The 115,090-nt window shown below is 39.3% G+C and overlaps 4 protein-coding genes and 1 pseudogene across 13 annotated transcripts; 2 read left to right on the top strand and 3 right to left on the bottom strand.

Annotated features, from left to right (window-relative positions):
* Positions 1-22,439: 22,439 nt before the first annotated feature.
* Positions 22,440-32,179, bottom strand: LOC105033410 (4-hydroxy-3-methylbut-2-en-1-yl diphosphate synthase (ferredoxin), chloroplastic). Of its 4 annotated transcripts, none has more exons than XM_010908191.4 (21): positions 31,892-32,179; positions 31,650-31,698; positions 30,640-30,877; positions 30,079-30,236; positions 28,629-28,735; positions 28,438-28,538; positions 28,252-28,328; positions 27,604-27,723; positions 27,286-27,516; positions 25,998-26,114; positions 25,735-25,809; positions 25,584-25,661; positions 25,113-25,172; positions 24,971-25,033; positions 24,665-24,809; positions 24,395-24,536; positions 24,081-24,158; positions 23,830-23,989; positions 23,612-23,710; positions 23,430-23,534; positions 22,440-22,684 (listed from the first exon to the last, which is right to left on the bottom strand). In XM_010908191.4, exons 3-21 carry the CDS (start codon positions 30,851-30,853, stop codon positions 22,583-22,585), a joined length of 2,232 nt encoding a protein of 743 aa, XP_010906493.1. In that variant the 5' UTR covers positions 30,854-30,877; positions 31,650-31,698; positions 31,892-32,179; the 3' UTR covers positions 22,440-22,582. The 4 variants fall into 4 exon arrangements, with proteins under 4 accessions (XP_010906493.1, XP_073105951.1, XP_010906494.1 ...); XM_073249850.1 differs by having other exon boundaries at positions 31,867-32,064; XM_010908192.4 differs by having other exon boundaries at positions 31,853-32,064.
* A 13,267-nt stretch (positions 32,180-45,446) lies between these two features.
* Positions 45,447-57,779, bottom strand: LOC105033409 (serine/threonine-protein kinase GRIK2). Of its 7 annotated transcripts, XM_029261304.2 has the most exons (14): positions 57,432-57,776; positions 57,257-57,329; positions 57,035-57,146; positions 56,132-56,540; positions 55,521-55,595; positions 55,404-55,448; positions 53,995-54,069; positions 52,762-52,849; positions 52,466-52,590; positions 48,701-48,796; positions 46,499-46,565; positions 46,273-46,388; positions 46,113-46,191; positions 45,447-46,010 (listed from the first exon to the last, which is right to left on the bottom strand). In XM_029261304.2, exons 4-14 carry the CDS (start codon positions 56,447-56,449, stop codon positions 45,898-45,900), a joined length of 1,197 nt encoding a protein of 398 aa, XP_029117137.1. In that variant the 5' UTR covers positions 56,450-56,540; positions 57,035-57,146; positions 57,257-57,329; positions 57,432-57,776; the 3' UTR covers positions 45,447-45,897. The 7 variants fall into 7 exon arrangements, with proteins under 7 accessions (XP_029117137.1, XP_010906489.1, XP_019702214.1 ...); XM_010908187.4 differs by lacking the exon at positions 57,035-57,146; XM_019846655.3 differs by having other exon boundaries at positions 57,257-57,776.
* A 22,423-nt stretch (positions 57,780-80,202) lies between these two features.
* Positions 80,203-84,489, bottom strand: LOC105033408 (chlorophyll a-b binding protein 6, chloroplastic). The gene is made up of 4 exons (XM_010908185.4): positions 84,214-84,489; positions 84,004-84,106; positions 80,606-80,894; positions 80,203-80,493 (listed from the first exon to the last, which is right to left on the bottom strand). The coding sequence occupies exons 1-4, from the start codon at positions 84,396-84,398 to the stop codon at positions 80,342-80,344; spliced, it is 729 nt and encodes a 242-aa protein (XP_010906487.1). The 5' UTR covers positions 84,399-84,489; the 3' UTR covers positions 80,203-80,341.
* A 301-nt stretch (positions 84,490-84,790) lies between these two features.
* Positions 84,791-113,038, top strand: LOC105033407 (uncharacterized). Its single transcript, XM_073249885.1, is given in 17 exon segments — positions 84,791-85,156; positions 86,081-86,256; positions 88,052-88,217; positions 88,391-88,443; positions 88,616-88,759; positions 92,307-92,411; positions 95,789-95,914; positions 96,048-96,245; positions 98,626-98,732; positions 99,801-99,963; positions 100,888-100,953; positions 107,734-107,827; positions 107,950-108,062; positions 109,741-109,811; positions 111,672-111,825; positions 112,538-112,577; positions 112,580-113,038. Coding segments are annotated over 17 exon segments (2,517 nt in total). The 5' UTR covers positions 84,791-84,804; the 3' UTR covers positions 112,969-113,038.
* Positions 102,539-107,725, top strand: LOC140854293 (uncharacterized; annotated as a pseudogene).
* Positions 113,039-115,090: the final 2,052 nt, after the last annotated feature.

Consider the following 115,090-nt stretch of genomic DNA (forward strand, 5'->3'; position numbering starts at 1 on the left):
GTCGGCCCTCCTTTTCTCCACCATCGTTGGCCACTTGCTGTCATGGCCTGCTGTCAGTCCCCTAGCCAAGAACCACCAGCCCCTACCCACATTCCTCCCTGTTCGGCCAAGAGAAGAAAAGAAAAGGAAGAAGAAGAAGAAAAAAAAAGAGAAAAAAATTTCTCTCTCCTCTCTTATTTTCTCTCTCTTTTTTTTTTTAAATTTTTCTCCCTCTATTCTCTCTCCATCTGATTCATGGATCCTCATATGAACTTGAGATGATGTACCCAAAAAAAAAGTCCAAAACTACTTTAATATCCATGCAAGATGTCGGACTCCACCCTGATCATGTCAAATACCCTTGAAACCTACTATTGATGAACCTATTGACTGGTCTTGGCCTTGATTCCACTTCATGCTTCATAATTCTTTGATCGAGTCACTTACATTTGATCCTTGGTTAGGAATATCCTAAATTATCCTAGCATCCGGACTGCCAGTTGAACTAACCACCCGATCTATAGTCTTCTTTCTTTATCATTGAATTAATAAATAAAAATTAATGATATTTTTAATATATTAAATAGGTTTGATAAATTCATCTATCAAAATTTGAAGGACTAGGATGAAAAAGATAAGTAATTCCGACACTTCTTACTTACTTTTAAAATTATTAACTATTTTATCATAAAAAAAAATTATTCTATATTTTCATAAAACAAGGATCGAGTGTATGTATTGTGAAATTTATGATTTATCATAAAATAGTGATTTATAAATATTTTAATATAAATAAATTTTTTATAAAATATAAACTCCATATTTATGAAATATATGCCTTATTATAAAGAGAATAATTTCACGATTGTTATACTGTTAAAGATTATTTATGGACTATAAACTTTATGAAATTATCTAGTTTCTTATTTATGCATGATTTAAGAAAATATAATTTGATGAAATATGATTTAAGAATACCTATCTTAAGAAATATGAAAAAAAAGCTCTCAGATAGCTATATATGTCCCTGCTAGTGGGTAATAGTGATTGGCATATGATCCTGTCCGTAGATAATAGTAATTAGCAAATGATCCTGTCAACAGATAATAGTAGTTGGTATATAATCCTACCAATGGGTAATAGTAGTTGGTATATGATTATGGCCCTATCATGGGTATAATAGCGACCTTAGCATTTAGTCTGAGAGAATTATTAAGAATCATGATATGAAAAAAATAATAAATAATTTATAACTTTATATATGAAGTTGATATAATTTATGAATTTATTTATGCTATACGTTGAAAATTATGTTTATATAAAATACATGATTTATGTATATGCAAGAGCATCATTGATTTATGATATATTGTTATTATGAAAATTTTATGTTTCAATGATAATCATCTTTTCTAAATAATTTATTGATACATATAGAAACTTATGCTTGATCTGGATAAGATAGTGTAAGATTTACTTACTGAGCTGGTGTAACTTATATCTTTTTTTTTTCTATCCAGATAAATAAGGTTAAGAAGCAAGGATGATCTAGGCTAGAGGGTCTATGCCAGTGAGCATAGAGATTTGCAATTGAAATTAAATTTATAGGATTATTATGAACTTATAATCAACTACTAATTTTAAACATAGATTCGAGATTATCTTTTGGATTTATTCGCTCTGACCAATGTTGATTTATTTACTTGATGAATAACGAAATTGAATCTTTTATTATAACTTATTTTTAATGAATTTTAGCTGATTATGATTGATTGGCTTCATATTATCGTGGCCTCCATCCCTCCGTAGCATGATCGTGTTATATTTCAGATTTAAGGCATGACATTTTATGATATCAAAGCAATAGATTTGATCATGGGTAGACTTAAAGTCTAATAATGGATAGATAAGTCTCATTTAGCTAGATCATATTTAACTAAATAAGAATAGACAAGCTTTTCTTAGAGTTTTCGTTACTCATTTAAGGAAGTTAATTAATGCTAGTATTTTTTTATCTAGATAACAATGAACAATAAAGAGAATGAAATCTCGACAAATCCTGCCAATAGAAAGAGAGGAGCAAGAAGGACTACGAAGAAAAATGCTAGCCAATCAGTTGAACAGGTCCCTAATGCATCGATCACTCAGACAGATATTACTGGAGTATGCCAAGTAGTGGCCCAGCTTATTTAACAACAGTAGACACAAGTCGCTCCTCAACCTGTACTATCTTTAGAGTCATATTACGAAGGATTTAGAAGGCTTAATTCATCACTATTTGAGGGTGGACCTGATCCTCTGGTTGTAGCGATATGGATTTGAGAAATGAAAAAAATATTTGATGCACTATAGTATCCTGCGGATATAAAGATTAGGTTAGCCATTCCTATGCTAAAAGAAAATACTGAGTTTTGGTGGGCTGTAATAAAGATGCATATGAAAATAATGATAATCAATTGACATAGGAAGAGTTCAAAAAGAGATTTTATGATCAGTATTTTTCTAAATCGATGAGATTAGTGAAAAAAAATGAGTTCTTGGATTTGAAGCAAAAAGATGATATGACAGTACTGGAGTATGCAAACAAATTCAATGAGTTAGATCGATTTTGCCCCTAACTTATAGAATCTAAAAAAAATAAAGTAAATAGATTTGAGCATGGTCTAGGATATAAAATTTGCTATCGTTTATCCTCTCATCTTTTTAATGGCTAAAGGAAGTACTAGAACGAGCTTTGAAAGTTGAATCAGATATTAAAAGATCGAAACAAAAAAAAATAGAAAGAGGTCTAGACAACTGGGACTTAGAATGACCAACACGACAACTTAGAGAACTACTCTAATAAGAAGAAAGGAATCGAGACTTGTGAATACTGTGGTAGAAATCTTAGTGAGCCTTGTTATAAAAAATTCAGAATATGCTTTGAGTGCGGTAAGAAAGAATATTTGGCACAAGATTGTCTTAATAAAAAGAATGACTCTAAGTCCACCAAACTCACTAATCAGAATTAAAAAGAGAATGCACGATTATTTGCTTTGACTGAACAGGATGCCAATACAGATGATCAAGTCATTATAGGTACGATTTTAGTCAACCCATAGATGCCTATATATTATTTGATTATATATTTTTTTATTCTTTTGTGCCTTTCAAGTTTAACTACATATTCAAAGAATTGAATAAATTACTATATGTGATCTCTTCATTTAAGAAAAGTTATTCTCATTGATACTTTATTTAAGAATTGCATCATAAAAAAACTAAGGTTGACAGAAACTGATTTAAAATATCATAAAGATAATATAAAGATAAAGTATCCTCACTTATTTGAAAATGAAGGTATGCCAAGTTTCAAGGACGAAACTATTTTTAAAAGAAGTAGAATGTGATATCCAGCCTTAAAATCCCACCCTCTTACACGAATCTTAGGGCATGAAAAAGAAAATAAAATAAAAAAAAAAGAAAAGAAGAATCAAAAAAAGAAAAAAAAAAGAATGTTGAAGACTCCCAGCGAGAGTCTTCTTCCACACGAGCCCATCGGAGAAGAAGGCGAATCCAGAAAGGATTCGACCTCCTCTCTATCCTATAAATTTTTTCCTCCCTCTTTCAAAGCAGTCCATGATGAACACCGGCCTTCTCCCTCTCCATTCTCCTCGGATTCTTTCATTGAAGCCACAGACGCTCTCATCGTGTTTGCCTCAAATTCTCATCAAAGACCTCACCAGAGCCTAAGGTAAGCCCCGATCCTCCTTCCTTTCTTCCTTCCCCTCCTTTCCATGGTGTCATGCACCCCCACCGACTGTCAGATTTGCTGAAAAATCTATAAAAAGCAAGAACCCTATTTTTCTCTTATTTGATCGAACATTATTTTTTCTTTTTCAGCCACCAGCGTCGTCGTTTGCAGCACCTCTCGTTTGTAGCACCTCACCCCTACATCTGGATCCCCACCTTCCTACCTATCTTCTCTGAAGGTCATGGTTGTTGATGATTGGCCAATGACTGGAGAAAATTCAAAGAAAGAAGTGATCCCTATTTTTTGAAGTTTTATGGTTTTCTTTTGTTGACCGGCCACTTGCCGTCGGCCTTTCTTTGCTCCGCCACCATCGGTCACTTGCTGTCATGGCCCACTACCAGTCCTCCAATCAAGAACCACCAGCCCCCACCCGCATTCCTCCCTGTTCGACCAAGAGAAGAAAAGAAAAAGAAGAGAAAAAAAGAGAAAAAAAGATTTTCTCAATTCTTCTCTTATTTTCTCTCTCCTTCTCTCTCTAGAGTTTTTCTCTCTCTATTTTCTCTCCATCTGATTCATAGATCCTCGTATAAACTTGAGATGATGTATCCAAAAAAATCTAAAATTACTTTAATATCCATGCAAGATGTCGAACCCCATCCCGATCATGTCAAATACCCTTGAAATCTATTTTGATGAATCTGTTAACTGATCTTGATCTTGATTCTACTTCATGCTTCATGATTCTTGAATCAAGTCACCTACATCTAATTCTTGGTTAGGAAGATCCTAAATTATCCTAGCATCCTAACTGTCAGTTGAACTGACTATCTGATCTACAGTCTTCTTTCTTTATGATTGAATTAATAAATAAAAATTAATGATATTTTTAATTTATTAAATAGATTTGATAAATTCATCTATCAAAGTTTGAAGGGCTAGGACGAAAAAAATAAGTAATCTCGATACTTCTTACTTACTTTTAAAATTATTGACTATTTTATCATGAAAAGAATTATTTTATATTTTCATAAAATAAAGATCGAACATATGCATTATGAAATTTATGATTTATTATAAAATAATGATTTATAATTATTTTAATATGAATGACTTTTTTATAAAATATAAACTCTATATTTATGAAACATATGTCTTGTTATAAAAAAAGTGATTTCACAATTGTTGTACTGTTAAAGATTATTTATAGATTATGAACTTTATAAAATTATCTAGTATTTTATTTATGTATGATTTAAGAAAATATGATTTAATAAAATATGATTTAAGAATGTCTATCTTAAGAAACATGAAAAAAAGCTCTCAGATAGCTATATATGATCCTACTAGTGGGTAATAATAATTGACATATGACCCTACTAGTGGGTAATAATAATTGGCATACAACCCTATCAATGGATAATAATAATTAGTATATGATCTTGCTAATGGATAATAGTAGTTGGTACATGATTATGGTCATGTCACGGGTATAATAGTGATCTTAATATTTAGTCTGAAAAAATTATTAAGAATCATGATATAAAAAGAATAACAAATGATTTATGACTTTATATATGAAGTTCATATAATTTATGAATTTATTTATGCTATGCATTGAAAACTATATTTATGTAAATTGCATGATTTATGCATATGCAAGAGCATCATTAATTTATGATATATTATTATTATAAAAATTTTATGTTTCAATGATAATCATCTTTTCTAAATGATTTATTGATGCATGTATAAATTTATACTTGATCTAGGTAAGATAGTGTAAGGTTTATTTACTGAGCTGGTGTAGGTCATATCTTTTTCTTTTTCTTTTTCTGTCCAGACAAATAAGGTTAGGAAGCAAGGATGATCTAGACTAGAGGGTCTGCATCAGTGAGCATGGAGATTTACAATTGAAATTGAATTTATAGGATTATTATGAACTTATAATGAACTACTAATTTTGAACATGGATTTGATATTATCTTTTGGATTTATTCACTCTGAACCAATATTGATTTATTTACTTGATGAATAACATAATTGGATCTTTTATTATAACTTATTTTTGATAGATTTTAATTGATTATGATTGATTAACTTCGTATTATCGTGGGCCCTATCCCTCAGTAGTATGATCGTATTATATCCTAGATTTGAGACGTGACATAGATAAAATTCAGAACAAAGAACTAATCGATATCATCTACTTGGTGGATCTACCATACGACCAACAATGAGCTGCTTTGGTCTAGTTGAAGATCTTAAACTTAATGCTTGATTGGGAGGTAATCCAGTATTTTATCTTTTACATTGTCCAATTTTTATTTTGTAGAGATCTAATAAAGATGACTAGCTCGGTTGGACGGAGCACATCATCAGCATCCGATGAGAATCCGATGGAGTACGAGGAAGAACTTGAAAACAATAACAAATTAGGTGGTATCCCTCCTTGATGAATATTTTTTATTTTTCTCTTCTCCATTTGGGACAATGAAAATAAAGTTGGAAAAGAGAATAATTAAATTAATCAAATCTTTAAGTATGACCATAATCAATTTTGTGTATTAAATTTTATCTTGATTTGAAGTTAATCGAATATTCTAATTGATGAATGATCAATAGTTTAGATAATTTTAGAGATATTAAGGAAAAAATTATTAAGGAAGCCCAATAAATAGAAGGGTTTAGCCGAGAATAAATTTTTGGAGTGATTCCAGAATTCTCTTCCCACCTATCTCAATAAAGAATCTGCTTCATGGAGATATGGGTGGAAAGATCAAGATATGTAAAAAAAAATTTATTTCTAAAAAAAAAGTTCTGCAATGTCTCACGAGTAACCAGACTCCATCACCTAAGTAAATATTGTGGTTCGTGTTAAAAGGTGAGAATGTCAAGAGACCTGTTTTGGAGTCAGTCTCACCTCATAATTTTTTTTGGACTCGAGTCAATAAGTCCGAGAGGTGTTCTACATCTAATGTCCTAAAGTCAACTGACTTGGGAGTCATTGACTGAAAACTTACTACAAGGGTCAGTTAGAAGGCTCAAGAGACTAAGACATTGCATTAGACTCATTTTAAAAAAAGTAATAATAATAATAATAGATAATAAAAAGATTAAATTATAAAAAGATAATAAATCCCTCTCACATCAAGTTAGAGGACTTAAAGAGTAAAATGAAGAGTTGATGAAAGAAGATCTCTAAAAATTTCGATGGATAATACTCAACTACTAACTGGGTTGAATTAGTAATTCAATGAAGTATCTCTTTGATAGTCTAGTCGAGTATCAACTGACTTTAGAACTATCTATGATGACTTTTAATTCAAGGACAAGTCGGTATACATTGCTAATTTATTTTTTTTATTTGAAGATGAGTACAATCCAAGTTGGAGGATATAGAAATATTTAAATTAAATCATTAGAAATATTTAATATTATTTAATTATTTTTTATTTATTAAAAATTTAATATTTTTTAATTTATTTTATAAAAATTGATAGATTAGATTTAATTAATTTGATGCGGACATAGGCATGTTACAGATGTGGAACGGGTTTAAGAAGGAAGATCCAAAGAAAGAAAATAAGAGGACATGGATGGCAATAATGAAAAGGAAAAAAGTACTTAGGGAAGGAAGAGGGGACCCGTAGGCCTTTAACATTTGATTTTTTTTGGAGATGAAAGAGATGAGGTCTTGGTACATTGGCTGGGATCAATGCAATGTGATTGGCCCCACCGGCTATATATGTAAAGTGGTGGGGCCATGCACATTAAATGCACAAACAGGACATGAATCCACGCTAGCTTTTCACGTGGTCTGGGTGCAGTCCAAATGGATTCAAACACGAGCGTGACCATGGGTGAATGGGTCCCTGGGTCTTCACAGCGCGAGTGTGCGTTTGAGCGATCACATGGGCACTTGGGTGAGTGGTGAACAAGTGCCTGATGCAGCGATTTGAATGCGATGCGGGCCCATGAGCTTTTGTGTAGCTGTGAGAAAACGGGCGTGCAATTTTTACTTTAAACAAGCTAGCTTGTGCGGGAGTTCACACGGATTGGATGCAGAGATTCAAATTTTGGATCCTTGCGAGCTGTTGGGCACGATACAGGCGCGATGCTGGCTGGTGCGAAAGCTTTGTGCAGTTCAAATGTGAAAGAGCCGACATTCACGCTGAAGCAGATGTGCCTGCGATGCAGTTTGGAACTTTATTTAAAAAGAAAGCTACAGGAAATGAGAAAGGAGATCGAATATTTTTATCCTTCCATCCAGCCACCATCCATCTCCACGCCTCCACTATCTTTTTTCATCTAAAAATTATTTTCGCTGTCATTTTTTCATCTCTTCTTCCTCTCTCACTCCTCCACGCCTTACCTAGGCTAGCCATCCAAACACCCAAAACCTCCACAATCCATCACAAGCCATCCCCTCTCCCATCTCCAAACCTCCAAACAACCAACCTAAAGACCTCTTCTTCTCCACAAAAATTCCTTCTTTCAACTTTTAAGTTCTTCTCCAAGCCCATGGGAAGAAGTCTACAGAGTTTCAGAATGAAGATTTCAGTGAAAAGCTTCCTAATGGCCGGCTAGTCGTCACATTCTCAGGAGATCTCTATAATTTCATTTTGACAGTGTTTTTTATTGTGAAATCTTATGTATTCCTCTTTTAATATGCAATGAAGATTGATTTTACTTACTTATATTTTTATATCTTTATTTTCTATGCATAAGTCTTTAATCTAGAATAGTCTATTATCTTTGGAACGAACTGTGATCTACGGATACAGTTCGTACTCTTGGGATGGATTATACTTAGATAAAAATCTCTCTTTTGTATCTAGATAATTTAGACTAGCCTATAGCTTTAAGGGACGAGCCATGATCCAACGGGTGCGGGCCATGCTCTCTAAGATAGACTATAGTTTTATTGTTTAGATATCTAAGCAAAGGCATGTTAAAAAAAGATACCATCTATCTAACAAGAAAACAGCTGAAATCTTGAGAATTCTCTTCTATACTTGCATCCAACCTTTCATTAATTCTCTTTATTTACTTGCTTTCTTATCAGTCTAAGTAGTCTTTTAATCACCATTTATTCTACCATTTAATCTAAAATTAAATTTCTCAAACGTAACTTATGCGATTCCTATGGATACGATCTCGACTCACCCTAACTATAGTATTGAGTAGAGTTTATTTTTGACCGCTTACGACAGCGATCATACACTTTCAATCAATTTGCAATGTTTTGTGCACAGCAAGGAATTGAGCATGAGATCAACATTCGGTATATGCCATAGCACAACGGAGTTGTAGAAAGAAGAAATAGGACCATCACGGATATGGCAAGGAGTATGTTAAAAGCTAAAGGTATACCTAATAACTTTTGGGTTGAAGCAGTTTCTTGTTTAGTTTACTTATTGAATAGATCATCTACTAAGAATTTGCAGAATGTAACTCCTGAACAAGCTTGGAGTGGCTTTAAGCCAACTGTCAGGTATCTCAAGGTATTTGGCTCTACTGTTTTTGCACATATTTCAGATGAACTTAGAACCAAGCTTGATGATAGAAGTGAGAAAGCTGTCTTTATTGGTTATAAGCCTGAAAAACTTGGTGGATACAAATTGTATAATTCAACTACAAAGAAAGTGATTATTAGTAGAGATGTAATTTTTGATGAAACAGATGCATGGGATTGGAATATAGAGAAAGAGCTAGATCCAAAAAAGACAATGCTGGAAGAATGTAAAGATGTAAAAGAGGCATAGGCACCTCAAGATGCAGAAAATGATGAGCAAATTCCTGGTCAAAAGCCCCATAAAGCTCAGCAACACTTTCAAGATTATAAGATTTTGAGGTAATATCTGATAATAATGTTGATAATGATGGAGAATTGATCCATTATGCTATGGTTGCAGATTGTGATCCAATCAAGTTTGAGGAAGCAGTGCAAGATGATAGGTGGATTAATGCAATGGAGGAAGAAATAAAAGCTATTGAGAAAAACAACACTTGGCAGCTGACTAATATTCTACCAAGAAAGAAAGCAATTAAAGTGAAGTGGCTTTTTAAAAACAAAAAGAAGTTAAATGATGAAGCGAAAAGATATAAAGCAATGTTAGTAGCAAAGGGCTACGAGCAGCAGTCAGAAATTGACTATCAAGAGATATTATCTCCTATTGCTAGAATTGAAATAGTAAACTTAATTATTTCTTTTGCTGCATAGAGCCACTAGAAAATCCATCAAATGGATGTGATGAAGTCTATGTCAAGCAGTCCAAAGATTTTTTTAAACAAGGGAGTGAAGATAAGGTGTATTGGCTCAAGAAGGCCTTGTACAGTCTCAAGCAAGCCCCCCATGTCTGAAACAAGAGGATTGATAATTTTCTACAGAAAGATGGCTTTGAGAAGTGCCCTAATGAACATGCCCTCTATGTGAAGAAAAGCAAAGGTGACATTTTATTAGTCGGCCTATATATGATGATATGATTTTCATAGAAAATAATCACTCTATGATGATATGATCAAGGACTTCAAGCTTACTATGAAGTCGGAGTTTGAGATGACGGATCTTAGTTTGATGCCTTATTTTTTTGGGATTGAAGTAATCCAAGATATAGATGGGATTTTTATGTGTCAGAAGAGATATGCTACTGAGATATTGAAGAAGTTTAAAATATTTGAATGCAATTCTGTGTAAATTTTTGTGAAAGTTGGTACCAGATCATCTAAATCAGGTGATGGTTCTACTATAGATCCAACTTATTTTAAAAGCATAGTTGGAAGTCTAAGGTACCTAACATATACTAGACCTAATATTGTTTATAGAGTTGGACTAGTTAGCAAGTTTATGGAAGTACTAAAGCAATCTCATCTTCAAGTTGCTAAGAGGATCCTGCGATCTATAAAGGGCACTTTAGATCATGGTTTCTTCTATTCAAATGTTGTAAATAATTTTATTGGATATTCTGATAGTGATTGGAGAGGAGATCAAAATGATCGAAGAGCACTATAGGGCATCTCTTTAAGTTTGGCTCAATAGTAATTTCGTGGTCTTCTAAAAAGCAGTCCGTAGTTGCCCTTTCAACTAGAAAGGCTGAATATGTAGCAGTAGCCTCATGTGTATGTCAAGCAATTTGGTTGAGAAATATATTGAATCATATTTATTTTAATGTGTGGGGTCCTAGAAAGATTAATGTCGATAATGTCTCTACTATCAATCTGGCCAAGCATCCAATCACTGATAGGAGGAGCAAGCATATAGACTTGAGATTTTATTTTCTCAAAGCTCAAGTCAACAAGGAAGAAATTGAGCCTGTCTACTGCAAATTGGGTGATCAGCTCGTCTACATTCTAACCAAACCTTTGAAGTTCGAGACTTTCATCAAACTCAAAAAGAAGATGGGCATGACAAGCATGGAAATTTTGGATTAAGGAGGAATGATAGTGCTAATCCTAAACAGGAAATAGTTTTGATTGGTTTTGAGTTGATAAGCTTTACCAGAATTTGTCGAGTTTTTAGCTTTGATTAGCTGTTTAGAGTTTTTATCTCAACTGAAGTTTGTTTGCTGTTATTTTGTTTTGATTCTCTTTAGTTGTTAGAGGATCTTATTCTATTTGGTTTGCCAAGCTTGTAGGGTTATTATAAAAGAAAGCTGCAGCTCTCAATAGGAGAAAAAGAAAGGCCTCATCTATTGAATACAAATTTATTTGTTTTATTCCTCTTCCAAGTTTTTGTGTGTTCTCTGTTTCAATACGAAAGGCACATATACAATCATATTTCATGCAAGGGCATGAACAACTGTCATCAACTTTAGCAAGAAATACAGTTCATAGAATTGATGTATCAATCATTCATTTGCTGGTGTAGTGGCACCAACAGACAATGCAAATATCGTGCTTCTTTCTGATTCAGCTCACATCAATGATTATATTTTAATACTTTGAAGATATTTAGGTAGGATTTTTATTTATTTAATAATAATATGATAATAGCAATAAAATTTGTGAGGCTAAACATTTAGGCGCTCATTCTCATAGCACTCCAGTTGATCTTTCTCGTTGAGTATACAGGTTTTGATTTTTTTTTTTGCCTTATTTTAGGTTTTTTTATCACCTGGTGTGATCTTATGTAGCAAGACTTAAATCTTTTTACGAGGAAGATTGCAGAGTTCTTTTCCCAAATAATACGAAAAAAAAACTTTTTTACCAAAATATATCAAAACGAAACTTATTTACCAAACTAATGCAAAAGGGAAAAACGCCATTTTGAATGGCGTTTTTTCCCCTTCCACGTCAGCCCCTATTTCCACGCTGGCATCGTCCGAAAAAAAAAAAAAAAAAATCAAGAAACGCCATTTGGAATGGCGTCTTTAAAAACGCTATTCAAAATGGCGTTTTTAAAGACGCCATTCATAATGGCGTTTTTCAATTTTCCCACCGGAAAAAATCGTGGAAAAATGAAAAATTTTATTTTTTAAAGTTTGGAATTAGTAAATAAATTAAAATTTTAATTTGGATTAAAATTTAAAATATAAAGATTTTAATTTATAATTAATTTAAAAAATCATAAGAAAAAAAAATTATCATAGAAAATAAAAAAAGAGAAAGAAATATGAAAGAAATAAAAATTTGAAATTTAATTGAAAAACATCATTCGAAATATTTGTGTTAAAAATTTTTTTAAAAAAATTTGAAGTAATCAAAGAAAAAGAATTTTAATTGAAAATTAAAAAAAAATTAAATTTTAAAGATTAATTGAAATAAAAATATTATTTCAAATTACTTTCCGAAATTAGAAATAAATATTTTTAAAAAAATTAAAAAAATTTGTAAAAATAGGGTTAAAAAATTTTATAAAAACATAAAGAATTGAAAAAAATAGAAATTATAATTGTAATTGAAGAACAAAGTTTATATTTTTAATTTTAAGAAATAAGAATTATAATTATAAATGAAATTAAAAATTATATTTTAAATAACTAAATTAATTTAAATATAAAACCCCATTTTGAATGGAAAATTAGAAAATTTTGTTTTTTAAAATTTGAAATTAGTAAATAAATTAAAATTTTAATTTTGAATGAAATTTAAAATATAAAGATTTGAATTTGTAATTCATTAGAAAAATTAATTTAGATTTTTTATTTCAATTTTTTTTTAAAAGATGTCCAAAAAAATCTTAAGAAATAAAAAAAAATTATCATAGAAAATAAAAAAAAGGAGAGAAAGAAATATGAAAGAAATGAAAATATTATTTCAAATTACTTTCAGAAATTAAAATTAATTTATTTTAAAAAGATTCAAAAAATTTTTAAAAAGAGGGTTAAAAAATTTTATAAAAACATAAAGAATTGAAAAAAATAGAAATTATAATTGAAATTGAAGAACAAAGTTTATAATTTTTAATTTTAAGAAATAAGAATTATAATTGTAAATGAAATTAAAAATTTTATTTTAAACAAATAAATAAATTTAAATATAATTTTTTAAAGTATTTTTTAAATAAAAGAAAAAAATACTAATAGAATATAAAAAAGATAAAAATGGAAAAGAATTAAAATTTAAATTTAAAAATATAGAAATTATAAAGTAGATTAGAAAAAATATATCATAAAATAATAAAATAAAATTGAATTAATTACAATTTTTTTGTTAGGGTAATTTATAAATGTGACTTAAAAAAAGTAAATTTGAAATAAATTTTGATAAAAAAATACATTAAAAAGTTAAAAAATTATGAAAAGTTAAAAAGTTGAAAAGTGAAAATTTTTAAAAAGTCACCAAAAATAACAATTATAAATTTAAAACCAAAAAAAAAATTTAATGTTTAATTGAAATAATCAAAGAACAAGCATTATAATTCAAAATTTAAAAGAAATAAAATTTTAAATATTAATTGAAATAAATATATTATTTCAAATTACTTTCAGAAATTAAAAAGTAAATTTATTAAAAAGATTCAAAAAATTTTTAAAAATAGGGTTAAAAAATTTTATAAAAATATAAAGAATTGAAAAAAATAGAAATTATAATTGTAATTGAAGAACAAAATTTATAATTTTTAATTTTAAGAAATAAGAATTATAATTGTAAATGAAATTAAAAATTATATTTTAAATAACAAAATTAATTTAAATATAAATTTTTAAAAATTATTTTAAATAAAAGAAAAAAAAATACTAGTAGAATATAAAAAAAAAATTAAAATTAAAATTTAAAAATATAGAAATTATAAATTAGATTAGAAAAAATATATCATAAAAGAATAAAATAAAATTAAATTAATTACAATTTGTTTGTTAGGGTATTTTATCAATGTGACTTAAAAAAATAAGAAATAAGAATTAAAATTGTAATTGAAAATAAAAATAATATTTTAATTAATAAATTAAATTAAACATTATTATTTAAAAAAATAATTTAAATGAAGAAAAAAAAATGGGTGGAAAATTTAAATTTTAATTTGAATTAAAATTTGATAAAAAAAATACAGTGTAAAGATAAAAATTGAGAAAAAATATGGAATAAGATATTCATAAAAAAATATTTTTTTAATTAAAAGAAATAAAAAAAAAAGGGGGAAAACGCCGTAGAGAATGGCGTTTTCCCCTCCCAGATCCCTTTTTCCCTCTCCTTCTTCCTTCTCCCTTTTCCTTCTCCTCTTCTCCCTTCTCCCTTCTCCCTTCTCCCTTCTCCCTTCTTGATCTTCTCCAGCGTCTCTCCGGCGGCACGGCGGCACGGCGGCACGGCGGCGAGGTCTCGGCGGCGGTGAGTTCTTCCCGCCTCTCTCTCCATCTTCCTCTTTCTCTCTCCCTCTTCCCCTCTCTCTCTTTCTCTCATCCCGGCGGCGGGCCGCGCGTCCCGGCGGCGGGCCGCGCGTCCCGGCGGCGGGCCGCGCGTCCCGGCGGTGGCTCCCGGCCCCCTCCTCTCTCTCTCTTCCTCTCTCTCTCTCTCTCTCTTCCTCTCTCTCTCCCTTCTCCGTGGCCGCCGGCCACAGACTGGCGGCGGCGGGCCGCGCATCCCGGCGGCGGGCCGCGCGCCCCGGCTGTGGGTCCCGCGTCCCGGCGGTGGCCCCGGCCCCCTCCTCTCTCTCTTCCTCTCTCTCTCTTCCTCTCTCTCTCTCTCCCTTCTCCTTGGCCGCCGGCCACAGACGGCCGGCGGTGGGCCGCGCGTCCCGGCGGCGGGTCCCGCGTCCCGACGGCGGGTCCCGCGTCCCGGCGGTGGCCCCCGGCCCCCTCCTCTCTCTCTCTTCCTCTCTCTCTCCCTTCTCCGTGGCCGCCGGCCACAGACTGGCGGCGGCGGGCCGCGCGTCCCGGCGGCGGGCCGCGCGTCCCGGCGGCGGGCCGCGCGTCCCGGCTGTGGGTCCCGCGTCCCGGCGGTGGCCCCCGGCCCCCTCCTCTCTCTCTCTTCCTCTCTCTCCCTTCTCCTTGGCCGCCGGCCACAGACGGCCGGCCGGCGGCGGGCCGCGCGTCCCGGCGGCGGGTCCCGCGTCCCGGCGGTGGCCCCCGGCCCCCTCCTCTCTCTCTCTCCCTTCTCCTTGGCCGCCGGCCACAGACGGCCGGCGGCGGGCCGCGCGTCCCGGCGGCGGGCCGCGCGTCCCGGCGGTGGCCCCCGACCCCCTCCTCTCTCTCTTCTTCTCTCTCTCTTCCTCTCTGTCTCCCTTCTCCTTGGCCGCCAGCCACAGACGGCCGGCGGTGGGCCGCGCGTCCCGGCGGCGGGTCCCGCATCCCGACGGTGGCCCCCGGCCCCCTCCTCTCTCTCTTCCTCTCTCTCTCCCTTCTCCTTGGCCGCCGGCCACAGACGGCCGGTGGCGGGGCGCGCCTCCCGAAGGCGGGGCCCGCATCCCGACGGCGGGCCCCGCATCCCGACGGTGGACCCTGGCCCCTCCTCTCTCTCTCCCTTCTCCTTGGCCGGCCACAGATGGCCGGTGGCGGGCCCCCTCGGCGGTGGCCCCGCGCCCTCTTCTCTCTCTTCTTCTCTCTCTCCCTTCTCTTCGGTTGCTGGCCACAGACGGCCGACGGTGGGCCCCGCGCCTCGGTGGCCAAGGCGGGCCCGCACCCCGACGGCGGTCCTCGACCCCGTCTCTCCCGGTGGGGCCGCATGCCCTGACGGCGGGCCCCGCGTCTCGGCGGTGGGCTCAGACGTCGGTGGGGCCGCGTGCGCTGAAGGCGGGCCCCACGTGGTGATGGCTCCGATGCGATGGGTTGCGATGATGGTGGGGTCCATGGATTCCGACGCTCGTTTTTTTTTATCTCATTAATTTAATTTTATTTTTATCTTTATTTAATTAGATTCAATTGTATTTTAAATTTTTAAATATATTGCATTTCATGAAAACGTAGACCCGTCAATTGATCAATGTATAATATTCTACGTTATCCGTATAAAATATATATAAAATATATATTTTTATATGGATATCGTAAAATACATACATTGGTCAATTGATTGTCCAGTTTGGACAGTTTGGGAATTGCATTTAATTTTATAGATAATTATATTATTCGAATGATACGCGGAGGGTTCGAGAGAAATTTCGGACAGTATTTTTCTTTAGTTCTCCTCACACATTTTGAGTCGTGTGGGGAGAACTAAGGGGAAATGCTGCCGAAATTTCTTTCGGTCCTTTTTGCGTATCGTTTGATTAATGTAATTAATCTATAGAATTAATGCAATTCCCGAATGGGATAGGATCTATCTGTACCTATTTGTTGATGATATGATGCATGTATCATGTAAATTTTTTCAATTATATTTTAAATTTTTAAATATATTGCATTTCATGAAAACGTAGACCCGTCAATTGATCAATGTATAATATTCTATGTTATCCGTATAAAATATATATGAAATATATATTTTTATATGGATATCGTAAAATACATACATTGGTCAATTGATTGTCCAGTTTGGACAGTTTGGGAATTGCATTTAATTCTATAGATAATTATATTATTCGAATGATGCGCGGAGGGTTCGAGAGAAATTTCGGACAGTATTTTTCTTTAGTTCTCCTCACACATTTTGAGTCGTGTGGGGAGAACTAAGGGAAAATGCTGTCGAAATTTCTTTCGGTCCTTTTTGCGTATCGTTTGATTAATGTAATTAATCTATAGAATTAATGCAATTCCCGAATGGGATAGGATCTATCTGTACCTATTTGTTGATGATATGATGCATGTATCATGTAAATTTTTTCAATTGTATTTTAAATTTTTAAATATATTGCATTTCATGAAAACGTAGACCCGTCAATTGATCAATGTATAATATTCTACGTTATCCGTATATGATCCGACAGCATCAGTTATTCCTGAGCAGCATGATCAGCAGATCTCCTCCACTGATATAGGAGAGGAGCCATCACAGCAGGAGCAGCCGGCGAGGACCTTCCTGAGAAGGTCCAAGCGACCACGGGCGCCGCGACGTCCTTATGGGACTTAGTCTTTGTTGTATTTGTATTTAGTATTTTTACATTTTTGTTGTACTATTTTTTTTTATATATTTAACATTTTGATTCTATTGAATAATATTAAATATTGATTTCATTTTATATTATTTAATTTTAAATTATTGGATATTATGATTTGTGCATATGGATACACATACTCGAACGTGTCTCAGAACATTAGGAGAGAAAATGTTATGCCGGCGGGCCGTACTTCTCGGGGCCGAGCCCCGCATCCCGATGGCCACGTCGGGCCCCCGCGCCCCGACGGCGGTCCTCAGCCCCCGTCTCTCCCAGCGGTGGGTCCCGTCTCGATTGGTTGTGGGTCCAGAGCAGTTTGATACCAGTCAGGGACTTCATCGTATTGATCGACGAGGGAGAGTTCGTATCGACTGGCGTATCAGACATGCACAGTACATCGATATTTGGGATGCACGTCGAGATCACATTGTTCATGGTGATCCTATTTTCAGAGGTCGTTCATATACTGATGACTACATGGCTTGATTTTTTAGCATTACGGTGCGAGTCATTGGACAGTCTCAGTATGCAGTTTCTGGATACGAGGGCGAGAGTTCTACTGTACGTCTTTTGGTAAGATTATGAAAATTACTTCATGTTATTTGTGTTATATTTTTGTTTTATATTGTACACTATACTGATTGTTTTATACTAACTGTTCTATTTTTATTTTATAGATTTATTCTATGTCGGATCTCGTGTTGGACGCTCGTCGTGCTTTATCTACGACTGATGAGGACGAGCGGATTCAGATACTGCGGGAGATGGAGAGAATAGGTTCCGGAACATTGGTGGCGATTGGTGTTGATCCACATACCTGTGCGCTTTGGTATGGAGCAGTTCGGGTGCCAGATATGAGTTATACGCCGTCACCATATGCTTCACATATGCCATCACCGCATATGTCATCATTTGATGCTGCACAGATGCCACCGCCTTTTCATCTACAGATGGCAGCGTCTTCTTCTTCGTACATCCCCCAGATGCCATCACCGGGTACCAGTTGGCCACATGAGTATGATACTTTTTTGAGAGGCGTCCATCCGTGTATCCAGATGAGAGAGTTGAACGGGTCTCTCAGTCCGTAGATGATCCGACAGACGATCATGGGCGCCGCGACGTTCTTGTGGGACTTAGTCTTTGTTGTATTTGTATTTAGTATTTTTTCATATTTGTTGTATTTTTTTTTACGTTTGACATTTTTATTCTATTGAATAATATTAAATATTAATTTTATTTTATATTATTTAATTTTAAATGATTGGATATTATGATTGGTGCATATGGATACACATACTCGAACGTGTCTCAGAATATTAGGAGAGAAAATGTTATGCTGAAAGGATTATAAAAATTATAACGTAAATAATAATATATCAAATGTTGCTCTTTGAATTGAATTTTAGAAAAAATAAGTCTATTTTTAAGTAAAAAAAAAGGAATACGTAATAGAATGCTAAAAAGATAAAAATAAAAGAAAACTGAAATTATAATTTCAAATGATAAAATTTTTAAAATAAATTTTAAAAAAAATATCATAAAAAAAATATTAAAATAATAATAAAATAGAAATTATAATTATAAATTTTAAAAAAATTTAATTTTAATTTAAATTAGAAAATATCATTTAAATTATTATTTTTATTATTTAATTAAATTTATTTATTAAAAAATTATAAATAGATAAGTAAAGATATTAAAAAAAATAAAAAATAAAAAAAAAGAGAAAATGCCATTCTCTCCCCTCCCCAAACCCCTTTTTCCCCTCCTTCTCCCTTCTCCTTCTCCCTTCTCGATCTTCTCCTTCTTCCTTTACAAATTTAAGTAAAGGAAAAGAATACATAATATATCATAAAAATGAAAGAAAACTAATATTATATTTTTAAATTATAAAAATTACAAATTAAATTAAAAAAATATATCATAAAAAAATAAATAAAAGATAAAAAATGGTAATAAAATAGAAATTATAATTTCAAACAAAAAATTATCTTTAATTTAAATTAAAAATTATCATTCAAATTACTATCCTCATTAAAAAATTTAATAAATTAAAACAAATAATTAAACAAATTATGACAAAAAATTTAAAAAATTTAGAAAAAAGAAAAAGAATAAAAAATACCGAAGGAAACGGCGTTTTCTCCTTTCCCCCCTTCTTCTCTCCTTCTCCCTCTTCTTCTTTCTCCCTCTTCTCCCTTCTCCGGCGTCTCTCCGACAGCACGACGGTGAGCTGCCTCCTCTCTCCCTCTTCCTCTCTCTTCCTCTTTTTAAAAAATTTAAAAAATAAAAATTACCAGAAAGAAAGTCAAGGGATCGACTCACAGAGTGTCGCAGTCAAAAATTTTGCGTGCCGTTAAACTCTTTTAGCCATGAGTCGATTCATGGGGTCGACTAAAAAATATAAATCTACTTTTCCTACAATTTTTTATATTATGTATTTGTAATCTTTTAATAAATAAATTAAATTAAATAATGAAAATAATAATTTAAATGATAATTTTTAATTTAAATTAAAATTAAATTTCTTTAAAATTTATAATTATAATTCTTATTTTATTGTTATTTTTTTATTTTCCTATGATACTTTTTTTTATTTATTTTAAAATAGTTATCATTTTAAATTATAATTTCATTTTTCTTCCATTTTTTTCTTTTTAGCATTCTATTACGTATTCTTTTTCTTTAATTAAAAAATTATTATTTTTTCTAAAGTTCAATTTACAAAAATTTTTTTCCATATTTTTCTTTATTTTTTAACTTTACACTGGATTTATTTTTTGATCAAAATTTAATTCAAATTAAATTTTCCTCCCTTTTTTTTTATTTAAAATATTTTTTAAATAATAATATTTAAATTAATTTAGTTATTTAAAATATTATTTTTAATTTCAATTACAATTTTAATTCTTATTTCTTAAAATTAAAAATTATAAACTTTGTTCTTCAATTACAATTACAATTTCTATTTTTTTTCAATTCTTTATATTTTTATAAAATTTTTTTAACCTATTTTTAAAATTTTTTTGAATCTTTTTCTCTTTTTTTATTTTCTATGATAATTTTTTTGGAATTTCTTAAGATTTTTTTGGACATCTTTTAAAAAAAATTTGAAATAAAAATTCTAAATTAATTTTTTTAATGAATTACAAATTCAAATCTTTATATTTTAAAATTCAATCAAAATTTAAATTTTTAATTTATTTACTAATTTCAAATTTTAAAAAAGAAAATTTTCTATTTTCTCACGATTTTTTCTTTTATTTTTGGGTGGGAAAATTGAAAAACGCCGTGTTGAATGGCGTTTTTAAAAACGCCATTCAAAATGGCGTTTTTAAAAGCGCCATTTGGAATGGCGTTTTTAAAAGCGCCATTCCAAATGACGTTTCTTCCTTTTTTTTTTTTTTTTTTTGGGGGACGATGCCACCGTGGAAATGGGGGGTGACGTGGCAGGGGAAAAAATGCCATTCAAAATGGCATTTTTCCCTCTTACATCAGTTTGGTAAATAAGTTTGGTTTGAATATATTTTAGTAAAAAAGTTTTTTTTTCGTATTATTTAGAAAAAGAACTCGAAGATTGCATGACTTTGGTGAACACTAGATTTGTACTACTTTTCTACACGTGCTCTAAGCTTTATTTAGCTTGAGAACAAGAATATGGAAGTGGATGCTTGCATACTTTTTCACGACACTAAAAGACAAGTTGAGAATAATGTTAAAAAACAAAAAGGTCGTCCTTCTACTGATCTTTATCTACTAAAGGTTGTTTGGTTGCATGCGTTTGTGGTTGATACCTACATGAAATGCCATATTTGTATTTCAGTTGCTTGTATCGCAAATTACAATTGAAGTTTATATATTTGACTCTTTTACTGATATGGTAAGACTACTTTCATTGATATTATTATATTATATTTGATATTATATAATTATCACATTATTACTATATATTATTATAATATTATTATAATATTATATGATATTATATTATGGTATAGTATAGTATAATATAATATAATATAATATAATATAATATAATATAACATAATATAATCTTAAATATAATTTAATCAATCATAATACAATATTATGATATACATTATAGCATAACATAACTATCTAAACTTGTCCAAATTAATCGATATTGGCTTAATAGATCTTGTTCACCACATATTCATGGTATAACCACATCCGATACTATTCCATATTTCTCCGTATCCTGGCCTCTATCCATGGTACCTAGGTGTGGCACTTGGGTTGATTCGAACTAAATACGGATCAGGTTGGATAAAGAATATGTCAAAAATTGGTCAATCCAAACTCAACTTGTTAAATGAGTCAAAAATCAAAATTTGCCATCCCTAAATTCACCTTAGGTTTTTTCCTTCTTTTCCCAGCAAGTGCTTCTCTCTACCAAAGCCCCCTAGAATAACCTCATCTTTATTGTACATTGTCCATATCATCTAAATCAGTTTTTCATTACTGTGCTCTTAGCCCATGCTACTCCTACAGCTTCTCTAATATGTCTCCTTTTTTTTAATTTTGCATCTTCGCTTACGAGGCTTTCGAAAAATGACACTTTGCGTGTTTGCTTCCGAGGGTTAGGGTCAAGGAACATTCCAAGCTAGCTTCGCAGTTTCTCCCAGCTTCCAACAAAGCCCAGAACACTGCAGTACTAAAGATTTTGTGATGGCCATCAATGATCAAAGTCTCAATGATAGAGAACACCGAATACCTTTTTCAAGGTGGCTTCTAGCGGAAGCATTCTACGTTGTTTTCCCATCATCAGCCTCCAACAGGATATAGGCCCCATTTTCCAATCTGTGATGTGAAATTGTAAGGAACTTCTTTGATCATGAACAGATGGAATTAAAGCCCACCACGACCCCCCCAAAACAAATCCCCAGATGACCTAGATGACTAAAGCCAATATGACTGGCGATTTGATTGCCCTTAAAAACAAGTCATTTTCACTAACATTAGAGACTCAACACTGAGCATGATCCTTTGTGAAATTTCCAGTGCATTTGAAAAGTCATGAGCTCGTCCCCCTTTGAAATTCACTACCTTAATGCCCTGTATATTTGTCACTGAAGTGCATACCATGCTTCCCAGAGGTACAGAAATCAACTCAATTCAGATGTCCTGCCACTTCAAGTTACTGTATTTTTTTCTTAAGCATCTGCGACTGAGACCGTGATGAATATAAACAACAGCCCAATCTTAGTGGCACGGTCATCCAAGCAATCAAGAGAATAATTTGAGAATCTAAATCCATTTCATTTAATTTGAATTGTAGCGGACACATGCATAAACAGTCATTTTCAACATAAATGTTTGAAAGAGGCGCATAAAATTTAACCATCAGCAAATGCCTCATAGTTCTGTGACACGGTCTAGACTTATTCGTTGGTAGGTGGATCAACCCAACGACCATTGTCTTTTATCAGCTGAATTAATGCTTCAGTTGCATGCTCCATTGCAATACCTCGCTTCACCACCGTCTGATGCATGAAAGTCATTGTGTCAAGCTTTAAATGAAATAAATTTCTCACAATAGATCTGCTTCTGTTGCTTTGTTTGTATTAGTTACTTACAATTAGTGAATTCATTGTACGTTTCAAGGAAAAATCTGTTATTGTTGAATCTATAGAAGGTGCAGCAATCAAAATTCCAGTTTCAAACGGTCTCAAACATGAAACAACAAGGAAGAAGGATGTTTAACATGCGGAGGCATCCTTGAACTCGTAAGAGAGGTCAGAGTAGTCCCATCTTTGTACAACATTCATTTTTTAAAACTAGAATTTGTGAAACTTAATTTTGCAAATGGTAGTGTAAAAGGATTCTGATCAAGAAAAGTTGGGGGAAAAAAATTTCTTTGCCGCAACTGTGTTTCAAGATGCCGAAAAAACTGGGATGGACTACTAGGAACTTAAATATATCCCTTAATTAAATTCATCAAATACTTAGCCCTATCTAGTCCACTAAGAATAAAAGCCACCAGTCTTGACAATGTGAAGCGTGGGTATTTGAGAAATATTCCATGAGATGCTTCAAGCCTTACACATTTTCCAGCAGCAAACACAAAAACTTTTGCTGTATATAACTTCTAGAAAGACATCAATGTCATGCACCAATATGCAATACTTGAAACATCTTAACTGACTGGAGTTAATTGCATCATCAGATGAATTTATGGAAAGAAATTTGTAAGCATGCAGTCATTTCAGCAGGAGAAACAAAACTTACCTTCCCAACATAGAGATCAATCTTTCCTGGAGCACCACCAACATATCCAAAATCTGCATCAGCCATCTCTCCTGGCCCATTCACAATACAACCCATGATTGCAATCTGCAAGAGAAAAGAGCAAACTATGAATGTCTGCGAAACTTTAATAACATCTTCAGATGATAGGATCACGAATTTACTGAAACGCCAGGCAAGTGTGATGTCTTTTCCCTAATTTGGGCACTTATGTCTTGAAGATCAAACAGTGTACGGCCACAGGATGGGCATGAGACATACTCCTGCAATACAGTTTTATGCATGAATTATTCCTTGACAATCAGGTAACAATCCTGAGAATCAAGATTGTTGACAAGTTTCACTTGGTGGCAAGAAAACAACACTAAAATAAAAAGCCTACGGTTTTTGTGTTGCGCATTCTGCAACCCTGAAGTAAGTTAAAAGATGTATTTCTCAAGAAGTCAAAATCTTGATCAGAAGCCTCAAGCAGTACTCCATCCCCAAGGCCGTCAACTAAAAGAGCACCAGCATAGCTCCCAGCAGTGATGACCAGATCATCTCTGTAGAATGTGAATAGCACGACTAGTGTGAGGGAAAAAAAGTATCCACAGTCTGCCATTCCTCAAGGATCTATTAGAGCCATAAAGTTACCTATGGATCCCTTCAGGAAATTGTATATGATGGATTACTGGGAAGTTTAGCACATTATCTTCTAAATATTCAAATAGCCTGCAGCATGATGGATTGAAAAAAAAATTAACTGATTTTACTTCTACATGTGAACTTAAATTACAGCTTAATGCTTTAAAGATGAAATATTAGGTTGGACAGGCAGATAAAAAGAAATGGCTGTGAAGGAAGAGGAGCCAATAAGGCTGCCTGTCACAGAAACAAGATGGGGATTCCCAGCTGGAATATGACTAATTGTTTGCAATACTAGAAAATGTAGCCACGAAAATCATCACCTCCTCGCAGCATGAATCCTGCTGATTTTGTCTTCGCCATAGGGAAGATCATGCAGCAACATTGTTATACCATCGACGTCTTTTAGGATGTCTAGCTCCTCGTAGGGTTCATCCCCACGGATGGTGCAAGCTAATCGAGTGCCTAAAAGACAAATGGCATCAACAGGCACAATATACAATGCAATCAGCTGAGTGCCTAAGAAAACATTATGAAGCACGTGAAGTTTCATTTGCTCAACAGTTACAGAGAGTGGATCAAAAATAGCTTACCTTCTGGCAAAAGCTTGTATGCACCAGTGGAGAGTTCCTTGAGGTCTACAAGGACAATGGCATGAGGAAGAGGCTTTGTCAGCTGTTCTGACAATGGAGTCAAAACACCCATACTTATATCGATCAACCTTTTAAGAGCTAACCTCTGACCATATATTAATAATTTTCAGTCAGCTCCAAGTCCCACAAATATGTTTGTGATTTATAGAGAATGTACAAATAAGACTCAACTCTGATGATATCAAAACACATTTTAGATGATGATTTCTTTCCTTCACTAAAAGAAGAAGTGCATAGTGTACTCACAGAATCAACATCTTCTATTGATGGAAGCTCTCGCAGAAGAATTGAGTCTACCGTTGCCAGATCCTGATGTTTGTACCAGATATGTTAAGTATTTACTACCTTAAATGGATATCAAATCAGCAATAAAGTAAGAACCATAAACCTTGAATGGCATGCCAACAACAAGCTTTGCTGCAAGAGATTTGTAAAGAATTTCTGGTGCCTGAAGAAGGGGGAAAAACTATTGTCAACATGAGAATCGCAAGTAACCTGACCATAGAGGGTAAACTAAGTAACTGTCAAATCATTGACCAATATGAAATCATGAAGTAGAAGACCAGTTATTGCCATTAAATTCTGAGAGAGATGGAGAGTATCAAATTACCAGAAACAGATATTATAAACCTAAAATATGTAACTTAGACAATATGCTGTAAGCTGAACTAAATAAACAAGGAACATTCAGTCTATATAACTGTCACTCCTGCTATTGCGGGCATATACCGGTGTTGCATGATATTTTGCAATTAAAGACAAGTCTTAAGCATTGACTTTCAATTTGTACAAAATTATGATAAGGGGAAATGCAACATGAAACTGATATTAATGGAGAACATACAAAGCCAAAACTGACCTTCAACTTATCCAACGACACTGACATAAGAACAGAGCCATCACGATGCAGGACTCCTCGGTAATCCACCTCTTCACCCTGCATCAAGAAAATGAGGAAAAAAAAATGATCTGAATATGTGAGCTAACCTAAGAATAAACTCAAGGCTAACCTCCTTCTGCACTGGTAATTGACCACTTCTACGTTGGAAATCAAAGTAACGTCTATGCTTCTCTTCAAAAGGAACCTATCAAAAAAGCATTATTTGATACAAGTTAGGTTTCAAAGATGCAAGCATGCATAGAGACATACACATGCAGAGATATACATACATATAACATGTCTGTTTGTGTTAATAACTAGAACATTAACCCTAGCCTACAGATGCACATCAAAAACTGTTTTGACAAAATGCAGGGAAGAAAAGAGACTTACAACTCCTTTTTGAACGTTTGCAGCTTGCATGCCCAGGTTAGCTAGTCTTCTGCAAGGATCAATCTCTTCCTCTGGTGGTTCTGTGAGGGAGACCCGGATTGTATCCCCCAACCCATCCTGTTGCAAAACAGGCATTTGGAAACTACATTTACTAATAATGTCGTAAGATTAAGTCAATCATATAAGCCATCCTTGATTAATTCCCCACTGGCAAATTTAACCTACCATAAGGTTCGCAACCCCCAAGTATAATGATGGTTCATTTAGAGACATCTTCCTGCCATAATTATTCTACAAAATGCCAAAACTAAGACCTTCATGTCCTCTGTTCTAGTACTACCAATGCATGGAATCAGAAAAATTTTTACATCTCGAGGAAGTTTTAGAATCCGCAATTAGTATTGCATACAGAGACTTGATACCAGTCAGCAAAGAGAATGTTAACTCTCATCTCTGATATATCTCGATGCCATGTGGGCATAAATCAACAGAAGTGCCATAAGGGACTTTGTTATGTATGCGCTGGGCACAAAAATGAGCATAAAAATTGTGAGATATCTTTCCAAGGGTTGTCATGAATATTGCTTTTGCTCTTTTTTTTCTTCTTCTTCTTTTTCTTCTTTGGATTAGGGTGGGAGAGTGGGGAGGTTTCATGATAGACAATTATGCACTTGAGAAACAGTTATACATATCTCACTAAGCAAACCACACATGAGGAAAAAAAATGAAGATTTTGCACTTTGGAAGAGTTGTTAGATATCCAGCAACTGAAAACTCCAAAGTTGGTTGAACCTATATAGTTCAAAGTTGTTTGTACTTATGAAGATATCTCACTGGCAATGTGGAAGCAAATATGATGGCCAAACTACATATTTTCCATTTCCTTACAAGCTCCTTCTGAGTTTTTCTTTATATGCTTGTACTAGATGATCACCATCTGTTCAGAAACTTTAGAGATTTAATCATTAAAAAAATTAATATACTAAGGGCCCTTCTTAGGACATCCTCCAAAATGCAAACTAATAAGGAAAAACTTTCAATTTTAGGTGTTTTTGGCAATGAAAAAGATGCATTCATTTATTCTTGCTTCTACTTATAAAGGACATGACAGGACAAGAGCTTATGCAAGATTGCATTTGTTGATTATGCAAGCAAAAGGAAGTAATAGACCATAATCTTTCTTTTTTTTTTTTAATCCTCCCTTTATAATAAATGTCATGATTCCAAGGACTCCATTACCTCCTTAACTTCAAAAAAGTCAACCTTCAGATTTCCAAAAAGCTTGTACCTGAAGAAGAGTTCCAATGCCAATAGCAGATTTCATTCGTCCATCTTCACCTTCACCAGCTTCAGTAACTCCTAAGTGCAAAGGATAGTCCCACCCTTGAACATACATCTCAGCGACAAGCATTCGATATGCTTGGACCATGACTACTGGATTACTTGCCTTCATTGAGAAGACAAAATTGTGAAAATCCAACTTACGGCAGATCCTTGCAAACTCAAATGCAGACTCAACCTGTTAAAAGATCAGCAAGCAAGGACTTCAGCAAAAATTCATTTTGATATACAGGGAAACAAATGAAGAGTAAAAGAATCCAATCACCATTCCCCTAGGAGAATCACCATAATAACTCATTATACGATCAGAAAGACTTCCATGATTTGTTCCGATACGCATTGCCCGCCCATATTTCTTACATTTTTCAACCAATGGAGAGAAAACCTGGCTTGACAAAGAAAAACCAATGATTGATCCAACAGTAAAAGATTGAAGAAGATTGCAATGCATACCAACAAAATGAAATGGTTAGCTAGCTGGAAGGCATCTAATGTGTGTGAAATGTAGGTTTCTACACAACCTGCTGCAACTTACAAGTCTTAAATATCTATTGATGAGAATTAATGTCATATCAGACAAAAAAATTTGTTGAAGAGGACTAAAAAGGCTTCAACAGCCCCGATATGGAGATAGTCTGAAGTCCAGGAAACGAACATATCATATAAAATTGGCAAAATTCTATATACAGTTATGTAAATTATACGTCTGAGCTCTTGTAAAACTCTTGTTGTATTTACAGCTTGAATTCTATAACAACTCTCTACAGGGTAGCTTCGCATAAATTAGATAATTTCACTAGCATGCTAAAGGCCTTTATCATTCATATTCTGCAACAGTATGGCTGAACCATGCCTGTGCAATTTACAGAGAGCCTGAATAGGAAAAACAAAGAAATAAGAAAAATTCTCTGACCTGTTCAATATGCTCAAGCTCTTTCTGATAATCTTCCTCAGTGTACTCTATCTTCTGAAACTGAGCCCTCCTATCAGCTGCAACCATACTGTCTCAGTGATCTTAGGAAGCTAACCATTACTTGGATACCAGTGAGAGGTTTTATGCTTCTACAAATTGGATAAAAAAAATTTAAAGCACACATACCAAAATTTCCCGGGTTGACACGGATCTTGTCAAAGCATTCGGCCACTCTCAGTGCAACCGAAGGAGCAAAATGGATATCAGCCACAAGAGGAATATTATAGCTGGACAAAAGAACATCAGTTATATGAAAATAAAACATATATCAAAGCTTAACTTCTTCCTACAATCCAGACAAGAAATTCAAGACCTACTTTTTCTGAAGAAGACTGTTCTTGATTTCAAAGCAAGCATCTGCTTCTTTCCTTCCCTGAACTGTAATACGGACCAAATCTGCTCCTTTATCTGCTATTCTCATTACCTGCTGACACAAATGCTTGAGTCAAGTACACATCCAATTTAAGTGCATTAATGAGAGCATGTATTACTTCTAAAATAATCTTAACAAAAAGAAGCCATAGTATTTGAAATTCCCCAGATGAAATGACAAAATTTAGCATAAGGAAAACTTCTGTCTGTTGGAAAACATGCACATGAACCTAAACTAGGAGAATAAAGTACTGAAACTCGTGGAGATTGATCATTGGTCAATACTGTGTGGGCAAAGGCAATCCCGGATGCCATCCCAAAAGGAAGTGAGGCTTAAAATCAACAATAGATGGCGCATAGGATAAGTCAATATATATTGATTATTAGGGTTAACCTGCAGCACAAACTGATTGTATCATGAGAGTTCCAATACTGGTATCTATAAAAGAATAATAGAGTGTATAAACAATATACTGTGTATCAACTTTGATACTCCTTCCAGCTAGCATATGCCACATGTGACTTTGAACCATAATGATAAGATACAGGAAGGAACCTAGAATATAGGTTCATGTCATGCTGTTATTAAATGAGAAACTCATGTTTCATATGCAAATGATGCACTCAGATATAAACCAGCAAAATCTTCAGTGCATTGGAGAATTTGAAATGTCTGATCTCTATGGAAGGAATCCATGCTTAACTTTTCTCACAGTCAAATCCTCACCATTCTTTTTTTTAATTTCCCATTTCCTTTATCTTCTTCTCTGATAAGCTGTCATCCTAACAAACCCTATCTATTGCAGACTTGACCAATGTTGAAAAAACATCTTTTGAATCCACACTAGTTTGGATGGCTTTTCTAATGAAGAATACATGTTTGAACACTACAATTTCAGATTTGGTGCTTTATCTAAGCATATGATACTGCCTACATCACATATTTTATGGATGCTGATATTAACAAATATAATAGATTCTATTGTGGGGAGATGGCATCATTAATCCCACATCGATTGCGAGTTGAGAGAGAGTCTAACTTATATGGAATGGGACATTTTCTTCCTGTGAGGCACTTTTTTAAGAGTAAAACCATGAGGCCCCATGCTATAGCGGCCAGAGGTCAAAATGGATAATACCTCACGTACGCGAGAGCAAAACCGATCTGTCTAAGCCATGAGCCCTTGAGCACAATAAATTCTATTTAGCAGATTAATTATTTTAACAAGCATCAGGAGGCACGATATGAAAAGCTGGAAGTGTGGAACTAGGAATATCTCATATACAAAATATCACAATGGACACCAAAGAAAGTGATGTGCATTTGAACATTTAATATTAAAAGCAATAACCATCACATGTTTCAATTGACAGAAAACAGGGAAGTAAACGAACCTCCTCAACGGTTTTAGCCACATCTTTGGTGTCGGAAGTAGTCATTGTCTGAATTCTTATAGGATGCTCACTGCCAAGAGCCACGTTTCCAACCATCACAGTACGGGTTTTTCTCCTGACGGTCTTGTGTACTGATTCGCAGTACTTCTGTCTGGGAACTATAAACAAATATTAGAGAACAAGTAAGACAACTTCAATTCACACCTTGTAATGATGAGAACCAAATAAACAAACTAAAGGAAAAAGAAAATTCCTTTTTGACAAAAAAAAAAAAAGAGAAATCAATGATGGAAACTACACAATTCCCCAAAGTTCTAATAAATTGGAGAGAGAAAACACTTAGCAAAGGAAAATAGATAGATTTAAGGAAAAAGACATGGTGGAGAGGGGCAAAATAAAAAGACGTAGTTTGTAAGGAACTCGCAAGGCTGTCAGACATGATTCCAGCATATCAGTTGCTAACATGCCATGATATTCTATGCACAAGACAGCGCGAAATTACTCTCGTCGACAAAGCTAGATGACTAGAGAAGTGTAACATCCCTAGGCGAGAGGTAGTACCTAGGAGAGGACTTCCTTCTGAAGCAGGCTGCATCTGAACGGTATCTGAACCTGAAATGGCATTCCTCATCACAGGCACCTTGGCTCTCCGAAACTTCAACCTCTGCGGACCAGGAGCACAAGAAACCCTTGCAAAGTCTATGCTCTTTGCAAAGCTCAAGCCGCAATCCCCGGTCTTGAGACCAGGAAAAGCAGGAACTGTTCCCGCAGCCATCTCCACAACTTCGCCTTGTTAGTTCTACAACACAAAGCCAAGCAAAGCAAGTCCATCAATAGCGTCAACTGTAGATTACAGAAGCTGCAGGCAAAACTCCTTTGTTTTTGGAGCAATCCGAAAATTCAAGGTGGAACTTGGCCACCCGATCCGGCCTCGTGGAACACATTCATTACACAAAAACCATTGATATGTCAACACCACAGCTAAGAATTTACTCGTGGATTATTTTTTGAGCAAAATTCACTAAAGGAGATATATGCTAATTGTCCTTTTTAAGAAAACGTGAGGTTTAAAGGGTTAAAAAAGATGGTCGCCTAACCTGATATCTAGAAAGACGAGCTCCCGATAAAGCCAAAAATTATCGATGGCTTCCTCAAAAGCCATCAACGTTCTATTCAGCGAGAAGAGAAAAAGGCTCATCATGTTTCACTAGTTTAATAGAGAAAAGATGACCGGATTCTTTTTTCAATGTTTCAGAAAACGATCACGGAATAACCAGAACGAGTCGAATATTGTCTCAAAATACAATCAAACCAACAACATGCTTCATTCAAATCCACGAGAAACGCGACCATATGTGTGTGCATATATATATATATATATATATATATATATATATATATATATATATATATATATATATAATCAAACCGGAAGGGAATAGATTGGTTACAGATCACCTAAAACTCTATCAAACAAGCAAAAATACTACGAGATTTCTTTCGAAGAATCGGGGAAACCAAGAAAGGCCCGATCCCGTTCAAGAATTTGGTTACGGGTGACAATTACCCACCTTCCCCCGAGGCTCGTGGAAGAATCCTCTGCGGTAGCAGCAGTAGCACCTGAGGCAAAAGAAGAAAAGCATCAGGAGAGGAATTGAGCAGATAGAAAGGAGCAGCAGCGGATGGTGGTCCGAGTCCAGAACACCAGGAACAGAACAGAGGCTGTTCGGAAAGAAAGAAAATATTAAAAGGGGCGGCGGGAGATTAAACGCACGCCCAACCAATCACATGGAGGGGAAGGAGGGGATCCGACCGAAACCGGAAGAGAAGACGACCACTGCCGGCCGGGGGCTACCTTCCGTCTCCTCCTCCTCAGGCTCAGATGGTGTGACGGAGATATAAAGGACAAGGAGGAAGGCGTGGTTGGTTATTTGCCGATTGGTGTCCGAATTCCCTGAACTTAAAACGAACCCTCATGGTACTAGCAGACACCACCAGTGACCCGTGTAGACCGTGGATAAGAAATCACAGTTTTCTCGTGCGCATCCGCGTGTCCTTGAAGAGAAAATCATATGGTCGTTCCTTTGAAGGGAAATTATCTCGTCGCTTGACGAATGAGGCAGCTGTGATTCACGGCCATATGTGACACACGCTGTGTTGGATACAATTTCTATCTTTTTTTTGGTAAGACGATACGATTTCTATCTTTGAAAGCATGATATTGTAAGTCACCAAAAATTGCTATGGATGAACGCGAATTATTTTTTTAATATCAATTATTAATGATTTACTAAAAATTAGGCAAAATAACTAATGTCAATCATCAATAATTTGTTAAAACTTAGACAGATCCGTCTTTCGTGCCCATCCTCTCAAGTTGGAAAAAAATATATATATTTCACAAAATTACGCCTACATCTCTTGATTCTTGAAGTTGACCTTTTGCACACACACCCTTGGATCTTAAAAATTTCAATTAAATATCTTGATTTTGAATTTCTACATTTTTCTTCTTTTGGAAACTCATTTAGATATAGGAGTTAGGAATATTTTTCTACTATTTATTTAGTACAATTCTCTTTATTTTTTATGAAATTTATGTCCAATGGAAATTACAAAAGTCTATTAGCATTAGGAGATTTCATCTATAAATAGGCTCTAGTTGCATTATTTTGCAATCGAGTTTATCAATAACGCTTTTAAAAATTTTCTTTAATTCCTTGCTTGCTATACATGGTGCAGGATCACGGTCTTGTGAGATGTAACTAGTGTAAGGTCGGAAGTTTCAAACATTTCTTCGGGAGATCAGAGATGAACACTTGAAGACTCTTAAGGGGTTGCTGTGAGGCCATCCATGCATCTTCAGCTTTGCTTCCTCGTGTGTGGACTTGTCTAGCTTGCATGAATCAGTTTTCCACTTCATTGAATTTTCCAATTTTACATGGCACCTTGATCAACACACTACAACATCTTCTGGACAACCAAGGCTTTCCATAGTACCCATTAATCGCTTGGCCTCTTTGATTTTTCCTTTCAAGCAAAACCAACGAGGCTACGAGTGTAAGCTTCTACAGCTATTAGCAACCTTTCTTCAAACATTCTGACCCATAACATCTCATGCTTCCTCAGTCCTCCCCACCTGGGAAAGGTAAGCAGTCATGGTGAAGTAAGCAATCGACGGCTATATTGAGCCATGGATTTGATGATATGATCAATAAGCTAAATCAACAAGGAATGTGTGCAAACATTGCAAGTAAATATCGGAGGAAGTGTTCTATGGCTAGGCATGATGCTGTACAAGACCATCTCTTCGAATGTGGCCTCGGCCTTGGTGGTATGGTTGAATTGAAAACAATGAGACAGTTGATGAGAGTGCCGTATCAAAGTGTGTTGGGGGCAGGGAACTCGCCAAAGAGGTAGAGGACCGTGTTAGCATTGCCAAAGCGGGAGCACTTCATAACGGTATCGTGGGAGGCTAGGTGGGGACAGCAGGGTGCTAGAGTTATGTCAATACCAAGGGTATAATTTCATCATTATGGATGGTACTATAATGGCATTAAATGGAAGACGGGGCAAAAGATTGCATTGGATCATTTCATGAGTAATTTGAAGAATCCAAATGAAAGTTTCTGAACTTGAGATGAGCGGCATGAAACCTATAAAGAGCTGAGGAGGAAATCAAACTATGGTTTTCTTAAAAGTTTTATCAATCTTGTTTCTCGGAAGTTGAGGAAAATATCATGAATTCAACAAGTTTTGAAAAGGACTTAGAGAGTGATGAAGCATTTTCAAATGATATATGCCACGCCTGATGTGATCCCAGTTCTCTTTTTTTTTGGAAGGAAAATAGAGGAAGTGAAATGCTTCCCCCAGTTATGTTTACTAGGATCAATATTAATAAAGTTACAGAGTTACATGAGCTTTCAGAATTACAAAGATCCATTCAAAATGTAGCATCGAAAGAAACGAAGCACCTTCTGCTATGTCCCTTGATTTGGCACAAGAGAACTGGGTCCTTTAGCTACTGCTTGATGGCTCTCTTTAGTCTTTTTGTTACAGATGATATCCCATTGGAAGAGGGAATGAAGGGCTTTATGAAGAATAGATGGTACTGCAATGGCATTAAATGGAAGACGGGGCAAAAGATTACATTGGATCATTTCGCAAGTAATTTAAAGAATCCAAATAATATTGGTTTAACTGCCATAATACTGTCTTTTTTGCGCACGTAGAAAAGAAGTGTGTCATGTGCAAATTGACGACTTCTCTGATTTAAAAAACAAACACATACACGCACATACTCTCTCTCCATCATCTTTTATATTATCTTTCCCTTATTTTGTACTTAGAGGAGGAGTATGTGTCATCTGAATGTTGAAGTCAATAGCATTAAACGAGTGCAGAATTCCAAGTAATTATACGTCAAAGGTTTTGATACATGCAATGTGCTAATTGCGGACGGAAAAGTAAAACCATGTCCATAAACATTACAAGCAATTTTTTTTTTGTTTTTTGAGAAGAAATGAGGGGAGTAAGGTGCTCCCGTCACGTGATATTAAAATAAGGAGTAATTACACATTACAAGCAAATATTATTTCAAACTTTAAAAGTTCTGTAACAATCAATCTTTGTTAATCCAAAGATAACATTTAATTAGAAGAATGTGGAAAATAATGTTGGCGCATGCAAAGCCGAAGCCCATGGCAGAAACAGCAAAACTTCTTGCCACAAAACATCGGAGCAACATTTTTTTTTTTTTTGATTAAACATCATGGGAGCAATTATGAATACCATAAAAATCCCTTAACGTACTGATAATTTTTAAGTAAAATAATTGCAAATTTCATGCCCGGATAAATCAGCAAAACTAGAATCCAAGAATAGAGGCAAGCATTCCTCTAATATTTCAGTACTGCATTGGAGCCGGACTTATTTCAAAAGGGCTGGCCGGGGGTGTCATGGGTTCTGTGAAAGTAAATTAAGATGTATGGCCTGTTAAGTAGGGTTGACAAAATATGATCCAATCTGTTAATTTAATCTATGTTCGATCCATCATAAACAGATTTGGATTTAGACTAATAAATAGATCAATCCGTTTAACCAGTTTAATATTTGAGTCGGCTTTGGATTTTAGGTATCTGACTCGTTTAATCTATTAATATTCAGATCGAGTTGAGTCAAATAACCTATTTAACCTATTTAATCTGTTTAACCTATTTCTGACCCATTTAATCTGATCTGTTTAACCTGTTTAACTCGTTTAATACATGTTTAACCTGTTTAAAATCTACTTAATCTGTTTATGACCATTTAATCCGATCTGTTTAATCTATTTAATCTAATTTGATCTATTTAATAAAAAGATTAAACAGATCGGATCAAGTTACCTGTTTAATAAACAGACTGAGTTCAGATTTGAATTTTTGATCCGTTTAATAAATAGATCGAAATTTGGATTGATGATTTTCTGATCCGACCCGTATTGATCTGATTCATATATTATCCGATCCGACCCAATTGCCAGCCCTACTACTAAGTTGGTATTACATGGACAATGCACATGATACATATTTTATTTTAGAAAATATATCATCTTTAAAATATTATTTTTATTCATTATATATTTATTTAAAAAATAATATATATTTATTAATATATAAAATATTTATTTTTAATAAATATTTTTATTAGTTTTTGATAAAATATTATTTTATTAAATTATTAGGGTATTGTTTTATTAATTTATATTTTATTTTACCAATATATTATTAATATATTACTTTTATTAATTTTAATACATTAATATTATATTATAGAAATACTCTTTATTTTTTTCTAAATTACAAAAATATCTTCTATATAAATTTTTACAATGATTTTCTTCTAAAAATAGTAGGTCAATCAAATGATTAGCATATTTTTTTTTCAAATTCAAATCTAAAACCTTGCTCTAGTTAAAAAATGTAACTTCTAGGGTATAGCCCAACCATCAAGGATATGATTTGAAATTCTATGTATTTCTTACCGATCATATCCCAATATCAAAACCATTTCCACCCTTTTTCAAAAAATAAATCAATATTTTAAAATAAAATATTTTTATTTCTTTTTTTAGAAAGTATTATTGTGTTTGGAAGACATGTTTCCATGCAATGGTACAATCATAAACGCCCTTTAGAATGGTATGAGCGGCTCTACTAGAATTTTTCCCTTGTATTCCCCCACTTTACCCCCAACTCGGGTGAGGGTGAGAGTTCAAGAGTGGCAGTAATTATATGAGAGAAAGGATAGATATATCCTTTATTTTTAGTAAGTACATGTCTTTTTTATTAATATACATGTGGAAAGTGAAGAGATATTACCTTAAAGATCATTTTTCTTAGGTTAATAGAATAATATTTATGCTAGTATTAATAAGAATTATTTTTAGCATTTAAGTTGGGTCCATTTTCTTTCATAGCAAGCTGCAATCTCAAACCCGCTCAAGGAGGAGTTAAAAGTTCTCAATTAAATACAAATAATTTAGATAAATGAGACCTACAACTTTTGTGGCCTCTTTTTACTTTCTGCCATCTAAAAGCTAGCTTGTTACTATAAGTATGCGTAGGGAATCAGGACCCAGAAAGCGTTTTGCTTCTTACCATGATTGAGACATATTCAAATCACGCTTCTTCTTTTGATAGAAAATTGCTCTGCTTTAAATATATAACAAGAGATAATAAAACTATTTACTATTTTAAATATATATAATTTTAAATATAAAAAATAATTGTGATAGATAATTTTTATCCAACGGTTTTAGAACCAAAATTTGACTTGGTGGGATTTAAAGCCAAGTTTCTGATCTAGTTTCAGAGGCTCCATTTCATCTGGAAAATGGACATTCCTTGAATAACATATTTTTAACTTCATTCAAATAAAATAATAAATAAAGTTTTTTTTTATTTTTTAAGAAAAAAATAAAATAAAAAATTGAAATATATGAGAAAATGAAAAAATGAAAATGATAATGAAAATCTCATGCTTCTATTGCTTAAATCTGATAAGAGGTGTAATAGTGGTATCGCTTCTTCTGTTGGTCATTATCTTACTCCTCACCACTACAACTAATTCTGTTTACATGTCCGTTCTTGGATTTGCTCTCTATCTCCATCTTTTCCATTATCATGTGATTCCGTCCATATGCCCACCCTCTCTCCATCTTTTTTTTTTTTTTTTTTTCCCTTCCCTGTTGCCTTTCTATCAGCATTTTCTTCCTCCCCTTCCCATCACCATCACCCCTCCTTCTGTAATGCATTGCAAATCACCTTGCTTACCTCCCTTGCCACATCTTGCCATTTTTAAAGATTATAAAATGAAAAAAAAGAGTACACAAAAGGTACATTACTGAAAAATGAATGCATTAAATGAAATTTATCACAATTAAGATAGCTTTAGTACAAATATTTATACTATTTATGATTTGATTTTAAATATATGATGAAGCAAAAATATTTGGCCTCCCTATTTGAGCTATTTAAACAAGTGAAAAGATCCTACACATCTGTATATATTAGATTAGATGCCTTATTTGTGATAGACTAAAAAAGAGTCAAGGTTAATTTTCATGGTCACGATGCTGCATGCAAATTTCTGAGGCGAACTGGTGAAGAGTCCAAATGATGACGATGGCTGGCCGACCTATTCCAGGAAGCATCTCGTTTGATTCATGTGGTCCGTGCGTGTGACGACAACCAATATCTAGGAAAACAGAGAGTACTTCCCCAACGCCACTAGCAGATCGAGTCATCGAGCGAGATGAGGGGCCCTGGACGCTCACTCAAGTCTAACCTAAGGCAGCACCAGGGATCCTTGGAGTGGAAAGACCTCGCGTGAAGAGCCTTCGAGACCGACAATCTACCTGGACTTAATTACAGCACCCACGGGGGATCGGGATCGGGATCGGGGACCGGGGACCGGGACCGGGATCGGGGAATGGAGGCCTAAATGAGGTACAAGAGCGTCACGTTGCTGGATATCGCTTTCTTCTATCATCCGTTCTTACAAGCTGGTTGGGCTAGCTGCTCATTAATTTTTTTTTTTTTTGGTAGAATAGCTGCTCATGAATTTATATGTATCGATCGGGAAAGTTTCTCACTTCATTTCACCCCAACAACAAAAACAATACACACACACACACACACACCACACACACACACACACACACATATATATATATATATATATATATATATGTATGTATGTATGCATGTATGTATGTATGTATTGTCGCTTTTGAATGGAGAAAAATTACTACAGAATTTAGCTATTGCTGGTGGCTGTTGGATTGGATGATTAGCAAGCTGCTCCATCATTGTCATGGATGCAGCTAATTCAAAAACGTCGACACCTGTTGGCAGGCGGCTGAAGATATTAGCTTCCAGATTTCTACCTCAAAGCTAGCAAAGTCATCAGTTTATGTACGTCAAACCATATGTCCTGCCCCACAAAGAAAAATCTTCTTCATTTTTCCGAGCAGGCAGGTAAACATTTCTTGCCGGTATGCTTAACTGACTGTGGTATACAAGTTCGAAGGGCCAGACCATTCAAAGGATGGCATCAAAAAAGAAAAAAAAAGAAAATTCTTCTGATGATGATAGAGAATAATGTTAACAATTGAGTTTGCAGCGAAGACCAAATGGACCTTTCCAATTGGGAAGGTGGATCGATCCACATGCCATTTGAAAAAGAGAGACGAAATTAGTGTGCGCTGCTGATCCCATTGAGTTGGAAGAGGACGAAACAAAGTCGTTGTGTAGAATAGACCACAAATGAAATCAGTACTTAGAACTCATGGGTGTGCTTAAAAGGTTTCAAACTACTATATTTTTTAAATAATTGATATTAACTCTGTTGCAGCCAATCCCTCCGTCGCCCGATCGCAGGTGTCGCGCACCTGCAAGAACAGTCCTCACTGACCGAGATGCCTCCGCAAAGATCCTCCGACGGTCAAGTCAGAGAGGAGACTAGGCAACAGTGGAACTCAACGAGAGGGAGAGAGAGCTCAAGAGCTTAGAGGTGCTTACCCACGCTTGAAAAGCTTACCAAGACTGTTGCCTTACTCCATTTTATAGTAGAAAGCGGTATGGTCCCACCATTAATGGTGCAGACAACTGAGGGAGTTGTCAAATCGTCGGGGGCTGTCAAATCGACATGGGTTGTCAGGTCACTAACCCATGTCCTTAGCAGGACAAGGCCCCACAGCGATCGTACGGCATGTCCTTGGCAGGAGAACAGCCCATAGCGGTTGTATGGCATTTGGATGGCTTGGCCGACTGTATGTCGGTATTTGGCTGCCGGATCATCGGGTGGTAACTCGGAGACATCATCGGCTGATCTGGTGCCTTGTAGAAGTCAGGCGTCGGCTGCCACCCCCGACAATGAGTCGGTGATGTGGGTTCGATCGCTCGGCCAGTCGGACGTCGGCTGCCACCCCCGACAATGAGTCGGTGATATGGGTTCGACTGCTCGACCAGTCGGAAACAGTATGGGTCTGTTCGGTCGGATATTGTCGGCAGCCATTGTCGAAGTCGTCCGTCGGAGTCATTGTCGGAGTCGTCTGTCTATCCGGTGGGTAGAGTCGGGCGTCGGTCAGACCGATCCGAGGATGAGTCGGCGTACAGAGGTCAATCAGTATATCCCAACAGTTGCCCCCCCCACTCCTGAGTCCGATGTCATGTTGGCTTGCGTGAACATGTGGGCGACGACTTCGGACGAAAGGAGTGATTTTCCATCACGTCATGCCCCGATCGTAGGTCGACGTCCTGACTGTTATACATGTTGCATAGGATCTGATGGTCGAGAGTCATCCCGACTGTAGGTCGAGCGTGCACGTCAGGTCGGATGTCGGCCAACCTCCGAACATAGCATGTCGACACGATCATTTCGTAGTCTGATAGTTGAGTGGCGTCCGACGTATTCGGATAGGATAACGATGACAAGTCGAATATTCGTTGTCCGGTCCTTGGTTGGGCGTGCACGTTAGGACGTATGATAAATGGTGATAAGCCAAATATCCTTCGACCGGTCATGATCAAGTCGGTATGTCGCAAGTCGAATACCCATTGCCCGGACCTTGGTCGGGCGGGTACTCACGGTGCATGATAAATGGTGGCAAGTCGAATATCCTTCGACCGGTCGTGACCAAGTTGGTATGTCACAAGTCGAATTACAGTTGCCTTGGCGTTTTGCCCTTCTTAGTCGAAGCTAAGTCGGCAAGTTAGCCAGCCGTGTTAGTCGAGGCCTTTTGCCTTCAGAGGCCGAGGCTGTCATAGATTTGGCGATGGAGCCGTAGATTTGGCGAAGGAGACGTAGATTCGACGATCGAGACGTAGATTCGACGATCGAGCCGTGTTGGTCGAGGCCTTTTGCCTTCAGAGGCTGAGGCCATCGGTTCAACGATCGGTGATCGAGCCGTATTAGTCGAGGCCTTTTGCCTTCAGAGGCCAAGGCCATCGGTTCGACGATCGGTGATCGAGCCATAAATTCGACGGTCGACGATCGAGCCGTGTTGGTCGAGGCCTTTTGCCTTCAGAGGCCGAGGCCGTCGGTTCGGCGATCGGTGATCGAGCCGTGTTGGTCGAGGCCTTTTGCCTTCAGAGGCCGAGGCTGTTGGTTCGGCGATCGGTGATCGAGCAGTATTTTCGACGATCGACGATCAAGCCATAGATTCGACGATCGACGATTGATGATCGAGCCGTGTTGGTCGAGACCTTTTGCCTTCAGAGATCGAGGCCGTTGGTTCGGCGATCGGTGATCGAGCCATATTTTTGACGATCGACGATCGGGCCGTAGATTCGATTATCGACGATCGAGCCGTGTTGGTCGAGACCTTTTGCCTTCAGAGGCCGAGGCCGTTGGTTCGGTGATCGATGATCGAGCCATGTTGGTCGAGGCCTTTTGCCTTCAGAGGCCGAGGCCGTTGGTTCGACGATCGATGATCGAGCCATATTTTTGACGATCGACGATCAAGCCGTGTTGGTCGAGGTCTTTTGCCTTCAGAGGCCGAGATCGTCGATTCGGTGATCGATGATCGAGCCGTAGATTCGGCGATCGAACCATGTTGGTCGAGGCCTTTTGCCTTCAGAGGTCGAGGCCGTCGTAGATATTCCGCTCCTTCGATCAGGATCTGCGTACGAGGAGCGGAGAGAGGGGTGCAGGAGTCATACGTGCAATGCGTCGGTCTCGGACTCCGTTGTCGGGGCGAGATCCGTTTATCGGTGGGGCCTGCTGGGTTCAACAGGAGCCCGATTTTTCTTTCGCTTCTCCTTCTGGCTCGTGCCCTCGGTCAGGCGCCGGTCGGAAGCTCCTTCGTCCGTGCGCATGTATTTATACACGCGTTCCAGTAATTCGACATACGTCTGGGGGAGGGTCTTGTCCAAGGAATATGTGAATCAGGACCCCCTTAGCCCCCTCTTTATGGCCGAGATAGCCATGTCTTCATTGAGGTTCTGGACCTCAAGTGTGGCCGCATTGAATCGGGTCACAAAGTGTTGGAGCGTCTCATTTTCTCCCTGCTTGAGAGAGAAAAGACTGTCCGAAGTTCGTGGCGGCTTCCGGCTGATGGTAAAATGGACCACGAAGGAATGCTCGAGCTGTCCGAAGGAGTGGATACATCCTGAGCGAAGGTCGGAGTACCAGATCCTGGCAGCTTTATGAAGCATGGCGGGGAAGCCGATGCAGAGGAGGGCATCGGTTGCCCCCTGAATTGTCATGAGAGCCTTGTAACTCTCCAGATGGTCAACTGGGTCGGTGGAGCCGTCGTAAGGCTCCACGTAAGGCATCTTGAACCGACTAAAGATTAGTTCGTCGAGGATAAATCAGAAGAGAGGTTGGGTGGTCCGGAAGTCGACATCGTTTGAAGACTTCTGACCATCCGCCTGGAGTTGGACAAGCCGACGGTCAATTTCTTCGAACTTACGTTCGTAGTCGTCCAACCGTCGGTGTTGTGAAACCCCAAGGGTCGAACCTCCCGATGAATTTGAGAGTGGGGCGGACGGTGTCCGCGGCCGCTTCTCCTTCCTCGCTCACTCTAACTGGGAAGGAGAAGGACGTCGAGACCGATGGGTGTCGTGCCGTGGCCGTCTCACTCCTTCTCAGTGGGAGTGCTGAGACGGCTGCTCTTGAGAAGGAAACAGAAGATGACGCGGCGTCGGCGGCTGCTTCTGAACGGCATAGGATGCACCGCCGGTTGTTCTGCCGGTGGTTGCGGCAACCGGGTCAGTTGTTGTTAGAGGTTTTTGACCGCATCCGTCAGAACGATCATTTGCCGCACGATCGCTGTGATCTATGCCTCTGTGGTCACCACCGGATGCGGAGAGCTAGGTTCCGCTATGGAGGGTGAAGGAGGAGCCTCTTTCCAACGGGAAGAGCGCCTCACCGACCCAGTAGCTCTCGATCGCTGAGCCCTGATTTTCGTCATCTTGAGAGATTTTTTCAAGCTCTGTGGAGCTCGCTGGCTTACCTCTATCGAATACCCCTTCCTGGAGCGCCAAATCTGTTGCGGCCAATCCCCCCATCGTCCGATCGCCGGTGTCGTGCATCTACAAGAACAGTCCTCACTGACCGAAGATGCCTCCGGCGGGGACCCTCCGATGGTCAAGTCAGAGAGGAGACTAGGCAACAGTGGAACTCAGCGAGAGAGAGAGAGAGCTAGAGAGCTCAAGAGCTTAGAGGCACTTACCCACGCTTGAGAAAGCTTACCAAGATTGTTGCCTTACCCCGTTTTATAGTAGAAAGCGGTATGGTCCCGCCATTAATGGTGCAGACAACTGAGGAATTGTCAAATCGCCGGAGGCTGTCAAATCGGTGTGGGTTGTCAGGTCACTAACCCAAGTCCTTAGCAGGACAAGGCCCCACGGCGATCGTACAGTATGTCCTTGGCAGGAGAACAGCCCATAGCGGTTGTACGGCATTTGGATGGCCTGACCAACTGTATGTCGGTATTCGACTATCGGATCATCGGGTGGTGACTTGGAGACACCGTCGGCTGATCTAGTGCTTTGTAGAAATCGGACGTCGGCTGCCACCTCCGACAGTGAGTCGGTGATGTTGGTTCGGCCGCTCGGCCAATCGGACGTCGGCTGCCACCTCCGACAGTGAGTCGGTGATATGGGTTCGGCCGCTCGGCTAGTCAAAAACAGTATGGATCTGTTCGACCGGCATACCTTCGGTCGGATATTATAGGCAGCTATTGTCGGAGTCGTCCGTCGAAGTCATTGTCGGAGTCGTCTGTCTGTCCGGTAGGTAGAGTCGGACGTCAATCAGACCGATCCGAGGGTGAGTCGGCGTACAGGATCAGTCGATATATCCCAACAAACTCAAAATACATTTTACATCCAAAGCGATTTAGCATACTATCAATCTGAAAGCGATAGCCCCAAAGGTTGTAAATTCTACACCCTTGACCTATGTACACCAAGACACTCTTTCATACCTTCAAAGCAACATAAATGGTCTTCGAACATCTAATATCATGGTCCTTCGGAAAGCAGAAGAGCAGCGTATCAATATTGGTATATTGGAAGATTGATCAACCCCACTAGATTAATCTTATATATCACCGACACGCACCCTTGATTAGCCTCCATTCCTTCACTCACAACAACGTTCTGTCACATCATCAGCTGTTAAAACAAACAGCAGAGGGGATATGTCATATGGGGGTTCCTTGACGCAGTCATTTGGAGAAATAGATTAGGGATTTGCTACGCTGCCTTTTTAATATTTTTCATTCCTCTTAAATCTAAGACGTTCATTTGAAGGTTGAATTGTCATATCCTCCAATAGCCGCTCCATGCAGATAGAGAGGGGAAGAAGATGGACCGCCGACATGTGGATTGAAGGTTGAATTGTCATATCCTCCATTAGCCGCTCGATGCAGATAGAGAGGGGAAGAAGATGGACCGCCGACATTGTGGAAGAAGAGTGCCCCTTTTCCAGGCAGAATAATGAGGAAGACAAAAGGCGCCAGGCAAGCAATCATGATGGACTAAATCGTCTAATGAATCAATTAGATACCCTTAAAGTGTTGCTTAAATGTCAATATTTACCACATTTAAAGTATTAATGATAGTCCTTGCATTCTGCCCGAATTATGATACTTGCCAACGAACTTTCTACCGGTTATAATCTTTCAAATTTCCACTCACCGTTCAATGGAACACGAACGATCTCGACATAGAGGATGCGTCTATGACTCGATATAGGTTACTTCTCCATATAAATTCTTTCAAATTCCTTATTGGGTCTTTCCTTTGGGTTTTGGAGGGATTCAACATCCTTTTATTGGCACTATTATGAATAGCGAGCTCACAGTGTCCAGCCTATAGGAATACTGCACCTTTCCTTTGGGTTTTGGAGGGATTCAACATCCTTTTACTAGCACTATTATGAATAGCGAGCTCACAGTGTCCAGCCTATAGGAATACCGCACCTAGGGACTACCACGAGGCTTGTATGCTTTAGAAGAAAGACCGGAAGCATTAGATGAGGATCCAAACAGAAATTGCTTCTCCGTTATAAATTTTCTAAAATTTTTAAATAATATTTGGTTGTGTAATAAATTTTGAATGGAAAATCTTTAAAATAATATTTGGTTGTCGAATAAATTTTGAACGGCTAATGAAAATTTAACTGGATAAGTTTAAAGGGATACTTTTCCCACAGATAGGGTTTTGTGTTTTCGAATGGAGGATGGATGCATGTATTCAAGGTGTTGAATTTCATAATAATTTAGATTTTGTCATGAATAATAACATTATTACCCAAAGTTTACTATAATAGGTTAAGAATAGTTTATCATTTCAGTAAGAAAAGTTATTTTTTTTAAATTGCTTATTTTAAGCTTATTCTAAAAATTTTGACAACTCAATAAAATCTAACACAAACGTATAGGTTTCCTTAATTCCATTTTTTGGTGCTCCCAACAAAAAACTTAGGGACTCCTTTGCTTGACAGGAAGAAGAGAGAAGAATACGACAAAAAGAGAAGAAAGAACTCATATTTAGCTAGAGTTTTTAAAGAAAAAAAGATAGAAAAGAAACATCCTCATGAAAATAAAATTTTCATATTTCATTAAAAAACTATCCATATTTTTTTTGATGAAATTAAAAGAAAAAAAAAATAAGCATATAGCACATGAAATAATTCAATTCCTAAAGACAAAATTATTTTTTTTTTTAAATACACTTAAGCTTTTACATAGAATGAAATAAGATCCTTTCTCTTGTCAAGGACATAATATTACATAACTTTCTCAAAAAAAAATAGATATTCGACCAAACTTTGACCACTCTAAAATATATCATTTTCTCATGACCAACCAAATATGCAAAAATCTTTTTCTTAAACATCGTATACTTAGACATTACCTTCCCAAAAGATACATACCAATAAGAAAAATTCTTCCTAAAAATCAAACAAATGCTAGATGCAGACTCTCCACCAACCAATATAACAAAACCAAACCTCATTTTTTGTTTTGACGGTTGGCAATGAAGAAGAGCAAACCACTCATGCAATTTTTAATCAACTCTCCTGTCACGCAGCAGGTAAAATGAAAGATATAATAACAAAAACAAGAAAACCAATGCATACAGCTACCACATCAATATTCCTCCATTGCGCTACCCTTAGAACCTTTCATTTCCATATCTTATACTGTTTTCATTCACTTTGGTGCTTCCACTAGCTTTTCCACCGAGCCTTGACCGGTGGGTTGGGGAGCCATTTCCGGCATAAATTCAAATTAGCATTCCTCACTGACTTGTGCAAGTTCTTTCATGAAGAAGATTTTCGCCTGCACTGGCAGAGGTATTCAGGGATTGGCCCCTCCTCTCCAATGACCCAAGGATGCTCTGCTACAGCATTCAAGGTGATCCGGTGGTTGGGATCTGTCGATAACGAAAGCAAGCATGCATGGAAGAATCAATTGGGGGACTATCTGGAGCATACATCTAAAAACAGAAAATGTGTATTGTAGGATATTCACTGACCTTTACAAAGAAGCCCTTCCAACAAGTTCTTCAATGGCGGATTCATGTCATCAGGCACGACCAATGGGTTATTAACAATCTAGCAGACATGCCACAGTTACATTAGGCTAGATGTTTGTTAGATAATCAGCAAAAGAGAGAAGTTACCGCAAGTACATGCCTTGTCATAAGTGTCCTGCAGCGTATCCCCAAGAAATGGATACTGACCCAAAACCATACAATATAAAGTAACACCTACAGCCCATGTGTCAGCAGCTTTACCATGGTAAGTTAAACCTACACAGAAGGCATATGGTGAACACCATGGTATCATTTACTCAAACAGTGAGTGGCATCGCTGCTAGAACGCTGTCGTGTTTCAAAGTCTAAACTACCAACTATCTTACCTAAGCAGCATTCTGGTGCGGTAAAGACAGGAGTGCCTGGAGATCTCCGGAGCACATCATTATCATCCTGCAATTTAAAAATCAATTTATCGTTTTTAAGCCCTGGAGTTCAACTAAGATCAACACTGATTGGTAAAGCACTAGCAATATAACACTTGATTTGAGATCCTAACAGAAGACTCCAAAAAGAATGCGACATGCAATCACATTTCAAAAGAGTGCTCCACCTAAACTGCACAACATCACATTCAGATGGACACCCAGATAGGAACGAAGGAGCACCATCAAACGAATATAACTGAAAAGCTCAAAGATTGCCATACTGGCAAAGATGCATATGTAAAAACAAAATCATGAAAAGATTTGTGGACCAGAAGTATTTTGACAACTGAGAAAGTGAATACCCAACAAAAAAAAGAAAAAAAAAATGTAAGAAATAGGATGCTAGCCTTTCATTAAGCAAGTAGACTCCAGATTCCTTGAGACCACCACAAAGGTGCAAATATAATATATTTTCCAAATCTATTTTCACATAATGTTTACTGACACAAGGAAAGGATTAAAAAGGTTAAGGGCATAGGCTTAAGACCTAAAACTCCTCTTATAATGATACCTTGGACCAGCACAAAATGGACCTGTATCAGGACATTTTCCAGATCAATTCTCACACAAAATAGGACTATCAAAGTGTCATGATCCACGTATTAAACATCATTGGACCATCCCCTGTATGGTACAGGATAAGAACTTGGACAAATAAGATCAAAAACAGAATAATCTGGCTCAACAAGTTCAAGGATGCAATCTCCAAAGGGACAATACAAACAAAATCTGTGAGCACCCACCACTTGCAGCAATAAGAAGTGTCTTATCTATATTCCCCATGACCATCCCTTATTTAAGATGAACAGAAAAATGCAGTTGCAGAAGCCTAAAGAAGAGGAAGAACAAAGAAATCCAGTTAGCAGTTCCTCTCTTTCTCTCTCATGCCAGTTATTTGAGAGATCCTATCCCCATTCAAATCCATGCCCCCATAACTCCTAGGATGAGAGGAAAAAAAATACAGAATTATAAGTAGCTTTTTAGTCTACACATAACTTCGAATCTTATTACTTCATTACCATGAATTTCAATTAAAACAGTCATATAATATTGTTCATTGTTTTTCCCCTTAAACAATGCAAAAAGGGGTTAAGATGCATCATAAATAATAGATACATATGCTTCACATCAGTTAAATTATAGCCTTAATGCCAGTACATTTTTTTTCTATTTACTTCTTATTGGAGAGAGGGATGGGAGGGTTTAGAATTGATTGGTCATAGACATTTGTAACAAAAAGGGGCAAAAAGTAGATGCATGGTTAAGGACAATCTGCAATACAGTGAGATAAGAGAGAAAAAAAGTTGAGATATTACATAAATAGAGATTTAACATGCCAGACTCAGGTGATGAGACCTTAGTTCCAGGGCATGCAGGCACTGGAAATGGAACTGACACAAGACAAAACGAACTAACACTGTAGCTGTGGTTATTTCATTATAATCATGTATTTTATTACAGAAAAATTAAAAATGCTACATACATAATATAATATTATGCAGCTGTTTGGACATTTGGACATCACATCCCTGCCTGTTATCGGGATGCCCAATTGCCAATATCGTTGTCAGGTGGCCTGTGCCTAGCCAAAGGACTGCATGCAGGGAGATATTTCAATATGAAATAAGCATCTGAGCAAATTTAGATTCTTGAATGGAATGGCATTATTCTTTAGCAGGATAAAAAACACATGACATAACAAGGTACTACAGGACGTACACGATGATGACACCCCCCCCCCCCCCTCTCCTTCCCAAGAAATATCAAAAATGAAGGCAAAAATGAAGAGATATGAGACAAAAACATATCATAAATGCAGGAAAATATACATCTTCTGGTGATTATATGTTATGATTGTTTGGTAATAAAGTATGTCTAAAAGAAAAATTGAGCTTGCCCAAATTAATCAGCTATCATATTCACTTATGTGCTGTCCTCCAGTTATGAAATAACAATGATTAAGAGTATGCGAAAGATGAAACCATGATTGGCAGATACAAACATTTTATCTTCCACCTCATTCTTTTTGTATTTTAACACCACCTCATTCTGTAGGGTCACATTAAGATTCTGTACTAAATCACAATATGCCAAAATTACCTCAAAAACCTGGCTAACACTGAAATCTCCGATTTTCACTTTGCCATCGCTTGTCACCAAGAGGTTATCCGGTTTAATATCCCCATGAACAATTTTCTGCATGCGAGAAACATTACCAAGATAATGACAGTATTAACAAACACAATGACAGAATGAGCTTTAAATGTTTCAAACAGGAGCTGAATCACTTTTTCAAAAGCACTATTAGCTATTCACTAACACGAACAAGCAAAAATCCTATTCACTAACATGAATAAGTAAACATCCTAGGCAAACATTCCAGTACAGAATTCTTTATATTCTGGAACTTCCCAGTATACCATATGAATCAAATTTGACACAACAATTAGGGAGTGCGGAATGCACTCTCAGGTTCTTCCCATACATCATAAATCAGATATCTCTGCTAGTCTATCTACAGGCCTCAAACTCTTATATGCACTTTCAAAGCAGAATTGCAATTATATAAAGAGTTATAACTTATTACAGTGACAGATTTGTAGTTATTTTTTTTCTATTTGACTTTAAGAATGATTTGGGGATTTTGCTTCAATTTGGCTATCTAGCTTATAATTCAGCCTTATAGTCAATGTGATTTCCCTTATCACACACATCATTTTTTTTTTTCACATTTTCTACCTATTTGAAGTCTAGGGAAACATCAAATGGCCTCTTTAGGTTGCATACATTTCTAAATGACTGTTAAAGAACCCACTAACCACCCTTCTAGATTTCATAGTACACATCTGTAGCTGCTTTGTCCAGAAGATCAGCATCAAATCAGCAATCAAAATATTATGAGTCTTTGTTGGATCAAACAGATTTATGTGAGGATCCATGCTGGCATGCGTTTGGTCCCACATCGGCTATGCACTAGATAGATTTTGGCTACTTATACAGGGCCAAGGAATCCAAACAATACCTTCTAGCTAGCCTTTTTGGGTGAGATATTGGATTGTCACAGATGATATCGAAGCAGGCTCCACCTACAGCCCATGTGGACTAAGGGACCATGCAGCATGGGCCCATTTGATCAGGGTTGATCATGATGTTTTTCGAGATAAACAATTGATTATGATGTTTGTGATTGGATTTAAATGGATTTGGACCTTTGGCATATCATCTTTAGCCTGACTAGGGTGCCGAGGGCTTAAATGGAGACATATATGAGGATCCATGCAATGTTTAGTCCGACATCAGCTATGCACTAAGCAAGGTTTTAAGTCGTGATGGGACGAGGGGCATCCCTAGGGATGCAAATGAGCTAAGCAGCTCATGAGCCGCTCAAGCTCGACTCGAGTTCGAGCTCGATTTGTTTTAATTATTACTGAGATTGAGTTGGGCTGGAGTAGCTCGAATGATTTTTTGAATCCAACTCGAGTAGCAGAGTAGTCGAGTATATATATTTTTGATAATATTATATATTATTTATAATATATTATTAATTTAATATTTTAAAATATAATATTTATATTTTTTTAAGTTGATCTAACTCCTAACTTTTAGGTATTTTTTTTAGTTATAACTAAGGCTCGAATTTGAGCTCAAGTATGACTTGGTTGACACTTGAATCGAGTTAAGTCGATCTCAAGTCGGATTTCAAGCCCAAGTATTTTGAATTACGTCAAGCTTGAGCCTCTAGATACTTGGTTCGACTTGATTGCACCCCTAGACATTTTGATAGTCTCGTCTCGAGATCGAAACAAGATTTGGATTCCAAAACCCATCCATGCGGTAAGAGGAGAAGAAAGAGAAAAAAAGGAAGGAAAGATGAATAAAGGGAAAAAGTACAAGGAAAGAGGAAGAAGAAGAAAAAGGGAGAAAAAGAAAATAAAAAAGATGATAAAGAAAAGAAGGAAAGAAGAAAGAAAAGAGAAAGAAGAAAAAGGAATAAAGGGATAAGAAAAGAAAAAAAAAGGAAAGAAAGAAAGATAGAAGAAAAAGAAAGAAAAGAAGAAAGGAAAGAAACAAGAAATGAAAGAAATAATGGAAAGGATAGAGAGGTTATCTACAAATCCAAGATTGGGACTGCTACCAAGACCGGGGCTAAACATTAAAGAATGGGACTAGGACAAGTTCAGGCGTCTAAAACTCATCCATGTGGCAAGAGAAGAAGAAAGAAAAAAGAAAGAAAGGAAAGATAAAGACAAAAAATGTGAAAGGAAAGAAGGAGAAAAAAGAAAAAAAGAAAGAAAAGGAGAAGAAAAAGAAAGGAAGGAAAGAAGAAAGAAAAGAGAAAGAAGCAGAAAAAGAACAAAAAAAAAGGGTAAGAAAAAGAATAGAAAAAGGAAAGAAAAGGATGGAAGGTAAAAAAAGAAAAAGAAACAAAGGAAAGAAATACGAAGAGAAAGAAATGATGAGAAAAAAGAGATAAATGAAGGATATCTATCTGGATGCATGACCGGAATTGTTGTTAGGACAAGGGCTAAAGAATAGGGCTAGGATAGGGTCGGAACTCCGAAATCCATTCATGTAGCGAGAGAAAAAGAAAAAGGAAAGAAATAAAGGAAAGATGAAGAAAAGAAAAAAGTGAAAGGAAAGAAGAAGAAAAAAAAAAAGAAAGAAAAAGAGAAGAAAAAGAAATAAATTAAGGAAAGAAAAGAAGAAGCAAAAGGATAAGAAAAAGAAAGGGAAAAGAAAAGAAAGAAAGAAAGGTAGATGAAAAAGAAAGGAAGAACGAAAAGAAAGAAGAAAAGAAAGAAAGAAATGATGATTAGAAGGGGATAGAGATGAAAAATATCTATCAAGATGCATGACCATGACCATTGCCAGGATGGGGTAGGATAGTGGGGCATCCTGTTCCATGAAAAAATCGGGATACCTCCATCCCATGGGATTTAAAACCTTGGTACTAAGTAGTTCTTCGAAATAACAACTTCCAGCTAGCCTTTTTAGGTGAGGTGTTGAAGTACTATAATTTAGAAAGCTGACCCCATGTTATGGAATAAACTTGTCGATTAAGGTTATCGACCATGAATCTAAGCAACCTACATTAAAATAAAACCTCCAAGAGTTCAATTCAAATAGGAAAACTTGTAAGTCAGATTTTCAAGCTCAGCATATTAAAACCATGAGTGAAGGAATGCTTTAAACAAGATCATCAACTTCTCAATGGAAGAACATTTGAGAAATCATGGAATATCGTATCCACAAATTCTAATACCAATAATTTCCAAATTTATATAGACCTTGATCATTCAAACATGTTTTTTCACATGTAAGTAATGCCTTATGAGAGGAGCTTAAGTTATGTCTGACCATTATTCAAGAATAAAAATTAAAAACTTAAAAACGATACTAAAAAATTAGGAGTGGTAATCAGGTTGGGTCGGATAGAAATTAGGTCAAAAAATTATCAACACAAACCCAGCCCATTTATTAAACAGGCCAAAAATCTAGAACCAAATCTAACATTTTATTAAACAGGTGATCCAACATGATCTACAAAGGTTGAGTCAAGATAAATAGGTTAAACAAGTTAAGTATTGCTGCCCCTACTAAAAGTAAGCTATTTTGCAACATTCCAAATATAGCACAAAATTTATTAGAAAATGGCATTTTAACATAAAAAAGTTCAATACAAATTAAGAGACATGTATTGCATACATGGCACATTGATAATATCAGCCTAGATATCATGGTCATCTATGAGCATGTATGTCAAATGTCGTAGCATGAACAAAACTAATATCAGAAAGTTTAACCCTGATTTAGACCTACAAGAAAAAGATTACAAATGTTCAGAGAACAATTTTTACATCTTACATGAGAGTGGAGATACACAAGACCTGCAACTATGTCCCGCAAGTATCTTCTAGATGTACTTTCTCCTAAACCACTAGCTGGACCAGAACCCTCACATACCCACTTCCCTTCCACATATTCTAGAACTGCAAAAAAGGGAGAAGGATGTCAAACCACATACATTTAATTCATAGTTTCTAATAAAGAACATTTTTAAAAGTGGAAAGGCAAAATAAGCAAGAACATTTTTAAAAGTGGGAAGGCAAAATAAGCAGAAAAGGCTCGTGCAATGATAGGACAAAAGTGTTAATAAATACCCATGTAGAAGTGATCTGTGTTTGGGTCATCAATCACCTCAATGAGATTAACTATATTGGGATGATCCAGCATTTTCATGATGGATACCTGCAAAAAGAAGATAACACTTTGAACAATCCATTGCTACAATACCTTGCTACTTGTAAATTACAATGATTTAGAAATATCATACATGCATTAAAAGGAAAAAATAAATAAAGAATACAAAATATAAGAGAAAAGGACAATAAATTGATACACAAGTCTGAGCAAAGAATGCATCTCTACTATTGTAATTATGATGTCGAAATTACCACTATTTTTTTCAATTAAACATAATGATTCAATAAAGAGTCAGAAAAGCATTGAGTTTCAGTAGAGTTTGTAATCAAGAGTATTCTATTAGTCATAGAAGTTTAGTCTTATGTAGTCTATAAGTTATAGGTTCATTAAAAGCCATCTATTCGGGAAGACAAGCATCAAGCTATATGGTTGACTAGATTTCCTGTCTTTTCTTTGTTTTCCACCATCCTTTCTTCCTCATCTATGTTCTTATTCTCCACTTTGTAATCCTTCTGATCATCTTCTTTCTTCATCCTCTCTTACGGTTTGTGGTAAAAGAAATGACCGATCATCTTATTTTTCTTCTAAGGGAGTGAGAAAATTGCACTCTTCACTCTTGTCTCATCTCATTTACGTAGGGAAAAAAGAGTTATGAGAAGGCGCAGCTATTGAAGTTTCATGATGCCACCTCCATTTCATTTTTGGTTATGAATAACTATTTCCCATCTATTCTAGCTTCCACGCTCTCTAAAACTTGCACACCATTGATCATGTAGAATTGCAGATGTTGAGTTTCTGAAAAAATGATAATGAAAAGTTGAACACCCAGCAGAGTTTGACAGTGTTCTACAGACAACTCTAATATAACATCAACTAAAACACTTCAGAAATGGTGTCCTATTTTTGGCCAAGGCAGCTTTGCGCAAGAGAATGGCTTTCTGTGAAACCTAGAAGGCCAATTTACAAGTAGACTGATCATTTTGGCCCCACAACTTTCACATCTGGAATCATGAAGTAACTGCCCATTGCCCAAGTTCCTCTAGACCTCAGAAGAGTCTTGATAAAGTGGGAAGATTAACCTATATTTACCTGAGACATAAACAAGTACACAGCCAAAACAAGAGAAAATCCCCAGAAAGTATAGTTTACATTCACAAATACACTAGGTAACCACAAGATGACATACGCACCTCCCGGAGAACATCAGTCATGGCTGTTTCTGAAGGTGCCACTCTCAACTTTACCAAATGTGATTTGTGGAAAACCTACAAGTACAAAGCATAATTCTTTAAATTGGATTTATGGAGCAAATCCTAGACATGATTACAAAGGTGGACAATAAGTATTACACATAATTACAAAGGTTGCTAAAGATGATATGTCCTACAAGTTGTAAGCTCAACATCATGATTCACTTGAGTTTAGATTAGCTAGTTTGCAGTAAATAGTGCTAAGAAAGAAAATAAGTGAACGTATCAAGCCTGCATATGCAACCAAATTTGGCATGCCAAGGAATGAGATCCAAACACAGATTTCATAAAACTGATTTGATTATCAATAAATCGCAAATATTCTTGACCTGAAAAAATGGCAACGACTTAAAATTGCTCAGCTAATAAACAGGCCATACTTGGGTAATTGGGTTAGGGTTGATGAAGTTCAATATTCACCAAACCCTGTATGACATATAATACTATGAAGTATATAAAACTATTTATTTACTTCTATATATTATGTATAACACACTAGTCCAATGTTGTTGTTGCTGTTTTTTTTCCTTTTTTTTTTCCTTTTTTTTTTTTTGTTGGGGTGGGTTGTTTGGGGGAGGGCACCTTGGCCACTTAGTCAGCCACATAAGATCCTTAATGTTTTGCATCAACGTTGAGTATGGAGGACGAGATCGACCAATGAATTAGTATAGAATGTTGCCACGTTGGTAGTTCCCATTGACTCATATATCATTTTTCATTTTTCACTATTAACTGTATTTTTTTATATATATATCTTATATTTATTAGAATCTTAAATTTAATGTTTTTGCTGCCTTAAACTCTGGGCAGCTATACAAGCATTCGGCAACCCTCTATGGGCCCATCCACCACATAAGCCACAAAAACAACCCGTTTCTTTGCCCTCTCCCACCCCTTCCTAACACCCTCCGCCCTTTCCTTCTCCCCATCTAACCCTGCTGTTAACTCCTCAAGCCACCTTTCCTTCATCACCACCTTCAAACCTCCTCTGGTCATAATGCAATTTCTAGCTCATAACTAAATTGAACCATGCAATTTGACAGAAAAACAATCACAATTAATTCAGGAGTGCGTGTAGTTTCTGAAGTTTTGTGGGTATTAAATAAACTCAGGAGTTTCAGTTCATGGATCAGACTCACAAGGACCCAATGTGATCCAAATTTGATCTACTTAGAAGCCTGAACCAAATATTGACATGCATTTGCATAAGGTGCTCCAATGCCTAAGCACAAATACCAAACTTGGCACTGAATGAATATAGTCAGTACCAAATAAAGTAGTAATCACTGTAATGACAATCAATATTATCTATGGAAGGAGAAAAGAATAATGAGAAACAACTTGAGTACCTTGATTGCATATTGTCTCCCATCTTTAATGCTTCGGTAGAGCACCTGTTAGTTCGCAACAAATATTTTTTTATTTTGAAAAGCTAAACTAACTAATGTTAATAGTGCCAATCTTACCACTTTCCCATAACTGCCCGAACCAATCTTACACTCTCGAACATATTCGTTAACCATTTTATTTCCATTTTCATCCTAAAGCACATAAAAAATGATGAAAAACAAATAACCATTAGCATCATCAATAGATATGGAATACAAGTAATAAAACTGAACAGTCCTTGTTACAGAAAAAATTTAACTAGAATTGTGTGTGTGTGTGAGTGCCGGTTGCAAAGAACAATAGAGAGTGACCCATATACTTGATCCTTGACACTGGAAGTTATAGCTTTATGGGCTAAAGTAGTTAACCTAGAAATGCCAAGGTTGTCAAACCCACATTGCAAAAAGAAATGGTTCAGTCAAAAGTTGCTTGAAAAGCTTATACAATTACTAGCCATGGTGAACTGGAAGCAGGAGCTTTTATCTACTATATCTGCATCTATAAGGGACCAGATTCAAAGAATGTGCAGATAACATCAAACTATGAGCTAACACAATCAAAGAACATATTTATGATCCCATGATCAATTTTAAAATGGCACAATATGAGAGAAAGGTTCAAATAGTCAAACTAAAGCAAGCTTTATAATGCAGAAGGGGAACAGATTTTTTTTTTTCTTTTTGTCTACCTCAGAGAGTTTAACTTTCCAAGTTTCCTTTACCGGGACTTCCCTGCATATCAAGCCATTTTGAGCTCTTGACAAGAGGATTTCTTCAGAACGCTTGACCGACCGATGCATGCCACTGTCAGTTGCATTTATGCTGTCTCCACTGTACGAGATGCCATCTGCATCTTCGATGTTATCTGGCAGAAGGAGCTCTTGGGAGAACCGGTTGCCGGATCCTCGGAACGATATTGGGAATCTACGAGGCTTCCTCAAAAATCCAAAGCAACCACAGCAGTCCATTTCTGTCAGGTTCAAGATGCAAAAGGCACCCCCACACATGCAGCACCTACAAAATCAGAGAACAAATACTATGGCAGGAGGCCGAATGCATATTGCGTCTGGAGCTGAAAGTTTTGCAATTTCCAGAGCCCTGCGATCAGAAATCAGAGAAACTCATGGATGCTTATAGAATGATTATAATAAGTGAAGAACATCAAAATCCAATCTCTTGATCGGAGAGTAAAGAACAAACAGGAATTGAACTCTAAAGAGAAGCAGTGACACTAAGGATGATATAATACTGTGGTTTGATATTTTATTTCTTTCCTAAGACAAAAATCCCATGCTTTTTTTTCTCTTGTTCCCGTAGCCTTGAAATAAACCGGCAAGTATCAATCTCTAGGGTGTCAAAGGAATGTTTCATAGTCACAGGTGTGATATCCGGCAAGAAAACCTTGTCTTAGGCCGTATGGTAAATAGTAGAATCCAAATATCTATTCTACTCTTGAATAGAGAAACAAGGTGACATGTAGGATTGATACGACACGATGATCCGAGGTTTACAGTAGGAAGGACGGGGGAAGGGGTTGGGTGCTACATCCAAAATAAGAGCCGGTGCCACTTGCAAAGAGAAACGAAGCAGACCGTGGGATCGACGCCCTTGGCGATCCACCACCATCTCAGCCGCGCCCGGCGGCGCCCGTGATTTAGCGGACCAACAAACCCACCCGCAGCTCAGCTCTCTCTCTCTCTCTCTCTGCAGCAACGTGGAATTAAATTTTCGACAATCATGATCGATGATTGATGCCAGAAAAATAACAGATAACAGCCACGAGAAGCGGAGCGAGGGAGCGAGAGAGAACCCACCAATGGCCATTCCATCGTCGTTTGTGCCTCCTGGTAGAGGACAAAAGCAGGCCGCCTGCCCCTCGCTTGCTTGCTACTAACAAACGACAAATTCAACAAACGCAAGAGAGGAGAGATAGGAGGAGGAGGAGAAGAAGAGGGGAAAGCAGGAGAAGGGGAATAAGCGTATCCATACCAAACCCGCATATCGGGGAAGCTAAGAAGACGGATAAAACAAGAATCGAAGATCGGTGGTCTACCAATTCATCGATCCCCGCTCTCCCCTGTTGTCGGACACGAGCAAGGGGCGAGAGAGCGAGCGGAGAAGACCGCCGTTCGAAGAAGAAACCCTAGTCAACTTTTGCCTCCGAAGACAGACGGGGAATGAAATGGAAGAGGAAATGAAAGGGAACGAGACCTCTTTCGCCCTCCCGCTCGCAGTCCAAAAAAGAGATGGACGGACGAATGGAGATGCGCGGGTGTGCCGGTGCTGCTGCTGCCCGAGTCGAGATTAACAGAGCCAAACAAGGATCCTCTTGAGTTTGTCGCTCAAATCAACTTATCATCATTAATTTAATTCCAAGAAGGGGTGTTGCGGTTTCGTCGTTCTCAGGGGTCAGCTCCGTAGGAATCTGGGTTTGCATACGTCATTCCTATATAAAAATTTAAAAAAAAATCATATATACCAATGCTTTCAGATATGCGTGACGAGTCATCCTTAATTATATAATTTATTCTAAGAATAGTTTAAAATCTATGTAAGCAGATGAATGAAGAGATTTCGAGTATTTTGAGATTAGTGAGGTGAGCAATTCTTCGTTATGGGTCGTACACTAAGAATGCTTTGAAATTTATGCGAATAGATAAACGAAGGTGTTCGAAGTTCTTTGAGATCTATGCAATGGATGATCCTCGACCATAGGATATATATTAAGGATGCTTTGAGCTCTGTGCAGATGAATGCAGGGTTTCATGTACTTTAAGATTTTGCTCGGGTGGTGATTCATAACTATGGGTCTATACTAAAGATTCTTTGAGACCTGTGTAAGTGGATGAATAAAGACATTCAAATTACTTTGAGATCTATGTGGTTAATGACCTTGCTCTATAAGTTATATACAAAAGATACTTGAGATCTCTGAAGGATAAATGAAAGGGTTTGGAGTGTTTTGAGATCTATAAGATAGGTGATCATGCTTTCTTATTTGTACAAGCAGATGGATAAAAATATTTTGAGTATTTTGAGATGCATGCAGTGAGTAGCCGTTAACTATGGGTTATGTATTAAGAGTTCTTTGAGATCTATGATAGAACTTCACCCCAGAAATAATTGATAGGAAGGATATTTTGATCATAATACAATTTTATGCAACCATATGATAGTCATGTAATATCAGTTGTTAATGATGAATATAAATGGCAAGATCAATTTATGGTTTGAGAGTTTAAAGGATCTATTTGGAACTTTTAAAGTCGAGGGTAGAGCTGAGCACGAGTTGGGTTCGATCGGATTGAGAGAAAAATTTTATCCAATCGAATCCAATCGAATTGAAGAAAATTCAACTCACTGCCGATCATTTATCATGTATAAACCGTTTGAAATCAAAGTGAATGGTTTGTAGAGGATTCGGATGGATTGTATCGGTTTGAACTTCAATTTTGATTCAATATTGATTTTAAATCCAATATTGACCCACTTAAGCTTATTTGCTTTTTGTTTGGTCAATTTAATGAAAAAAAGACCTAAACCTTTAAAATGAAGTCTAAACAAAGTATTGAGGTATTAAAGTATTGAAGTTTAAATGATGCCGTCCCAAAATGAAAGTGAGTTTATGAAATACTAAATCGGTTGGGTTTAATTTTATATGGATTAAAAATATAAGAACCGAATCTGACCGTAAATAACCGATTTTTTACAAATCCAAATCCGATTTCATCCAATTTATGTATTTGAACCAACCGAAATCGATGTTTATTGGGTCGGATTGGGTGAATTTCTTCGGGTTTCGATTATTTGCTAAGCCTTAATTGAGGAAGCATCTCTAGGATTGCTCCTAAGTTTAGGTGGTATCCCTATAATTTTTTCTAAAAATTTTAAATTTCAATCCATATAACATAGATAAAATTAGAGATGGATGCAATATATTTTTGCATATTTTCAGCCATTTTTTAAATTCTTTAATTTTTCTTTTAATTAAAAATTTAAATCAATATTCAACTAATTAAATTAAGATTTATCACATCAATCGTGGAATCAAAAATCTCAATTTTTTTCCAAATGTCCCTAATTTTTATATTAACAAAAATAATCAAATTTCTTAGTTCATCCTGACCTTGGTTACTCATCAAGATGAATGATATATTGAGGTTCAAAAACCTTGTACTTGGTAAGCAGGAGATGGGAGAATATCTTCCAATCTTTTTGTGAACATACCATGTAGTGTTGCCACAATGACTAGTAGGCTCAAAAAAGCTACTTATTTCAATATTCAAGCAAGCCTATATCATCTTTGAGATTTTGATGCTACAAAAAAAGTAAAATTATAAAAATATTTAAAAAAATTATAAACTATCCAGTAGCAATCACATCATTGCAGTATAGTGTTAGGATCTTATAGTGAAGCTAAATATTTACCATATCTAATTATCTAGCAGCAATCCTCCAATGATCAGAGAGCAATGCAACACGGTCCTATGCATGACACTGGGAATATCTATGAAGCCACAATGCCGATTAACTCATCCCAAATTATATGTAGAGCACCTAAGCAAAGCTGCTTACAAAGCATCAAGCTTTGATTGCAATTAACTATAATTAGTCAAAAATCCACACGTTGTGCAAGGCCAGATGTAGAAAAATAAAACATATTGATTGTATCATATTAAATAGTTACACTGAAAGAGCCACTTATTTGAAAAGCTGAGTTGGCAACACTTCAATACTCTAATCTATTTTCAACCCTACAGCCGCATAATCCATAAGTGTATCACAACCCCTCAAATGATAAATCAAGTATATCTAAGCATGTACCATAACTATGCGAGCTAATATATTATTTTTTAATTTTAAAAATAATAACATACTAATTTATTTTAAAAAAATAGTATTTTTATTATTTTTTTAAAATAATATATTTTGAGATCTGAATCGATCCATCAGATCAGATCAAATCTGATAAATTATCCACAAATAGAGCACGGTACTCTATCGATTTGAAAGTCAAATCTCTGCATTTAATAGCTTCCGAGCAAAGGGATGGGCTTGGTTCCATCATCCACCCCTTGCTCGCCCATGGTGCCTCCACCACGACCCTTCCTCCTGAGCCGAAGGAGATATAAAAGTCCGTGGATCATCCGCTGATACATTACATTTTTATATATTATTATTAATAAAATAATAATATTTTATTATTATTACTAAAATAATTTTTTATTATTAATCAAATAATAATATTTTATTATTAACAAAATAATATTTATTATTATTAATAATTTATTATTATTCAAATTATTACTAATAATAAATTAATATTTTAAAATAATATTTTTATTATTATTTTAGAAATATTTTTTAAAATAATATTTTATTATTAATTTTTTGAAATAAATTTTTTAAAAATAATATTTTATCATACAAATAGTATCTTTAAATTAATAATAAAAATATTATTTTTTAAATAATATTTTAAAAAAATATTATTATTATTATTTTAAAATTAATATTATTTAAATAATATTTTTTAAAATAATATTTTATTATTAATTTTTGAAATAAATTTTTAAAAATAATAAGTTATTATACAAATAGTATTTTTAAAATAATAATAAAAATATTATATTTTAAAATAATATTTTTTAAAAAATATTTTTATTATTATTTTAAAATTAATATCATTTAAAAAATAATAATATTTAAATCATTATTAATAATAAAATAATAGTATTTTTTTCTTCTCTCCCTAAATATTTTTTTCTTTTTTTTTCTTCCCATCCCTTCCTCCGTTGCCTCCCCCCCACCCCTCATCCCCACCACGTGAGGCTCAAGTCGCGGTCGTCTACACTGCCTCTGCCACGAGTCTGCCCCACCGCCGTCGCCACACCCATCATTCGTGCCACATTCGGCTCCGCGTGACCACCAAACTCTCTTTTCCTCGACTCCGTCGCCATCAAACTCCCTTCGCTCCCCTCTCCTAGCTTCGGTACCACCAATCTCCCTTGCCTCACTTGGGAGCTTTTCGACACCGGCGTCAGCTCTAGTGACGATGGTCCCATCCCTTCCTCCAGCCACCTCTCCCCCACCCTTTGCCCCGCTACGGCCCCATCCCATCGCCGTCAGCACCGTACCTGCCATCCGTGTCGCACTTGGCTCTATGCGACCACCAAACTCTCTTCTCTCCCCTCCCTCGGCTCCGGCACCACCAACCCCCCTCTCCTCCTCCGACTCCAACACCGCCTCACTTGAGAGCTTTTCGATACTGACGTCGGCTCCACGCATGACTTGGCATAATTAATTTGTGCGAGAGTTCTTAGATCCCGAGGCAAAAAACCACCGGCAAAGTCGGTGATGAATCGAAAGAAGACGGAGGCTGAAGGGGAGAAAGGGAGAGGCGGTCGTTGGAGGTGTCCGACAATGGCATCGTCACAGTCTTCATGGAGGATGTGGGCGAAGGAGCAAGAGCTCCTAAACCCAATCGGATGGAAGGCTTGAGCGGCCGAATAGGGAAGCTTAGATGATGCATGGGGTTTTGTAACCATACGCAGCTCACTCCTTCTTTGAAACCCTTCGTGCGATCTATCTTTTTTGAGGCACATGTGGCACAACCAAACTCATCTGAGGAGCTGAGTTGGTAACATCATAATATCTCTCCATAGAGTATCGTTTTATGTGTGTGTGTGTGCATGAAGAGTGTAAAAATGGCTAGATAAAACCACAACGATTGAATTAGTCTCAAAAATCTACAAGTACAGAAAACTACATAATAGGTTAAAGAAAAAGAATTGATCAGTATGAGCAATAACCGATAAGATGATCATTGGTCCTACTGTTGATATGGGGCAACTGTTCAATCAAGTATGCACTGTGGAAGATGGCCATCAGGAGTAGAGATCAAACTTGGATAGCAACTATTAGAGTGGATAATTATTTTATTTTGATATAAGTAATGAAATTTATGAAGATCCTTTGATAATCAATCTAATGGATTGTTGGGATATACTGATCGGTCTCTTTCACGCCGACTCACCGTCGGGCCTGCCAGGCCGGCGCCCGACTCTACCGACCATATCGAACGACGACTGCCGACACTGTCCGACCGAACGTATGTCGGTCTGGCAGACCCTTTCCGTCCCTGACTGGCTGAACGACAGTGTCTTCTCCGACTCTTGCAACGTGCCAGACCGACCGCCGGAGGGTCCCTGGGTCTTCACCCGACATCCCATAACCAAATACCGACGTATGGTCGGTCGGCTTCTTCAAACATCGTACGACTACTGAGGGCCACCATCCTGACAAAGGCATGCGGCATAGCCGCCCTGGGACATTGTCCTACCAAGAAAATAGATTAACCCCAGTGATGTGACAGCCCACGACGACTTGACAGTCTGCGGTGACTCTGACAGCCTCCGACGATTTGACAACTCCTCCCATTGTCTGCGCCATTAATGACGGCGCCATGCCGCGCTCTACTATAAAATGGGGAAGGCAACAGTGCTGGAGGAGGTTCCTTCGAAACCCTTAGACTTACTCTCTCTCTCTCTGCTGAGCTCCCCTGATTCTTTTCTACTGTTGCCTAGTCTCCTCTCTGACTTGACCGTCGGAGGGTCTCCGTCGGAGTCACCTTCGGTTAGTGCGGACTTCTTTTGCAGGCGCTCGTTCTCGAAGACAGGCGACGAGGGGATTGACCGCAACAGGTTTGGTGCGCCAAGTAGGGGGGAGCAGGGATCACGACCCCACAGAACTCGAAACACCCTTTCAAATGACAAGAATCAGGGCTCAGCGATTGAGAGCCACCGGATCGGCAAGGCACTCTTCCCGCCAGGAAAAGGCCTCTCCTCCACCCTCCATGGCGAAACCTAGCTCTCCACATCCTGTGGTGACCACGGAGGTGCAGATCGCGGCGATCATGCGGCAGATGACCGTGCTGACGGACGTGTTATGATCCAGGTGGTGTGCCCAAGGCCCAAGAGACCAAGGCTAAGGCCAAGGTCCATCATTCATGAGGGCTTCATGGAGGCTCTAGGGCTAGTTGGGCCCTAGGTTGAAAGGCTGTGGGCCTTTCGGGTTCTTGAGGTCTAGGTTATGTGGGCCTCAAGGGACAAACTCTTTATGAGTCAGGTCTGGACTCAGGATAGGTGAGATTAGGTCGAGTCATGGGTGTACATGGGTTTGGGTTAACCTAATCTCCTATAGAGTTGGTCAAGGGAGTTTTGGGTTTGAGTCACTTGACCTTGTGTTTATATATACATGTACTTGTATAGGTTGATTAAGCCAAGAAATACAAGAACTCTTTCTCCCAAGTCTCTCTCTCTCTTCTCTCTCTCTCTCCAGCCATTCTCCATGCCCCAGGAGCAAGAAACCCTAGGGTTTCTTGCCGCCAAGTCCATAAAAGGAAAGAAAAGCAAGGAGGTGCTAGCCCCTCCCCCTTGCAGCCGCCAACCAGATCCCTCTCTCCCTCTCTTGCAGCCACCCAAGCACCAGGTCCAAGACCTGAAATCTCTTGCGAAGAGGTTGATACAAGTCTCTCTCAGATCTGGGGTTGATCTGAGGTCGTTTGAGGTGCGGGTGAGATCTCCATCAACAGATCTACAGGAAAGGCTGCAGCAGGACAGATCTGCGAGGTCTGTCTCCATCTACCTTCTTCCCTATCTAGAATATCCCGATTTGAGATCTACGAATTGAAGATCTCGGTCCAGGCCTGATCTGGTTGGGTACCAGATCTTGAATTTTTTAGAGATGTTTTCAGAGGTGTTCTTCATCTGGAACAAAAGGCTGACGAAGAAGACAACAACAGCTAATTTCGTCAAGGGCCTTCAATCGTGTCCAGAAATCTTCAGATCTGTTCGTTGCTGGTTTCACTGCACCCAAGGTCCGTGGGAGGAGCTGGGATCGTGCTCCAATAGTTGGTATCAGAGCCACGATGGTGAGGAAGCGGTTCCAAGTACGAGAAGTTGAAGATCCCAAGTGTTGAAAATTTTCAGCAAGATACCATCAAGGTATATTCTACACTTTTTGATTTTATATTGCTTGTTTGGCTTGGATCCAGTCATGGGAAGCAATATGAAGGTCGAGTTCGAGAGGTTTGATAGCAAAAAATTTTTTTTTATGTGAAAAATCTGGGTGGAGGATCTTCTGGTGCAAGCAGATCTAGATCAGGCTTTGGATGAGAATCCTGAGGGAATGACAGATAGATAGTGGGCATCGTTGGAGAAGAAAGCATGCTCGGTGATCAGAGGATATTTGGCGGATGCGGCGTTGTATTCGGTGCTGAAAGAAAAGACCCCGAAGGGCCTTTGATCGAAGTTGCACACCATGTATATGGGGAAGAATATGTGCAACAAGCTGATGCTGAAGAAGAAGTTGTACAGTCTTCGGATGCAGGAGGGATCTGATGTGATTGGCCACATTCAGAGGTTCGACCAGTTGTGCACGGAGTTGATGAATATCAGGGTGAAGTTGGATGAGGAGGACAAGTCCCTGTTGCTTTTGTGTTCACTACCAGGATCATATGACTCTTTGGTGACTACACTGCTCTACGGCAAGGAGACTCTGGAATATGAGGACATAGTCTCAGTGCTGAGGTCTAATAAGCAGAGAAAAAAGTTGACCAGAGATCAGGCTCTCCAGGAGGGTTTGGCAGTAGGGGAGAGGACAGGTAGAGGCAGAGGTAGAAGCAAGTCCAGGAGGCGGTCCAAGCCCAGGAAGGGAAAGAAAGAGATGAAATGTTTCAAGTGCAACGAGTTCGGGTACTTCAAGCTAGAATGTCCACTATGGAAGAGCAAGAAGGGAGAAAGAAGTGGCTCAGAATCAGTGAGTGCAGTTGCTGGGCAGCAGGTGGAGGATGATCTACTTGTGGTATCAGATGGTCACAGGCATTACACAGAGAAGTGGACACTAGACTCTGCGTGCTCACATCACTACACACCACACAGGTCTTAGTTTGCGACATACACCAAGACAGATGAGGGATCAGTGACTCTAAGCGACAATCATCCTTGCAAGGTGGCTGGGATAGGGACAGTTAGGGTGAGGATGTTTGATGGGATTGTGAGGACATTGACAAATGTAAAGCACATCCCAGAGCTGGAAAAGAATCCGGTGTCACTAGGCTACTTGGAGTGCAGTGGATACAGCTTCAGCTGTAGGGCTAGAAGCGGAGTACTGAACATCTCCAATGGAGCTATGGTAGTGATGAAAGGCAGGAGGTTGGACAATAACCTCTATCGCATGGAGGGATCTGTGGTGACTGGAGAGTCTGATGCAGTAGCTGCAGCACAGGACCAGCAGGGGACTTATAGGATGTGGCACTACCGCCTAGGCCACATGGGTGACAAGGGGCTGAGGGAGTTGAGCAGGAGAGGACTCATCTTTGATCTGAAGGATGGTGCTACAGGAGAGATCTGTGAGCCTTACCAGATGGGAAAGCAGAGGAGAGTTCAGTTCAACATCAGTACAGCCCACAGTGCAGTCCCTCTGGAGTTAGTACACACAGATGTGTGAGGACCAGCCCCAGTTTTAGCTAGGAATGGGGCCAGATACTTTATGACCCTGATTGATGATTTCTCAAGAAAACTCTAGATTTACTTCATGAGAGAGAAGTCAGAGGTCTTCACCAAGTTCAAGATCTAGAGAGCTGAGGTGGAGAAGGAGCAGGGGAGGAGCGTGAAGTGTCTGAGGTCAGACAATGGCGGAGAGTACACCAGCAGAGAGTTCCAGGATTACTGTGAGGAGTGTGGGATCAGGAGACACTTCTCAGTTAAGGGGACTCCACAGCAAAATGGGGTGGCCGAGAGGATGAACAGAACACTTCTGGAAAAGGCACGATGCATGAGGCTGCAGGCAGGGCTTCCAAAGGAGTTCTGGGTTGACACAGTTGACGCAGTGGGTTACTTGATCAATCAGTCACCTCACACCAGGTTGGATGGCAGGCTTCTAGAGGAGGTGTGGTCTGGGAGGACAGTTGGGCTGAGCCATCTATGGGTATTTGGGTGCACGGCCTATGTGCACATTGGAGTTGGTGAGCGGAGCAAGCTAGATGCCAGATCACGCAAGACGGTGTTTCTAGGCTATTCGCGAGGAGTCAAGGGATACAGGCTGTGGGATCCCTTAGAAAAGAAGGTCATCATTAGTCGGGATGTGACTTTTGATGAGGAGTCAGTCCTACTGAGGCGAGCAGGCATGGAGGAGCAGCAGGAGCAGGAGGAGGTCCAGCAAGGCGCTGCTGGACAGCTTATCTCTTTGATTTTGCCTCTTGCAGGTGCTACTGGAGGACATGATATTCAGGTGGAGAACTTACCTAAGGTGTCTCCATAGGTGGAAAGGACTCGGACAGATGATCGAGGCAGAGAGGTCCAGCAGGAGCGAGCTAGATCGAGGACTGATATCGGTGTTGCTCTACACAAGCCCAAGAGGACCATCAGGCAACCGACCGATATGGCTTCGAGGAGATACTGTCATATGCCCTGGTGACAGCGAATGGAGATCCATATACGTATCAGAAGGCTATTGAGAGCTAGGACAGAGAGCGGTGGGTCCAGATGATGTCCGAGGAGATGCAGTCTCTCCACCAGAACCAGACGTGGCGATTGGTGCAGTTGCCACAGGGGAAGAGGCCCATTGGCTGCAAATGGGTCTACAGTCGCAAGGAAGGGCCTTCAGAGCAGGGAAGTATCAGATTCAATGCGAGGTTAGTGGCCAAGGGATACTCTCAAAAGGAAGGCATCGACTTCAGCGAGGTCTTCTCTCCCGTCGTCAGACATACTTCCATCAGAGTGTTACGGAGCATTGTAGCAGCTCAGGATTTAGAGCTGGAGCAGATGGATGTCAAGACGGCGTTTCTCCATGGGCATTTGGAGGAGAGGATTTACATGGAGCAGCCATCCGATTTCAGGGATCCAGGATCAGAGGAAAATGTTTGTTTGTTGCAGAAGTCGCTGTACGGGCTGAAGCAGTCGTCGAGGCAATGGTACAAGCGGTTCGACTCCTATGTGCGCAGCATTGGACTTTTTAGGTGCGAATTTGATCCCTGTGTTTATGTTCAGTCTCTTGAGGATGGTTCTAGACTGTTCCTACTCTTGTATATGGATGACATGCTTATAGCATGCAAGAGTAGGAAAGTTGTGCAGGATCTGAAGGCATCCTTATCTCGAGAGTTTGAGATGAAGGATTTGGGCCCTGCAAGGAAGATCCTAGGCATGGAGATTTTCAGAGACCAAGCCCGGAGGGTGCTACATCTATCTCAGGGGGGCTACATACAGAAGGTCTTAGAGAGATTCGGGATGAAGGGAGCAAAGCCGACGGAGCTGCCACTTACCGGTCACTTCAGATTCTCGAAGACCATGGTGCCACAGACTGAGGTGGAGGCTCAGGAGATAGAGAAGGTTCCTTATGCTTCAGGAGTTGGGAGCTTGATGTATGCGATGGTCTGTTGTAGGTCAGACATCGCTCATGCAGTGAGTCAGGTTAGCAGGTTCATGGTGCAGCCTGGCAGGGAGCACTGGAGAGCTCTGAAGTGGATATTCAGATACCTGACGGGTTCAGTTAGAGTTGGCATCTACTACGGATAGCGAAGAGGTGCAGTGGGATACTCTAACATGTCCAGAGAGGCTCAGGGGCTGATTGACGGTTATGTAGATGCAGACTTTAGCCTGTACGGAGGTCCTATTTCTTGGAGATCGATTCTGCAGCCTATCACGCCCTATCCACTACAGAGGCGGAATACATTGGGCTGACAGAAGCAGCTAAGGAGGCAATTTGGCTGAAGGATTTGTTGACAGAGATGGGCCTTACTCAGGAGGCCATTAGAGTGCACTGTGACAGCCAGAGTGCACTTCTATTAGCACAGAACTCAGTCTATCATGCAAGGACAAAGCACATCGACATTCGGTATCATCGGATCAGGGAGCTTGTAGAGGATGGCGAGGTGGAGCTGGTAAAGGTACACACCAAGGAGAACCCAGCTGATGCACTTACGAAGGTACTTCTATGGGACAGCTTTCAGAGATGTGTTGAGCTGATTCGGCTGATGGACAGAGTAGAGCTGGTTGAGGCCTTGGGACATAAGGTGGAGATTGTTATGATCCAGGTGGTGTGCCCAAGGCCCAAGGGACCAAGGCTAAGGCCAAGGTCCATCATTCATGAGGGCTTCATGGAGGCTCTAGGGCTAGTTGGGCCCTAGGTTGAAAGGCTGTGGGCCTTTCGGGTTCTTGAGGTCTAGGTTATGTGGGCCTCAAGGGATCAACTCTTTATGGGCCAGGTCTGGGCCCAGGATAGATGAGATTAGGTCGAGTCATTGGTGTACATGGGCTTGGGTTAACCTAATCTCCTATAGAGTTGGTCAAGGGAGTTTTGGGTTTGGGTCACTTGACCGTGTGTTTATATATACATGTACTTGTATAGGTTGATTAAGCCAAGGAATACAAGAACTCTTTCTCCCAAGTCTCTCTCTCTCTTCTCTCTCTCTCTCCACCATTCTCCATGCCCCAGGAGCAAGAAACCCTAGGGTTTCTTGCCGCCAAGTCCATAAAAGGAAAGAAAAGCAAGGAGGTGCTAGCCCCTTCCCCCTTGCAGCCGCCAACCAGATCCCTCTCTCCCTCTCTTGCAGCCACCCAAGCACCAGGTTCAGGACCTGAAATCTCTTGCAAAGAGATTGATACAAGTTCTCTCAGATCTGGAGTTGATCTGAGGTCGTTTGAGGTGCGGGTGAGATCTCCATCAACAAATCTACAGGAAAGGCTGCAGCAGGACAGATCTACGAGGTCTGTCTCCATCTACCTTCTTTCCTATCTAGAATACTCCGATTTGAGATCTATGAATTGGGAGACCTCGATCCAGCCCTAATCTGGTTGGGTACCAAATCTTGGATTTTTTAGAGGTATTTTCAGAGGCATTCTTCATCTGGAACGAAAGGCTAACGAAGAAGACAACAACTAGGCTGATTTCGTCAAGGGCCTTCAATCGTGTCCAGAAGTCTCCAGATCTGTTCATTGCTGGTTTCGCTGCACCCAAGGTTCGTAAGAAAGCCGGGATCATACTCCAACAGGATGCGGTCAAGAGCCTTCAACAACAACCAATCCGGTTGCCGCACTCGCTGGCGGAGCAACCGACGGCACACCCGATGCCCTCCAGGAGCAGCTGCTGATGCCCGCGTCGGTCTCCGTCTCCTCCTCAGGAGCAGCCGTCACAGCACTCCCATCGAGAGGGGGGAAGGCGGACACGGCATGATGCCCGTCGGTCCCGACGACCGTCTCCTTCCCAGTTGGAACGAGCAAGGAAGGAGAAGCGGCCGCGAACACTGTCCGCCAGGGCCTGGTACTCCGGCCTCCGTTCAGGAAGCATCCACTCCTTCAGACAGCTCGAACATACTTTCGTGGCTCATTTCAGCACCAGCCGGAAAGCCTCCACGAACCTCCGCAGCCTTTTTTCTCTCAAACAGAGAGAAAATGAGACGCTCCGACACTTCGTGATGCGATTCAATGCGGCCACACTTGAGGTTCGGGACCTCAACGAGGACATGGCTATCTCAGCCATGATGAGGGGGCTAAGGGGGTTCCGATTTACATACTCCTTGGATAAGACCCTCCCCGAACATACGTCGAACTGCTGGAGCGCGCGTATAAATACATGCGCGCAGACGAAGGAGCTTCCGACCGGTGCCTGACCGAAGCTAAGGGTCCGAAGGAGAAGCGAAGGAAAGGTCGGGCCCCCACCGAGCCTAGCAGGCCCCCGACCAACAGACATGTCTCACCTGAACGACAGAGCCCGAGATCACCTCGACGGTGGAGTCCGAGGCCGACGCGTCCCAGGTATGACTCGTATACTCCTCTCTCTGCTCCTTGTGCGTAGATTTTGATGGAGATCGAAGGGAAGAATATCTATGATGGCCTCCGCCTTTGAAGGTAAAGGACCTCAACCGGCGAAAGTACTATCGATTTCATCGGGGCCACGGCCATAACATCGAGTAGTGCATCCAACTCAAGGACGAAATCGAGGCCCTCATATGCCGAGGGTATCTCGAAAAATTTCAAAGGAATTCGCTGACTCGATCCATCTCCAACCAACGACCCCAACCGACTGAGGAGGCAATGAACAATCAGCCCACGGTCGGGGTCATTAACATGATCTCCAAACGACTGGACCGCGGGATGACTGCTGAAGGGGAGTCGACGAAGAAGTTATGCCAAGACAATGTAATTACCTTCACAGATGAAGATGCTCGAAAAATCCAAACTCTCCATGACGACGCTGTTGTTGTCTCGACAATAATAGCAAATTATGATGTAAGAAGGATCTTTGTTGATAATAGAAGTTCGACCAATGTTTTATTTTACTCGACCTTCTCCCGAATGCGACTGTCAGCTGATCGGCTCGAAAGAGTCTCCACACCCCTGGTGGGTTTCATCGGGGAAGCCGTCACGGTGGAAGGAGAAGTTACTCTTCTCGTGACAGCTGGAACCGAACCCCGACAAAGCACCGTTCACCTAACCTTTACAGTCGTCCAAGTACTTTCGGCCTACAACGCCATACTTGAAAGACCTGGGCTAAATGCCCTCAAAGCTATAGTCTCAACCTACCACCTGCTGGTTCGGTTTCCGACCAAAAATGGAGTCGGGGAGATGCGTGGGGATCAACAACTCGCCCGACGATGCTTCCAGATCTCTGTTCGAAGTAACGAAGCAAAGGACTCCCTGACGGCCGACAAGATGGACCAGCGGGAAGAGGAGGAACGGGGCGAACCGACCGAACAGCTGGTTTCCATCTCGATAGCAGAAGGTCCTGATCGAGTGGTCTGGGTCGGATCCCAGTTATCCGACCCTGAGCAGCGGCAGCTAGTGGAGCTGCTGAAGGCCAATACCGACTATTCACTTGGTCGGCAGTGGATATGTCCGGCATCCCTCTGGAGATGATGACTCACCGACTCAATATCAACCCTGGAATGAGGCCGGTGAGGCAAAAGAAACGATCTTTCGCTTCCGAAAGACAAAAGGCCATCGACGAAGAAGTAGACAAGTTGCTCGAGGCAGGCTTCATCAGAGAAACCACGTACCCCGATTGGCTCGCCAATGTCGTCATGGTGAAAAAACCAACGGGAGGTGAGTCATGGTGAAAAAAACCCTAAACCGTGCCTGCCTAAAGGATAGCTTCCCACTTTTGAAAATCGATCAGTTGGTAGATGCGACATCCGGACATCGACTGCTCAGCTTCATGGATGCCTTCACCGGATACAATCAAATCCGAATGGCATCCAAGATGAGGAACACACAGCCTTTGTGACCGCCAAGGGCCTTTACTGCTATAGGGTAATGCCCTTCGGACTGAAAAATACCGGGGCCACCTACCTGCGACTTGTCAATAAGGTCTTCAAAGACCAAATCGGGTACAACATGGAGGTGTACATGGATGACATGCTGGTAAAGAGTGCGCAGACCTCAGACCACGTCCAAGACCACGAAAAAACTTTTCACACTCTTTGACGACATCGGATGAGGTTAAATCCGACTAAGTGCGCCTTCAGGGTGACTTCGAAAAAGTTTCTCGGGTTCCTCATTTCTCAACGAGAAATTGAGGCTAACCTTGAGAAGATAAAGGCAATCATCGATATGTGGCACCCGGGCACCAAGAAGGAGGTCCAGCAGCTTAACGGAAGGATCATCGCACTCAACCGATTCATCTCTCGATCGACAAAGAGATGCCTCCCGTTCTTCAAGACCCTGAGACAAGCGAAGGACTTCTCTTGGCCGGACGAGTGTCGGCAGGCCTTCGAGGATCTAAAAAGGTACCTGGCCTCCCCGTCGTTGCTCGTAAAGTCGATAGTCGGAGAAACATTGTACCTCTATTTGGCAACCTCTCCAGAGGCGGTTAGCTCGGTGCTCGTCCAGGAGAACGAAAGCCGAGTTCACCAACCCATATATTACACCAGCAAAGTGCTCCACGAAGTTGAAGCCCGATACTCAAGGATGGAGAAAATGATATTCGCCTTGATCGTATCTGCACAATGACTCAATCTATATTTTCAAGCGCATGCTATCGTGGTCCTCACCGACCAGCCCCTGAGGGCGATCTTGCACCGCCCCGACACATCAGGGCGACTGGCAAAATGGGTGATGAAGCTGAGTGAGTTTGACATTCAGTACCGACCATGACCAGCCTTGAAAGCTCAGGTCTTGGCCGACTTTATTGCGGAGTGCCCGACGACCGACCAAGAATCGAAAGGCAGGAGCCCTGGAGAAGTTGCAATCTCCGAACCCGACCTCGGGTCTACCTGGGTGTTGCACATCGATGGAGCTTCCAATGCTCGAGAGAGCGGGGCCAGGTTCCTACTCACCAACTCAGAGGGAGTGGTTATCGAGTACGTCCTTCGGTTCGACTTTAAAGCCTCCAATAATTAAGCCGAGTATGAAACGCTCCTCGCTGGCTTGAGAGTAGTGAAGGAGCTTGGGATCGACAGCCTCAGAGTCTTCTCCGACTCTCAGCTGATCGTGGGGCAAGTTAAAGGTGACTTTGAGGTGCGAGACCCGATCATGGCAAAATATCTCCAGAAGGTGAGAGATCTCGTGACACACCTCAAGTATTTCGAGATCTCCTACATTTTCAGGTCGGAGAACGTTCGGGCCGATGTACTCTCCAGGCTTGCGACATCAGCCTACGATGCCTTGGGTCGGACATTTGTGGAGAGCCTCGAGCAGCCGAGCATCGACAGGGCTGAAGAGGTACTGCAATTGGTGATCAAACCGAGCTAGATGGATCCGATCGTACGGTATCTGACCGACGGAACCAGTCCTGAAGATCCCGTGGAGGCCAAACAACTCTGATGGGCGCCTCCCAATACGTGATAATGGATGGCCGACTCTACAAAAGGTTTTTTTCCTCTCCTTGCTCAGGTGCTTGGGACCGACTGATGCGGATTACGCGCTCAGGAAAGTACATGAAGGGATCTGCAAAATCACTTGGGGGGCAAATCCTTGGCCTACAAAGTCCTACGATAGAGTTACTACTGGCCCACTATGAGAAAGGATGCGGCTGAGCTGGTTCGAAGGTGTGAGCCATGCCAGAGGTACGCCAACATACAACACCGACCTGCCAGCCAAATCACTCCTATTGTCGCCCCGTGGCCCTTCGCCCAGTGGGGATCGACATACTCGATCCTTTCCCTCCGGCATCTAGCCAAAGAAAGTTCATAGTCATCGCAATCGACTACTTCACTAAGTGGGTAGAAGCCGAAACTCTGACGCAGATCATCGAGCGAAAGATGGAAGACTTCGTCCAGAAGTCTATCATCTTCAGGTTCGGACTACCGCACACCATTATTACCCACAATGGATGACAATTCGACAACCGAGACTTTCGGGAGTTCTGCCGAGATTTCATATCACACACCGACTGACCTCGGTCGGGCACTCACAGTCCAATGATGAAGTCGAGGTGACCAACCAGACTATTCTGCATGGACTAAAGACCCGACTGAATGAAGCCAAAGGTCTTTGGGTCGAAGAATTGAATTTGTTCTATGGACGTACCGAATGACACCCCGTGTCCCGACGGAGAATCTCCTTTCAGCTTGGCCTATGGGACGGAGCGATGATCCCGCTCGAGATCGGGCTACCATCGACTAGAGTCGAGCAGTACTGCGAACCAGACAACTTCGAGTGTCAGAGGGCCGACTTGGACCTCCTACCTGAGCTCCGCATGAGGCTCGACTCTGCATGGCTTTCTACCGACAGAGAGTAGCCTGATACTACAACACTAGGGTTAAGCCGAAGCTTTTCAAGCCTGAGGACCTAGTCTTAAGAAAGGCAGAAGTTTCGAAGCCTCTAGACCAAGGAAAGTTGGCTCTGAACTGGGAAGGACCCTACAAGATAGCGGACGCTATGGGCCGGGAGCTTATCGACTGGAGACTCTAGAAGGAAGCACCATTCTCCGAACTTGGAATGCCGACAATCTAAGGCTGTACTACCAGTAAATTTTGTGTACCCTTGATCGGAATACGAACTTAGCCTCAAAACTTTAGAGTCTACAATCTCGGCTCTCCAACGGTGCGTCGGCGCTCGCTAGCAGTCCGAACCTCGACGCCATGACTTGGGCCCAACATTCTACTAGAAATCTGCGCCCAACCGCCGATGGCACGTCAGACTCTTACGACGATGACATATCTACTTTGGTGGAAGGCCGGCGATGGTGATGGGACCTCCCTAAGTTTAAGCCACGCCCCTTCTTCGGCCAGCACCCGAGCAAGGTGACTGGCTAACTTGCCGACTCGGCTCCGGCCAAGAAAGGCAAAAGGCCAATGTGACAATGTCGCGTTCGCAACGCACCGACCAGGTCATGGTCGATCGAAGGGTATTCGGCTTACCATCGTTTACCACACGTCTCGATGCATACGCCCAACAGAGAATCGAGCGATGGGTGACCGACTTGTCACCTACTAAATGCGTCGGACATTGTTCAACTATCGGACTCTACAAAATGATAGGCTCAAGGAGCTATGCTCGACTCGACAAACATGCCCGACTTAGGTTGGGCAACGGGTGCTCAACTTAAACTCTCGACTGTCGGGTCATACAACAGTCGGGAGGCCGATTGAGAATCGGAGCTCGCTCCACCTTTAACATGGCGCGCGTGCTACCGACTGTCCCAGCTAGCTATCTGGGATCTTACCTAGTGCATCGGGCCTACGACTTATACGTCCAAAGATGCTCCGATGAAACATACATACCAAGCAGATCAAGCAATTCAAGTAAGAGAGAAAGTTAGAAATGTATGTTTTCGATTTCATTCAGACTTAAAATTGAGATTACAAAAATGGACCGAAACCCGACTACAAGTACATCAAACAAAAGTAAAAATAAAATTTCGACTAATCACCGGAGTCGGTTTCTTCCACCGGGAGAAGACCGGGGGCGATCGGCATGTCCGCTCGGGTCGGGGTAGCTTCAGGGGTCGAAGCCGCCTGACCTTCGGCAGCCTGGTCTGCGTCGGCCTCCACCACGGTGGTGCGATCTCCCGACGATGGGTCGGCCATCTCTCCCGTGGCTTGGGCCTCCGACTCTAGCGGGATGATGCTACTGAGATTGAGCTCCGGATACAGGCTCCGGACGGCTTCCCGAGCGTCCTCGTATCCCACTCGATACGAGAGAAAGCCGCTCTCCAGAAGTTCTTCCCGATATTTCTCGGAGCCGCGGAAGTCCTCCACAGCCCGACCCATGGCCTCTTTTGCCGACTCCGCCTCCGCCCTTGCTATGTCTGCGTCGGCTTGAGCGGTGGACAGGTCTTCCTCGGCCTTGGTGAGATTCCCTAAGCTTATTCGAAGTTGCTCGCGTTCGGCCTTGAGTTCCTTGACGGAGTCGTCCCGCTCGTGTCGCAGCCGGCGAACAGTACGGGACTTCCACCTGGCTTCCTCGCAAGCTGACTGCAGCTTGGTCCCCGAGGCGGCCAAGGCACCGGTAAGGCGGGAGACCTCCTCGGTGAGGCGGGAGATCTCCCCCTCAAGCCGGGCCTCTCGATCGACCAACTGCTTCAGCTGGTCGACCAATACCACCTTGTCGGCCTCGACAGTTATGGCCTTATCTTTTCAGGCCGCACGGAGATCACCAAATCTCCGATATCCAGCCTCCAGCTCAGACATGTTATAAATCAGCTGCAAACAACAAAGCCGACCGTCAGAAGATGAACTTATGAAAAACGACAACGAAAATAAAAGTAAAGGAGAGAGACTTACTCGGATCATGGTCGGATAAAAGAGGACAGCATGTCAGATACCCACTGATTCCTCATGACCTCAATATCGGTCGGGAGGATAACCGCCTGGCATGGCCTCCTGGCCAAGTCATGGTTGGCCAGGGCCGACGCTCCTTCAGGAAGCGGGAGTCGGTCGACACTCCGCGGCCGGCCGACCTCTTGTCGTCGTCAGGTGCCATCGGGGCCTTCCCTCGTGCGGACACCCAGGCCCTGACGTTAGAAAGGGAGGGCATGCTCGAGCCCGACTGAGTCCCTCCCGAAGGTACGGCAGCCGCCGACGCAGGTTGTTCGGGCTCGTGCGCCTTTGCCCGAACCTCTTCCACCGGTTGAGCGGCCGGCACATCCTCGATCGATTCCTCGACCGTCCGTCCCTCAGATGGGGCTGCTCCCTCGATCGATCGTTCCTTGGACGGGGCTTCAATGGGCACTGTCGGCACCGACAGTGCGATGATCGGCTCCCGATCTGACTCCGCTCCCGCTACCGCCGGCTCGCTCGGCGGCGCTACTTAAGGCCTCTTGAGAGGCCGTGATGGTTCGGCTCCAGGCACTGGCCTCTTTCGAGCCACGTGTCGTCGAACGTCGGCTTTCGTCAACCTCACCCTCGCGGCATGTCTGCAATTTCAACAGCGAATCAGCACCAAAAAATAGAGAAAAGAAAAAAGAAGAAAAGAGAAGAAAAACAGACCTAGGCGAGGAACCGAGCTCAGACCGGCATCGTACAGGGCTTGCTCGATGACAAGCTCCTTCTGCTTCGGCACCGAGATGTCCTTCAGACGGTGGAAGTCTTCTTGGTCTCTGGCCTCCGCCCGACTGTTCTCATTTGGTTGGGTTTGGGGGTCCCCCCAGCGGGAAGGGAACCCCCAGGGAACGGGAGAAGCGACGAAGAAGAACTGGTTCTTCCATCTATGAATCGATGATGGAAGATCAGTGATAAAGGAGAGACCCTTTCGAGGGTTGAAATACCACCACCCTTGGGCTTTAGGGTGGGGTCGGAGAAAAAAAAAGCTCGGAAGAGCAAAATACGAGGATTGATCGACAAAAACCGACACAGCAAAGCAAAGCTGACTACCAGTCGGACCGAGTTCGGCATAAGCTGCGCTGGACACAGTCCGTAGTAGTCCAGCACGTTCCGGACAAACTCTGAAATCGAAAAGCGAAGACTGGCCCGGAGGTCCTCGACGTAGAAAGCCACCTGGCCCGCAGGCGGGTTGTTAACCCGACCATCGGCTCCAGGGGTGAACAGCCGAAACTACTCCCAGAGCAGATCGACGTTCGGCTCCGAAAGTGAAGAGACCTCCACCTCCGAGGTCGACCGAGAATCGTCCGTCGGGTTCCCCGACCGACTCCCTCGTGGTGAGGTTCAAGCCATGACGCCAGAACCGAGGACGAAGAATGAAGAAGAAGAAAGAGATAGAAAATTTCAAGGAAGCAGAAAGAAAACAGAAAGACGAGGACGAAGGCCCCTGGAAAATTTTCTAAGAAGGGTGGCAGGGACAACTACCTGAGACAAAGGGGGACTGCTCAACCAGGGTCTCGGCAACAGGTTTGAAAAGTAAAATTTTGGATGCCGGTGACCCTGTATATATAGTGCCCCCTGACGGCGGGATGAGAGCATGCCCAACGAGGATTTTCAGATCGTGACACGTGGTAGCATCTGGGCCTTCCCTCGATCCGACGATTCGACGCATCGGCCCCAGATCAGGCCACGTCGCCTCCATCCGCCTGAAATGATTCAGCCCAATGGCCCCCTGCCACGCGACGGAAAGGCCATGGCGGTTCGCGTTCCCGAAGAGACGGCAGAAACGGCGATTTCTATTCCCGATAGGACGCCTGACACCGATGGGATGCCTGACACCGATGGGACGTCTGACACCGACGAGTCGCCTGACATCCATAAGACGTCTGGCGTCGGACCGAACGTTGATACGGTTGTCAGAGTCGGAGCATAATACGATGGATATCCACTCCTTTCGCCTGACGCCGCCGCCCCATGCGAGGACGTTGGCCAGCACGCCATCTGACTCAGGAGTGGGGGGGCAACTGTTGGGATATACTGACCGGTCCCTCTACGCCGACTCACTGTAGGGCCCGTCTGGCCGGCGCCTGACTCTACCGACCGTACCGAACGACGACTGCCGACACTGTCCGGCCGAATGTATGTCGGTCTGGCAGATCCTTTCCGTCTTCGACTGGCCGAACGACAGTGTCTTCTCCGACTCTTGCAACGCGCCAGATCGACCGTCGGAGGGTCCTTGGGTCTTCACTCGACATCCCACAACTAAATGCCGACATATGGTCGGTCGGCTTCCTCAAATACCGTACGACTATTGAGGGCCGCCGTCCTGACAAAGGCATGCGGCATAGCCGTCCTGGGACATTGTCCTGCCAAGGACATAGATTAACCCCAGCGATGTGACAGGCTCACGGCGACTTGACAGTCCGCGGTGACTCTGACAGCCTCCGGCGATTTGACAACTCCTTCCATTGTCTGCGCCATTAATGACGGCGCAATGCCGCGCTCTACTATAAAACGGGGAAGGCAACAGTGCTGGAGGAGGTTCCTTCGAAACCCCTGGACTTTCTCTCTCTCACTGAGCTCTCCTGATTCTTTTCTACTGTTGCCTAGTCTCCTCTTTGACTTGACCGTCGGAGGATCCGCAAGTCTCCTCTTTGACTTGACCGTCGGAGGATCCCCGCCGAAGTCACCTCCGGTTAGTGCGGACTTCTTTTGCAGACGCTCATTCCCGGCGACCAGACGACGAGGGGATTGGCCGCAACATGGATCATTATCTTTAGTCTTACTTTTACTCTACTTTTTATCCTAAGAATAGTTGTATCTTAGTTTTCTACCGTATTCTAGTGCAGCCCAATGTTATACCCCTTTATCTACCTTTATCTATCTTTTGTTTAATTCTCATCATCATCTTTTTGGCTTATTAGATACTGGTGGCATGGATGTGTGCATACCAACTTATTGTTGTTGACGATTTTGCACTTTTCTCCGCTAGCCAATCGAGTTTTCTGGGATCTTGAGTTTTCTTGTGCTTGTCTAGATGGAACGGAAGGAAAAAATGCCGACAACTATGCTATGGTAGAACAGAGTTAAACTGCTCGGTCTTCCTTAGGAGTAGGCCCGTAACATGGTCTTACACGAGACACCTGGAACATTTGTGACGCTAAAATACCAATTAACTCATCCCAGTTTATATTATAGAGAATCTAGGCAAAGCTGTTTATAAAGCCACAAGCAAACACGCTTGCAGCCAATGTCACACAAGAGCAGAGTGAACCCACTACGTCTTTGTTAGAACTAGGCCAGCAATCTTCTTATTCGCCTTGCAAAAGAAACTTTTTACCCTCTTAACTTTAGGATGTTCTCATTACTTGATTCCCTTTGAAGTGCAAAATTCCAATAAGAAAAGGTTCTGCAATGCGAGAAGACAGTATCTTCAAAGCAAGTAGTAGGTGTCATTGCTGTGTTCACTGGTACGTACTTTGATAGAAGAAAACGTCACTAATTTGGCAAGCTTTGGGACCATCTTCTATATTCACACTGCAGAGTTCATTAACCATGTATTGTGGTCATAACTTTGCATTTTGTACGATTTCTGTAGTGCTTGACAAACCACACGGTTCATTTGATCCAATGCTAGCGTCTAGTTTTTCTGAATGCATCTTTTACTAGCATCTACTGGTGATCTATATGATTTTAGCTCCATTGAGGATTTCCCGTACTTATATATTTTTATATATAGAGAGAGAGAGAGGCATTTTAACCCCATTGCCTGTAACTCTCTTCGATACCCAAGCCGAGGTTCCTGGACAGATCAAGTATGGCGCTTACGAAATTGAGGCACTGAGTAACAGGAGGGCAAATCGAGGTTTGAACCTTGCGGATCTCTTGCCTTAATTGGTTCTTATATATAGATAACAACTAGGGTCGTACCATTTCAAACTAGGGCGTGGTGTTTCGCTGAGTTTTTATGGAGATGGTTCTTCATAGCAGAAACGTTCGATGTGAGAATGTTTTCATGATGTTAAATACAAGACAATGCAGATACACACTGTGACACCAACTTGCATAAATCAACAAGATACAACAGCTTCTAAGATGCTCAAAAGAAGTTCTACAGTGCAGCAGGATAAAGGTCACTAGATTATGGCAAGATGGATCGGGGGATTATGACATTGCCAATGTTGTTGTGCCATGGATCAGCCAAGTGGTTTGCCAGATTCTCCAACGGTCCTGTTCCAGGGTAAGCTGATTGCTGGACGCAGAACCCAACAAAGGCCAACAAAGCAAGGCGACCTATGAACCAAACGCACAAAAGCAAAAGCTGTGAGCCATAGAACAAACAATAACATCTGGAAAGGAAATAATATTTCTGAATGAACTAATAGAGTCGAGGATAAAGTTAGACCATTCTTGATCTCCTTGATCTTGTACTCCTTGAGTTTTTCGGGATCCTTGGAATAGCCCAGAGGATCAAAGGCTCCGCCTGGGTACTTCTTCTTCTCCGGGTCTTTCTCCATGCTGCGTTGGTGCTCCACAAAAGCAATGGCGAGGAATTCAATGACAAGGATGGTCGGTAGGGTGCCCCAAGGGACGGGGTTGCCTAAGTACGTTGCCTGTCCACCGGGTATGGCTGCCCACTCTTGAGCTTGTACCCAGTTGCCCAGCCCTAGTGCCTCCGGCACCAAGATCCCTGGCTGCAAAACCGCACACCGCCTCCATTGGTCACTTAACTACTAAAAAGAACCAAAGCTAACCTAGGGGGATATTTTTAGGAAAAAAAAAAAAAAAAAAAAAAAAAAAAAATTTCTATCGTAGTTAAGAGTTTATGACTCCACACATGAGATATTATCCGCTCTAATTTATGCACCTCATAATTTTACCCTTTCAAAAGCATCTCACATGAAAATGATGATTTTTTCCTATATAAGCCAAAGCCCTCTTAATTCACAATCAAGATAAGACTAATGATCTCCCTCTTTTTACATCACAATATACCTTCCAGTCAAGGAGAAGTCTGTGTATGTATTGGAGGTGCTCTTTTCTTTATTTTTATCACAACCCTCGAGTAAAAGAATCGGTGTGTGAACAGGAGATGCCCTCTTCTTTTTTTTTATTACAACCCTCGAGTAAAAGAATCGGTGTGTGAACAGGAGATGCCCTCTTCTTTTTTTTTTTTACCGCAGATTGGTATACGAGCTGGAGGAGCCCCATAGTTGTAGGGGTGGTCTCTTTGCTGATGCACCCCTGTTGCGCTCAAGGACTCATAGCTTAGCACATGATGAATTATTCGCTCTGATCCATAGGTCTCACGATTTTATCTTTTAAAAAATATCTCACATGGGAAAGATGATCCTTTTCTATATAAGCTAGAGTCCTTTTTGATTAATAACTAATATGGAACTAATTATATCTTTTTTTTATATCATAATGAATCTAAATACCAACCACACATGTACGAGACACCTATAAAATTAGCTATTTCTAACACTATTAACAATTTGAGTTGAAAAGAATTACCTCGAAAAGCTTTAGTAGGACATCGCTGGTCATTGTCACACCAACCCTTTGAAACATGATATTAGTAGAAAAGTGAAAGGTTCAAGTATGCAACCAATCTAAAGAATCCTTATGAAATTGGTTTTCAACTTGAAGAGTTAAATGCAAAATTTTGCATATTAATTTTCTACAGTAAATTCATATCTTGAAAAAATAATTCATTCCCATTCTCCCTTCCCTCCTTTCCCTTGCCCACCTAAGATTTTTTTTAATGTATTTTAGAGCCTCAGGATACTCTAACTAATCCTTTATTCTCTTAATGTCTTCTACATCAAAAACAGAAAGAAAGAAAAAACATCATTTATGCAAACTTAAGAATAGACCAAGAATCAGATGCTTTTGGTCAAAGAAATTTAAATTCTGAGCTAGTGTTGGAGCTGGAAATTTTCCTTGGAAGACAAAATCATAATAAATTTATGCAACAAATCCTTTATTAAGAAAATATTAAACACTAAGATTCATATTAAAACACTAATTAATTTCTCTTGGGAATATTGAAATACTAATCAATCAATCAATTTAAATCTCATAAGAAACTCTTTTTAACCTAAGTTGTAGGATTAAAGGAATATTCTTTGGTTTAACTTGAAAATTGTTATAACTACTATTAGGATAAAGATCAAATAAGGATTACATGATTTACTTTAGTAGTATAAATGAATGATTGGTTGACCACATAGAACGTTGTTACAAAAGAGGGGTGTGATAGAAATACAACTAATATGAGTTATTTTTCCTTTTTCCATTAGAAGAAAATATTAGAAGGCTCTAACAATTCATGCTTGTAAATGATAATCCAAACATAGAATGCAAAAGAAAAATGTAACAACAATTCTTCAAAAGGTGTGCTTGTCTTATTTTCCCACCTTTTTATATTGGCAACGGTAGTATCTTACTCCCTTCATTTCTCTTAAAAAAAAAAAAAACTTTTTCCACCTTTTGTTCTTTTCTTATTCTGTATTATTAATTTGTTCCAATGGCAAGCTGTTTTTATAATAAAACTTTTTCTCTCTTTCAAATTATTTTGAAGTTCAATTTCTTTGATTTTTTAAATTTGCAGTTTTTTTGTGATTAAGAGTGTCCCCTATCCATAGCTGCATTGTTGTCCTTGCATTATAGTAATCTTGTACATATGCTGTAGAAAATAATAGATACAATAGGGGCAAGATGAGCAAGATAGCCGTGAAATAAAAGAAAAACAAAAGTTTTATCAATTGAGGCACAACTAGAGATGCTATTATTAGAAAAAGATTTGCTCCATAATATGCATTGGATGAACTTTTAGCTTTGTTCCAAGATACAACAATCTCCTCGCATGATGTACACAAAATATATAATATGCGAACCCAAGCAATATAGCAACGATCACTCAAGTGGTAGAGAGATGGAGAAGAGATAGAGCTTAAAAATATTCACATAATCTTAGAAACGATCAGCCTTTTTTTTTTAACCATCCTAATCCTCTAAATAAAAGAATGAATCCCCCATTGTATAAAAGATGGCTAGTTGATTGAACCAATCAAGCCATAACAATCAAAACACAAATATGATAGTCTGTTTGATGCATAAATGGTAAAATCATATGTTCAATATGTGAGAAAATCAAGTCAAATGTTAAATTAAATGTGACTTAAAATATAACAAATAACAAATCAATTAAAATCCATGGATGCACAAGATATGGTGAGAATAAATGTTTAGATGTGCCATGTTATATCATTGTTATGGAAATATGTATTTAAACTCACCAAGTCATAAGCGCATGTAACAAAACACATAAAAAATCCAAAATATCCAATATATATATATATATATATATATATATATATATATATATATATATATATAAAATTAAAAATATGAAATAATTTAAATATTTTTAGCTTTTGTCGTGAAAGTATAAAAATGGTGCAACGTAGAAAAGATTATAAAATTCTTAAATACATACAAAAGTTATTTTTGAATGAGATTTTCAATGCGTCTCTAAAATTAATATATGCTAAGAATTTAATGTAGGTAGATGTGAAAAAAGTAATCAAGAATAACCTAGCCTAGCTTCTGTTTATGAGCTATAGCTATAGTTTATCATACCATTTCGTATTGTTTGATATGAGTCATATCATATCATATTGATATGATCTCCTATCGTATCGAATTATATGTAGTGATATTGTAATAGGATGATATTTATTTTTTATTGAATTCGTCGGACAGACAGATGGGAAAGAAGGGGAAGCATAGGCTTACCACGGCAAGCATCGCCCACCTGCAGTGTATGAGCTCGGATTCCTTGAACCTCTCTAGATTCTCTGGGACCTCTCCTAGTCGAAGTGGGTCGAAACCAAAGTCGCTAATACACATTCAGAGCAAGGGCATGATGGTTAAGATCGGAACGGCAATTTTTCCAAGCACAAGGGAACTCATGTTCTGGGGCCCGGGGCAGTAGGGCGCGCTTACCCAGGAGCGGAGCCATCGAGGTAGGGGGGGCGGGGCTGGCCGGGCATCCACTCGGCCGACATGGAGATGCGGGACGAGGTGTTCGTGCCGGGGAGGGCGAGCGAGTTAGCGAACTGAGATTTGGAAGACGAGAGGAGGCTCGGGAACACCACCACACAGCCTCTTAGAGCAGCCGACGCCGCCATCTCTCTCTATCTCTCACAGTTTGTGTGTGTGCTGGCTGGAGTGTGGTGGAGCAGAGGAGAGCGGGAAAAACGCGAAAGAAGCGAGACTTTTAGAAACGTTCAGCGGAGAGGATATGGTAGTTATCTAGAAGCGGTGCCGAGCGAATGGAGGAGAGCGGGCAAGGAGTGGGGATACGATAGGGCAAATCTAAATGCGGACTTCTATTGGTTGAGATATCCGCCCGCCCAGCTGCCATTGGAACATCTGTAAGCCACATATCCGGTGGTAGCGGAAACCGTGTAACGTCCGTTAAGACGGCCATGACTGGTCTGGGCGCAACCCGACACCGTTGCACACGAAGTCCCCGCGCACGCGCGAACGCGCACACGGAGGAAATGAAGAGCGGTCCACTCCACGGACGGACGGATGAGCGAGGGCCGAGGGCCACTCATCATTGTCCCACCCGCGTCTCCCCTCCCGACTCCGAGTTCGCTATCCCGGACTTCCCCCTTCGACATGGCAGTGGCCGCACGGTCGCCTTTGGTCTGCGCCGTCCGGTCGAGCTCGGCGGGGGAGCACGAGAAGAGGATGGAGGAGCGGGGAGTTATGAGGCAGGTGCTCCGGGTGGGCCGGCGTGACCGGGAGTTCCTGAACCGGCGCTTCCAGTTCGTCTCCAAGGCGCTGGGCGATCTCTTCTGGCTCCGGAACCTGGAAGATCCCCGGGCTCTTCATGCCTCTCGCCCTCCTGCCCATTGGTCCAAGATTTCTCATCCCCCAGGTCTCTTTCCTGGCGTTCTAGAGTTTGTTTCTATTAGCTTATTAGGGTCCAAAAAAATCGTTTGGCAGAAGATGGCCCTTGTAGATCGAACCCAACAGAATTAGTCCCAGCATTAGAGATTGGTGTTAAGCTGGTTTTTTAACTAGCTTTGGATAATCCAGCCGGCAGCTATTCTTAATGAAATCATATGTATCGTTTGATTCGAAGCAACGTAGAAGAGAAGGCATTGCTGGATTGCATTGAAGTTCCTTGTACCATCATATACTTGGTGCTCAGGTGACCCGAATACCATTACACTAATAGTGGAGTTGATGGACCACTCCTCGTGAAGTTTACCCCCCTAAATATAGTGTGCCATTATATGCTCCCGGCGTTCTAGAGCTTTTTAATTGGCTCGTTGGGGTCCAGTAAAGCTTCTGGCAGAAGATGGCCCTTGTAGATTATTGAACCAACCAGAATTAGTCCGAGCATTAGAGATTGGTATTAATCTGGTTTTCAAACTAGCTTGGCATAATCCAATTCGCAGCAGTTCGTAATGAAATCAGATGTACTAGTATGAATCCAAGCAATAGAAGAAAGAGCATTGCTGGTTAGCATTGAAGTTCCTTGTACCATCATATACTTGATGCTCAGGTGACCCGAATACCATTACACTAATAATGGAGATGATGGATCACTCCTCCTGAAGTTTTGCCAGTAAATATAATGTGTCTATATCCAATTCAATTAACAATTAAAGTATCCATTTTTTGATTAGGCTGCCTCTACATTAAAAGTGAAAAATGCCTTTTGGAGTCCTGTCTTACCGCAGCAATGTGCCAGCAAAGCACATTGTGTTTTTTTTTTCCTCATCTTTCCTGAGCGATCTTTCTCACCAAATTGACAATTTGCTAGTTGGTTGGAGTGTGACATCATTGTTGACAGGACTATGGGGTGTGGACTTGATGATGGCTGATCTAGAAGCTTTAAAGGTGTATGCTGATTACATACAACTTGCTTCCGGACTTTGGTCTGTGCCTTTACCCGATCTATATGATCCACAGAAGGTATCAGACTACTTCAACTGCCGGCCTCATGTCCTTGCATTCCGAATTATCGAGGTATTTGAATACTTCTTTGAATTATTGCCATGTTTGCAAGTTAAGTTTGACCTAAAGCTTGGATAATTCCAGGATGATGGAGTTTAATATTATTATGATGACAAAGTTTATTGCTTTTATTAGTTCAATAAGTTGATATCCTTTTATGCGGCTATAGAATGGTCACCCTTATTGGAAGAAATCATGCTAGATCACCGGTCACTTCATACGAAAACGATATGTTTTTGGTTTTGTTAAATGAAATAGACCCTGCAATTGCAAACATTGTGTTGGAGCTCACATTCCTTCTGCCTTTTGTGCTCCACGTGGTGAGGAATAATATATTCAAATGAAGTTTATTCATCCAATGTTCTCATTTGATATTGTACAAGCAACATTTTTGAGATTCCATTTAGAAAGTGGATTTGCCTATTCTATCAGAACTTGTAGTTTTGTTGCGAGGATTTATGCGGGTCTAGTCCTAAATTTGTTATTCATTAGGGATACCTTGAATATTTATATAGGGCCAAAGAATCCACATAGTACCTTATAGCTAGCCTTTTTAAATGAGCACCTAGGTTGTTGAAATGGTTTTTGTTAGTCTAGTTTATCGACCTCTGGTCATGTGGCGAAATCAGAAAGAATCATTTGAAAATTATTAGTCAAGTCAACTTTTTGGTCAGATTGATAGAATGCCAATCTGGTCAATCCACAGCTCGATTATGCACTGACCCCTTGATTGAGTATTGTGATCAGCTCGGCTTTTGCCCGATTTGCTTCAAGGGATATCGATCTAGTACCGATCTGATCCAGAACAAAGATAGCTACTCTACAGCTCCATTACAACTGTCGTCCAACTTTACAACAATTGTATTTCAGTTATACCATAGCTAATCACCATGTGAGTGAATAATCTACGATCTCCATACAGCTGATCATTTTGTTATAATAAACTAATGGTCTAACAAACTCTCTTCACAGCCTAAGCAAACCTCTTCTACATAAAGAGGGGCAGGGTACTCTCCGGAAGGTAAGTCATAATTCAGAGAGCTCAAACCCTACTGAACTCTTTTCTTAACTGAAGAAAACCAAAAACACTCACTCCTACTCAAAACTTCTCTCCTTACCTCCCATTTTCTCTATTTTTACTATTTGTTCTCAAGGCCTCAGCTGACTTAAGCATCAGAGGATTCTAAACTGGAGAGTATCTCACCAGTTCTAAGCTTCTTTTCAAGGTCTACTCATGGTCTACATCAGCAACTCTCCTGCTCGGTTCAAGATCGACTTCACAACTATCCTTCGGAGCCCTGCAGCAATAGTTTTAGAGTGTATTCAGCCCATTGCTCACGTGGACCATTGTCACTACAACATGGGTCCTATTGGGGCTGATCACAATCATTGCAAATGGTATCAGAGTAGATCTGGCCTATGGCCCATGTGGACTATGGTATGCTATATTATAAGCCTTTATGGTGTTGACTATGAGCTAAGCATCGTGTTTGTGGTTAGATTTGAACCCTTAGTCTCATAAGGATATAAAGACTTAAAACAGAGAGAGAGGAGAGAGAGAGAGAGGAGAGAGTATGTGAGGACCGTTATGGCCATATGTTAGTCCTACAATGATTTTGTGCTTGTGAGATGTTGAATATTTATGCAGAGCTAAAGAACCCAAATAATTCTTTTTATCTAGCTTTGTTGGTGAGATCTTGGTTGTTACATGCTTATTGAACAGCAAAGACCATGTATCATAACATAAGTCTATCAGATAGAATTTCTGCAGCATGTATTGTATTTCTCTAACACAGTGCATCTGTAGGTAATCTCTTCATTTGCCTTTGCTGCCATAAAAATGCAAATGTCGAGAAGTTTCAACTTGAGAAGGCATGATGTGAGCAGGGATGACAGCTTATACACTTCACAGTACTATATTGGGCTGCTTCTGAAAGAATCATTTCTGAATCTTGGACCAACTTTTGTCAAAGGTTAGAGAGTTATTGAACATAAATATTTTAGATGAAAGTTAAAAAAATTGTCAACTGCAGAACCAATATTAGATTATAAATCTGCTGTTGTTCTATTCAAATCTTCACAGTTTTTTCATTGTAGTTACTGAATGCCAAGGTTGCTAATTGCATGTCTTTGCTAACATATGCAGTTGGGCAGTCCCTATCTACGAGACCAGACATAATCGGTTCAGAAATTTCTAAGGTCGGACAAAGCATTCCTAGGATTTTTATATATATCTGCCCTTGTAACTGATATTTTCCCTTGTACTACTCTTGAGCCATAATTGGGACATTGTGGTGAAAGTTCTGTGGTCATTTTAACATAAGAAATCAAGTAGGACTTGGTTTTTATTATGCATATGCTTTTATCTCAGGTACTTTCTGAGTTGCATGACAAAATTCCTCCTTTTCCAAGGGAAGCTGCAATGAAGATTATCGAGGAAGAACTTGGATGCCCTGTAGATAGCATCTTTAGTAATATTTCTGATGAGCCTGTGGCTGCTGCTTCATTTGGTCAGGTAATACTGTTCGAAAATGTGCTCTTATCTGTTATTCAAAACACAATAAGCATGATGTTCGTGATGATGTCCTACCCTGATTAAAACTCAAGTTTCAAATGTTGGTTTGGAAGCATGCTATAGCCAAGGATCTCAACTGAATTGTCTTAGTTCTGGTCCAAAAACCTGCAAAAGTAGTATTTACTTATAATGGTTACAAATAATGAAAAAAGGGCTGCACAAAGTAACAGGAATTGGTTCGAAAACAGATAAATCATAGATAAATAAGTATTGCAAAGCTATGTTGACAAGGTTTTCTTGATATTTAACATAGCCCTATATCATGTCAAGATTCTGACATGCCAAGTGTGAAAAAAATGCTTTATGGATGGATGATATGCGAACTAGGGGCATACACAAAATTACATAAGCCCTAAATGGCATTATCTACCATACTAAACAAGAGGTGTCTATCAACTGAAAAGTGAATTAATAAAAATATAAGTGATGCAGGACAATATGGGGCTAGGGTTGTTTTCATGTGATGGTGGACCAAGAAGCATGGATTAGGGTTTGGGCGAAAGGATTAAGGCTTTCACGAACAAGAATAAAGTTTTTGAAGTGTTTTCTTTTTCAATAGTTAATAATGGATGGCAAGAATTCTAGTGGTCTCAAGGGATAGAGTAAAATAAACTGATTATAGATCCAAGTATAATCAGATCTAAGATAAATTATCAACCATATAAAATGAATAGCAATAATATTGGATGATAGGAAAAATAGAAGAGCAATAGTCTTACTCTTAACATAGAAGAGCCAGAGGGAAGAGGAAGAAGAAGAAGAAGGAATAAAGAGAAAAATAAGAGGAGGAGAGGGAAGATAGCCGAACCTTGGCTTCTTTACTTTCTTTCCATCAAATCATCTTGTAAACCATCTCCCAAAAGAGAGGATTGCAGCCTTTCTATGGGCTCAAACCATAACAATGTTAAATCTTGACCCTTGAACTCAAAACAAATTCTAGCCATCAATTAAATAAAAAAAAAATGTAGAAGACACTAAAGCCCCTAGCAAGTTGCTACAGTGGTACCATGAATAGTTCTTAGTACAGTATCGTGAAAAGTACTATGAACAGTACTCGCTGCAATAATGCTATAGCAACTTGACATTAAGTACTTTTTGGACTGATGCGGCCAAGGGCTCATGGACATTACTAAAACTCTTTGATAAACATGGATTTTTTGGATCTTTTAAATTTGTTCTCTCCGACATCACGGTTCAGTGGATCTCCTCCTTGAGATCTTGACAATTTGTGTTCTTGTACTAGGCCATTGGACCTTCAGTGTCTGATGATAGGTACCCACTTAAGTTTTTCTCATAGTCACATTGTTGATAGGTTGTTCTAATGTCCATCTATCGACAATGAACAAGCTGTGGATCCTCCATTTAGTGGTGATGTTTGATGAAGCTAACATTTCAATATGGAAGGGATCTTCATATTGTCTGATCTCAATTGTGGTTTCTTGAGTGATGACATGGTTTTACGATAAGTGCTCTGCTTATGGATGTCCATTGTTTTGATCTTTTGTATTCAAGATGTCTAATGAACACTCAACTTCCAGGTTTTTATTTGACAAATCTTCATTCTGGATTGTACTCTCTCCATGTGATGAAGCTTCAATTAGATTCGTGTTTCAATCATTCTTCAGCTTTGCGAGTCTTGACCAGTGGTTTTGCCAAAATTTCTTCAAAGCCTAATGCTGCTGTAATTATATGTAATGTAGCATTTGTTGACATCACATCATTACTGGTAGATGTCACTTTAGTGTCCAACTTCCCCAAAATATTTTCTTGCATTTTACTTACTGATGAAGATCATTGGTTTTGAAACCAAACTCCTCATTTCATTAACATGTCAAAGGCGAAAGGAACAAGAAGCAAATAGAAAGGATATCAAGCAAGAAAACTGGGTAGGATTCTTTAGCTCTGATACTAAACTTGATGTAGGACAATAGGGGACTAGATTTGTTTATGTGTGATGTTGGACTGAGAATTGATAGATTGGGGTTTTGTCAAAGGATTTAGCAGCAAAAGGACCTAGAAGCATTTTTTTTAAGGGTTAATAATAGATGGAAAAATTCTAGTAGCCTCGAGCATTGAGGTAAAGCAATATAAACAGATTAAAGATCTAAGTATAATGAGATCTAAGATCAGTTATCAACCCTATAAAATTAATTGTAATAATACAGAATCATTGGGAAAATAGAAGAGCATAGTGTAAAGATAGAAGAACAAAGGGCAAGAAGAAGAAGAAGAAGAAATTAAGAAAACATCAGAGTAGGGGAGGAAAGATAGCTGAACCTGGCTTCTTTTCTTTCTTTCAATCAAATCATCTTGAAAACCATGTCTCAAGATAGAGGATTACAACCTTTATATAGACTCGAAACCTTAGCAATGTTCAGGTTTGACCCTTGAACTCAACGAATTCTAGCCATCAATTGAAATAAAAGAAAACAAATCTAAAAGACATAAAAGCCCCTATAAGTTGTTGCTATGATACCATGAATAATACCCACGAACAGTACTCTCTACATTAATATTTTGACAACTTGACATTAAGAACTTTTGAACATTATTTAAACTCCTTTATAAAACATGGACTGCTTGGATCCTTTACATTTGTACTCTCCCACACCAATATACAAATGAGTTAAAACCATAAAAAAAATTATACAAAATTTATTAAAATCTTCCTACATCCACATATATTTTTTACTGTTCCCCCAAAATCGACCCATGGTATGGTAGTGGTATCATGCACCTTATTTCCAATCATGGGTTGATCCATTGATCTTACATCTTGTCATATCATGTATAGTGCTCCTCTTAAATAAACACTACAGTGGTTGTAATTTGCCAAAGGTACCTTCTGCTAGATGCTGGGAAACAAAAAAGCCCTCAATATAAAGGAATCTGTTGGACAACTTACCTACATATAAAACCTTTTGATCAAACCAGATTGTGGCATTTATATTTGCTTCAGTCTGGCTACTGCCTCCATCATATTCAGAGTTTGATTTCACCTAACTTCTGCATCCATGTAAATGCTGCTGGTGTGGTGTGCCTTCTTATGGTCCTTGTCTCTGTTGCTTCCCGCTGCCTGCTTTCTTGCATTTGCCTCTGCTACAATCATTGCTTCTGCTGCTGCTGGTATGCTGCCGCTACCTTACTATGGCCATTGCCACTGGTTTCTGTTTTCATTTTATTTTAGCTGTCCTGAGCTCTGGGATCACAGCCAAACAGTGTTGAACAGAAGTGGCTGTTATCTTTGTGAAGCAAATAAAGGTAAATGAAAATATAATGTTAGATATGCCATGTGTGGGTTGGTTTTGAGGTGGGGGGGGTGTGCAGTGAGATGGGTTTTACCTACATTAGCTGCAGGTTGATCAAGTGGAAAGCATCTTATAAAACATAATGGAGAAAGGACATATTACTTTTTTATAAGCTTATCTTCTTGATGTTGTTACCTCTTCGAAGTTTGCTTAGCTACCTTGTGCAACTTGTAACTTAGGTCTACCGAGGATGTACACTTGATGGCAGTGTTGTGGCTGTAAAAGTCCAGCGACCAGACTTGCTTCATGTGATGATGCGAGATATCTACATTTTACGTCTTGGGGTCAGTATTGATGTGCATTGTAGACTTCATAACTTGCTTAATTTTGTGCTCTTTCTCTTTCTGTTCAAATAGTTCTCTTCAATTTTTTTTTCCTTTTTTTTTTAAAATTATTATTAAAGCAATACTTGCATTGTTCTAACAATTTGCCTAAATCATATATCAAAATTGCAATGTTAGTCAAAACTCCACTTTCATGTATATGTAGCTTCTACTTACCAACTAGTACTTTAGTTTAACTATGTGGCATAAAACCAATATTTATTACTTTTTCTGATTAATAAGTCAAGGTTAACATGTGCCAGTATGACACTTTTTTTGTTCTTCGTTTTTCTATAAGATCATGATTACTAAGTCTTTCATAAGGGGACATGATGGGGATCATGATGGATTTCAAGTCCACACAAGTCAAGCAAAGAAACATATGAAGCTTTTGATTGACTGGGATGACCTGGTGACATGATGGGAACTTCGTGAATATCATCGAATATCATTGGTGTTTGTCAAGTTTTGTATCTTGGTTTCCTCTGTTTTTTTATGTTAATTACATTTTCTGTTTTACCCATGTTTTGTTGAGTATAGTTTATAGTTTGAAAGGACTGAATTAAGTGACTAGATTAGTCACATGTTTGATTAAAAAGTCAAGACGTCATTTTAAAAATTAAATAAGAGGCAGGTCAGTGTACATGATAATGTAGCATGAATAGTTATACTACAGTGCAATGCCTTTTGAAGGCTTCATTCTTTTAGGATTTTTCATGAACATTACATGAAGAATTTTCATCAATGAAATCAACGTTCTCTTTATCTTTTCCCTACATATGGGGCCTAAAATATGGGTATGAGGCCCTAGAAGGTGATTCCCTATCAAATCGGTGTGAGATTGGTTTGTTTTCTTTTGCTTCATTCTGGAAGATATCTTTTTGCCGCATTTCTTTTTGCTGTCTTCTATCTCCTCATCTGTGCCATATTGCATCCTAAAACAAATACACTTCTATTCTCTCAGAGTAGTCGCTTTGCAGTCATCAATTAACACCTGTTTCTGGCCGTGATCTGTCTAAAACCTGATTCATGTGTCCAATCAGATTTGCAACTTCTGCAGACCTGTAAGCCCTCCTTCTTTAGTTCTAGAAAACCTTTCTGTAAATGAGCAAATCCTAAATCTAGTTCTTGGGCATCAATTATTACTATAACCAAAAAGAAAGTCTAGTAACTTGGGCTGTCGTACATGATCTACAAGTTAGAAACAGGAAAGAATGGATCTGGACGGTGATTGCAGCACATTCACCTACGTGAATGAAGATCTATTGCTTACATTCTTCAAAGAGTTCTAACAATTTGCAGTACTTCTGCTGGAAGATCATATGCTTCACTTGTGACAAGCTATTGTCTGAATTTGATTTCAGTAAAAGGCATTTAGGCATCTGTGTGAAGCATCTCCTTTGCATTAAAATATGTTGAAATTTGAGTCCTAAGACTGGTAGTTTCTTAATTTTAATTTCATATTGCTATTTAATGTGACATAGAATCATATTTCAATTACTTACATCCATAGCACTCAAGTTTTGATAGGTCTGGGTTAGGATTTATCATATTTGTGTGGCATTAATTATTAGGTTCCCTAGGGTTGTCTTGCATCAGTATGCCATTTTGTGACTTATATATCTGATGCTCATTCAAAAGATAGGACGTCCTTGATCATGTTGTGGAACTGGGCTTCCTCATAGTGAAAAAGATTCTTCATCGTGTTGTAGAATGTGGGCTTCCTTTAGAGTATTGCTCAATTAGCACAAGTCATTACTGAGAAAAAAATTGTAATTTCGAAGCAGTTGATCAACACTGGGGAGCAAGGTCTACCATACTACTCCATACCAACTGTATCATATTGTCCGGGTACTGTACCGGTATGGTATTGAGGTTCGGTTCGGTATATGAGTTGAATTGGTTCATACCGTTCCAAAGTAAGTAGAACCACGCTGTACAACTTGAAATCAGAGGTGCTTACAATACCGTATCATACTGTACTGACCCTTGCCGTATGGTTTCCAATGGCACCTTTATAAAAAGTGAGAAAAAATGGGGGTTGGGATCTGACTTGGAACGTGGTGCATATTGTACTGTACCAAAGTGGTAACTTACCATTATGATACCCTGTATCGAGATTGGGAACCTTGCAAGGAAGACTTATATACCATTAGGGAACTTGTCCTGTCCCTTATATATGACTGTAGTTTATTCAAACTATTTTGGTTTATCCGCATTAGGAAACAAATGATTGCAGACATTTGTTATTTGAAATATGGGATCAACATAATGTATGACTACTGCATCTAATGGCACTAAATGAGTTCTGATAGAACAAATGATTGCTAACAGTTTGGTGCAAACTGCAAAATGAAGGCTGGCATGGGTTTAGGACCTTGGAAGATATGACATTCATCTCTTTAGGTTGATTGTTGTCACTAATTTGGAGTTGCCAGAGGGCGTACTGGTTGGCAACTGATTCGGCATGGTATAAGTCTGTACTATGCCATTTTAGGGTGTACCAAAAATAGGGAGAGAGAGGGGGAGAGGGGGGAAGGAGAGATGAAGAGAGAGAGGGAGGGAGGATGGGGGAGGAGGCCTCTAAATGCTAACCCTAAGATAGAGAGAGAGAGAGAGAGAGGAGGGGGGGGGGAGGGGGAGGGGCCCTCTAAACCCTAACCCTATCCTTCAGTGAGAGAGAGAGAGAGAGAGGGAGGAAAGAGTGAATAAGTAGTGCTGAAGACTCAAACCAGCCAACTCAAATGGGCTGCAGGCTGAACCGTTGAATGTGGATTGCCTTGAATATAAGGGCTGAACCATGATGGTAACCGACTAGTCTAGTTCGGTTCAACCTGAATTGATTGGTTTAGCACAATTTGTCAATCCTTGAATGAATAAAATTTTTTTATATATCTAGAAAGCTGCCTCATTGATGAGTACTGACAGCTTCTCTTCAAGAAGCCATCCTTTTCTAGATGTTGTTTCACATATTCTTATGATCTGCATAAATCATTCTACTCAAAGCATTGTAGTTGCAATACTTTGTTGGTGTTGTATTCAAAGAAACTAGAAACTGATCTTCGTGTTGTAATTCTTCTGGGAATGCTGCTTAGTACTTTAATTTAATTAGCTCAGCTAGATACAAAATTGCAAGAATATTTGCTTTGCACATCTGGAAAAGTCTGCCTCATTGATAAGTTCTGCCAGCTTTCTCCCATATAGTGTGTCCTTCATTGGTGCAACTGGAATATCTGAAACATTTTTTTTGGTTGGAAATTTAAAGAGAAAGCACAAACTATGTCAGGATTGTTATTCCTTTCGGAAGGTGTCATAAATTTTCAATTTAATTAATGCAGCTAACATTTTTGAGGAAGATAGCAAAAAGACAGAATGACCTTAGTCTATATGCTGACGAGCTTGGCAAAGGTTTAGCTGGCGAGTTGGATTACATGAAAGAAGCCGCAAATGCCTCTGAGTTTTTGGTACTTATATGCTAATGATTATTTCTAGGTTTCAGTATCATTAGCCTTTTTTTTCCACTAATGATTTTTTCTAGATTTTAAGTATATTATGTTCCCCGCTCTCCCTCATGATTATCATATCTATGTTCTACAGGAAGCTCATTCCCAATATTCATTTATATCAGTTCCAAAAGTTCTTAGAAAATTAACCAGAAAGAGAGTTTTAACAATGGAGTGGATGATTGGTGAAAATCCAAATAACTTACTTCTGCTATCAAGGGGATTTGGTCAAGGAGGTAATAAATACTCAGAGAGGATAAGATTGGAGGCCAAAACATGCATTCTTGATCTGGTATGCACTGATTACTAGTTTAACTACTTTCTTTATTTCTATAGCAGATATATGTTCACAGAATTGTGTTCATGTGTGTGATATCCTGTCACCATGAGCATGACTGGCATCAGCATGCCATGATTTTATCCATGCTTATGCCCCGTCATGTATATAAGTCAAATGGTGGTGTTCTTTTGCCATCTTCTTTCATAAGAAGAGTATATATACAATGTACTTCCAACTATCTTCGAAAAGTCAACATAGTAGGTCTCAGAACCTGAATTTTTTAGGGTCATCTGAACTTAGTTTGCTGACTTGCTTAGTTGCATCTAAAATGCATTGACTTTTAATTTTCATCTGACTTTCTTAGTTGCATCTAAAACACATGGGCTTTTAATTTTCAGATCAAATGAAGCTTTTGTTTGCTTTTTATTAAAGATAAAATTAAAATCCTTATCATCCTATATTCTGCAACAAGGTATGTTGTCTCAATATTGGAACCCGTAGTAGTACCAATCTATTACTGTCTGTACACCTGGTACAGGGGCCGATTAGGCATACTGACACACAGTATGCCCCCAATACTGTGTACTAGTTCAGTTTATGGTCGGTACGCACTGGTACATATCACCTATCGGTATGGCATTCCTTATTCTACAATTTATTTATGTCTTTTTCCTCTTCTAGTTGTGTTATTTGGCCTTGATCCAGACTAAAAAATTTTAAACCTGAAACCTCAGATGAAGAAGACCTTCTTTTTTCCCTATTTATATTTGCAGTATCCATCAACTTATATTTTATGCCCTCCAATATACTTTTTTTTTTTTTTTTTTTTTTTTGCCTTTTAGAAAAATTCTTCCTTGCCTTATTTTCATTTTTCCAGTCAATGTGTAAAAATTTCTAGAAAGATGGAGTAAGATATACATACTTCACTTGTTGAACTTCAAATTTCATCTTTAACTTCATGTTTATTCCTTTTTAACTGCTAAACTTTATGATATGTGTAATTTTTTAATGAATTCAAGAATAGTTACTTTTGCAATATTTGAAAACTCGTTGTTCTAGAAGTTATACATTCATTTCAATCTTGAAACAAAGAATGTGTGCCATTTAAGTCCTGTCTCAGAGTTCAGAGTCAGATTGTTAATTGTTGATTAATTGCAATGGATCTTTCAATTTTACTCAAGTACATGGGTCCAACTTTTGTATGGGATGGCTTCAAATTTGTACCCTTTCTCATTGCATGCATGGATATGCGTGGGTTGCTAAATGACTTCACAATTTTTTTCTTTTGATGGTAAGGGCGGCAAGATGACACCATGTATTTTATTACTGAAAGAGAGTGACTTTGCAAATGTAGGTGCTACTATTTTGTCATGCTCTGCTTATGAGCACTTCCATCTAACTCTTCTCAGTTCTTATAGTGAATCTGGTTAGGAAATCATGCATTTTCTTGTTGTAGATTCTTAGGAGATAAAATCAAAAGACAATATCTATTTTTGTATTTTTAAATCAATCTCCATTTTACTCAAATTAGATAGTACAATCCAAACGAGCATAGCCGTCATATAATTTCTCTGTTTCTTAATCAAGGTTCCTCAGTCAGGTGCAGTGCAGTTGTCCCCTATTAGTGGAGTACCCCTGTTCCTGATTAGGGTTTGAGGCCAGAAATGGCTTGATGAATGGTATCATTCACCTTGCATTGACCATGAATTTTTCTTAAAGCCAGATTGGCAAAGAGAGTACTAAAGTTAGATTCTGATCTGAGTAGGCTTGATAGAGGGAATAAATCAACCCTGAGAACTGGGGCTCAGCCATGCCATCCTAGTTGACATTCTACCAAAGTTTGACCGTTGACAGCTGATGAACCCAGAGATCCCTTCCCTGAACCCATATGTGTTTCCATAGATCTAACATTCATAGAGTTGTTTGGAAACAAATATTACATAACCATATTATGTCTAAACTCATTTTCTCAGTGATTCTATTCCTGGTCATCGTATACTAGGATGGCCTAACATATACGACCCGCATCTTTAGAAGTCAAAAGTTCAAACCAGTGGAATGGAAGTCTGGATCAAGTTTGGGCTATTTTAGAAAGTCTGTGTGATATAAAATTCTCATATAGGTTTGGATAATATGTAACTGAATAATGATTTTTATTAATTTCAGTTTTACTTAGTCTAAAATAAAGCATACATATTCCATTTAGTTGAGTTGAAAATGATGAAACCAAGATGTTAATATCCAGTCTAGATTATACTTTCTTAATACTGACATTCTTCTTCAAACCCAATATATCTATTAGTTGTGTTAAATTTTGGAAGATGGATTCTGATCAATTAATTTATCTATGCAACCCAATAACCATGTTATTTCATGTTTGTGTTAATTTAAGGTTAATAAAGGAGTGGAAGCTACACTAGTTCAACTTTTTGATACAGGCCTATTACATGCGGATCCACATCCTGGGAACTTGCGTTATACACCTGAAGGATGTATTGGGTATGACAAACTTGTTTCATTCATGAGTTTTTCAATTCTTAGTTTTATTTGTGAAATAAAAGTAATGGTGATCTTATGGTTCACTGAACTGATCTAAGCCAAGTAGTTTGGGGCATACCGAACTATACCGGCATCTTACTAGTATGGTTCTAGCGAAGAATTCGAAATACTGTAGGAAAGGAGAGAGAGGGAGAGGGACAGGGAAGGAGAGGAAAAGGCTAGGGAGGTTGTTGGAGGTGGCCAGAGGGCCATGGATGATCATGAGGTGTGGGAGAGGGTGAACCAGAGAGAGAAAAAGAGAGAGAGAGGGAAGAAGGGGGGACAGTCGGCCGTGGCCTATGGTGGCCACTGGAGGGCCGAGGAGGTCCCCGGAGAGTCCTCGCCCTCCATTCGGTTGAAATATGGGTAACTTGCCTATGTTTTGATCACAAAATCATGATCGATTTATTTTTTTTCATTTCAATCTAGTTGTCAGCTTCATTATAAAGCAGTGAAAAAAATAAATCGATCATAATTTCATGACCAAAACAAAGACGACTCACCCTTATTTCGATCAAACAAAGGTGGAGGGTTCTCCCGGGGGCTCCTCGACCCTCCAATGGCCACCACTGGCCATGATCGGCTCTCCCTCTCCTTCCCTCTCTCTCTCTTCCTTTCTCCGGTTCACACTCTTCTATGCACTATGGTCATTTACGGCCCTCCGACGGCCACTGCGGTGGCCGGCCTCTTCCTCTTCTTCCCTCCCTACCCTCTCTATCTCTTTTCCTCTGTGGTTCTCCCTCTTCTCCACTTTTTTTGCTATGTCGGTTTGGGCCTGGTACAGGGGCATATCGAACCGTACCATCGGCGGTGGATTGTGTCCAGTTCTGGGTCGGCGAACCTTGGGTGATCCCTTGAGTTGCATCATATTTATATGCACAAGATAAGTTTTACTTTGGCTGCCAAAAGATATAGTAGTTCATTGGAAAGACTATATTTGTGCTCCTTTGTTTCTACGTGAAATTGTTTTTTATGTTTTCTCTCTTTCTTTAAGAAGTCTGCATTGTTAATATTTACCTAACTTTTTAGGTTTCTTGATTTTGGTTTGCTTTGTCGGATGGAGAAGAAACATCAGCTTGCTATGCTTGCTTCCATAATGCACATAGTAAATGGAGACTGGGGTGCGCTTGTTTATGATCTGACCGAGATGGATATTGCTAGGCCAGGAACCAATCTACGTCGTGTGAAAATGGTATTTAATTCATTACCAAATTTATTTTTTCATATTTTTAACTGAACATCTGAGCAAGGTGCTAAAAAAGACCAGTTTGTTGTAACATGTGCTTACATGCGGCTTGTGGTAAGTGGTATGAATATGATAAAAGAGGGACAAATTAAAGAACAAGAGGAAGTGAACTAAATGGGAAACTATAATATTAAACTGAAATCATCTAAAGTGGGAGAAAAAGGCCCTAAAAGAAGTTCAACAAGATAAAAGACCTGAATATGAAGTCTGCTCTTTTTTATGGATTCACTGAGATAATTGTGTGTTTTGGTCGAGAAGATGACATAAAGCTTAAAATCGGCTTATTTTTTGCTTGCACACATATATAGAAACCTTAGCAGCAAGAGAGATACGAATGAGCTTTCCAATTTCTTCTGATTTTACAGAGTGTTCTTTAATCAGAGCTGTGATCTGTAGCTGGCATTGATGGGAAAAGGCTTGCATGATGATGATGGAATGCCTTTGTTGGCATCAGCTCTTAGAAAACATAATATTTCTCTTAATTTGGTTATAGATTGCTTATGAAGTGAATTTCAATTACTGATCATTAACTATATGATCTGAGGATGTCTTAATTTTATGTAGCAATGATGGTTAAAAGGTCTGTGGTGAGGAATCCTGTGGAATACTCCTGGAAAAATTAGCAAATGATTAAATTAAATTCCGATAAGGTACCATACAAACTGTAATGACTTTTGGAGGAACATACAATAGATGTAGGCTGAATGCAGCACCAAGATCAGCACGGTAGTGTGCTCCAGATAATAATGCAGACAAACAGTTGTGGAAATGATCTGCATCATACCATACTTTATTTGACCATTCCTCTGTAGTTTTTATGAAAATATATGCTTAATGTATTTTCTTGCCTTTGCTTAAATAATGTCTTAGGATTTGGAAGAGGCTTTGGATGAGGTTGTCTTCAATGATGGAATACCTGACATCAAGTTTAGTAGGGTGAGTATTTGACCTAAATGTTACTTGTATAAGTTGTTTTAAATTTTCTTAGCAACAAAATATAATCTCACACTTCCCCAATCACGATGGTTGGATTTAGATAGCCAGGCATAAGTGAAGACCAGCCCCACACTAGATCTGTTATTTTCTTGTTCTTGTGGTTCATCTGAATTATTATCACTATGCTAGGAAGGAATGTCAGGTAGTCTTACTATTCATATTAATCAAGGTTCTGAAAGTGCATTTACAAGGACATTAGATTCTGGACTGGAATCATGAATTAGACTAAAACAGCATGACACTGTTGTAGGTCTTTTTAGTTAACACTGGAAGGCTAAAAGAAACAAGAATATATGACATAATTCGCTGGTTCAGATCAAACATGTATTAGAATATTATAGTGATAAGGATGATAACATCTTTGGAAGCATGGTTCGCCGTACCGGGCCGAACCGTCCGTACGTGGCGTACCAAGCCGGACCGGCATCTTACTTGTCCGGTTCGGACATTTTTTTCGAAAAATCCCCCCGAACCATCCGGTTCGCGTCCATACAGCCCAAAACCAGATGGTATGGTCAGTTCGGTACCAGTTCGGCGTGAACCGAACCGTGCCGACATCCCTTACGTGAAAAAAGTTGGGAGGGGGGAGAGGGGGAGGGTGGTGGGGTCGGAAAGTTTTTAAATGGCTGAGAGGCGTTAGAGTTCTCTGAGAAATCTCAGAGAACTCTCGAAGCATATGAAGGTCTCAACGAAATCGTTGAGACCTTCGAAAAATTAGAAAAAAAGAAAAAAACTCTATCAAATTGCAGGAGTGGTTCGAGGAGAGGCTGATCTTTGGTCGGAGGTAAGATAATATGTTATTTTCTTAGTAAATATTTTTTTTTTATTTTTGTCATTAAAAATAGGATAAGAATGAGAAAGAATGAAAATAAGAGAAAATCATGCCAAAATCTTGTGATTTTGGTATGATTTAATTATATGTGATAGATCTTTGAAAGATTTACACGATGACATCAAAATTGTTAATTTTCATTAATTATAAAATTTTAAAATATTTTTATATATTTATTCATTTAAAAATTAATAAAAAAATTAAATTTAAAAAAAAAATCAGAGTTTGGGAATCATGTTTAGAATGATTCAAGCTACTTAAATCTAATTTTAATTTTTTTTTCAAATATTTAAAATTAAAAAAATATTTTTTTAATTATTTAAATTAAAAAAAATTAATTATAAAATAAAAAATATATAAAAATAGTGTTATACTTTAGTTAATTTAAAAATATAATATATTTATTTTGAATTTATAAGTTTTAAAATAATTATTAAAATTATTTTAAAATTATATATAATTATTTTAATTATCATTAAACTATCGTGTTTTGTTATACTTGCATATATTTATAAAAAAAAAATTTAGAGCATGACGTTTGTTCACTTTAATTAATCAGCTATTTTATAGTATATATTTATTTATATAAAAATTATTAAAAAAATAAAAAAATAAAAAATCAGAGTTAGTTTTGAAATTAAGAATAATGTTTAGAATGATTCAAAACAATTGAAATATTTGAATCTAACTTGAGATTTTTTTGAATTTTTTTTTGTAAATATTTAAATAATAAAAAATATTATCAAATAAAAAATATATGTAATTAGTGTTATATTACAGTTAATTCAAAATAATTAGTATTTTGTTATACCTGCAGAAATGAGTAAGAAGAAAGATCCAGAGCGTGACATCGGTTGGGATCATGGTGAGATACTCTCGGCTCGGCATCATTGGAGATGCAAATAGTGCAACACAGAGTTCAAGGGAGGAGGAGTGACTAGGTTGAAGCAACATCTGACTGGTGGTTATCTTGATGTGTCCATGTGTCGAAAATGTTCCCTAGAGATCCGATGATGAAAAATCACTTTGTTGTTCGAAAGCAGTGAAGGAAAGGGCAAAGCAGAAAAAGATCAAAGTAGACCGTCGAGCTGCAAAGCCACCTTCTTATCACTCTAGAGAGTCAGAGGAGGCTTCTGCTCCAAATGATGAGGCACAGATCGAGGCTGTCATTCAGGCGAGCTTGGCGAATCAGTACCGACAGGAGGAGATGGCCCAGTACAGAGAGCGATTCGGACCATTATGCTACGAATCAGGATCTGGATCAACGACTGGTGGGGGAGAATTCGAGTTAAGGAGGACACCTCAGTCAGAGAGCCTAGTGGTAGAGGGAGCAGACGCAGCATGTCTTCTTTGTTGGGAGCTTTTGGCAGTAGGAGGAAGTTCTCCAGAGATATTCCAGCAGGAGCCAGTATTCAGGATTTGGATTCACATGCTTTGCCCAGCAAAGATTCAAAGCAGCAGAGAATTGACAGTATGCTGAAAAAAGATAAGAAGAAGAATATGTGGCGAGCTATTGGATCGTGGTTTTATTTCAGGCATATTCCAGCAAATGCAGCAGCCAATCTTTACTACCGATCTGCTATTTCAATCATAGAGGCTGCCGGTCAGGGTGTAGATCCTCCAGGACCTAAGGACATCTATGGTCAGCTTCTTGACAACAACAAGGAGGATCTGCAGAGATGGATTGCTTCTTACAAAAATAAATGGCTTGCATACGGTCTGACAGTGATGTGTGATGATTGGACAGGTCCTACTAGGTGGAGCATCATTAATGTTTTGACATACTGTAATAAAAAAATATTTTTTTATAAATTAATTGATGCTTCAGATAAGATGCATGATGCCAAATATATCCTTGATCTGATGGAGGAAGTGATTAATTCAGTGGGTGAGCAGCATGTCGTGCAGGTCATCACAGATAACGGACCACAATATAAGGCTGCCGGAGAGTTGCTGATGGAGCAGCGACCGCAGATATACTGGACCCCATGTGCTGCACATTGCATTGATCTTATATTGATGGATATCGGAAAGATTCGCAGGGTGCAGCAGGTAGTGGAGATTGCTCAGACCATTACTAGATTCATCTACAATCATACATGGGTTCTTTCATTGATGCGGACGTATACTGGAGGGAAGATCTTACGATCGGGTATCACACGGTTTGCTACCAACTATATAGTATTTGATAGTCTTCTTCAGAAGAAAGCAGTCCTACGTCAGATGTTTGTCAGTGCCGAGTAGCAGGAGAGCAGATATATGAGGGCCGGTACTGATGGAAGTCATATGGAGAACTTGATGACGAGTCAGTCATTTTGGCAGTGGGCTGAGAAGGTAGTGAAGGCTATCAAGCCTTTATATGAGGTGCTTCGTGCGGTGGACAGCGAGAGATACCCCCAGATGGTCTTTCTATATTACATGATAGAGAGGGCAAAGAAACAGATCGGTGAGAATGATCCCAAACATGCTCAAGAATTCATTAACATCATTGAGCACCGTTGGGACTATCAGATGGGCAGAGATTTGCATCTAGCTGGTAAGTTTGGATTCAAGAATATTTTAAAATATTTTTTCGAAGCATGAAAATAAAAGTCTGCTTAATCAGTCTTGAAATTTATCTGCAGCTTATTACTTGAATTCGAGATTTCAGTATACTATTTTGGGGATAGATATGGATAGCGAGCTTCTTGTTGCTCTTTGCAATGTCATATATAAGATGGTGTCTGATCCAGAAATCGCGTCGTTGTGTCTACAAGAGGTATGCTAGTTTAAAATAGATGTAATTATTCAACTGAATTCGATCTGATATATTTATAAATAATAAATATATTTTGTTTCAGATGAAACAGTTTAGAGAGGGATCAGACAGTTTTGGAGTCCCATCAGCTGTCGTAAGCAAAAAGTAGATGAATCCAGGTAAATTACATATTAATAATGAGCAATATAGATTGATATGTAATTTTGCTTAATAATATCATCAAATTTGATATATAATTTTGCTTTTGTAGCTGAATGGTGGATTCATTTTGAAATGTCAGCAGAAAATTTGAGACATATGGCTGTCCGTATTCTTTCTCAGACGGTCTCTGCTAGTGGCTGTGAACGTAATTGATCCACTTTCGTCTTTATCCACAGCAAACAGAGAAATCGTCTGATACAAAAATACCTCGACGATCTTGTATATGTTCACTACAATCTGAGGTTGAGGCTAAAATGTATTCAGGAGGAAGTTCAGTTGAAGTACACTGATCCAATGCTGGATGATTATGCCGACGAGGATGACGATCCGATCATCGGATGGCTTGTAGGTCAGCAGCAAGAGTTAGAGCTTATTGAGCTAGGGTCCCCTCCACGATCAGCCAGTGTGGTGGTGAGGGAGATCAGGGTGGATCCAGAACAATGGACAGAAAAAAATATTTTACATAGTGTTCCAGCTGATCAATCACAGCCTAAGGGGATACAAGGGACTCATTCATCATATGACTCGCTGTCTGATACATCTTTCCAGAGATTCGAACGAGAGATATATAAATGATCCTCCCGGCAGCCAGCAAGAAGGCATCCATCTTCCCAATCACAGGAAACTCAGTCACAGAGGGGCACAAGGGGGAAAAAGAAAAGACAGTTGTACGTGTACCACTCTCGAGAGTACAGGAGTTATCTGATTCAGATACGGACACCAGGAAGAGTGATGATGATACTGGTAGTAGTAGCCATGGATCTGATGATCAGAAAGGAACTGGAGGACAGGAGACCACCGTTTATGAGATACAGCCACAGGATGATATTCGATTCACCGGTGAGTCTCAGTTTACGCATGTCACACAGAATAGGGATCATGGTGGATGAGTCGGTAGAGACCATGGGGAGCCGATTTCATATAAACGACGGGCTCCTAGAGGTCGTCAGCACATGATGCAGCAGCGGATGATCTTGCACGTGGAGTAGGGTCCATGGATTTATTTGGATCATCCTCGCATTATGGATCTTATTATCCACAGCCACTTTATGATCCATATGCATATGGTGCATCCGAGGCATCTTCTAGTGGTTACTACCCTATGCAGCCTAGAGCATCTTACGGATCAGATTTTGCTACTGATATATTTGGATGGGCTCCTCCACAACCGTACCATCATTCTGAGGATACTTCTCAGAGTCAGAGTTTTAGCGAGAGGTCTGAGATGTCTTACAATCCAGAGAGGATGCCTTATAAGATGATGAATATTCGAGAGTACGGTGCAGCTTGGCTAGAGGGTGGACTGATGTCTATTCAGACTATGTTGATGATCCAAACATATACGAGCGTCACAAACACTCGACAAGAAATTAAATGCAGAGTACATTTTAAGGTTCGTATATCAATTATTATGCTTTGTACTTAAATATTTAGATACATTTTAATGCGTATTTTATATATATATTTTTTAGTTTTAAGATGACATAGTTGAAATATAATGTAAATAAATATATGTTTGAAATTTTGGATCAAGAGTCTTTGTACCGCAACCTAACTCCAAATTGAACCCAAATATGTCAATAATATGCAATATAATGCTATTTTGAGGTTGTATTTATCAATTATTAACTTCAAAACCCTCCCTAAAAAAAATTGAAAATCGAAAAAAAAATTGTGTACTGATAACGGACCGGTATGTCTTAGCGCACCATGTGTCGGTACGGTACGGCATCGGTACCGTACAGTACCGGTCCGGCACCGGCATGCTGCCCGGTACCGGTACAGCGAACTCTGCTTGGAAGGTTTTACAGCACCAAGCATCCAAATACAAGACACCACCATAGCATGTGTTACTTCTGCACTTACTATCTAGTACAGTTTCCTTTTCACCAAACATCATGCTTTTTTTTCCTAAAAATTCTACCTTTAAAATAAAGATTTAGCTTTAACCCATTTTTACTGAAACCCATTTTGCATGAAATGAAATCAAAAATACTTTGGCTTGAGGATCAACCAACACATGGCCCCAAACTAATTTATTCCTTGAATTCGATTTCATGTGCTTATTTTGGTCACAATAGGTTTTAACCATCATACCCATTTATTCTTTTAAAACTCAAATTTGTTGCTACTTTAACACACATTTAGAAACAACATGCACTAATCGATTTTTTTTGGATATCAAAATTCAAAGATGAGTACACGTGGAAGGCTGTAGCCATAAATAAAAAGTTGGGGCTTAAAGTCCACCACTGGTGAAGGCTTATGACCACGAAAACACCCTTATCTATGCAGAAGCAGCTCTTATACTTGCCATTGCTTTCGCCTACATGAAAACATCTCATCAAGATACATATTCAATATGCCTTTATCTGATACCCAACTAATAAGTTCATTTGGCTTTTCTATCATAGCTATTTTCCACATCCACAGAAACCCTGTGCAGTCTTTTCTTTCTATGAGAATTATTTTCATCATTTACGTGAGATAATTATACTTATGGTCATACCTTTTTGGCATGATGTTAAATTGGTATTCTTAATTCATATTGTTTTTTTAAACTTTCTTTTTTTCTGATCATCCTTTAAAATAGCTTGACATCATGACTCACGAATTTTTATATTGTCCTTATATATTAATGTTATTATGCATTTTTTCTTCATTTATATAGTGTTCTGTCACTTGTAGGATCTCATGAGATTGATTCCTCTATTTTTTTTTCTCTACTCATCTTGAAATGATGATCTGTTACTTCAGCATGTTGATATGATGATTGTTATGCAACAATAATAACTCATTTGATATTTTTAACCAACATAATCATTTTCATTCTTGATTTAGATATCAGATCACACAACACAGATTTTAATTAATTGTTTGAAAAAAGATCTGTCTGTTCTGGTGGCCAACTGTTACCCATGTTTTGCAGGTTCTAGGTAAAATTTGGTCCATAGCACTTAAGTATCAATTCCGTATGCCACCGTATTATACACTGGTCTTGCGCTCTCTAGCTTCCCTGGAAGGTTAGCTTATTCTATTCCCGTGTTGACATGCACAGTGCAAAAATGGATCACTCACATGAATACATGTGCATGGCATGCACACCCAAATTATTATGTTTATAAGATTGTTCATACATCATCAGGATTGGCTCTGGCTGCAGACCAGAATTTTAAGACATTTCAAGCTGCATACCCTTATGTTGTCCAGAAACTTCTTTATGACAATTCAGCTTCTACAAGGAGGATCTTATACTCGGTATACCTTTTTCCTTTGTCTGTTGAGTGCCTCCAGATTTGTTTAACTTGGGTTTCTGCTTTTCATTGTTATATTTCAATTGTATTTTACCTGTACTACTCCAAGTATGGTTTTATTTCACACCTTATTGACGTTTCGCAGGGAACTTTTTTTTTTTTTTTGATTAAATAACAATGTTTTCACTTTTCAGCATTCACTTTAACGTGGCTTGACAATGCAGTAAAAATGCTCATGTTTTTCATTGCCATGTTCTGTACTTCTTTGCCATCTGCATTCTATAGATTTGAAATGTGATCCTTATTTAAAAAGCACTCCTTTTTTCAGGTATGTAGATATTACATTATGTATGTTTTGGTGCATAGCTTCAGAAAATAATCACTTATACCTAATAATTACAAATACAGAAAATTTGGATAATGTTACTAGAGTTTAACCATAAAGGCAATTTTACAGAATGAAAAGAAAAAACAATGTGCGAAAAATATGAAGAAACTTCACCAGAAAAAGAAATAACATGTATCATTGGGATGAGAAGGAAGCATCAAGATGGAATGATACTAATAAACAGAGACTTGATATAATGTGGCAGAGAAGATTTTATAGGAAATGAAGATACCTTCTGGGGAAGTATTTAGTGATGGAAATATAGTAGGAGATAGAATATTTGAGTTTGCAATAATATATAATTTAATAGTTACATGCTAAAAGATGAGAATTGGGCACCTAGACACTTCTAAAGCTGGTAAGAGCTTGTTAAAAGCATCTGCGCTCTCTCTTCTGGAATGTGGAGTGCATGGGTCGTTAAAGTTATGGCAGGATGGGGCTCATATTATGTGACATTGGTTAGTGGCTGTTGTGTGGTTGGATATCCCTCCCTTTCTCTCAAAAAAGACCTTAGTCAGTGGTAGTTGATGCAGGTTTTAAGCCCATAGCTTAATGATTTAGCTATGTCATGAGTCATGACATGAAGTACTTACAGGTTTATGCATTAAAAAGAATCAAGAAAGAATGTACTTATATTTGTCTCCTTGAAGAGGACAAGTAAGAGGTTTAATGATGTAAAAAATGGAGTAGAATGTAGACATAGTTTTGATGGAAGTGATGAAGGCTTTTGTTATCCTCTTTTTAGATGAATTTATATTCCTTTAAGAAACCTAATGACCTTGAATATTCACTATATTAAGACTTTAAGTACCGACCAGTACCGGTAATATCTTACTATATACCATTAGGGAACTAGTACTTGGTATGCTTCCTGTACTGACACTACACCTATATTAGAATGCTTAAATAAAGTAACAGAAAGGGATATTCTATGGGTTGAGCTTATGGTATTAACTGGACAGAGAATTCTGGAGTTAGTAGGGGGCTTGGTTGCAAGTTTCAAAGTGCTGGTCATATTTTCTTTTCTGTTTTATACGGCTCAAAAGATGTATCTTAACCTCATGCTGTTTGTATATGGATGTGGTTCCTTGTTGGTGAAATGGTTAGATCTCTGAGCATTGGGATATGAGTGTTCATCTATATATATTATGTTGACATAGTTCACTGAGTCTTCCAACTGAAATTGATTCATTCTGAGTACATAATTAGAAAAATTTTGTACCTTTATGTTCTGCTGGTAAATATTCTGCGTAGAAATTAAGTAGCCTTACTATTTTTGTTGCGGCCCATGCAGGTTGTCTTCAACAAAAGGAGGGAATTTCAGTGGAAAAAAATTTTGCTGTTTCTGAGAGTAGGTTCAATAAGGTAAGCTGTGATATTTTTCTCAATAGACCGCATGGAAGAATATATCATTGTTCTTCTCAATTCAATGACAACTTACTAGCACAAAGCAATAAACTTTCTATAGATTTTATCATTTTTCTGCTTCCATAGCTAAAGATAACTTAGCATTGAAGGTTTTCAACTATAGAAATGAAAATATAATGTGCTATTGCAATTCATTTTATCTAATAAGCTCACTTTTAAGCATGATTTGCTGAATGGCCCTGAACCATACTAGTGGCCAATCGGGACAGTTCCAGCATTCGAATCAAGAAATTGGCGAGGCAGGGGAGAGGGAGAAGGAAAGAGAGGAAGAGTGAGAGAGAGAGAGACAGAGAGAATCAGGGAAGGAGAGGAAGAGAGGGCCTTTGGAGTCCATCGGACAACTGCCGAGCTTGCTGCACCACTGCCGAGCTTAGTGGAAGCTGAATGAGGGCAGAGGAAGAGAAGAAAAGGGAGAGAAGATCACCGGAGGCCTTCGGAGGGCCGGTGGAGGCCACTGTGCCACCACTGAGGCCAGAGGAGGATTTAGGATTGCCGATTTCAATCGAAAACCACTCCAAAAGAAAGAAAAAATAGTGAAGTTTCGATAAATCCAAGAAAAAAAATACAAAAGCCCCTGTTTCAACCGGAGAAGGCAGAGCCCTTCCTCCAGCCTCCACTCGCCTCGGTGGTGGTGTGGTGGCTCACCAGCCCTCTAGAGGCCTCTAGCGGCCTCCTCTCCATCTCTCTCTCCTTCCCTCCCTTTGCCCTCTGGCTTTCACCGAGCTCGGTATCAGGGCAGCAAGCTCAGCTGCCCTCCGGCGGTCTTTGGAGGCCCTCTCTCCCTTTCTCTCTCCTTCCTTGTCCCCCTCTCCTAGTCTCCCTCTCTTCCTCTCCCATTCTCCCTCCACCCTCTCTCTATGTCGGTTTGGGCCCATTATCGAACGGCATGGGGGTGTATCTAACCATGCCGCTGGCTAATTGGTCCGGCTTCCAGTGCTGGCATAGCAAATCTTACTTTTAAGGATGAAATATGTTGAGGACATGGTGGCTTTGGTATCCAAATTAGAGATACTAGAATTCTAGAGTTCTACTCCGAACAAGTTTAAGCACAAGACTTTGAAGATTATGTACACAAAAAATTAGTACTTATTCCTAGACATCTCACTGCCTTGTTTACTTGCATAGGATACTCTATCATAGTCAGCTCCTCGTCCTCCACTTGCAAGCCTAATCCCATCTTTAAGTTATGTGTTAAGGTTCAATTACCCTGATAGCCAGATGTCATCCTAGCACCAAACTTATGTAGAATTTTTTTGGTCGAATATAGGCAAAACAGGTGCTGCTACTAAGTCTGGATTGATAGGAAATAGAGCATACTGTCATTGGTAACAGTTTGATGTGCAACTGGGTAGCAATGCTCAAAATAACGCTGGATTTGAGAAGTTCAAGAAGAAATAGAAAAAAGACAAATCGGATGTGGGACTGCATCTTTCAGGAAAATTATATGCTAAAGAGCCAAATTAAAGAACAGTATGATACTCTGTCATTGTTAGAGGAAAAATCTTTAGTTTTTTCCTCTTAACTGAAAAGTTTCTGGGAAAATATTTTAGGGATCAAAGCTGCATTAATTTCTTTTCCACAAAAGTATCAAGATCTTCACAGAGATACTTTGACGACCATCGCACATATAACATTTTGATTATATGTTACTTCTTGTATGGATTTCTCAAGAAAAGAGTTGGGAGACTTCTTTTACTGATCTTACTTGATCATAATATTAGATATCTTGTTTTTGTTTCACCTTGATTTTATTCTTACAAGCCAGGAACTTACTTGTATCCTATGTGCTGCATGCAGAAATGGTACAAATGTGCATAACATATTAGTCACCTGCAAATCCTCCGCATACAGTCAAAATGTACAGGATGGGGTCTTTGAAGTTGCAAATCTAATCTTGCAGCTCTTACCATCAAAGGATGGTACCGTGCTAAGAAGACTTCTGATGACTGCGGTATGTATGTGTTGTGACCTATACATGACCACACGTCTATGTTAGTCACTGCTGTCAGAGTTTGCAAGCTTTGAAATCAGATTTGTCAGATTTTATCTGAATGTTGTTGTTCTGTTTCCTTCCCCTACAATTACATTTTATAGCCTATAACACATAAGCCTGAAACCGGTATGCATGCATATATAAACTTCAAAATGCAAATAAGAAAGGGATTACATGGGAAAGAGCTCTGACAAGGGCAAACAATGAAGACCACAGCATGGTATTTACTTAAATTAAATATGCAGTCTGTTTTTCTGAAGTGTGAATTGACTGGTTGTAACATGTTTGATAGAACCATAAAAGATATATAAAATTTAAAATTCTACCGTCCAGATGAAGTGTACTGACATCCGCAAACATGAAAAGTTCCAGTATCTTTTATATTCCAAAGAATCATCTATAGAATGCAAGTGACGATAAAGTTGATGAGTTGGTAGTTCAGTAAGCAAATTATGTCAGAGGTAGAGGGCATCAGGCATTCTTGTAAAAGATCCATGTAAATTATTGACAGCTTTGCCATCGTCGATCTTACTATTTTCAGAAATAGGAAGTCTAAGGTTGCTGGTCACTTGTCTGTAGCCATGCAAGTTGTCAGCATTGTGTGTAATGCATTTGTTAATCAGGTATTGGAGGCGGCTTAGACTAACCTGGTGCTTCTTCCATTGAACAGGATGCAACATCTTTAACTGGAGCTATGGTTTCTAAAGATGCAACCTTTTCCGTCGACACCTCAGTTGGGCTCTTGCTGATATAATCTGCCACTGGATGATTAAGGCTATTGGATGGAATGAAGCAATAGGCCGGCATGATCATCAAGCCATTGTAGTGAAAGGACAGCGAGGGAGGGAAATGGACCTGCCTCCTGCACCTTCTCCACCTGTCTTGCAGAAAGTCCTCAGTGACCGCCGTATGAAAGTAATACTTTACAAGGTACTGCACGATGTAAGAGGAGAACCCATATTGATGCTCCGGTTGTGTTGGAGTTCCTTCACAATCTTTGTGACTGCCGCAGCACTTGCATTGCATCGCTTTGTTGTCCACGGCTTATGGGCACTCTTTACCTCTGTATCATTTGTACCGAGACATGTTGCTGTCATGTAGTAAGCTATTGGGAAAATAGAGGAAATCCGACTCTCAATGATTACAAAAATGAATGATTTGTTGCTGTGCACCTTGACTGTATGGATTACCATAGGAGACAATCAAGCCCTCTGATATAGCTAGAAGGTGCCTTTTTTTTTTTTTTTATTTGATATGATTAGAAGATAAAAGTAAGGGAGCTATAAAAGTGGCTGACAAAATAATTTGAAAGGATATTTACTGATCTACTCCCTGAAATCATGTTAACCCACGTGAAATAGCAACGAAACTTGGCATGGGGTGTGGACCCGAAGCTTTGAAGCTGAGGCAGGCGAAATTCTAATGCATTTTGGACAAGCCTAACAGCAACAGCAATGATTTAGTCCAAATGCGTTGCCTGCCCTGTAGAGGGTGGGGAACCAATCCAAAGAACTTGTGATGGTTCTTGGATGCCTTGTTTTCCTTTTTATATTATATTTTACTTTTTAATAACTAGAATGGAAAAATATCAGTGAACCAGAATGTGAACCCAATATTTGACACCAATGCTCAAAAGCTTACCCTCTTGTTTTATTTACTTGTATTAAACAATTCTATTGAACACCATACATCTGTTATAATTCAATTACTCTTGGAGAAAAATCATCCTCACTTTAGAGATGATTTAGGGTTTAGGGTTTTGGGATTTAGGATTTGGGATTTAGGGTTTAAGGTTTGGGGTTTAGGATTTAGGGTTTGGGGTTTAGGATTTTAGGATTTATGGTTTAGGAATTTGGGGTTAAGAGTTTAGGATTTAGAGTTTGGGATTTAAGATTTAGGGTTTGAGGTTTATGATTCTGAGTTTAGGGTTTTGTCTTTAGGGTTTATGGTTTTGGATTTTGGGTTTTGGATTTGGGTTTTGAATTTGGGGTTTCAAGTTTGGAATTTCAGGTTTAGGGTTTCAGGTTTAGGATTTTGGATTTAGGGTTTCGGATTTGGATTTGAGGTTTGGGATATAGGGTTTGGGGTTTCTAATTTGAGGATTTGGGGTTTAGGGGTTTGGATTTAAGGTTTAGGATTTAGGATTTGGGATTTGCAACTTTAAAATTTGGGGTTTAGGGGTTTGGGTTTTAGTGGTTTGAGGCTGGGGGTTTCGAGTTTGGCATTTGGGATTTAAAATTAAAGATTTTAGGATTTAGAATGTAGAGTTTTAGGATTTAGGGTTTAGGGTTTGAGATTTGGGATTTGGGATTTAGGGTTTGGGGTTTAGGGCTTTGGAGTTTTGGGTTTAGGGTTTAGGGTTTAGGGTTTGGGGTTCAAGGTTTAGAATTTAGGGTTTAGGGTTTAGAGTTTTAGGATTTAGGGTTTAGGGTTTAGGATTTAGGGTTTAGGGTTTAGGGTTTAGGGTTTTAGGGTTTAGGGTTTTTGCATTTTAGGGTTTTAGGGTTTTAGGGTTTAGGGTTTAGGGTTTTAGGGTTTTGGGGTTTGGGGTTTGGGGTTTGGGGTTTTGGGGTTTAGGGTTTGGGGGTTTGGGGTTTAGGGTTTTGGATTTTTGGTTTTAGGGTTTTAGGGTTTAGATTTTAGGATTTTAGGGTTTTAGGGTTTAGGTTTTAGGGTTTAGGGTTTAGGGTTTTAGGGTTTAGGTTTAGGGTTTTAGGGTTTAGGGTTTAGGGGTTAGGGTTTTAGGTTTTAGGTTTAGGGTTTAGGGTTTAGGGTTTAGGGTTTAGGTTTAGGTTTAGGGTTTAGGGTTTAGGGTTTAGGGTTTAGGGTTTTAGGGTTTAGGGTTTAGGTTTTAGGGTTTTAGGTTTAGGGTTTAGGGTTTAGGGTTTAGGGGTTTAGGGTTAGGGTTTAGGTTTTAGGGTTTAGGGTTTAGGGTTTAGGGTTTAGGGTTTAGGGTTTTAGGGTTTAGGGTTTAGGGTTTTAGGGTTTTAGGGTTTAGGGTTTAGGGGTTTAGGGTTTAGGGTTTAGGGTTTTAGGGTTTAGGGTTTAGGGTTTAGGGTTTAGGGTTTTAGGGTTTAGGGTTTAGGGTTTAGGGGTTTAGGGTTTTAGGGTTTAGGGTTTAGGGTTTAGGGTTTAGGGTTTAGGGGTTTTAGGGTTTAGGGTTTAGGGTGGTTTAGGGTTTAGGGTTTTAGGGTTTAGGGTTTAGGTTTAGGGTTTAGGGTTT

Source organism: Elaeis guineensis, chromosome 16, assembly GCF_000442705.2.
Source record: "Elaeis guineensis isolate ETL-2024a chromosome 16, EG11, whole genome shotgun sequence".
NCBI lineage: Eukaryota > Viridiplantae > Streptophyta > Magnoliopsida > Arecales > Arecaceae > Elaeis > Elaeis guineensis.

What these genes read in the sequence shown, in the direction of transcription:
- LOC105033410 (XM_010908191.4), bottom strand. Translation starts at nt 30,853, where the DNA reads ATGGCTGCGGGAACAGTTCCTGCTTTTCCTGGTCTCAAGACCGGGGAT. An exon ending in TGGCTAAAACCGTTGAGGAG is followed by an intron (nt 28,736 to 30,078) that starts GTTCGTTTACTT and finishes TTGTGTCAGCAG; the next exon opens with GTAATGAGAATAGCAGATAA. An exon ending in AACAGTCTTCTTCAGAAAAA is followed by an intron (nt 28,539 to 28,628) that starts GTAGGTCTTGAA and finishes TCTTTTGTCCAG; the next exon opens with CTATAATATTCCTCTTGTGG.
- LOC105033409 (XM_010908189.4), bottom strand. Translation starts at nt 56,449, where the DNA reads ATGTGTGGGGGTGCCTTTTGCATCTTGAACCTGACAGAAATGGACTGC. An exon ending in TTGTGTATCTCCACTCTCAT is followed by an intron (nt 48,797 to 52,465) that starts GTAAGATGTAAA and finishes TCTCGCATGCAG; the next exon opens with AAAATTGTTCATGGGGATAT. An exon ending in TGCAGGACACTTATGACAAG is followed by an intron (nt 46,192 to 46,272) that starts GCATGTACTTGC and finishes CATGTCTGCTAG; the next exon opens with ATTGTTAATAACCCATTGGT.
- LOC105033408 (XM_010908185.4), bottom strand. Translation starts at nt 84,398, where the DNA reads ATGGCGGCGTCGGCTGCTCTAAGAGGCTGTGTGGTGGTGTTCCCGAGC. An exon ending in CTCGATGGCTCCGCTCCTGG is followed by an intron (nt 84,107 to 84,213) that starts GTAAGCGCGCCC and finishes AATGTGTATTAG; the next exon opens with CGACTTTGGTTTCGACCCAC. An exon ending in GGTGGGCGATGCTTGCCGTG is followed by an intron (nt 80,895 to 84,003) that starts GTAAGCCTATGC and finishes GCGGTTTTGCAG; the next exon opens with CCAGGGATCTTGGTGCCGGA.